Source organism: Phaseolus vulgaris, chromosome 3 (genome assembly GCF_000499845.2).
Source record: "Phaseolus vulgaris cultivar G19833 chromosome 3, P. vulgaris v2.0, whole genome shotgun sequence".
Classification (NCBI taxonomy): domain Eukaryota; kingdom Viridiplantae; phylum Streptophyta; class Magnoliopsida; order Fabales; family Fabaceae; genus Phaseolus; species Phaseolus vulgaris.
The window spans coordinates 30,224,261-30,368,439 of record NC_023757.2 but is presented as its reverse complement, the minus strand read 5'-3'; the positions used below and the strand labels follow the sequence as shown (position 1 = coordinate 30,368,439).

Genomic DNA, 144,179 nt, shown 5'->3' with positions numbered 1-144,179 from the left:
ATTTAACTAAAAAGTACTTCTAAGTTTCTGATCTAAATGATAATGCTTAACATATTTGAATGTCACAAATAGATTTGAAATGTTAATTGTTATCAACAACAAATCATAATTGATAGCTGTCGTTTTGCTGTCAAATTAATATGATTTTAGCGTAGACTTGTCTAATACTAGAGATATGATAATATAATTGTGGTCAGATGATCCCAAGTCGTCTCCCAACGAATCCAATAGTAAAATCAGTAGATCAATGTTTAGAATTTATCTGCAAGCAATAAAAGTTAACAATAATAATAAAAAGGAGGTTAGATAGTTGTGCAGAAAATATAAAAGAGATTAAAATAACAAATAAAAAGTGGTTGATCCCAAAATTCTTCCACCATTGAATTCTTCACATGTTCTCTAAAGATTAATCTTTTCTCAATCCTCCAACAGAGTTAAACCAGATTGAACATGCGCCAATCAAATTCAACTGAAACTCACCTGTAAAGCATGCGTCTACTGGTTTAATCAATACTCACTTTGTTCCATGCGTATACTACATGGAAATGCTTATCTCCTCTCTCTTGAATCATGCGTCCAAGAAATTAATTAGAACAATACGAACTATCTAAGAAACCAAAGTTTAAGATAAGGAAGACTCTCAATCATGTGTTCAAGTATAACCTCTCACAAAAGTTAGTTTTCCAAGAGATTAGACTATTAAAATAACTGCTATAGAGAATTAAAAATAGAAACTTTTATTGACCGAAACCTCAGAGCTCAATGGGAAATTACAACAGAATCAACAAAAAAGGTTTAACCTTCCATACAGAGACAAAACAAAAGAATTACAAAGAAAAAAGAAACTAAGAAAACCCTATGAAACTCTCCCTTTTCTCCTTGATGCTTGTGTCCTTTTATAGGCTTTTAAGCTCCAAGGATCTTGGAAAAATATTGTAGTTTATATTTTGTTAACAATTTTCAAGTTTCCATAATTCTTGTATTTTGCAGAAGATTTACTTCCAATTTTGTTTCTGAGATATTGTAGATTTTATTTTCTCTTTCTTCTCCTTGAAATTTGTTTACTGTTTTGGTTCGAGAAACAAATTGGACTTTTACATATTTGGCCCATTCACAAAGGTAAATGATTCCTCCAGATAATTTACTCTAAAAACACAAAATTAACAAAAATAATAGTTAAGGCCCAAATAAACCCAATTATAGGAATATTAGTTAAAATAATGAATTTATTTATTATTATAGTCCAATAATCTATGATTAAGGCTATTGTGTGTGAATAAATATATGCTCATCAAATACCCCCACAATTATCTTTTTGCACTCCTGGGCAAAACACTCTAAGGTTTAAAAGGAAAAGAAAAACAATGCAAATAACAAATTCTAAGAATTCATAATGACAAACATAATATAATTTCAAAAAATCAAGGAATCAAGAAAAATGTGAATGAAAATTCCTATATTTTAATATACAAGCAAGTAATTGAAGTAAAAGATTGAATCAAAATTGGCAGAACTTCACTGGACACTCTCTAACTCTCAAGTGTTTAGGGTTTATATTTACACTCAGCACCCATGCAAACAAACACTACCATATGCTTAGCAAGACTCTAATATTCATAACAATCGAAAAACATGCAATCAAAGATCAAGAGGTCTTCATAAGGGATGTAATGAGGTTAAGGTAAATGTAGGTAAAATGGGGAAATTAGACTTAAAAACCATAGAAAAACAAAGGAGCAATGGATGATAGGTCTAAAAACAAGTGTAAGTATTATGACAATTCAACTCCTCTTTTTATTTCAAGATATAATTTTTTTTTCGTATAGTAGACAGTCAATCTAATGTATTAGAGGATCCACTCTTACTATCTTTATTTTGCTTTGCTTTTCTTTTTCTTGTTGTATTCCTTTTTTTTCTATCCCTTTTTTTTTCTTTAAAACTGAAGAGGTAAACTATGAAAATAGGATACACTCCCACACTTATTCAAAAACTTATTCCCAAATAATTTCAAAGCTCCTTCATCTTCTAAGGTAGGGACAAACATGGTTTTTCTCTTTTGAGGCTTGTAATGAGGGTTAAAAATAAGAAAAAAGGCTATAGGCTCAAAGGGTTAACAAATGGATTATCATAAAGGTAGACTAATATGGCTAGTGGGTTAATTTAAACAAAGAATGCATCTATCATATCAGTTCATGCATGTAAATCACAATTGTAAAATAAAGAATCAAGCTAAGTTCTAGAATATAAGCAAACATGAGTGAAAAAACACTAAAAAAAGTATTAAATGATATATCAATTAAGGCTCAAAAACTCACTAGGGATAGTCTATCAAAAGATTCAACCAAAAAGTTTCTCATAACCAACTTATTTATCAACTTTTAAGAAAATCCAAACAACAAATATCAAGAAACCAAGATTTGCTAGAATTATGAAACATGCCCGCCATTAGATGATCCTGAAGAGCTTATTTATTTTAACAGAAGCAAAAATAAATTCAAACAAATAAAACAAAAACAAAATAAAAAACACAAAATAAATCAACAAAAGATAAATCCTAAACTATGATTCTCCTCCCCCACACTTAAATCATACATGGTCCTCAATGTAAAATCAACAAATAAATGTGTATAATAAAAGTGAGAGAAGAAGTACTCCCTCATTCAGCTTGAGGGAAGTGGCAACTGCAACGAATCTCTTCAACCATCTCCTCTACAATATAAGCCAAGGGCCTTCGTATAGTGTAGCACAAAGATGATGATTGCTGGAAGGTCTTTCCTAGGCATGCAGTACCTTGGTAAACTATGAAACAAGTAGACTTGTCTAACACTAGATATATAATAGTATAACCGTGGTCAGATTACCCCAAGTCGTCTCCCAACGAATACAATAGTAAAATCAGTAGATCAATGTTTAAAATCTATCTACAAGCAATAAAAGTTTGCAATAACAATAATAATAAAAAGGGTGACGTGAGTTGATTTTAGAATTGTTCATTTAGGTGACACTTTAGAATTATGATTGAGATTTTAAGAAAATTAAAGAGTGAAAACCTAAGGAAAATCTCCACTGGACATTAACTTAACCAAGTGGTTAAGTAGATGTGAAAGTTCATTTCACAGAGGCAAAAGGAAAACACAATTATATGGTGAAGATGATGACAAATATGGTGCAAAATTTAAACAAGTAACAAAAGAATAAAAGGAATGAACGAATGTAATTAAAGGAAGCAAAATAAGCACATGTTTATGAATAGAATGGAATGGAAATGGAAGGAAAAGAAGAAGGAAGATGAAGCTTATGAGGAATGGTTTTGAGATGGTGAGCACGCCACTTGGATGGTGAAATGACTCCAAGATAAGTGAAAGATGCCGCCACTTGAGAGCTCTCACACTCACAAGATAAGACTAAGACTAAAAGGACAAGCCTCACTAAACCCTAAACCCTAAACCCAACTTATTTACAATAATTTTCTAAATATTAAAAAAACTAGCAGGAAGAGTTTTAAGTGCTCTGGTCCTTGTCCAATCCTCCCTCTGGTGAGGTCTCTACTTTGAGATGACTTTTGTTTGTGTGCTTTAACATCCTTGGTCATCTCCTTGTGGGCTTGGTTTGCATCATGCCCCCCAGGTTGGAGAGATTTTGACCACGAATTTAGAACTCCTGCATATAACAAAGTTAGTTTGTGAGCATATAAGAGAGTGCTAGAAGAGAGAGACAAACTTGACTTAGTTTCTTTAAGCGTGGAAAGTTCAAAAAATGAGGTTCTATATACAGACCATGTTGGGAAAGATTGTTTGGGAAGGACAATGCTTTTTGAAAGAAGTCCTCTTAGAAGGTGAAAATCATTCCTAACATTTGTTAACCAAGATGGTGTGTAAGGAGAAACCTTTGGGAATAAAAAAGATAAGAAAGAATGACACATTGGAGGTGAAATTTGTAGCTTGGCACGAGTCAACATGATGGATTTAATGGTTAAAGATGGGACTTGGTGACTCGGTGCATTGTTTCTTTCTTGCTCCTTTTCATTTTCTCTTTTGCTTTTCATTTTTATTTGGTTCTCATGAACCTCTTTGGGAGAGAGGAGTTTTAAGGTAAGCTTGCGCCATTGGAAGGTAAAAGACATTTGGTTGGTTAGGCCATCATGTAGAACATGTATATCATATTGCCAAGGCCTCCCTAAAAGAATATGGGTTGCTTCCATTGGCACAACATCACATAAAACCTCATCTTTAACTTTCCTATTGTGAAAGTTATGAGGACTTGTTTATTAACCATAATTTCACCTTCCTTACTTAACCATTGAAGTTTATAGGGCTTGGCATGAGAGATGGTACACAATCCAAGTTTATCGACCACTTTTGTGCAGGCCACATTTGCACAACTACCCCATCTATTATCATGGAACATAACTTGTTGTTGATAAGGCAACGAGTGTGGAAAATATTTTCTCTTTGGGTGTCAACCAAAGGTTTTGGAATTGTGCCCAACATTCGCCTTATCACCAATAAGTCACATTCACAAGGTATCTCACATTCATTATCACTAGGGCTTTTGAAGGGGAAGGGAAGTTAGACCTAGAAAAGTTATCACTATGTTCACTTACTACTTGCCCCCCTTAACCATCATGGTTCGCTTTGTTGGACAATCAGCGACTATGTGCCCAAAACCTAAACATTTAAAACATTTTTTACTTGAGGTTTTGGTAGGTGATTTAGGATTTGAAGTGGAGGGTTTAAAATCCCTTGATTTGGAAATGGACTCCTTTTTAAAATTGAAGGGAAAAGTTAAAGAAGATTTGTGTTTGTTTGTCCAAGATGAGTGGTAAAAGCCATCATTATGAGAATTTTTGAAAGAGTTTTTTTCTAAAAAATTTGGGATTCTACCTTGATGGCAAGGTGAACCAATTTTTCTAAAGAGGTATACTCATAGAGTTCTACCACATCTTCGATGTGCCTTCTTAGACCACTTACAAAGCGAGCCATTTTTGACTCCTTACTTTCATGCATGTTAATTTGAGTTAAAATCGTTTCAAGTTCCTTAAAATAAGCATCTATACTTTGTGTACCTTGGTGAAGCCGTTGGAGCTTCAATAAAAGTTATTTCCTATAGTGTGGAGGCACAAATCTAGCGCGCATGCATTCTTTTAAATCCTCACAAGAGACCACAATTGGTCTCTTGTTTAAACCAATGCCCATTACAATTTTATGTCACCATTGCATGACATAGTTCAAAAATTCTAAGGAGGCTAGTTTTACCTTTTGGTTATCTTGGACCTCATGCACATTAAAAAATTAAAAATTTGTTCTACCTTAGCTTCCCATCCTAAATAAACATTGGGATCACCTTTCTCACTAAAACTAGGCAATTTTACATAAGATAGAAAAGGCTTTGCCACATTTTGGCGCCTATCTTCAAAAGGTTGCCTCCTCCATTCGTTTTCTTCTTCATGATCACCATAAGTTTGATAGCTTCTTGAATCATATCTATGATGATGCCTTCTTCCTCTTTGGGGTCTTTCATGTTGCATTTCTAATATTTGGAGTCTTTCCTCCATTTGTCTCATGCTTCATCTTTTTGTGCAATGGTTCTTTTGGCCACCGCCAATTCTCCAATAAGAAAAGTCTTTTTGTGGAGATTGAGGCTTAAATGATTCACCACTTGAAATATGAGCCATCACAACAAGTAAACAAGAAACACAAGTAACAAACAATTAAAGAAAATAGGTTAGAAATAAGAGAAGCTTGTGGCAAAATGAAATGAAGCACTCAACCACTCAAAGAAAAAGTTTCTTCCCTTAACCAAAGTCTTTCTTGTGGTATGAACACTCTCAAGTGAAATAGGACAAAGTCTCTGTTGAAGATGGTTGCTGCCCCTTCAAGATTGTGTTTGATGAAGACTCATATGTAGTGTTTGATGAAGTCTTATATGTACATTTTGCTTTGCTTTAAGTGTGTCTTAGTTAGTGCTTAGAGGTTGTCTAAGAGTAGCTTTTTGCTGAGTAACTCACCTCATAACCACTGGCCATGTGATAAGAACAAGCATAAGTTTTCTTAAACTGTTTTTCACATGTTTTACACAAAAACACGTTTTACTGCATAAAAATAAATCTGTTCTTTTCTAAATAAACAGATTCATTTTCTTCACTGATGCCTTGGCTAAAGTTTTGTAAAAATTTGATTTTGTGCATCAGGTATTTTGACTAAGTCTTCTTCTTTTCAAAACGACTGAGTTTTAAATAGTTAAACTTTCTCTGTTTTCGTTTTGAAAAATAAATCTGTTCATCTGTAAATGAATAGATTCTTTTTTGCCTCTGGTGCCATATCATACTTAAACGTTTTTCAGTTTTATCTCAGCACCAGAATGGTTGACTAAGTCTCCTCACTTAACAGATTCTCTAACTGCTTTTGAAAATAAATCAGTTTATTTTATTTTCAATCTGTTCATTTTATAACAGCTTTAACTGTTTTTCAAAATTCTGTTATAAGCTGGCTTTCTATAAAATGCAAACTTGTTTCTGAGTTTAATAACGATTAAAACAGTTCATACATTTGCAAAAAACAAGTTTTGACAGCAGAGAGTTAAGTGTTTTCAAGGATTAGCATTTGTTCTTCAAAGATTTCAAAAATCACAAAGTGCTTGTTCTTGGTTTGGTTCCAAAAGCATGGTGTGAGGTGCAGCTACTGTTCTAGCAATCTTGCCTACTGGTTTAAGGCAGATCTGGGTATCCTCAATCAGGTGTAGTCGTTTCACATCTCTATCTTGTAATAGTTTGGTTGAACACTCTTCTTGATAGGTGTTCTTGAAGAGTGGGTGTGTGTGTATGCTGAAATAGGTTTTTTCAGCAAGAGTACCTAAGTTCTTGTAGGTTTCAAGAACAGTGGGAATTGTACTTGGTTGTACTGTGTGTTAGTGAATTCCACATGTTGTTGGTGAAGACTGGATGTAGCTCAGGTTGAGTGAACCAGTATAATTGCTTGTGTTCATTCTCTCTCTCTCTCTGCAATTTCGTTTCTGCATAATTGATAAAACAACAAAGAAATAAATCTGTTCAATTGAAAATAAATCTGTTCTTTCTGGGCACTGTGCATACTGTTCTTGATTTCTGAAAAAGGTGTTTGAATCTGATAAGAACATATATAATCTGCTAAAAACCATTGGAACAGATTGACTGTGATAGGCTGCTCAAGAAACTGTCAATGCTATTAATTGAACCTTAAACAATTGCTTAAAGTTGAAGCTTGCTGTTTTGTGATTCATTGTTCGTAATTTCTGGAAAATTTCTTAACATCAAGAAGAACACTCATAGTTTGTTAAAAGCCACTGGAACAGCTTGTTTGCAAAGGTCACTCAATTAACTAGCATGCTATCAATTGAACCTTAATCACTTGCTTGAAATTGAAGCTTGCTGTTTTTTGTATTTCATTGTTTTTCAAATATGATATCTGTGTGTGCTGCTGGAAATTCTCACTGCATAGTCTTGTGATTAACCTTGCTGTATTAAAAGCGTTTCAAACAGAAAAACAGTGCTGAAATAAATCTGTTCATTTTCACATAAATCGATTTATTTTCTGTAAAACTGGGTTAAACACTGTTTCTGCGAAGAAGTTTTAAAAGGTCAATTCACCCCCCCTCTTGAACTTTGGCACTATTAAACCCAACAGTCTCCACACTTGCTCAAGGTAATTCACCACAAAACTTGAGGAAAGAAGAAAAGATAAAACAAGAAAAGCTTAAAATAAGAAAAGGCTAAACCAAATTGGAAGTAAGAGATATGACAAAACTTTGAAAAGATGACAAACAAGAAAAGCTCAAAAGAAGACTCTAAGAACTCACTAAACTTTTAACTATGAAACTTTTGTGATTAGAAAAATGCTAAAGCAAAAGGATAAAAAATTCCACAAAGTTGAAAACAGTTTTCCAATCAAGTTAAATCCATAGTTTTGAAAATGATTTGCTATACAAAGTGAGAACACTGATGCCTTTGAAAAAAATTCTTTGTTGTTTTTGAAACGTCAATGTTGCTTACTGTTTTGTAGGTGCGGTACTGTTTTTGCTTCTTTTTTTCTGAATACCTTGCTGTGTTTTTTATCCTAATGTGACTAATGGCAAAGAATGATCATAGGTTGCATCATGCACATTTTCAAGAACATGCAATTTTCACAAAATTTTTGGTTGGATTCAATATAATTCAACACTCTAAATCATATGTTTGGAACTTTAAATCAACCTCTACTAAAACAAGCTTCTAATGAATTTGTAAACTTCACAATTAAAAGCAAGTAAGAGAATAAAAAACAAGAACACCTAGAACACTAAAGAAAATAAAACTCAAAGGAAAAGGCAAGATCAATATAAGATATAACAAGAAACATATTCAAAACAAAAATGTGCTACGAATATAAAGAAAGACTGAAAAAAATTCTGCAAAAATATAAGGTGCTGGAAAATTAAAAGCAAGAAAATAATGACAAGAAAGTAAAGGTACTTGAAAGTAAAGAATGTAAAGACAAGGAATTAAAATTGCAAGAATGTAAAGTGCCAATCAACAAATTAACATAAGAACCTAAGCTCTGATAACCACATGATGTGAGTTGATTTTAGGATTGTTCATTTAGGTGACACTTTAGATTTATGATTGAGATTTTAAGACAATTAAAGAGTGAAAACCTAAGGAAAATCCCCACTGGACATTAACTTAACAAAGTGGTTAAGTAGATGTGAAGATTCATTTCACAAAGGCAAAAGGAAAACACAATTATATGGTGAAGATGATGACAAATATGGTGTGTAATTTAAACAAGTAACACAAGAATATAAGGAATGACCGAATGTAATTCAAGGAAGCAAAATAAGCACATGTTTATGAATAGAATGGAATGAAAATGGAAGGAAAAGATGAAGGAAGAGGAAGCTTATGAGGAATGGTTTTGAGATGGTGAGCACGCCACTTGGATGGTGAAATGACTCAAAGATAAGTGAAAGATGCCGCCACTTGAGAGCTATCACAGTCACAAGATAAGACTAAGACTAAGAGGACAAGCCTCACTAATCATTCACACACAAAAATGTGCAGAGTAACTTTTCTCTATTTCATTCAACTTGTGAATACATGAGGTAGGCCTCCCTATTTATAGATTTAGGAGCTTTGGGAACAGAGGGTAGAAGGGTAAAAGCAAATGTGGTGCGGTTTTAGGTTTGGTCTTTGGTCAAAATCGCATCATCCTACACATTCTAGAAGCTAGGGTTTCCTTTCTACCCTAATGGATTTCTTATGGCCCCTCCTAATTATGCTATATAAACCTACTCTTGCTTATTTCTACTATTTGGACCCCTCATGTGACCCCAACTTATTTACAACATTTTTCTAAATATTAAAAAGACTACCAGGAAGAATTTTAAGTGCTCTGGTCCGTGTCCAATCCTCCCTCTGGTGAGGTCTCTACTTTGAGATGACTTTTGTTTGTGTGCTTTAACATCCTAGGTCATCTCCTTGTGGGTTTGGTTTGCATCAAAGGGTGTTTAGATAGTTGTGCATAAAATATAAAAGAAATTAAAATAACAAATAAAAAGTGGTTGATCCCCAAGTTCTTCCACCATTGAATTCTTCACAGGTTCTCTAAAGATTAATCTTTTTTCAATCCTCCAACAGTGTTAAACCAGATTGAACATGTGCCAGTCTAATTTAACTTAAACTCGCCAGTAAAACATGCGTATACTGGTTTAATCAATACCCATTTTGTTATATAAAGAGGAGCTTGGGTTTTTGTAAAGACACAGAACATTGATATTTAATTTAGAAGTAAAGAAACTCTACTCAAATTGAGAGAGATTTGTGTGAGACTTGTTCTCCTTTTCTCTTAATCTTATCTTGTGGGTTTTGGGGAACTCTCAAGTGACAGCATCTCACCCATCCTGGAGCCAATCATGCTTCAAGTGGCGTGACCTCTCCCAAGTCTCCAACCACATAAGTTTCTTCAACTCTTCATCTTCTTCTTCCATACCCATTCAATATCTCAAACTCTAAAACATATTTTGTTTCTTGTTCTTGATTTTCAATCGATCAAATGTTGCTATTGAATGATTCTAATCGGTAGTTTGTCCTTGGTTCTTGTTTTAATCGGTTGGAATTACTTGTTGAAGTTCTATTCGATTCATCTTCTTGTAATGGGTTTCTTGTGTTGTGTTCTTGAATTGCATTAGAATCTTGATCCTAATTCTTGAAAGTGTTTATTCATGAGTCAACTCACATCATGTGGTAACATCAACCATGGGTTTGTTCTAGTTTTGAGTGGATTTGGCCCTTTTAATAATTGCAATTTCAATTCAAGTACCTTTACTTTCAAGTACTTTTACATTCTTGTTCTTTAAATTTTTGTACCTTTACTTTCTTGTCATTATATTCTTGTTTTTAATTTTCCAGCACCTTTAATTCTTGTGCAGAATTATTTTTTCTCTAGTTATATTCATTGCATTTTTCATTTTGAATATGTTTCTTGTTGTGCCTTTTCATTGATCTTGCTTTAAACTTTGTGTCATATGTTCTTTAGTGTTCTAGGTGTTCTTATTTTTGATTCTTCTTGCTTACTTTTAATTGTGACTCTTCCAATTTTATTAGAACAAGATGTTAAGTTCCAAACATCTGATTGCAAGTGTTCAATTGTCTTGAATCCACCAAAAAATTTGTTGTGAAATTGAATGTTCTTGAAACTTTGCTTGATGCAATTAGGATATAAAAAAAAAAAAGCAAGGCTTTTGTATTATAATACCCAAAACAGTACCTAATTAACGTCAAAACAGTGGGTATTTGTTTCCAAAACAGTGAGCAATTATTTCTAAAGGCATCTTGCTTATTAATTGGTTTAGAAATTCATTTTTCACACTTTTGGAATTAACTTGATTGACAAATTGTTTTCAACTTTGTGGAATTTTGTATCCTTTTGCTTGAACAATTTTCTAGTTCAAAAGTGTCATAGTTAAAGGTTTAGTAAGGTTCTTTGAGTCTTCTTTTGTGTTTTTCTTGATTGTCTTCTATTTCTAAGTTTTGTCACATCTCTTTTGTCACTTTGGTTTAGCCTTTCTTGTTTTACACTTTTCTTGTTTGTCTTTTCTTCTTCTTTAAAGTTTTGTGGTGATTTGGCTTTGAGCAAGCACGGTTTGCTTTGGCATCTTTCTCTTGAGATTTACCCAATCCACAAGAAGACTTTGATTAAGGAAAGTAAAATTTTCTTGGAGTTGTTTAGTCTTTTCTTCTTTGGGCATGAGCAATTTTTGCCATATAACTTGTTTTCTTCTAATTGTTTGTTCATTGTGTTTTGTGTTTGTTTGATAATATGGATCATCTTTCTAGTGGTGAATCATCTAAACAAAATTCTCCTAAAAAAGCTTTTCGAATTGGAGAATTGAAGGAAGCTAAAAAAACAATTGCACAAAAAGAGGAAGAAATGAGACAATTGGAAGAAAGACTCCTAATATTGGAAATGCGCCATGAAAGGTCTCCAAGACAAAGAAGACACCATCATAGATATGAATCAAGAAGTTCTCAAAATTATGGTGGATTTGATGAAGAAACCGAATGGAGGAGGCACCAACATTATGAACATAGGCACCAAAATGTGGCAAAGCTTTATTTTCCATTTGTAAAATTACGTAGTTTTAATGGAGATGGTGATCCTAATGTCTATTTAGGATGGGAGGCTAAATGTGAACAAATTTTTAATGTATATGAGGTCTAAGATGACCAAAAGGTAAACTTAGCCTCCCTAAACTTTTTAGACTATGCCATGCAAAGGTGGCATAAACTTGTAATGGACATTGGACTAAACAAGAGACCACCCGTGGTTTCTTGGGATGATTTAAAAAAATGCATGCGCGCTAGATTTGTGCCTCCACATTATAGGAAAGACCTTTTGTTGAAACTCCAAAGGTTTCATCAAGACACGCTCAATGTGGATGCTTATTTTAAGGAACTTGAAACGCTTTTAACTAATATAAACATGCATGAACGTGAGGAGTCCAAAATGGCTCGCTTTGTAAGTGGTCTTAAAAGGGAAATCCAAGATGTGGTAGAATTGCATGAATATTCTTCTTTAGAAAATTTGGTTCACCTTGCCATCAAGGTAGAATCCCAACTTTCAAAAAAAAGCTCTTTTAAAAATTCTCATAATGATGGCTTTTACCACACATCTTGGACAAATAAACAAAAATATACTTCAACATTTTCCTCCAATTTTAAAAACGAGTCCACTTACAAACCAAAAGATTCAAAACCCTCACCTTCAACTATTATATCACTTACCAAGACCTCAAGTAAAAAATGTTTTAAATGTTTAGGTTTTGGTCATATAGCTGCAAATTGTCCAACAAAGAGAACCATGATGGTTAAAGAGGGTCAAGTAGTTAGTGAACATAGTGATAACTCTTCTAGATCTAACTCCACTTCCCCTTCAAAAACCCTTAGTGAATATGAGTGTGAAATACCTTGTGAAGGTGACTTATTGATGATAAGGTGAATGTTGGGAACAATACCAAAACCTTTGGATGATACCCAAAGAGAAAATATTTTTCACACCCGCTGTCTTATCACCAACAAGTTATGTTCCTTGATTATTGATGGGGGTAGTTGTACTAATGTGGCTAGTACAAGAGTTGTGCAAAAGTTAGCCTTACCCACATCTCTCATACCAAGCCCTATAAATTACAATGGCTTAGTGGCAAAGGTGAAATCATGGTTAACAAACAAGTCCTCATAAACTTTGCAATAGGAAAGTATAAAGATGAGGTTTTATGTGATGTTGTGCCCATGGAAGCAACTCATGTTCTTTTAGAAAGGCCTTGGCAATATGATAGACATGTTTTACATGACGGCCTATCCAACACAATGTCTTTTTCCTTCCAAGGACGCAAGGTTACCTTAAAACCCCTCTCTCCCCAAGAGGTTCACGAGGACCAAATAAAAATGAAAACTAAAAGAGAAAATGAGAAAGCAAAAGAAGGAAATGATAAATCGAGTCACACTACCTTATCTACTAAATCACTAATGTTGACTCGTGTTATGCCTCAACTTGAACCTCCAAGGTATTCCTTTTTCATTACCCAAGGTTCCTACTTCCACACCATCTTGGTTAAAGAATGTTAGGGATGATTTTTACATACCTCCTAATGGTTTTCACCATTGAAGAAGACTTTTTCCAAAAAATATCATCATTCCCAAACAATCTTTTCCAACTTGGTCTGTCTATAGGACCTCCTTTTCTGAACTCCCAATGCTTAAAAATGCTAAGTCAAGTTTGCCTATCTCTTCTTGCATTCTCTTATCTAATTGCAATCTGACTTTGTCTTATGTAGGAGTACTAAATTCGTGGTCGAATTTTCTACAACTTGGAAGGCATGATGTGACCCAAAAATACATGAAGATGACCAAGGATGCTATACTTGAAGGGTCATCTCAACAAGCAAATAAAGATTTCATCAATAAAAGAAAGGACAAGTCCCAAAGCATTTGAAGTTCTTCTTATTAGTCTTCTCAAAATGAGGCCCAAGCCTAATTAATATCTTTTTTGTAATATCTTTAGAATAGATTCAAGATAGAACATTAAAAGGGAAGTAGTGGGAAAAGTCATTTTTTCTAGAAAAGGAAGTGACTTGAAAGGGGCGGCATTTGCAATGCCTTTTCATGTACCTTGCCTATTCATGACCGGTCCTCTATTTCTATATAAAGAGGAGCTTGGGATTTTGTAAAAGACACATTGATATTGAAATCGAAAGTAGTGTTACTCTCCTCAAAATTGAGTGGCTTCTTTTGTGAGACTTGTTCTCCTTCTTCTTAGTCTTATCTTGTGGGTTTTGGGAACTCTCAAGTGGCGACACTCTCACTCATCTTGGAGTCAATCATCCTTCAAGTGGCGTGATCATTCCCATGTCTACAACCACATACGTTTCTCCTTTCATCTTCTTCTTCCATTTCCATGTCATTTCAAAACTCTAAAATATGTCTTGTTGTTTGTTCTTGTTTCTAATCGGTAGAACTTGTTTAATTGTTGTTTTCATTCGGTAGTTTGCTATTCTTCTTCTTTTTAATCAGTTGGAATTACTTGTTTGCCTACCTATTTGATTCATGTGTCTTTGGTTGTGATATCAATCGGTTCATGTTCTTGAAATGGGTTTCTCATGGGTTTCTTGATTTGTGTTCTTGAATTTGCTTGTAGAATCTTGATCCAAATTCTTGAAAGTGTCTATTCATGAGTCAACTCACATCACGTATACTCCATGTGAATGTTTATCTCCTCTCTCTTGAATCATGCGCCTAAGAAATTAATTAGAACAATGCGAACTAACTAAGAAAACAAAGTTTAAGATAAGGAAGACTTTCAATCATGCGTTTAAGTACAACCTCTCACAAAAACTAGTTTTTCAGGAGATTAGTCAATTAAAACAACTACTATAGAGAATTAAAAATAGAAACTTTTATTGATCGAAACCTCAGAGCTCAATGGGAAATTACAAAGGAATCAACCAAAAAGGTTTAACCTTCCATACAAAGGCAATACAAAAGAATTACAAAGAAGAAAAGAAACTAAGAAAATCCTATGAAGCTCTCCCTCCCTTTCTTCTTGATGCTTGTGTCCTTTTATAGGTTTTTTTGCTCCAAGGATCTTGGGAAAATATTGTAGTTTATATTTTGTTAACAGTGTCCAAGTTTCCATTTTTCCAAAATTCTTGTATTTTGGCAGAAGATTTGGTTCCAATTCTGTTTCTGAGATTATGTAGATTTTATTTTCTCTTTCTTCTCCTCAGAATTTGTTTTCTGTTTTGGTTCAAGAAGTAACTTGGACTTTTGCAATATTTGACCTTTTCACAAATGTAGATGCTTCATCGGGATAATTTACTTTAAAAACACAAAATTAACAAAAATAATAGTTAAGGCCTAAATAAACCCAATTATAAGAATATTAATTAAAACAATGGATTTATTTATTATTATAGTTCTATAATCTATGATTAAAGCTATTGAGTGTGAATAAATATATGCTCATCAATAAGCATAAAGAGTTTTTATAAATATGTTAAAAACCGATATTTAGGAAACTCTCTTAATAATTTTATATGTTAGAAATCCATATAAATGAATTTTATATGGACATCAATATCAATCAAATGATAAAAATATTACTACGCTTTTCAAAATACAAAAGAGTAAGAAGGATGAACTCATTATTATACATGTTCTTATACTTAGTGAATGTTACTATATTAGGATTTTAAATAATCGTTACTTGTAGGTTTGATATCCATCTTTAGAGACAAATTATTATTTTTGACTCGATACACTTGTCGTAAAAGAGTCATCACTTATCGACTCTCATCCTTTATTGTCTATAGCATATATGGATGGGAGACACAATGAAACCAATCCATGTAGTCCTGCAACATAAGTCGTCGCATGAGGTGCCTCCACCACATTGTACACAACGTACTATGCAAAAAGTAACTACCCATGGTCTTCTCTTTCATTTACAATTTTTTTTTTCACTAACAACATATGGATAACGGGTATAATTTGAACATATTCATATTGATGTAGGACATTTCGAACAAGTGGAATTGATTGCATGTACCTAACCTAATATACCTAAAGAACAATGAGACCCATTCATATGGTCAATCCTACTAATGGTTGTCACATGGGTAAATTTGATGCTAACAAATTTGAGATTATTAAGTTGGAATCAAATTGTTGCATTTGTAGACATTGTCAACTTCATACACTAAATATTACAAAGCACACACTTCATAATTAATATCCTCCTGTTTTAACCATATGATCATCACAAAATTCTATGAATTATAACCTGAAACTAGATACAAATAATGCCCTTAAAAGCAGTAAAACATTGATAAGGCTAACGTGCATCAAAGTTGCACATCCAATGAGCTACTTTTTGTTTTCATAACAAACATCACCTAATTGTTCATACATGTGTGTAAGTGCAACTGTCACCAAAACACATCCTTTAGTTAGATGCAAATCTTGGAAAAAGTCCAAATAGGACACACTAACTAAGGTAACACTTTTATCAATAAAAATGGTCTAACCCATCATGTGCAATAGACAAGTATGTGTTGCAATAGTCCATTAACTAGTACAAAAATAAGAATCAATGACAACTTACTATGACGGGTGTAGTTTACCTGTCATAAAAATGGTGCGGCGACATTTTTGTAATAATCATGAAGTTTATTATGATGCTTAAAATTAAAACTAACATAGTAAATATTTATCATGTCTGTTTAGGATAGAACCGTCATAATAATTTTTTACTATGTCATTTATTATTTCAACTGACATAATAACTGTTTTAACCTCCCAAACATTCAATTTTTTTTAACCTAATGCTTTCGCATGTTGTTTCGTCTTCCACACCACAACTTTTGGGTTTTTTTTTTCCAGACTACAACTTTTGCGTTTCTTCTTCCACACTACGACTTCCGCGTTTCTTCTTCCACACTATGGCTTCCGTGTGATAAGCTTCTTCTTCCACACTACGATGCTCAAGCTTCTCCTTCCACCCTACGGTAACCCTTTCACTTGTTTGGTTCAATCTAATCCGTTTCTCGTTTTTTTCGAAACTTGTTTGGTTTTGAAACTTGTGAGATTGTTACTGGTACTAATCAACTATCTATATCGGTTCTACAACTTAGGTTGTTGTAAGTATACTTTTATTAACCTTTAAAATAGTTTAATATATTCATATTTTCCTCTAACATTATTTTTTCAATGTTTAAGGTATTTACATCACCTATGCATCGAGAAGAAGAACGCTTATATTTATGAATTTCTTGACCCAATTGTCATTCATAGTGTAGGAAATAAAGCGAGTGAAGTGCAAACATACTTAATAGAAACATTTCAAAATGCAGACAAAGAAGTGTATTTAGCACCTTACTTGCAACAGTAAGTATATAATTTTAATTTACAGTTAATTAATTTGAAACTTATTTATTATTATCATAATTTGTAGGGGTCATTGACAGTTGTTGCTCATTATTCATCATCATTTTTGTTAGAATATATGACCTTAAACAAGAGGGGGGTGAATTGTTTATAAAATATTTTCTAAAACTTTGAAGGTATAATGAAAGCCAAAGAAAAATCACAGAGAAAGAAACTAAGGAAAGCAATGCACAAAGCTGTTTTAGTTGATTTCCAAAAAATCAACCGATTGTTTTTGTGATTCAACCGGTTGTTTTTATCAGCATATAATAAAAACAACTTAAAACAAATATATGTTAGATCAGGGAAAGAGAGAATCACACAAATATATTTATACTGGTTCACTCTTACACCAAAAGCTACATCCAGTTCCCAGAAACCACTGGTAATCCACTATGCAATCAAAACCAGATTACAAACACCACACACCAAAGTAGTGACCTTGAGCCCCTCAAGAAACACACTACCTTTAGAAAACCACACCAAGAATGTTGATCTTGAACACCTCAAGAGCACACAATACTCCTTGGCAACACAAATACAAAATTACAGTAATCAAGGAAGAAGGGAATATAATACACTTGGGTATTACAAAGCTTAAAGTTCATAATTACAACCCAATCCTATTTCGCACACTTAAGAATGATCCAAAGCTCTTTCAAATCTTGGAAAAACTATTTTGATAAACTCTTTCTCTTAATCCAAGATTAGGAGCATAAAACCACCTTTATATAGACCAACCAAGTGGTCAAAAACATTTAATAAAGGACCAAGGTAGTTAGGATCATTTAAAACATATTAAAACCACTTAACAAAATTATGTTAAGCTTTTCAGAAAAACAATCAGTTGAATTGACTTGACAACAAAGTCAAGCTTTTCAAAACCTTTTCAAAAAAACCTGTTGTTTCAAAATTTCAACCTGTTGAAATTTAAACAGCATTTTAGAAAACTTATCTTTTCAAAAGGTTAAAGATTCAAATGAACTTGGATCATCTTAAGGAGTGAATTAACAAGTTTCAAACAACTAGACAACACACACCCAACAACAAGGTCTTCAAACTTTCTTCTTGGATTTGGAGACATCAAAGCATCTTGTTCAACAATCTCCCCCTATTTGATGAAGACAAATCCCTGGTTTGTTTGTGTTGTTTTTTTTTTTAACTTGAAAGGTCCTACAAAACAGAATTTATGCATATACAAAGCAAGTATACCAGCGGGATACCAAGGCACACAAAACCAGTTTTCTGCATAAGCCTTTAAGTAGAAAAACCATTCAAATAACCATAAAAACCAGTACCAAAATTAGACTTGTGTGCAGAAAAACTATGGTGAATAAGAGCATGACAATAGCAAAATTTAAACCATGATAAAACCAGAGTGTAGCAGCAGCAATACAACACATAAAACCACACCAATTTCCCCCTATTTGTCTTCACAAATAGAATGAAGGGATAAAAACAGAATAACCTGTTTGCATTAGTGTTTTCCAACATTGAAAACCAACATATAGCAGCAACATAATAAACCAGAAAACCAGTGTGTGTAGCAGCACCATTGCAGCAACAAATCTTTGATACCATATCAGAATTGCAGCAAAATCTATGGTGTATCAGAGCTATGACGGCAGCAGAATCAAAGTACCATAGACCCCAGAAATTTCAGCAAGGAGACCACAGTTTCTCCCCTTATCTTTTCTTCATCCAACAATTCAAGTTGGTCAAATGATTGCTCAAGAGGTGGATTTGGTAGAATTATTCTTTTTTCTGTTAAAAGCAAACCTTCCAGACGTTCCAAAGATACATTCACAAATATTCATCAACCCCATGACCACTAATGTGGTTGTCATTCATAAAAAGCTTTGAATCTTAAGGAAAACAAAGAATATATCTCTTTATGATCTACTTCAAAGGCACAAAGAATGCATATTTGACTCATAATGGGTTATGAAAGAAAAGAAATAGTTGTAAGCATGCATAAGAAATCATAATAGCTTTATTCAAATATGTCAGAGGTAAAACAATCGGTTGTTTCGTGAAAACAATCGGTTGTTTTTCTGAGACAACAAGAAAATGTTATTTTTCAAAGAAAATCATCTTTCAAAGTGATGGGAAATGCATAATGAAATACATTCATACCTTTGCATTACCTCAAGCATGTTTAGAATTTCATTTGGTCTTATGAAGTCAAAAGCATAGGATGAACATATACAACTTACTTTACATAGGATGAACATATACAAGTTACTAAGCCTCTCATACCACTGCCTTGGAGCTTGCATAAGCCCATACAAGGCCTTTTTCAGCTTGTATACATGGTTAGGATGTTGATGATCTTCAAAGTTCGATGGTTGTTCAACATAGACTTCCTCATTGATGATTCCATTGAGGAAAACACTCTTAACATCCATTTGAAACAATTTGAATCCACTCATACAAGCAAAGGTCAACAACAACCTTACAACTTCTAATCTTGCAACTGGAGCAAAGGTTTCACCATAATCTATGCCTTCTTCTTGATTATAACCTTTAGTCACAAGCCTTGCCTTGTTCCTTGTAATTACTCCAAATTCATCCAGCTTGTTTCTGAAAACCCATTTGCATCCAATGATGTTCATCTGGTCAGACCTTGGAACAAGAAACCAGACATCATTTCTTGTGAATTGATGCAGTTCCTCATGCATGGTAGTGATAGCTGTCGTTTTGCTGTCAAATTAATATGATTCTAGCGTAGACTTGCCTAACACTAGAGAGATGATAATATAGTTTTGGTCAGATGACCCCAAGTCGTCTCCCAACAAATCCAATAGTAATTTCAGTGAATAGAATTCAAAACCTATCTGCAAACAATGAAAATTAGCAATAATGGTAAATAAACAGGGGTTACGATCGTTTAGCAAGAAAATATAAATGATGATTTGAATCAGTAAAGAATGCAGATTGACTCCCAAGTTCTTCCACCAATGAATTCTTCACGGGCTCTCTAAAGATTATTCTTTTCTCAATCCTCAGCAGAGCTAAACTAGATTGAACATGCGCCAAACCTAATTCAACTGAAGCTCACCAGTAAAGCATGCATCTACCGATTTAATCAATACCCACTTTGTTCCATGCGTATACTCCATGGGAATGCTTATCTCCTCTCTCTTGAATCATGCGCCCAAGAAATTAATTAGAACAATACGAACTAACTAAGAAACCAAAGTTTAAGATAAGGAAGACTCTCAATCATGCGTTCAAGTACAACCTCTCACAAAAACTAGTTTTCCAGGAGATTAGACAATAAAAACAACTGCTATAGAGAATTAAAAATAGAAACTTTTATTGATCAAAACCTCAGAACTCAATGGGGAATCACAAAGGAATCAACCAAAAGGTTTAGCTTTCCATGCGGAGGCAAAAGAATTACAAATAAGAAAAGAAACTAAGAAAACCCTATGAAGCTCTCTCTCTTTCTACTTGATGCTTGTGTCCTTTTATAAGGCTTTTCTGCTCCAAGGATCTTGGGAAAATATTGCAGTTTAGATTTTGTAAACAGTTTCCACTTTCCATAATTCTTTTTATTTTGCAGAAGATTTGCTTCCAATTCTGTTTCTGGAATCTTGTAGCTTTTATTTTCTCTTTCTTCTCCAACAGAATTTGTTTTCTGTTTTGATTCAAAGAAGCAACTTGGACTTTTGCATATTTGGCCCATTCACAAAGGTAGATGCTTCAGATCATTTACCCTAAAAACACAAAATTAACAATAATAATAGTTAAGGCCTAAATAAACCCAATTATAAGAATATTAATTAAAACAATGGATTTATTAATTATTATAGTCCAATAATCTATGATTAAGGCTATTAAGTGTGAATAAATATATGCTCATCAGGTAGCAACCCATTTATCATCCTTGAGAGCTTTTTCATTTGACTTAGGTTCAACTTCTGAGACAAAAGTCATATGCTCGCAGTAGTTAGATACAGTACTACGTGTAGAAACACCCTTCTGGATCTGACCAATGATGTTCTCCACTAAAAGATCCCTTGGAATTCTCCATTACTTTGGCAGCTCTTCCTGTTGTAGAATTTCAACCGGTTGTTTTTCTGGACAGGATTCCAGCTTCTCCAAGGTGATGCTCTGCTCATCTTCTGCATAAACCTTTGTAGAACCCTGATCACTATGAATGATTTTATCAAACACCACATGGACAGACTCCTCTAAAGTTATAAGCCATCAACAACACACCAGATCAGACTCTTTATTCTTGAAGTTTCTTCTGATCAACACTATGCATGTGCCAAGGATGTCTCTTGACATTCAAAGAACCCTACAAGACATAAACAATTGAAAAGTGTAGGTATAAAGATTATCTTTGCTCTTGATATTCTTCCCTTTAGCAGTCATTCTTCAAGCCCAAAAGTGATTCTTGGCTGCCAATGATACCTACAAGAAAAGATTAAGAAGCAAGATTTGGTCCCCTTATGAATTTGGGTCCAATTATGTTAGTAAAAGTCTTAGGAACCTTAGGAACCCATTTTAAAATAGCTTTAGGAACAAAAAACTTCCTAATATTGCAGAATCTAACCGAGTGGCCTCTCTTCATGTAATACAAACATGTAACAACCGGTTGTTTCGATTTTTCAATCGGTTGTTTATCTAGCAATTTTGAAAAAGACTTTGAAAACTCAGTTTTCTTGCTCTGTGGATTAAAACCTAAACCTGTTTTTCCAAAAACACAATTTTGAGATGCCAAGACAGTCTCAAAGTTGGATTTACCCTTTGAAAGTCTATCCACAGTTTTCACAAGGTAGTGAACCTTCTTTTCAAGAGATTCACGATTTTCCCAAACAAGTGAGTCACACTTGCAAAAAGAGTTCTTGTAAAACATTTCTAGATTTTCAAAATCAGTTTTTGAATTCTCTAACTCTTCTTCTAGTGCTCTGACTCTGTTTTCAAGCCAGTTGTTCAACCCTTTTAACCGGTTGTTCAAGATTGGCAATCGGTTAGTTTCCTCATGTATTTCTTTAAAAGCTTGAAGAAGTTGACTATAATTTTCAGCATTTAAAGAAGTACAAGAACTTACACTACTTGCATCATCTTCTTCCTTGGCCATCAAACACAGATTGACTTCTTTTTTTATTTTTCTTTATTTTCCTTCTTGCTTGACTTCTTCTCCTTGCTCTCTTTATTTCATTGGTTCCCTCATGAGTTACTTCAAGTGTATCCCACATCTCTTTAGCAGATCCACATTTTGAGACCCTGAAAAGCTCATTAGAATTTAAGGCAAATGTGATAATATTTTTTGCAATACAATCATATTGTGCTTTTTTACTTTCACTCTCAGTCCATTGGGACCAAGGTTTTTCAAAGAAAACATCATCTTTTTCAAACATAAGAATAAAAGGACCATTTTCTATTGCATCCCAAATTCCTCTATCTAGTGATTCAACAAAGATTTTTCATTCTAACCTTCCAAAACTGATAGTTCAAACCACAAAATAAAGGTGGCCTGTTTATTGAGGCACCCTCCCCAAAAGGTAATTTTTCAACCATAAGAAAAAGGTTTTTGGAATCAAACTTGAATATCTTTCAAGAACCAAGCTCTTGATGCCAATTGTTAGAATATATGGCCTTAAACAAGAGGGGGGGTGAATTGTTTATAAAATATTTTCGAAAAATTTGAAGGTATAATGAAAGCCAATGAAGAATCACAGAGAAAGAAACTAAGGAAAGTAATGCACAAAGTTGTTTTAGTTGATTTCCAAAAAATCAACCGGTTGTTTTTGCGATTCAACCGGTTGTTTTTATCAGCAGTTAATAAAAACAACTTAAAATATATATATGTGAGATCAAGGAAAGAGAGAATCACACAAATAGATCTATACTGGTTCACTCTTACACCAAGAACTACATCCAGTTCCCAGAAACTACTGGTAATCCACTATGCAATCAAAACCAGATTACAAACACCACACACCAAAGTAGTGACCTTGAACCCCTTAAGAAACACACTACCTTTGGAAAACCACACCAAGAATGTTGATCTTGAACACCTCAAGAGCATACAACACTCCTTGACAACACAAATAAAAAAATACAATAATTAAGGAAGAAGGAAATAGAATACACTTGAGTATTACAAAGCTTAAAGTTCAGAATTACAACTCAATCCTATTTCACACACTTAAGAATGATCCAAAGCTCTTTCAAATCTTGGAAAAACTCTTTTGATAAACTCTTTCTCTTACTCCAAGATTAGGAGCGTAAAACCACCTTTATATAGACCAACCAAGTGGTCAAAAACATTTAATAAAGGAGTCAAGGTAGTTAGGATCATTTAAAACATATTAAAACCACTTAACAGAATTCTGTTAAGGTTTTCAGAAAAACAATCTATTGTTTTGTCGAAACAATCGATTGAATTGACTTGACAACAAAGTCAAGCTTTTCAAAAACTACTAAGGTAAAACAACTTGTTGTTTCAAAATTTTAACCTGTTGAAATTTCAATAGCATTTTAGAAAAGTCATCTTTTCAAAAGGTTAAAGATTCAAATGAACTTGGATCATCTTAAGGAGTGAATTAACAAGTTTCAAACACCTAGACAACAAACACACCCAACAACAAGGTCTTCAAGCTTTCCTCTTGGATTTGGAGACATCAAAGCATCTTGTTCAACAATTTTCTCATGGTTATCTTGTGTTTATTGCATAAGAAAACTAACACTTTGTCCATGAAACATTTACTAGACATGTAAGTTTTCTATTGTATTATATTCCCTACCTTAATGATTAATATTAATTAACAAATGTCTGCCTTTTTATAGGGTTTTGGAGGCTCATTCGAGATTACAAGACCTTCCACATATAGCTAGGAAGAAGATACAATTAATTATACCTAATGTAACTTATTTGTCCCATCACTATTCAAACACACATGAACATCACTGCATTGTTTGATTTCTACAAATGCAACAACATTATCAACATGAAGCATTTATACCAACATCCATGTGGTTGCAACTCCATTTAAAGTGACACAAATGTAGAATTGTCTCACAATCAAAAGGTACAACAAATTAAACATATCATTCAATGTGATAATTATCTCACCAATGAATAGATGTAAATAATTTGTACCATTCTGTCATCAGCCTAAACAATAATCTTTTGTCTACCGTCTCGTATGTAGCCTTAATAAGACCCTTTAGCCTAAATTACTCTAATATGACCTTTATAAGCTCATGTGAGGGATTGAACTTATCAATCTTACATCCATGGAACAACAACATACAAATTTTCAATAAAAACTGTTCAGATTTAAAAAAATTACAATTTGTTTATGGTTTTCATATAATCAATTATATTCAAAATTATAATCAATTATATTCAAAATTATAATCGATTATGTTTATTGTTTATGTATATATAATCATTTTATCCGTTTATATAAATATATATTATTCTTTTATTATGTTTTTATATTATAATAAAATAAATAACTAATATAATTTAATATTTTAATATTTCACATTTTTGTATCGTAAAAAATAACAATTAAATGGAAATCGTTGAAATAGTAAATAAATAAAATAAGTTAATTTAATATTTTATTCATATATATTATTATAATATGATAAAATAAACAATTAAAATAAAATATAAAATAATAAATAAAATAAAATAATTTTTAAAATTATCTTTTATAAAGTAATTTATTTTAATATATCTATATTATGAAATATAAATTTTGAATTTATTAAGATTTGATAATACTTTTTATTTTAATTAAAATTTATACTAACTCTAATTTATATTTAAAAATTATTTATATATCTTATTTTAAAGAATATTTTATAAATATATAAAAAATTTATTTAATTACATCAATTATAAAATTTTCACTCTCTTTTCTGAATCCAATCAACCTTAATTTTAGCTTTCTTTTACTTTCTTTTATTTTATTTTTTACTTTCCAAACAAAATCAAAATCATGTGTACAAATTAGTACTGCAATCCCGGACTCTTAGATATTATTATTGGGTCTCTAGATAAGAGATATAAGTGTAATGTCTTAAAAAAAATATTTAAAATATGAAAATTGGTAAAACTGTAATAGTTTTAAAATAAAAAATATTTGTGAAGATTTAAAAAAAAAAAACTTTGGTAGAATATTTTCCACCATCACATCAGTTTGTATTTTTTTTCTTTTTTTATTCTAAAAATACTTTTTAGTTGCATAACATTAACCATCCAAAAATATATTTAGAAAAATATAGGGATTGAGGAAGAAATGTAGAAAGGAAGAAGTGCATCTGTATGAAAAAACAATTAACTTCACATAATAAAGTACGATAAATTTTAATTTCTAGAATTTTCTCTCACAGAACTACATTTATTGACTTTGCATATATTTTAATATATCATTTGAAAATGGCTAGTTGTGTTTTTCAAGACATATACTATTTAAACTGTAAACTAAACTGCCGCTATAAGCAACTTACTAACTTATTCATTGACCTTATATACAAAGGAAAAACATAACAATACAGAGAGCTTTTCTTATTTCCCTTTGCCTCTATTTTGGTCCTTATCTTATGGATTTGGTTGTCGGTGGAACACTACCAAGGATATTATACCTAACTGATCAATTATTAATGATAAATTTCAACATATTTTTTTTTAAAAAAAATCCATTATTATCCATCACAATTTACTAAAAGTCACTCAAAGAGTTTTTTTTTAAAAAAAAATTATGTTACTATTTATTGACATTACTTACTTACTGAGGAGGTTTCGATTCATTGTAGTCAATATAATTTTTAATATTATTAATTCAAATTTATTAAAAGTTACAAAATGAAGAAATTACGTGTGGTTCTACAACTTTTTATACTAATTTTGAATTGTGTTATCAGTATTTGTATTTAGTTGGTTTTATTAAAGACAAAAACCTGGTATATAAGTTGTAAAAGAATCTTATATGATAACTGTGTTCTCATTATCCATAAAATTCAAATTTAAATTGATAATTAGGAGATTATAAAATTTATTTCAATACAATATCTTTCTTTTTATATAAAAGGATGGTACATTATAAAGTTGTAAAAGAATCTTATATGATAACTATGTTCTCATTATCCAAAAATTTCAAATTTAAATTGATAATTAGGAGATTATACATTTTGTTTCAATATAATATCTTTCTTTTTTATATAAAAGATTTTCCATTTTTTTTTATATAATTTTTTTTCTATTTTAACTTTATATTAATATTTCATTTTATTATTTTATTTTGGTTATTTTTTATTTTATAAATTACGAAACCCTTTGCATGATGTTTACATAGGTGTGGGAAGCTCTATCATTTCGTTTCACAGCGCCACACTTTCTTTCTTTTCTTTTTCTTTTTCTTTTTCTTCGCTCTGTTTAATTTTTATTTGTCTTTCTTCTTCGCACCGAAACCGCCCTTTTCAAAGGGTTCTTCTTCTTTTCCTGTTAATGGTTAGGGTTTCTTAGGGGCGTCATCGGAATGTTCCAGAAGGCCCCTTCTTCCTTCTTTCGCCTATCCAATTCCGTTATACGACGGGGTATGGCGCCAACCATGCATTGATTTCTTCTTCTTCTTCTTTTTCCTTTCAGGTGATTACCCTTTTTCTTTGTGCTTTTGTGTGTGTTGATTGATTCGTTAGTTCTTTTATTCTGTGATTGGAGTTGTGTTTCTCGAACCGGGGCGAGGTTGAGTGGGGAATAGTGTTATTGCGAAGTGTATGGACAAGATTTTTTTTAATGTTTTTTGTAAGTACTGGATTGCGCATTTGGAAGTGGGGTTTTTTGCTATCTAGGTTTAGGAAAGGGGTTTCTTTTATGGCGAAATTGGTTGCTTATTATATAAGTTACTGAGCTGGTCCACGATTTCAATGTCAAATCGCGTTGGGTTTTTTCTTTAACAGGGTTTGCACTTTTGCAGTGTTTTTTTTTTCGGTGGTGGTGAACGATTGGTAGAGAATTGAGGAGTGATATTCTTAACTTTTAGCTTTTGTAGTGTGCCAAGCACTGGAATTGATCTCTTTTCAACCTGTTTGTCCTGGTGAGTTTTGGGAACTACTATAGGTGTGTTGTGTTGCAATATTCAATTGTGATTTAGGGTGGTTTGCTGATATTTTGGTGTGTGTTTGGAGTTAAGGAAGCTTTGAACAGTCGGTTTGATTTTTCTTTCATACATGAACCTGATATGAATGTTTACTATGATACTTGTGAATATCATTATCAGGCAAAAGAAATTGACCAGTATCACCAACAGGGAGTATTAATTTCTTTGTAGTTCATTTGTTATGGGATTCACGTTTGTTGTGATTATAAGTGCATCATGATCGTTTTGGCTCGCTTTAGATAATTTAATCCGGTGCCAAGTGTTGTATAATTAATATTAACATTGGTTTCTTTCTAATGCCATTTTCGGTATTTTTTTGGATTTTTTATTTATTTACTACTAATATTTCATGTTATGGCTGTTTGCAGTGGTGGCAGTTCTGGTATGGAAATGTATGATGTTTCTGGAACTCGAAATGCAGATGCTTATTTGGTAATAAATTTATTGAATTTTTGCATTCTCTGTTATACATAATACATATCATGTTTCCTTTGATGGATTGTCATTATTATATTCTGTGCGTTGTGGTTTTTTTGTTCTGAGTTAGTATGACAACAAAAATTCCTACTCTTGGATTTTCAGATTGAAGGCACCGATTTAAACTCACATATCACAAACCCAAATTTTGAACAGTTTCAAGTCATGTTTAATGATGGAGCCCCTGAATTTGTTATTGATCAGAACTCGTATTACCCTGCTGCCACCAATTATGGGTATTACTGTACAGGTAATGAGAACGGATATGCCCGGGATTTGAGTTTATGGTATGTTTTCTATGCATCATATTGACTAGTTATTTATTATGGTTAGGATTTGAATCACCCAGAGAATGGGAGGGCCACCATAGGATTTTTGGTGTAGATGGTCCTGATATTCAGTACACGGTGAGTCTAGTTCTTCTCTACTTTTGTGTGTTACATGTTGTGTTGACAGCTGATTTGTTGTTTGTTTATTGGCCAGGGTGCACAACATGAAAGTTTTCCATATGTATATTATACACCTAGCTATGGATATGCACAGTCTCCATACAATCCATACAATCCTTATATTCCTGGTGCAATGATAGGAGTTGATGGTTCATTTGGAGGAGCACATCAATATTACTCTTTCCCTAATTATCAAAACCCCATTTCTTCACCTTCTTATATTCCTTTTGTTCAACCAGACAATTTCCCTAATAGTTCTGTTGACTCATTGTTTGATGCTAGTGCTTCTGGCAGTAGACCTGATGGAAAAGGTTTAAAACATAAGTTCAGTTCAGCTTCTGGTGCCTTTGCTAGGAGCTCTTCAAAATCATTGTCAAATCCCACAAGTTCCTTGGCCAGGATATCTGAGGGGCCAAGAGATAATGCTGGGATAAAGAAAGATGTGACAAGTGGCAGTGCTTCTGGCAGAGGTTTTCTTAATCTGCCTTTGCCAGCTGTCCGTCAGGTAGAATCTTACACTTTTATTTGAATTCAAGTATTCTGAGCCAGTGAGGTCAGTTCTGATTTTGACTTGTTTAGATGGGAAGCATAATATCTATAATTCTAGCTGTGTTCCCGAACAGTATTGATACTTGATAACACTATAACAAGTTAAAGTTTTTCACTCCCTAGATGTTTCTATTTCTCTGGAAAGGGCATACTAGGAGGGAGTGCCTATATATGGGTTAGTTTGTGGACTTAGAGGCTGGAGCTCTTTCGTTCCTGAAATCTATGGGTGATATTAGGTCCATTTAAATAAAATTTTGAACAAGTGATTACAGAAGGTAAAATGGAACAAATTTCCTTTTAAAGTTCAAAACAATTTATGCACACCCCAACTTTTTCGTTAGTTCTTTGACTTCACTCCTCAATTTAGCTCCTGGTTTAAATTTGTTTCTATTTACCTCCCTATTTCATTTTTTATCTATAGATTCTTATTGGGATGTTTAAACTGGCTCTTATTATTATTTTTGGAGTCTTGTTTCAGTTATTGAAAAGCATGTTTGCTAAATTTGAATTGTTATGTTTATTTTTTTGTTGGTTTTGTAGGCCAGAAGCATTGATGTCTTAACCCATCCTGTAGATATTATTTCCAATGGAAATGTTTTATCCCACCGTAATCAATTAAAAATAGCTTGCCCTCTGAGTAGTGAATTTTCTGACTGTGGTTCTAATGCTAATGGACAGTCTGCAGTTGCTAAACTGCGACAGAAGGCTCTCATGTCTAAAGGATGGAGTGATGTAAATGGAAGTTCTGATGTTTTGGGTGAGCGAAATAGGGGCCCGAGAATTGGAAATAGCAATTCAAAATACCACCAGCTGGCTGTCAAAGCCTATACAAACAAAGGAGATGGGAATACACAAGAAAACATAATCGTTTATACTGATCGATATAACAGGGAGGATTTCCCTGTTAGCATTGAAAAAGCAAAGTATTTTGTTATAAAATCATACAGTGAAGATGATGTGCACAAAAGCATCAAATATAACGTCTGGTCATCTACACCTCACGGAAACAAGAAGCTGCAGAATGCCTATGAAGATGCTGAGAGAATAGCTGCAGGAAAATCTGGAGGCTGCCCTGTCTTTCTTTTCTTTTCTGTGAGTTGCATATAAAGATGCATTCAATGAGTTTTAATTCTGTTTCTTTCTGATCTGCATACCTAAAGCTGTTTGCAGTTGTAATTTTCCTTTCTTTTGATCATGTTCTTTCTTATAATGTAGGTTAACGCAAGTGGTCAATTTTGTGGGGTTGCAGAGATGGCTGGTCCTGTTGACTTCAATAAGGACATGGACTTTTGGCAGCAGGATAAGTGGAGTGGAAGCTTCCCTGTGAAGTGGCACATCATAAAAGATGTGCCAAATGCAAATTTTAGACACATTATACTAGAGAACAATGAGAACAAACCTGTTACTAATAGCAGAGACACACAAGAGGTATGCATATTTTTTCAGCAACTTCTTTACCAAAGTAGAATTGACAAGTTTGCCCAACTTATAAGCGTATTAAATTAATGTTTGCAATTTTTTACCCATGTTTATTAAGGGTTATTGAGTAAGCAGATCCCTACCCCACGTGCTTGAATGTGTTGAGGCTATTTGATTGTCATTTTATCATATACTTACATACTTGTTTGTCTTGATTGAAGTAATTATTGTTTTTTTCTTAATCTGGGAGTTGCTGTTATTTCTAATTTGTGTTGTTTTGGTTTTGTTATAGTGTGTAGATTTTCGTTGTTGTGTGCCTCTTTTATCCCTTGGTATTATATGAAATAATTTTTTGGTCCAATTTCTCTTTTGTAGATAATGTATGGTAAAGGTTTGGAAATGCTGAAAATGTTCAAAAACCGTAGTTTGAAGACATCTTTGCTTGATGACTTCATGTATTATGAAAATCGTCAGAAGATCATGCAAGAAGAAAAGGCCAAGATGCTAATCAGAAATTTTGAAAAAAATCCATTATCGTTACCTACATTGGAACCACCTCGGAAGTTGAATTTTGTCTTTGACATCCCTCCAGTCAGTAAGAATTCAAAGACGGATGATGGGCTTGATAACTTAAAACAGACTTCAAGGAGTGGACATATAGTGTGTAGTTCTGAGGTCACCAACACAGCACCTGTAGATGAAAAGGCTGAGAAATGTACGGTTGAGAAAGAAGATATCGCTTCTGTGTTTAAGATTGGTTCTGTCACTATTAACCCAAAACAAGTGGAGACTAAACCATCTGCCGTCAGTGTCTCTAAGAAGGAGGCGGATGATGTTTTCACTGTAGGCTCAATGCTAGTAAAAGTTAACGGATTTGCCAAGTCTTCTACTTTTCTGAAGATCGGGAGTATCCCACTTGATCCGAGAAAAGGACAGCTGGACGGAGGTACTCGTGTTAAAAATGGCTAAAAATGGATCTAAAAATTTGGGAAATACTGATTGATGTCTCTACCTTATTGTTCCATTGTGAGGAAGTTAAGTTGGGTTTTTATTCAAATCTTCGTTTACTGTTTTTTTCTTCTGATGTCGTGCGGTGTTGAGTTAGAATACTTTTAGTGAAAATGTTACTCTTGTATTTCGGCCGTTAGCAATCAATATACAAAAGGATGTTTCTTCATTGCAGATTTTCGTTCACTCTGTTGTTTAACTTGACAAATCATTATTGTGTTATTGATACATTAATGTTTCTAATTTTTTAACCCTGCAGCTTTTGAGACTAGATTCAATGCTATACCTTTACTAACACAAATTCCCAATTCTATCCTATACGGGTCTGTTTGATTTTTTAGGAGGATTGAGTGTATTTTGTATTTTCTTTCACTATGTGGATAAAATAAAACTGCTTCTTCCTGCAATTTCATAAATATTTTAATTTTTTTTTACTTAAAATGTAGTTTATATTTTGGATTATACTTGAAAGATATTTTCAGATTGGAAAATATATTTTTGAATTCTTTTTGAATTATGTAACTTGGAATATATTTTTTTTAAATTATTTTTTATTATGTAATTTAAAATATATATATTTTAAATTATTTTTGGAATATATATATATATATTAAATTATTTCTGAATTATGTAAATGTGGAGAATACTTTTTAATTTGAAAATATTTTTTTGAATTATGAAATCTGAATATTATTTTTACATTTTATATGGAATGTCTAGAAATATGTGGAAGTGCAGGAAAAAACATGTGGAGAAGCCTGCCGAACTTTACTGGTAAAGTTATGGAAAATTTACAGTGGTTCCAAGCAAAACTTTTGATTTTTTTGATTATTTTTAATTGAAATCCTATTTAGAAACACGATTTCTGATTTTTTAAATTTTTTTTTTATTTTTAAATTTTATTGTTAAATATTTGTTTAAATTACAATAATAAATTAATTTATTACTTAAATTAATTAAAAAAAATTTACTTTATAATAAATTATCTAAATTATATTTAATTATAAATAATTAAATATACAATTTCAAAAATAAATAAATAAATTATATAAACTTGATAAATATTTATTTAAATTATAATAATAAACTATCTAAATTATATTTAATTATAAATTAAATTTACAATTTTAAAAATAAATAATATAAAAAAATTCAAGATTAATTTCTTAAGTATAATTTATATATCATTATTATATATTCAATGACATTTTATTTTTTATTATAAAAAAATATTATTGTTATTAAATAAATATTTATTTTGTTTAAGTAATTAATTAATTTTTGTACTTTTTATTTAATTATTTGTAAATTTGTGTCAATAAATTGATTAAATAATAATAATGTTCTGGTCGGGTTATCCTTTTTTTCTTTGAGAATTCATGATTTTTCTAGTCTTTCTCCTACTCTTCAATTCTGATTCCCTTTCTCCTACTCTTTCTTTATGAGATTCTCACTTCCTCTCTTTGCACGTTCCCTCTTTCATTCCTTACCTCATTCTCCTATATTTCACAAACTTAGATCACAACCCTCTTCCCCGAAAATATCTCTCTTTTCAAGGGTTATATTATACCCACTCACCTAACCGGGTAACACAAATAATTAAATTTTTATAATAAGAAAAAAAATAAAATGTTATATAATAATGATATATAAATTAAACTGAAACAAATGTATGTTGAACTTTTTTATTTTTAAAATTGTATATTTAATTAACATAATTTAGATAGTTCATTATTATAATTTAAATAAATATTTAGTATGTTTTAGTAATTAATTTATTTATTTTGGAAATTATGTATTTAATTATTTATAATTCAATATAATTTAGATAATTTATTATTATTATTTAAATAAATATTAATTAATTTAAGTAATTAATTAACTTATTATTAGTTTAAACAAGTATTTAACAATAAAATAATAAAATTGTAAAACAAAAGAAATTAGAAAAATCAAGCACAACTTTTAAAAAATAAAAATTTGTGCACTTCAATTGAAAATTGTCTTTGAAAGCACAACGTATCTATTTTTACAATTTACCGATGTCTGTAAAAGAAAAAAAATTATCCAAATCTGTAAATTTTTTTAAAGTTATCGATGATAAATTATAATAATAAAATAAATTGACAAATTAAATATTTAGTTACTCATTTGATCATTAAAAATATCATCTTCTAAATTTTGAGGTTTTACGTTAAAAAATAAAAATGATGAATGTGATTAGATTTTATGTGTCTTGTTTTGTGATTCGTGTTCGATATGATTTTGATGATAATGAGATGTGTCGGTTAAAGGATGATGATTGGAAGACGACGATGTGTGTTGATTTAGTTCTTGTGCTTCAACTTTTATAGATAAAAATATATTTGTTTTTTTATTAACCAAGGTTAGTGTTCTTAAGAGAATTATGGCCACTGTTGTGGGGACGAGTGACTTTTAAGATAAGAGAATGTTGGATAAATGGTTTCGATTGAGCTGGAATCTTATTGTCGAGCAGGTCGATAGTGATCTTCCTCTTTGATTAGGCTATAAGTGGACAAATATACAAGTCATCTAATATTTTTCAAAGTATTGATGGTCTTCATTGATAGAGTCATGTGCCATGAGTGTATTTATGATTAGAAGGAGTGTCAAAGTTGGCATAGTTTCTCTTGAGTGATGTGTTGTCATTGACAATATTTGTCATAGTCAGGAAGGAGCATCATCCGAGTTTTTTCTATATACATAATTATATGTTTATTTTTAGACATTCATGTACATCTTCCTTCTTATGAGTTTACCATAGTTGTTTTACATAACTTCAATGTCTCCTTTGTGTAGTTACATTCAAATTCACGATCGCTGCAAGCTTTTTGATTGGTATGTTCAATTTTACATCCTTTTTTTCAAGTTTTTCTCCATTATTATAATGTTCAATTTACCAATACTAGATATTCAATTTACATTCTTTTTTTCAAGTGTTTCTCAATTATTATAATGTTCAATTTACCATTCTGATCGGTTGGGTATCCTTCGTGGGTTAGGTGGGTCATGTTTGTTTGTCCGCTATACCTCGTCCTAAAGGTTTTAAGATAAGAGAATGTCAGGCAAATGGTATCGGTTGAGCTGAGAATCTTGTTGTTGAGCAAGTTGATAGTGATATTCCTCTTTGATTAGGCTATGAGTGGAGAAATATACAAGTCATCCAATATTTTTCAAAGTATTGATGGTCTTCAATGATAGACTCATGTGCCATAAGTGTATTTATATTCAGACGGAGTGCTAAAGTTGGCATAGTTTCTCTTAAAAGATGTGTTGTCATTAACAATATGTATCATAATTAGGAAGGGGTGTCGTCCAAGTTTTTTTATATACATAATATATATGTTTATTCTTAGACATTTATGTATGTCTTTCTTTTTATAAGTTTACCATGGTTGTTTTACACAACCTCAATGTCTCCTTTATGTAGTTACATTCAAATTCACGATCGCTGCAAGCTTTTGATGGTATGCTAGATGTTCAATTCACATCCATTTTTTCAAGTTTTTTTTTCATTATTATAATATTCAATTTATCAATGCTAGATATTCAATTTACATCCCTTTATTCAAGTTTTTCTCCATTATTATAATGTTCAATTTACCATTCCGATCAGTTAGGTATCCTTTGTGGGTTAGGTGGGTCATGTTTGTTTGTCCGCTATACCTCATCCTATAAAAGTTTTAAAAGTAAAATTTTTAAAGTTGTTGTGGAGTCCTTAGATTGAAATTATATTTTGTCCATGACAATTTAAATTTTTCATTTTATTTGACTCAAGATCCCGTATGATATCATAGTTAGTCAAGGTCTATGATAACCTCTAAAAATAATTAATATTCGATACCACACTAACATCAATCACCTTCATCAACATCCAATAAGAGAAGAGAGAGTCATTGAGGCTTTTCATGAAGATATTCAAAAAGTTGCTTTGAATATCCAAAATCCCAATTCGAAGGTAGTCTTCCTTCTACTGCCAAGGAAATGACCGGGATCATCTTGCTTGGCCAAACTATTCAACTAATAAATATACAAAAGTTGTTTTTCATAACACATTTAAAACTCTTAAAGCTAAGTCTATTAAAGTTGGGGATAATGTACTACACATGACTAAGATCATTAATTTTTGACACTATTGACCTGACCGGGATCATGTTTTGATCGACGCAATCTCGACAAACCACACTAGAAGGAATAAGTCCAAATGATCTCAAAATGTCTCACCAATTACATGTCAAAAACCTAAAACAATATGTAAATAAAATATGATTAAAATTAATTAAAATACATTAATTAGTGTGTATTGTCCTAAATCAAGATTAACATATGTTAATTCAAGATAACTTAAACAATACATACCCACATTTATAAATAAATTGTCATTATTCTTTTTATAAATAAATTGTCATTATTCTTGTAAAATTTATGTTTTCAATAACATACTTCAACTGAATATTTATTTGATGGTCAAGAAACCTTTTACATAACTTATTCTAATTGGGATAAAAAAAAGAGAGTAGGACAACTAGAACATTGAAAACACATTCTTGACTCATGCAAACTATATATATATATATATATATATATATATATATATATATATATATATATATATAATTTATTAAATAAAGATATGACTTCTAAACCTTTCACAAATTTTTATCAGCAATCATTAATATATAAATAAAAGAATTTGACGTTAAGATCCAGTCGAACATGAACAATACAGTTTTTTATTTATTGAAGTTCTGTAGTGGTAGTTGAACAAATTCAAAGACATGAAAATAAATGTTCAAAGTGTTTTGATGTGTTGAAGAGTAGATTCTTCCATCCATGAATTTTTTTGGCTTTTGCTTCATGTAACCCAGTATCTTTATTGATTTTAAAATGATTGAATTTGTTTTTTTTTAATAATTATGGAACTGCTACATGTTGATTTGATTTTTTTTTATTGCATAATTTAGAAGTTTTTCAAAATGAGTAATTCAAATAATAATTTAAGTTAAGGCGTGCTACGAATTATATATTTTGAAATATCAAATATAATATCTAGATCTTAAAGAATAAATTTTAAATTGCACAATTAGCCAAAAACACTAGGTGGGGGGAAAAGATCTGTGTTACGTCAAAATGGCCAAATATTTTATCTAATTCATCCTAATTCTTGAAAACTAGAAGTTATTATGAAAAATACATTTCAGAACGTATTATATAAGTTTTCAAAAATATATTTTAGAATTTTTGTTATGAAAATCGTTTCCAACAATTCCAAAAAATTGTTAATAGAACTTCTTCTGAATCAAGATGGAACAAGATACGTACACTACCTCATCAAAACAATATAGGATGTCTAATAAAATAATACCTTCTGAATTACATTTCCTCATCAAAACAATATAAGGTATATATAAAGGACTACCTTTAAGTGGAAATATATATTTTGGATATAACTTTAGAACTTTTTCAATCCAGAACTTTTACAATAAAAAAAAACTTTAAATAAAATATTTTTTCAAATTATATAACTTTTTATATTAAAAAATCATTAAATATTAACTAATTTAGAGATAAAAATAACTAATTGTTAAATTGACTAAGTTACATATTATTTTATAAATTTAAAAATTACTAGTATCTAAAATAATTTATATTATTAGTAAAAATTTATAAATTAATTTATTAATTAATATATAATATTAGATACTATAATCACTTTAAATTTTAAGTTAATTATTAATTTAATTAAAGAATAATTTAAATTTAAAGTATTTAGTAGTTAAAACTTTTATAGTTAACGTTAGATGGTAATTTAAAAATTATTTTATAAATTTTTATTAATAATAAAAATTAATTTAAATATCAATAATTTTTAATTTATAAAATATTATTAAATTTAATTAATATAACGATTACCTATTTACTTTCTATATTTTTAAATTAGTTGATATTTAATTATTTTTTTATTTAGATAGAATTATATTGGTAGTCATGCATGACAATATTAAAACTCAATTTAGTATTTTAAATTGTTAAATTTATAAAGCTTTTAAACTCTACTAGCCTAAAAAAACTTTAAAAAAATAAATTAACCAATGTCAAGCACCTATATTATTATGATTGTTATAAAATCAAAAGTGCAAACAAATATTTAAAATAAAAAGTGTTAAATATATATTTTGTTCTTGTATTGTAATGATTTTTGTTCGTATACTTCCTAGATATTTGTAATAAGAAAATTATTAGAATGAGTTTTTATCCGTGTTTTATTACATAACAAATGAAATTTTTAGTGTGAACTGAATTATAATATTATAATGTTTTTGTCAATGCTAAAATGTTTTAACATCTTAATCTATATCGAAAATTCGTTTACCATGTAAAAGCAACTGACAATGACTTATTCTAATAGTTTTCTTACCTAAGAAGTTTAAAATTTAAATTAAAAATAAAAACCAATTTCGTGTGAGAATACATTGATGAAAAATATATTTAACTCTTAAAAATAATTATGGAAGAACAAATAATAGGATTCTCTCCTGAACCAAAAGTTCATTTTCTTTAATCATAAAACTAGTGAAAGTCTTTCTTATAAATGGTCTTGTATAGGACTTTTTTGATTTCTTCTTAAAATAGTATTTGGCGAGAACATGTTCACTTACTCAATCTCTTTTGACATTTATAATTTTATTTTATTTTTCTCTTTTTTTTTTCATTCATACCAATAATAGAGATTTCTCTTTTTTCACACATTATCATCTAGTCTTTATCTCATATTAAATTTGAATTCATTCACTTTTAATTGCAAGTTCTAATTTTATTCACAATAGCCATATTCTCAAGTTGATTATGACAATGTTTGCTCAAGTTGTGTAGAGGTTAATGTTGGTCAATCATAAATAACATGGTCATGATACTCATATTTTGAAGAAATAATATAGTGTTGTGTCACTCTTTCTTTTACTAGTGTCTATCCACATGATTATTATGACAATCTCCTCGTATAGTTTCGCACATTTTTCACCTATTGCCTTTTAGAGCATTGATATCTAAAAACCTAAAACAATAAGATAAGTCTTGTCATAATAAATTATCTTGTGATAGAAAAAAATGCACCCAAGTCTTTATCCAATCCACTTTTATTTCTCACTAGTTAAACACAAGGTTCAATTTGCTTATGACAAGATAATGGTAAAATAACATCTATGAAGTTTTTAACATGATTTTTGTGTGTGCTTTTATATCAAATCTAACTATAAAACAATCCTAATTAATAGATCATGATTTCAAACCTATTTCAATCTTTCAAAGTTTAGAAAGGAAGTTGATTTTTTTCATAATTGTAAATCTTATTTGTTTCTCTAATAATAAAACCATATTGAAACAACACTTTCCCCTTTAAATTCAGGTAAATGACATGGATAATTCCATTAGACACACCATGAATAAGATTTTAAACTATTATATCAAAGGAGGGGCCAACAATCTACTATGTTGTCACTTCATCTAAAAAGAAATAGAAGAGTTAGGACAATAATGTTCTCGAACAGGATTGAAACCAAGAAAACGATTGTCTCGAACGGGGTTGATCACTCAGTCTTGTCTCATTTCCATGATACCTGCAAAAGGCACTCTGACGTTTAAATGAGATTTCGATGTTCAACATTTGGTGCTATTAGTACTGAAAGATGACCTACCTGATCCTTGGAATCTGTGCCTATTTATATAATTATCATGAGTCTTTTGTTATTAAGTCAAATTAAGGTTTTGGATCATGATTAAGAGTGTATTCCCTAGTGTTTTATTACTTATTACTCTTATTAATCTACTCTGGAGGCGTAATGATTTTATACGTTTTTTTTCTCTCTCTTTATTTATATATCATGTTATTCATTAGAGTATTATTGATATTTATTTTCTTTGTTAGATATTAAATGTTCTTTATTATAATATTAAAGTTTGTTCAATTTTACAACGTTTCTTTGCATTTTTTATTATTAAAAAAATATATCAATTATTACAACTAAATAAATATATTAAAAAAAATTATAAAAAATTGAAAGATGGTTTACTATCCACCAACCCTTCTTTAACAAAAAAATTACTAATTTCAACCTGCATTATCTAAACAAATCAACCATCCACCCTAATTTTAGTGGATTAGCAGCAAGTCGGGTCAGATATAAGTAACACGTTTTGTCAACCCAATTACATATTTTCTTATTATTCAATCTCTTTTGAAGAAGAATGTTAAAGAAATAAATGTATATAGTTATGTAAAATATTTTTAATTATTAAAATTAATATAAAGGATTGAGATAATTATTGTGAAGTTTTTATTTATTAAAAATCTATTAATACATAATCACTATCTATCATAAATGATCAATTAGTTCACCTCTGTTTCTCAAGGTTTGCATGTCCTATGTGGACGTTTTAACCCCCAAAAAAGAACCAACTGTGAAACAAAGGAGTACGTGTGATCGAACACAGACAAAAAGGGAAAATATGTGTGATCGACTCAGTTGAGATGGCATGAGTGAGACCCACCAATCCCCTAAGACATGTGTTCCTGTTGTGCTTATATATAATCACTTCACTTTTACTGTCACCGTGAAATCTCAATTACTACTATTTTCTTCTCTTCTCTGTCTAGGGGAATCTCAATCGTGGTTCACGCGGCTGTAGAGCGAGTGTGTACCACGCGCCGGTACTCTCTCTGATTAGGTATTCATCATTCGCCTCCTGCATTTCCGTTTCTCCCTCTCACAACTTCTTCCTTTTTGCTGTTTTCGCCAATTTCAGTTCCTGCATGAGCCTGAACCGGTTCGGTCCGGTTCAGCAACTACGACCTCTGATTGCAATTTGAAACCAATTCTGCCTGTATGAAATTCTTGAATTTCAAGAACTGTTTTTTCTCGACATGTTTTCTATTACTGTTATCCGATTAAGCTAGGAATTAGCCTAAAATAAGAATTAAAATAGGGCCAAGTATGTTTTAGCAGGTTAGCTAGGAAATATACTGATGGTGCTATATTGTTGCGCTAGTTGCTTCTAAATAATTGATTAAAATTTGTAAAAAATAGTTCCCCCGCCACTAATGTTACATGACTGTAAGTGGTTAATTATAGTTGCTCCCTCTTTATATATTTGACTGTTACTGTTGTTATGATTATGCCTTTGCATGTTATCAATTCCGCCATAAAAACCAAGAGTTGTTTATATCATGTTTTGAAACTGTGGTCGTGAATGCAGTTGTAGGCATTGTGGCCGTTGCGGCGTCAATTTGTTTAATGTTTGAACCAAAAATATTTGATCATGACTGTTTAACTATTCTGCATGTTTTCCCTCCCAAATTCCACATTTCCCTCATTAATAACTCATTATCATTTTTCCAACCCTTCAAAATCTACGTAATGAAGAAAGAGGAAGAATGACAGTAATTTTGTAAAGGCTACAAACCAATATTGCGGCCTATTGCGGTCTGATGCAGTCCGATGTGGCTGTTTTACCTGCATTGTTGGGGTGTTGCGGTTTTTTGTGATGTTTACAAAAAATAGCCCAATTGCGGTGTGATGAGTTTCAAACCATGGTTTATAGATGTTTTACTTCAGTATAATCAGGCATGTCATTACACTAGAAAGTTGAAATAGGCATTGTATTGATGCAACCACACTCACACACTGTTCTTAAGCATGCAGGCAAAATGGCGGGGAATTCAAATACAAGAGAAGGAAAAACCGTTATGGTTCCAAAAGCTGAGGATTTGGATTATGAGTTGCCACCTTATACTACATTTTCAGGGGATGTTGGGGTATGCTGTTGATGTCTCAATATAAACACAATACACATCTTGCACTATGATTATGCCCTTAGTTATTTACCCATTCTCTGGATGTTAATCAGAGTGTTTTAAATTCCAGTACGCAGAAGCTGACCCAAAAAGTTCTACAGCTTATAGCATATAGTAGGGTAGCTTCTATTCTGAAATTTTTCATAAAATCTATCCTATAATTATAGATAGATTTTCAAAAATGATTAAAATGACCCAAAATTCATGACATTCATAATTAACAACAAAAAGTCTTTGGTGTCTTAACAAAACATACAAGTAAGAACTGGAAAAAAGTCAAATACAAGTTTCCCTAAGTAAGAAATATTAATCATTAATTATCCTCTTCTAAATCAAAGTCTTTTTCTTTATCATTTTCACTATTATTACAGCCGCAGTTTCTTTCTGAAAATTGAAATTCAAAAAGGCCCTGACACCTATGTTTGAATTTTGTTTTCGAATCAACACATGGTGCTGTTATCCCTTTGGCTACAGCTGCTATTCAGCCCATGGCAGCCACAATACCAAACTTCTCTTCTACAACAGCCCAAGTAGTAAACATGGTTTCTCCATTCTCAATGTGACTATAGCAGTGCTGCAGTGCACTATTTAACGAGGAACTAACTGTGGTAGCCAAATTCCAATATTGAAATGAAAAAATGTATCTACATCTTAGTCCTGTGTATGAAAAGGATAACCCAATTCTTATATGTGAAATTATTAATGATTCAAAAGTCTTTACTGATTTTGTTTGTTTGCCGTAACCCTATTGTGCCAGTTTTCTGAATTTTCTTCATTTACAACTCTCTACATACGTTGTAACATGACGAACTCCATTTGTTCACTGTGTCTGTTTAATAGCATAAAACATATATAAAAATAGTGGTCTTAATTGATTTCTCATTTTTTTTTGTTTTCTTATGTTTAACATTTTTTTTGTTCATAATTTCCATATGTTTAACATTTTTTTCTTCATAATTTTCATATGTTTAACTTCTTCCTTCATAATTACCAGGAGGACAATGGTGCTAGCTCGTCTGGAGGCGAACTGCGAGCATTCTTTATTGGAATGGGATTCCTACCATGCCTTGTTGATAAAGTGATTGAGGAGAATGGTACATTTTGTCGGATCCACATACTTATGTCATGCACCAGATGCATGACACATTTGATAAATTTCTGAGATATTTCACTCTGCTGCTTGAAGTATTATTGGTCTGATTGATTTTCTTTAAAATTTGCAGGTGAAGAAAATTCTGAAACTTTATTAGAGGCCCTCTTAAGATGTTCTGTAAGTAGACAAAAAATATGTTAGTGTGTTTTTGGGTTTAAGATTTGGAAATTTTCTTTGTTTACCTTTTAAATTTATAAATAATGACAATATCTTAATGATGTGCATGTTCATTGAGATGAGAAAAGTTTATTTGTACAGACAAATATGCATATACATGAAGATTCAAATTATCATTTTATAAGCCTGGTCCTTGATTTACATATTGCTTGCATATGTAGTCATGAATTCTAGTGCGGAAATAATTTTGCTAGACCCACAGAATCATATGAACCTTGTGCACTGAGACTTAAATTATGTCATGTTATCAAGTGTCTAGTGCAATGGTATGCTAGCAATTTAAATACATAACAAATATCCATTTGTAAATAGCGATAAATGTCATTTCTTACTTTAGGGATGCAGATAACTAACTACTTTGTTATGTCCTATCTCTTCTATTTGAGGGAACTTTGTATTCTATTTTCTGTATCAGTTAGTAGTATATTGTTTCCTACTTTTCTTTCAAGATAGGTATTGTCATATTAGTGCTTCTTTGCAAGTTTATGAAATAGTTCTTCAATATCAACTGATGCCATTGGATTGACCCTTAAAAGTGCTATTAAATTGGTCCTTACAAGGATGAAAGCAACGGCATTATTGTCATCAAAGGACCAAGTTGGTACCACTTATTGTGAGTATATCTTTAGAGGATCAAAATGAACATTTACTCCAATATGATGTGTTATTGATTCTGATATAGAATTTAGTAGGGAAAGAGAAAGAAAGAGGGGAACAGGAAAGAACAGAATAGAAAGGATATTCTTTCTATAATTTTTTTAATGATTAGAAACTTGTAATGATACTCAGCAGCTGTGTTTGCTCTCTTCATATGTTGATACTGCTGCCAATATGCTTTCTAAACTCTGGACTTAATATCCTGATCAGTGACTATTATTTCCAATTGATTAGGCTCATAAATCCAATTGTGACTCTTGTGATTCTTTTGGTGGTTTTCACAATGCAACCAGTGGTACAAGTGCCCCAAATATCTATCCTTATGGTCACTCGAAAGAGGTAACTAGGTGTCTATTCTCCACCACAATTTTAGACATTTCTTTAGATGATTAATTTATTTATCCCTATGACTTACTTTTAAGTAATACCAATGGTCTTTTAGGCTCCTGCAGTTAGAATTTTGGATGTGAAGGTGTTCAATGCAACATATTTCTTCTTGTATCATTTGAATTGTTTTGTTAGAGAGAACTATTAAATATTTGAAGTTATTGAATGATGACAAAATTTGATTCTTTTTTTCCTTGAAGTTTTAGTTCATATCTCGCCTTTTCCATGTTTCTCCTAGCTTTATTCACCCTCTCTGGAGTCTCGATATACTTTCTTCTTTTCCAGCACTGTTTGTGCTAAAGAATTAAATTTTAAAAATGTTGTGGTGCTGTGTACATCTATACATATATTGTTTATAAATAATTGAAATGCATTAATAATAAAAATATATATAATTTGTTGCAAATGCATTAATAATGTGCCTATTACTCCACATTGTTAACTGCAAATGTGCACTTTTTTTTCCTACAATATAATTATTTTCTCTTCAAGACGAGAACACTGCCCTCAAATTCTTCACATGATCTTCAATGGATACAAAACAAGACATCATCAAAGAAGATTAAAAAGTCTTCTAAGATGAGTTTTGAAAAGGTTGTTGTTCATAGCTCCTTGAGAAGAAGCAGGAATATTGTGGTTAAAATGGCATAACCAACCATTCATAGTGACCACTATGAGTCTTGAAGACATTTGTTGAGATATGGCTCTGATTTTTTTAGGTTCCAGATTTAGGAAATATTTTTGTATTATTTTAATAATAGCCTATTTTTTTTAGGATATTTTCTGTATAGGATAATAGCTTAATCTTTTCTATATATTAATTTAGATTTAGCTTAAAATTTCCTTTTCTCCAGCTTTATCTTGTATCTATATGTTTGTGTACCCCTTTTACAGCATGAATAAATCTGAGAACACTGTTCATTATATCTTTTCCTCTGATTTCATTTTGATACCAAAACCTATCCAAGTGATTATTGTTGGACCTATTTTATCATTTGTTAACGGGCTGTTATTGGACCACTTGTTGATGTCTATTCCTGCAAATTTCATGCTTGAGAGGTCCAATTCTAGTGTGAGGAGTGATATGACAAACGAGGAGTTTCTTGGATGAATAAAGGAGAGAGGGTGTTGGAGATGGAGAAGAAGGATGTAAACTTGTTGGAGATGAAAAGAGAGAGTTGGGCCAAACCAAAGAGGAGGGAATCTCCTATGTTCATCTGCAATTTCATTCATACTGTCACTAGACTGCTACAATGACATTGGTTTGGTGACAGCATTTTTAAAACTGCAACACCCAATGCTTTTTGTATGTTGTTTTCCCCAAAATGTGGCACCATAATCAATCACTATGGCAATTTAATAGCACTGATTGCTATATGAATCTGGAAATCAGTGTGCCAAGCAAGAGGTCCTTGAAGAATTGTGTGCTAATTCCTAATTGTGCAATTTGCTTCTTTCGATAGTGCCTGCCTGCCAAGCTGTATTTCACTTATGCAAATTTTTGCATGTGGGGGAATTTATTATAGGCCTCACTGAATGCAATTGTTTAAATATATTTTAAGGCGTTCATCAGCATTCAAGTGAACTAGACTGTAACTAATATTGTTGTAAATGTCAAGGTGCTTTTATGAGCCAGGACTCACCCTAGAATAAGATTTTGTCTTGCTATTTCTGTTTTATTATTTGAAAAATCTAGTTAGCTTGAAATGTGTTCACTTTTTAACTCTGTAATGGTTTATGTAAAACTTTTAACTGTTTTTTCGATTTGCTTTGTAATTTACACAGGCTCTTCGAAAATCAAATTCACTGTCTTCTGATTCTCTGGATAGCTTATTTGATGATAAGGATCCTCCAGAGATTTCCAATGTCAACCTAGCAAAAGAGGTACCTGTTTCTTATTCCTGAGAAATCATCAATTGGTTTATTACAAAATTTAGTCATTTTAGAGAAAAGAGAAACTGGTGTATTATTTCTATTATCTTAATAAGTCGTGGTAGGAGTAGTTTAGTTTTTGAACTTGAATATTTCAAATGAGCCAAATGGTGTGGTGTGATTTATGTTGCTGTACTCAACTAGTGGAACAAGGCTTTTATTTTTTATCAGCTAGTTCTGATCTATTAATGTCACATGTTTGTGGTAGCTGTAATCTGCAACTATATGTTGGTTTAATCTTTTTAATGTTCAGGTATATTCATATGTCGACTTCATCTCAAATTTCAAAGAGATATTTTTATTTTCAAATATTCATGTATCCTATTGTCAACCTTTAAAATTGCTTGTATAATGTTTTTGAAATGTTGTGGCACCTGTCTGTTGCATATACTGTGTGCATCATCTAAAGTTTTAGTCACCAGTTTGTTGCATTCACCTTACATATAATGATTTCAACCAGCATGGTAGGAGAGTATGGGTAGCAAGCATGTGTATCACCAGTGTATTTGGGGAGGCAGAGAATGGATTAAACAAAAGTAGCCTTTCTTAAAAATGTGTCATATTCAAGGGGAAAGATCAGCTATTTCCTTTTCTTTTTGTACAATTAAAAAAAAAAGAAAATATTCACAGCAGTTTCCGGTAGTTACCAAGGGCACCATCCTGCCTAACTGAGAATGTAAATCCTAGCTTAGCAAAGTAAGTCAAAGCTGGGTAAATGAAGGAAAGACAAATCAGGACTATCAAACTAGAGATCTCACTTTCTTAGCCAAGATAGTGTAAAGGTAACAGGTCCTTTTACCGGTGGTTGGGCCCACTCAAAGGGCCTTGACAAAGCCTCACTTTTTAGGGTTTCCAGAACCAGGTCGCACAACCTGATCCACTTTCATGTCTGACCCAGTTGTGGGCAGAATCATATGATTCAACTGATTCATAGTGTGATGTAGCATAAAAAATTATTTGTTGTCAATCTATGTTTTCGGAACTGAGAAATGGATTGGATTGTAATCCGTAGGACTTTGATAATAGTGGTTTGCACCTGTTTGTTGCATCATGTGCATTATCTAAAGTTGTGGTCACTGATTCCCTTTTACTACTAGGAGGTGATGCATTTACTTTTTCTTTCTTGGATTAACTTAAATGTGCATCATGATGTATTTCAGCTAGCCCTTGTTGACCTTGACAATTTAGTCTCTTTGTTGTGTCTTGTAGCAATATTTTCTTTCTACATGGTTCTCATTATGACATAGGTTTTGGCTAATTCAATTTAATTATCAACAAAATCTTTCTTGTAGGAGCTTGATGAACTTAACAGAGACATTGATGATAAAAGAGGTTCCTTATTGATGATGAACTTCTGTATGGAGGAAGTTGAATTTGCAATCCGCAAGCTTGGTATGAGAATGTACTTATTCATTTGCACGGTTCCCATATTCTTCTCGTCATAATTGACATAGAAAGGTATTCTATAGGTCTTGAGTAGCCAAGGAAGTAGTGCATCACTTCAATAGATATGTTTGCTTGAGGCAAAATGCTAGCATGGACCACCATGTGGTCCACCATTCTTGATCACCATTGTTAAAAAAGTGAACTTTAAGTCTAATTCAATCCTACAAAACCGGCTTGTAAGGTGGGGTTTGCACACATTTATATATTATAATTTGGTCATATCTCTAGTCAACATGGGATCTCCAACTCATCCCTCACGTTGAGAAAATCGAGAGTGAGAATAAAGGGCGGCCAATAATGGGATGTATAATAGGCATACCAAACCTCACTAGGATAGACACTAATAAGTTCTAATATCATATTAGATAGTGGACTTTAAGCCTAATTCAACCCTACAAAATTGATTTGTAAGGTGAGGTTTCACCTACTTATATATTATAATTTGGTCATATCTTTAGTTGATGTGAGATCTCCAACAACCATCAAGAACATTTGGTCCTAAACAATATATCATGCACCCTTTGGATAGCATTATGCCCCTTCTTTATTCTTCTCCTTCTCCCTTCTTGATACGAGTCCATAACCATTGTAAGAAAACTTGTGATTTTCTATCACCAAAAATGTCAGTGGCAGCAGTAGAGGTCAAAAAATTATGTGACAGTGGCAGAGAAGTTTGAGCCAAAAGAATTAAAGATAGCACCTCTAGAATGGACCTAAACTTATCCCATTAAGATTTGTGGAGGGCTCTAGGAAACATACTTAGATGAGGATTTGTAGTGGTGAGCCATTAGAAAAGACGGAAGGGGCTTTTAGACCTAGAGGAGTTGGGAAAAGTAATCCTGTGTGGAGAGAGTATGTATAATAATAGTAAAGAGAAGATACATTTGATGGCGGTTAAAAAGGGTGCAGCATTGACCACTTGTAAAAATGGTTATGCAAGCCTTTCCCTTGCTTGAGTTATTAATTCTTGCGTGCTTGCTTGGACTTGATGTCAGTAGTATAACTTACTATGTAAATGAATAAAAGGCTATTGTTGAGCATGTATTGAAGTGTTTAGACTAGACCTGTGAATATTCTATAATTAAGATTTTAGGTAGACCAACATTGGTCTCTTGACAGAAATGAAAACAATACTAACTATGAATAATTTGAGCGAGCTTTAAAATATGCATACTTCTATACTTTTTCTATATAGGTTTTTTACAGTGAAGTGATTGTCAATATCTAATTAACTTCTTGGAATAATATGTATACTTATGCAGATAAAAGTTCATATCTTGCAAGGATTTGAGCAAGTTTATGTATTACTTGCAACAATGAAGATTTCTTGATACATGTTTTATGTAGGTCATGGAGCATCAATTCCTGAGCTGGTGGACTTCATCTTTGCTTTGCAGATTGCTAAAAAATTGAAAAAGGAACCAGAAGATATCACCTATGAGAGAGATGAGGTTTTGATATTTTACCCATTTAATGAGATCTTTTAGGAGATAAAATACTGTGCTATGCAAGTCATGTTTTTAAGTTAATCCTCATCTTTATCATCTAGTAGACAAGATATTATGGTCCTTGTTGCTACATTGTTATGAACTTAATTCATGAGAGAAAAAAGACAATGCTACAAAATAAGCAAGACCTTTGAAGGGAACATAACTATAGCCTCTACTTGTTTTTCTTAAAGACTTGGATGTGATTCTTATGTCATAATTTACGTCTAGCGAAAAAATACAAATTCTTTCTTAAAAGACTATTTATTTAGTTAGTTAATTTCTTCTGTGCATGCCTTTTCCTCTCATGTGAACTGGGGTTTTTAGTTTGAAATGAGTAGAAGCTTGATCCATTTTGAGTAGATTATTTAAGATTTCCAGAGAATAATGAGTGGCCACAATTTTAGTAGTGTTAGAGGGACTTGAGAAAATAAAGAAAAAGAGAAAGTATATATCTGATAGCTTGAAAAGTCTCCCTTAGGTAGTAATATTTATATATAGCAAATCTGGGTGATACATGAAAGAGTAAAAAACAAATAATCCTTGGAACAGATAGGTACTACCCAAAATAGCTTTTGAATAACGCTTAGCCTACTCTGAAGGGTATGAACCCAACATAATAGCGCAAACGGAAACAAAGAGCAATGATTCAGTGTAAATGTATTTAGGAGCAATGGTTTAGTTCAACAAAATTTTATAGGGTTCAATACAACTTTTTTGCATAGAGCATGAAATATTTGAAGAGTTTGATAGTTGGTAACCCAGAAAAATCCAAAAAGTTAAAATACATCCAAAACTTATAAAGTACACTCGTGAATTTAAGGGTAGAACACATACATAGTAGTTTAAGTATAGATAACTGTAGGGAGATGGATTTTGAGAGCAATCCCAGAAAATGCGATAAGATTTCCTTAAACAGTTTGGAGAAGAAGAGGAAACATCTTGAAAGATGCAAGAGGAGCCATTTCAATCAAGTGAAGATAATAAAAGGCACGAGGAATGACGTTTATTTAAAATAATTACAGTGAATGCTTTATGAGGAATTATACATTTTCTATTGATGAGGTTTTTGGGAGATTCAATTAGTGACTTTCAGGTGTCTCCTTGGCAGATATGTGGATGTGTCTGATAGATTTAGTATACATTTGTATTAATGAGTTTTCCCCTTTTTCTTATGTTACACTTTACTTTTGAAATTAGTTTTATCCTCTTTCTTTGTCTTGTACTTGTATCTCCCATATAGAAATCTTCCCGCTTATTATTTTGATTTATCTATCTTGTTATGACTGTATTATGCATCTTATTTTTGTTACTTCTGGGATCTTAGGTCAGCAATGAAAAACTCTTTGGAATTATGGCAAAAACACTTCAATTGTTTGAAATGGGCTTCTCTGAGAATGAAGTATCATCGGCAATTGATAAATTAGGTGAAAACTGATCTTTTCTAAAGTATGCAGCCGTAAGATTAGATTAGTGGTGTTGCCTTTCAAATTGTGAGATAACATCAATGGAATAGAACTTGTATCATTGGCTTTTATAACACTGGATTCTGGAAAATGATATCTATTCCTTTTCATACATGTTTTTTTATCAGGACTTGACTTCAGTTTGCTTATTATTAGTATTACATCTTTAGCTTAGCAATTGTCTGTTGTTCAGGTTCCGAGGCACCGATTTCAGAGCTTGCAAACTTTATTTTTGCTGAACAAAATGGTATCGATTATGTGATGGAATATAAGGTTAGACTTTTTAGTTGTTATATTTCAAATTATATGTTCAATCATTTTTTGTGATTCAGCTTGTTTTTTTTATATATAATTATATTCTTTATTTTATCAATAATGAACATTGTTACGTAGAATCATATTTGCATTTTTTTTAGTTTACGCTTTATGCATGTAAATGAAGTTGTGGTAAGTGACAAGTATGTCCACTGTCTGTATGTCGAAGTGAGCCCCTCTGGGATTTTAGGAGCTTGAAAATTTAAAGGATAACTATTGAATAGCTTTGCCTACATTTTCTACATTGCATGATCAAAATTAAACACTATAGTATTCATGTTCTTTTACAATGAGTCAACATGGTAAATGTTTTCTTGTGCTAACTAAAATAAAAATTGTACCAAAAGAAACAGAAACACAGAAGGATATTTATAACTTAACTATAATATGTCAAAATTTCTCATAAATGAAAATGTTTTTATATATATATATATATATATATATATATATAAATAAATCTTATTTGGTATTGGAAAAATCTTACATCAACTAAAGATAATGATAAAATAAAGCATATGGTGAGGACAATGTTCATCTTACAAACTATTGTAGAATTGAGTTAGGCGTAACATAAAATGAACAATTGTGCTAAGAAACCTAAGGAGTAAAGGTTAAGGTCGTGTTTGGCATGTTCCGTATAAAATTGTATTGTGCCAAGTTATTCTTTTGTACTAAAAACCAGTCAAGTTTTTGCTGAGTGGTGAAATTTCTTGTTCTTGCTTGTGTAGTTTCCCACTACTCCTGCTTATTCTGTGGGGATCAAAGATGAACCAGATATGGATTTATGTGGTACAGAAGAAGTGAAAGCTGAGAACTTTAGCCACGAACCTCCACAATCAAGCCACATCAATGTGGAGGAAATTTACAATGATACTGGGGTGAAGGAGGAAGAAAAAGGAATTGATGAATTTCCCAGCAATGTTTCTGACCAATATTTGAATTTTGTGGAGAATGATAGAGGTAAAAGGCCCAAGTATGAACATGATGATTCAATTTCTTGTCTTGATCCTTGTTTGGTGGAAGAGAGGGTTGACAGCATTGTTGCTGAACTGTCAAAACGTCCCAAACCAAATCCATCCAGGGGTCTTAGTAGCGTGGCAGCAAAGCCACCATTTTTCTTATTTGGGAATGTTTCAAATATATCCTACGACTCATGGGGAAAGATGTCTCAGTTTTTATATGGTATTGAACCTGAATTTGTGAATTCTCAGTCCTTTTCTGCTTTAGACAGAATAGAAGGTTATGTACACAATCTCCCAGTTGAAAACAGGTTCCACATCCTTCCAAAGCCACCTATGACTATCGAAGAAGCAATGCCACGGACAAAGAAATGGTGGCCACCTTGGGATTCAAGGAAGCAGTTGAGCAGCATCTATTGTGAAACCAGTGGAGTAGCTCAAACTTGTGATAGACTAGGAAATATTCTAGCCGATGCGGGTGGGGTGCTCACATCTGAACTGCAGAAAGACATTATTCGTTATTGTCGTGGGTTGAATCTTGTGTGGATTGGAAACTTCAAACTGGGTCCTGTAGAGCCTGAACAGTTGGAGCTCATTTTAGGCTACCCTTTGAATCACACTCGTGCTGCAGAGGACAATTTGGCCGAAAGGCTTAAATCACTGAAATACTGCTTCCAGACAGACACATTGGGGTATCATCTTTCTGTGTTAAAGCCCATCTTCCCTTGTGGACTGACAATGTTGTCACTTTTTAGTGGTATTGGTGGGGCAGAAATTGCCCTACACCGGCTTGATATTAAAATAAAAGCTGTTGTCTCAGTTGAGACTTCTGCACAGAAAAGGAAGATTCTTGAGAGGTGGTGGCGTCAATCTGGGCAAACTGGGTCTTTGGTTCAGATTGAAGATATTCAAAAGCTGACAAGTAAAAAACTTGAAGGTCTAATCACTAAATTTGGTGGTTTTGACCTGGTCATTTATCAGAACCCTTGCTCTTACTCTACTTCCAGGCTTCAAGCAGGTGTAGGTCTCTCAGCTCTTGATTTTTCAGTTTTTTGTGAATGTGTTCGTGTCCTGCAACGTATAAGAGGTCTGTGTCAAAGGAAGTGACTCGTATCTGTCTTTTCTATCTTGTAGAAAATTATGTCATTCAATGCCTTCCATGTCATGTCCCCTTCTTATCTGAACATTTTCCTGCTGTATGGATACCTCTTCCTATAAATTTCAGTCCTGATATTTGGTAGTAGTTATCTTTCTTTGTTAATTGTCATTAAGAATTGTTCATATATGTAAGTAAATGCATTGGTAGATTATCTCGCTAATAATACCCCAAATTACTCCATGGAATTATTGATATCGATTAGTTTAGTTCATAAATTTCTAAAATGTTATCTAAAATATTTTACTTCATTGTGTGAACTGTTTTTGAACAAAAGTAAAATAAAATAATTATTAGGCATGGAAAAATTTAAGAATATTAGGACCCAGATAAAATTTTGATTATTTGTAAGAGGCCAAAATATATTTAACTCAAGTTAAAATTATCATCTTTTTATAATTTTGAAAATTAAATTGATCGATGCTTGTGATTTGATAATTTAATTGTGTTATTCTTTTTTCTTACACAATTCTTCACGAGCAAATGTAAATTGTCTATAACTGATCAGTTGCGAAGTAAGTGATCGACAAAGGATACAGAAAACGCTAGGTTTCAGAAGTTTTTTTTATTTTTTGAAAATATTTTTTTCATTTTCATATCCAGTGATATAAATAAGGCAAAATTACTAAAAAAATCTTTATATTTTATGTTTGCCTGAGTGTTGGAAAGGTTTGAAATATCAATGCTTTAGATTTTCTAATTGTGAAATTTAGAAACTTGAAAACATGAGTTCTATCTTGTAGAAATACATTTTGAATTATGTATTTTAGACTACTCTAATTTGAAAATTATGGATTATATATATTAAAATTTTGGGTTATGTAATTAAAAGATGCATTTCACATTGTATTTATATTTCTTAATTTTCATTCCAGAATCTAGAAATAGAAATGTATTTTGGATAGTAGGTTTTATAATACATTTTCAGTTTCATTAATATATTATGGATTCCATATTATAAAATTTAAAAATATATTTATATTTTATTTTAAGTTAAAATTGTACGGTCTAGATTTTTAAATTATAAAGAATATTTTCAACTGGATAATTTTGGATTTTTCCTACACTTATGGAGATGTAAGAAGAAGGACGGAGATATTAAGATGCTAAAAGAAATATCAATATAAAAGATACTTTCCCACTCATAATTATTATTTAATAACTCTTTTTATATGCTTTGTTTGGATTAGAGGGTGTGGGGAAATGGAAATGTGAATATTTGTGAAAAAAGTGTGAAGAAAATTAAAAGTTGATGTATTTGGATAGTGATATGTTAGAGTGGACGTGTGAGAAAAATTTATTGAAATATGTGAATGATATGATGGTTGTAAGAATATTTTGAATTATTTTTAATTGTGTAAATTGTACAATTACAAATTTACCCTAATATATAAAAAAATGATAATTAATTTTGTGCACATTTCATTTAATTAAAATAATTTAAAATTTCAATTATAAATAAAAAAAAGTGCAGAATTCAAATAAATAAATAAATAAAATATAAAATTTAAATATGTATATAAAAATTTACCGTTTATATAAAAAAAATGAAATATTAATTAATTTAAAGGATATTTTAGTTAATTAAAATAATTTTTATTATATTATTTAATTTGTATTATATTAATTTATTTATTAACATTCTTAAATTCCATTACTATATTAATATTTTTCATTTAAACTAATGTATATAATTATTTTTGATTAATACGAAAAACTTAATTTATATTACTAATAATAATCCAAATGTAACATTCAATTTTCAGTTTTAATTACTAAAATGTAAACTGTATACATATAAATATATATAAATTAATATGTTCAACTATATATAATATCTCAAATTAATAAAAGATACTGTCAAAATATTAATTAAAATAAAAAAATATTTTTTAATAAAGAATTAAATGTTCAAAAAATACTTTTGTAAAAAAAAGTCTAAAAAGTAAAGGAATATTCTCAAAACAGAAAAGAAAATTCAATATTTTATGACTAATATGAAAATAAACTCCTATTAATCAATAAAAAACAATAATTATATTAATTTAGTCTATATTAAAATTCCATTACTATCTTAATATTTCTATTTTAAATTAATATATAATTAATTTTCATGAAAATAATTATATTATTTTTATTACTAATAATATTTTCAAAAAACATGTTGACATCTGTAATTTAAATTAATGTCAAAGAAAATAAAAACTTATTTTTCATAAAATAAAAATCTTCAAAAACACAATAATAAATTATATAAGCAACTTCACAGGAAAAATTAATTTCCTAATACAATTATTGAATTTCATATCAAAATTCACATATAAAATTACAAATTTATTAACATAAAATTACAAACCCTAAACAAATTAAATATAAAACCATAAACATCCAAACAGAAAATAAATATAAACCACAAATTTGAAACACAAACCAAAAATACATATTAAAAAAAACTAAACAACAACAGAAGAAGATTAATTAAACTTGGATGAAGAATAGCATCACAAGAACACAATATAAAGTTGTGCTTGAAAACAATTCACAAAATTATTATAAAACAAAAAAATCAAAAATTCACAAATCTGGAAAAACACATGAAGATAACCGATTAACCATTGCCTTATAAAAACAGCATAATCGATTATCTAAAGTTTTTAGAGGCATAAACAATTATTACTACAATTATAAATCCAACATAATCAATTATCCAAAGTTTTCAAAGGTATAATTGGTTATTGCTACAATTATAAATCCAACATAATTTATTATTTCAAACCATAATCGATTAACCTCACTTTTACACATAGTGCATAATCGATTATGCTCGGAAAAAAAATAACGGATAATCGATTATGTCATTATGTCACGAGAATAATCGATTATCCACTATTTTTAACAGCATAATCGATTATGTAATCTGTTGTTTTTCACCGATAATCGATTATATGCTCTAGAAAAGTAAGAAAAAGCTAACTGAGGTCAAACAAGCACTACGAAACTCACTCCCCTACCACTTTGCTACCTCACAAACCTCTCCAAGCCCAGTGAACCAATTCACAACTCTGTAAAGATAGTTTGATTTTGTGTTGAGTGAATTCTTAAGTTTACAAAGGCATGACTTTATATACGTGAATCAGTAATTTATTGGCACACATCTACTCTAACCCACTACATTCAAAGCAATTCAAATGGCACTCTGTGGTAAAAGGATTCCTGAGCCAAAGTCAGGAATCTCATTGCATGAACGGTGCATGGCAGTGGTTGTGGTTTGGCATTGCCTGTGGGAAGAATCAAATGAATAATATGAAGGGTAGCATGGTAACTTCTCATGTGTGACGTGGTTTTCCCTTCAATACTCTCTCCTTTCTCTTCATTCCTCACATGAACCACTAGCCCCTCCACTTTCTCACCATCTCCTCCCTCACCCGCATGCAACCATGGAACCAAACGGGAGTGACACTCAACATCCGTCTTCAACAACAGTACCTCCCCTAGATCCAAACATTGTGTTAAAGATAGGGTAGTTTCTTCCTGCACTCCTATGTTTTTCTTCTAGCACCGCCACAGTGTTATGTAAAGAGAAACCTATCTCTAGTATTTTCTAAAAATCCTAAAATGCATATAAAATCCACACTCAACTCTTTCTTCTTCCTTTGCCTACATATTTCACACACAGATTTCATTGCTCTCTGAACGGCGGCGACGCTACTCCATCTCTTGGCACAGGAAGGTGTTTCTGTTGGTTGTGGTCGGTGGTGTCTCGGCGACTTGGTGGTGGTTGGATAGTTTCTCTTGGCGGTTCCTTGTGCGGAGAAGAAGGTAAGTAAATTATTTTTGGTTTTCATATATGTAGTTTTGTTTTGTTTTTTGCGGATTTTCGCTTCTGCAGTTCATACATAGTGATTCCAAACAATGCAATCTGATAGGTTTCATAATAGGAAATCCACATTTGTTTTTTTTGCATTCTTGAATTTAATCTGCACAAATCTTGGATTTGGGCATCCGTAAATCATCTGGATTGGTGAGTCCGATAAGCTTTCGGATTGGCAGATCCGTAGTAGGTCATGTCTTGTTGCTGTCAAATAAATTATTGCGTGAGGGGTAGCAACAGAGTATTAGCAAATGGAGGAGAAAATGGTATTGTTTGACTACGATCTCTTAGCTTTAGTGGCGGACAAGGACAACGTGCTTTGAATGCTACACTTTATGGGCATGAAAAAACTGTAAATATAATGTCCATTGTTGGGTACGAGTTGATATATTTTGGTATTCACTATGATTTTATTTCCTTGTTTGTGTTAGGGTAGTGAACTATGAGGTCAAATGTTGGTAAATTAATCACAGTATTCTAGTAAGATGTCATGTCTATTTTTATGCATTTTATTTATATTTTCTTATAAAGTTTTTACGTAATTGATATATGTCATTTCAGATCCACCAATCCGTAATTCAAAATATGCATTCTGGATTCAGAAATTCATAAGTCAAAATAACTTCTGGATCTATTAATCTTTAATAGAAATTAGGCTTCCAGAATCAACAATCAGTAAGTCAACAATTTATTAAAAAATTGCTTCTGGAACATACCCTCTTATGGAAAACAAAATGATTTACTTATGGAATGACGAATTTGGAACTCACATTTTCACTTCCGAATTGATCAATCCATAACACAATTCGGGATCCCGATTTCCGATAACCACAAAAACTTCATAACTACCCATGCTCTTAAAAAAAACTTAATTTTTACCTCTAAAAGCCAAGCAACACTTCGACAATGCAACCCACTCTTCCACCTTGCTCTGCATAGCTAACATGACCCTCTACCTACGCCTCAAATGAATGAAGAAGAAGAACAGTGCCAAACTAACTCATCCACGGTGCCCTTTTTCAAATAAAAGATCAAGGTCAGTTTCAAAAAAATTTAAATTGTGGGGGTGCAGGAACAAAAACGTAAGGGTGCATGAAGGAACTCCCTAAAGATAGAGTGTCTAACACTCTAAATTCCAAACAAAAGGCAATTTCTTACTACACCTTATATCTTCCTCGTACACCCACATTTCTTAAAAATATTTATTTTGTCTTTTCTTGTGAGTTCTTCTTGCTTTGAACATTGAATCAACAATGTTGATGAGATGAAGTATGCAATGAGAAAGTCTTTTTTTTTAAAATTATATGATCTACAACATGCTTTTAGATTTCACATTAAAAAACATAATATCCAAATTTGTTTCTTCAAATTGGTTAATCCATAATGTTGTTTTAGATTGAAAAATTGGAAATATTATAAATCAACTAGTTCGAAATGTTCCTGACAAAACTAAAACATGAAAAAGACTAATACAACAACAGTAAAGCTCGCAGATAGAGCACTAAAATGACACTTAATACAAGCCAAGAGTGTTGGCTACAATAGGAGCACTCAAAGTAGCAAAATAATGGTTTTGCCAATGTTTGCAGTGTGTGGAGTAGGGATGGAACAAGTGCAAGTTTGACTATCCTCTTCCCTAAAGTAAAATTCATTCTCAACCCATCTCTATATAAAAGAAGGTATTAAATTTTCTCTCTTCCCTATCGATTAAAGGTCATACTTGCATCCGTCCCTTTATGATTTCAAATATTAATTAAATATTTTTTAACACAAATGAAACATGATATTATTAAGGATTTAATGTCAAAAGGGCACACATTCCAAGGTTTGACACGATTGAACATTTTGAGTGGAGAGTCAATGTTCTCATGTGACCAAAATAAATAATAAATGATAATATTAAAAAAGGAATAAAAATAATCAAATGTATGTCCTAAAAACTATTTCATTGATGAAATTGAGGTTTGAGTTCTACAAAGGCAATACATCATTCGAACGAAACGCAACAAAGAAAATATGTGTAATCAATGTTATAAAAAGAAAAAAAATATTTTAGGAATCTAAGTGAACTTTGTAAATATTAAACTAGTCGAACAACAATTGAGAGAAATAATAAAAAATTGTGTAACAAAAGAAAGAAATAAGGGTTATAAAAATGAAACAAAACTAAACACAAAAAAGAATAATAAAAACAATTTATTTTCTTATAAACTATGGTTGTTTTATTAATTTAAAACAAATACGAGTATGAAGACAAAGACAAATATTGTGATGAGTATAATAATAAAGATGAAATATATATATATATATATATATATATATATATATATATATATATATATATATATATATATATCATTCTTGTATTTAATTTGAAAAATCAAATATTACATGTAGTCATATTTTATTAATATATAAATATTCTCGTTGAAATTAAGAGGTTTATTGGAAGAGGTTTATTTGCCATTGAAAGATGTAGTTAAAAAAAATCAATCAAGAATATATATATATATATATATATATATATATATATATAATAACACAATTTAAACTTTTCCTATTACCTAGAAAAGTGGGAAAAAGCCATAGACAATATAAAAAAAAACCATTAATAATGATAAAAGGCACATTTAGAAATATAACTTCCATCACTCACATACTCAAACTCACACCTACGAAAATACTAAAACTTAATCAAAACAATGCTTAACTCTAAGCCATAGACAATATACAAAAATAAAATAAAAAAACCATTAATGTTGATAAAAGGCACATTTAGAAATATAACTTTCGTCACTCATATACTCAAACTCACACCTACGAAATCACTAAAACTTAATCAAAGCAATGTTTCCTCTACATACACTTTTGGGTTTTTGGGTTTGTGCAAATGTGAAAAAGAATTTCAATATTTTATTTAAGTAAAATATGAGTTTTTCATCTTAGGTAATCGAATTAAATATAAATTTATAATATTTTTAATTTTTTTATCAATATATTTTATAAAAAATATTTCATTTTTTTTAATTAAAAATAAAAGGTTAGAAACACTTTTTTTAAAAGTTTATTTTATATTTTAATAAATAATATTTAAAAAAATCATTTTCTGTAAAAGCTTTTTGTCAGGATTCATACAGTTTTTTTTACGAGAGAAATATAAATGTATTTATTAATTTATTATTATTCTTAACTGTAATAAACAATCATATTATTTTTATTGCATCATTCAATGTGAAGATAGTTAAATTTTTAATAAGAATATTATATTATTGTTTAGTTCCTAAAAATGGAAACTATAAAAGCTTGTCTTACATAACTCTGGGTGTTGAAATTTGGAATTCATTACCTTTGTGACTCTTGCACTACATCAAATCCATGCCAAGACAATATTATTTTGTTTTTTATGTTAACACATTTACGTGGTTCTTTTGCGATCAAATGAATTATAATGGCCGGCGTGAATGACGAATAGTAATAATAACTATCCAATTATTGTCACAGTGCTATGCAGAAAAGTTTCAACAAATAGTCCAACTTAGACGGACGCAAGAAGATTACAAAATTGTAAACACTTGCTTTTCTGCCTTGAAGAGACAACTAAGTGTAAACTTGTCCCTCACCTCTCACACTGCTTAATTAATACAACCCAATAATAGAGACAATTAAATGTACTTGTGTCCCTTTGATCTGCACCATTTAATAACCTTTTCTCATATAATTTTATCTCAAACTTCCATAGGAATTAAAGTTCTTTATTGACATACATGAAAATAAAATTCATCTCATGATTTTGTTGTTATTTAACTTTTAAATATTTAAAACAATTAATAATAAAGATAAGTATAATTACAGTTTAAAGGTTAGATGAATGAAACCAGTATTTTTATAATACTAAGAAGTGTATTTTACTTATAATATAATTTTAAAAATCGATAAGTTTATATTCATTTATATATTTTAAATGATTATAATAAAAAAGAAATTAATTTTAAATTTAATTTAACTTTATAAAGTTATTTTATGTTTGTATTTATATATATATATATGAGATTTTCTACTATAATCATTTTTTGGTGTAGACAATTTTTTTCCGATTATATCCTTGTTTATATATCTCATTTTATTAGTACAATGAAGTATTTTGTCATTTTACTAAAAATAAAATTATTTTTTTAATTTTTAAATTAATATTAATGTACAATTTTTATATGCTGACTCCCCACTCTTCCGTTAATTTTTTATTTATTGTCACTTAATGGTTGCTAGATGTGGAGAGAATGGTAAGTTATTTTTCTGATTTTTAAAATTAAAGATATTTGTTGTGTTCTTTTCACTAGGTTTTATTTTGCCCACACAGTCTCGCTTTCTAATACAATAGGAAGATTTAGATGTGCAATAACACCGACAAGAATAGTGTGTCCTTCAATACTCAAATTGTGTCTCCATAAGCACCTTTGTCAAAGTGTTTCTTTCTGTCGCTATCGCCAATCTCGGTTAGGTTTCGACTTCCTAGGCTACATTGTTGATGAAATCAAGTTCGTTCTTGTCATTCTTTTTTTTTTGTGCAAATGGTTAAACCCACCAAATACCTCCGGTAAGAAACCTCGAAACAAACCAAAGTCATATGATGGGAACCAAGGATTGAAACACCACACCACCACTATATTGATGTACGAAAATGATATATTGATTGAGATATTAAAAAAACTATTCAAATTGTATCAATCCAATTTTTGCATAGAGAAAGAAAACTTACATATTGAAGATCGTCCTCATTCACATCATCTTACTGGTAGATAAATTATTCCACTCATTGATTTTTTTTGGGGGATACTATATTGAGGGACACATTTTCATGTAAAATGTTTTACTTTATTATCGCCAAATATCTCTATAGTAATACTAAACTACTTTTAGAATTATATGGTTGATCTTGACAGCTCTACCAACATTAGATGTTCCAATGTGCACCAAATTAGAAAGACAAATTTAACCGTTGTTCATCCCAAACCACTTTCTTCTACTCATTCGGCCATCAAACCATAACAAAAATTTATTTGCTTGAAATGCTTAATGTAGAGCTGGAAGAGATTTTTTTTTTTAATTATAGATAATTTAAAAGAAAATTCTTAAAATTTATTTATAGATATAGAAAAGATAAATTAAAAGAAGATAACGAATAATAGGATGATTATAATTATTTTTGTTTTCTATTTTTCTTTTTGAAAACAAATATAAGTTTTTTTCTCTTTTAATTTTTAAATTTATATTTTTTAAACCAGATGGTTATTTTGTTTTCATATGGTAGATAAAATTATAAAAAAAAAATTATTAAAAATTTGCATAACAAAATTACAAGTTATTTTGTCAAAAATAAATTTTGTATTTAGAAATAGTTTCACATAAAAGACTCTAAATCCTTATAAATACCTTTTGTCAACTATAAATTTATATTATAATATTTTAATTCTTCATATTTAGATTTACAAATTTAGAATCTCTAAGAAAAATATTAAAAGATGTACAATTTAAAAAAGGTTATTTTTTATATATTTTTTTTGAATAAAAGAATAATGTATTTTTTTTTCATTTTAAACAACTCAATAAGAATAATAAAGAAAAATTACATATAAAAATTTAAGAAAGAAAAAAAAATTAGAATTTCACTTTTTTATGAAAAAAATTTGATTAACATTATTTTCTTAGTTTTTTTTTCTAATATTTCTTTTGTTTTGTCTCTAAAAACTAATTTTTTTGGTATTTCTTTATAATTCTGTATTGAATTATGAGATTTTGATGAATAAAAGCTTTATTTTTAAAAAAAAATTGCTCCGATAAACATTAAATATAAGTTTGGTATGAAGGGTTGGTTTCATTAAAGTACATATTTCACTTTCATTTTAGTTTGCACGATATTCTATCATATAAACAATCTTATAACATATTTATTTTTCTTAAATAATTAATAACTTATATTAAAAATTTAGAAATGCATACTTTAAATATTATCAATATTTTTGTATATCTCTTCCATTAATAACTATATTTACAAATATTAATATTTTAATTTTTAAATTTTTTTTTCTAATATTTATTATTTTTCTACATTTTAATAGATTACATAACAAAAGAAAAAATATAAGTAATAAAAGATCAATACTACAAAAACAAATTTGGAGATTGAATATTGCAAATAGAAGACGAATAATGATCCTTCAACAGAAGACAAATAAACTATTTACACCAAGAAGAATGTATAGAAAAAAAAATTGATATGTATTCCACATTTAACTCGATCAATAGTAAAAATAAAAAATTAAATAAATAATAATAAATACAAATACATATTAATAACAAAATAAAAAAATGCAAATACGCCTATGTTCTACTAGTATTAATTATGAAAATAATCTTGTAACATAGACTTATATATAAAATTCAAAACAATTATAAAAAAATAATAGATATAATATGATTTTGGTCTTTCCAAAATTTTTTGAAGTTTAGTTTTACTAATTTTAAATTTTTGTTATTTTTTTTTAAAATTTTTCTAACTTTAAAACACACATCGATTTATCCTTCAAGTCCTATTCAAACTACTTTTTCATTCCTCTAAATTTTTATCTGAATTTTTTGGAGAATTATAAATAGTTTTATTTCAAAATTTTAAAAAAATAAACAGATAAATATTTTGGAAACTACCTTTCTTCCTTTATAAATTTTTATCCAATTCAGTTAGAGAACTAAAAGTAACGCATTTCAAAAAATACATTAAAATATAATAGATAAATAATCTGAGGAAGTAAACCTAGATTTTAAAACTTTTGAAGGAGTTATATTGTCAATTTTTTTTTTGCAGCATTATAAAATAATTCTTTACCATACATGTATGTGAGAACAAGGTTCTTGACATTTTTGAAACACTGCAAAAAGTAAAAATCAAATAAATTGTTTACTATAAAATCAGCTTAACATTATGTGCACGTATATGCACAATGTCTTTCTCGAAATATCAATAATTTTGACTTGTTTGTTAGATTGATATTAATTAGTTGCTATAAATAATCAATATCTCAAAACAAAAATTACTAGTAGGTGATCAAAGGTAGATTAAAAAACAATCAAGGAAATGACTTGAAAAATAAAAACAAAATTTAAGTAAACTTATTTAATGATGCTCTCTAATATTAAACATCAACTTTATTATTTAATAAATACAATATAATTTAATTTTTTTATAAGAATTTGTGAACTTAATCTACTGAAGTGGAACTTTAATATTTAATGTGATATATATATATATATATATTAGTTTATTTGTAAAATTTAGGTTTATTCGGTACAATTTATCTGCAAATACTTTTAGTAGAAAGAATAGAAAAAATAAAATAATTATTAAAAAAGATATGAATTAATTTGTAGTATTTCTTAAATTTTTTTTCGAAAATAAATTTTTAATTTTTAGAAACTGATTTCATTTTTCTATTTTTATTTCAATTCAAAGAAAGGTTTAAATTGTATAATATAGCTATAGCTATAACCATTGATAAAAATAATAATTAAAAGTTGAATTAATAAATTCATAATATATACAGCTTGAGGTCGCTTGTATTTAATTATGTAATGATATTGGTGTTTTTCTTACACCAGGTTGGAAAGGTAATAATATTAGTTTATTGAGAAAGAGGAGTAAATTAAAAAAGATCTAAAGATATTAAGAAGAGAAAAAGAATACAATATTATTGAAATTATTGGACCGCAGGGTCGGTGTCAGCAAGTACCAGGTTCTGGCATTACATTACATGTCCCCGCTTATAAACTTGGGATTGCGAGTGAACGGGACCTATATAGCTTAAGCATAAGACCAACACATTCTCAACTTTTATCGCCATTTCTTCTATTTAACCGTCCTAATCTCAGGATCACCAGCCCTAATCCATTTCTCTCTCTAATAGTCTTTCATCTAATTCTTCTTCTTCTTCTTCTTCTTCTTCTTCTTCACCATGCATCATTCCCAATTTCATCATTAATTGATCGCACTCTGATTCCTTCACCATGTTCGAAGCTCACGTAAGAATCTCCTTCCTTACTCTCTTTTGCGCAACAATCTCGAACTTGATTTTCAATTTTAATTTCATCTGCGTGCGTGTGTGCAAGTGCGATGTCTCTTTACTCCTCTTTCCTTTCAGCGAGCATGTCGGAGTTGAATTTTAATCTTAATTTGGAATTTCAATGTGCTTCTTGCGTTTGCAATGTTGCTTTCTATTACTTGTTGTTTGTTGAATTTGAGTTGGATTTGAATTTTGTGTGCGTCTTTTGCTTCGGTTTGCGTGATATGTTCTCGGTGAATCCTGTGACGAAGGTGATAGTGACGTTGCTTTGTTGACAGGTTCTGCATTTGCTTCGAAGATATTTGGGTGAATATGTGCACGGACTCTCTACGGAGGCTTTGAGAATAAGTGTCTGGAAGGGTTTGTATTCTGCTATTTTCTCACATTTTACTCACTTCTTTTACTGCGTCTGTTGATTTCGAGCACAAGTTCGATAAATAGGTTTATTGTTTATTCTTTATGGTGTATTATTTTTACATACACTTTCTATACTCTGTATGGACGCATGTTGCTCCACTTTTTTTTTTTTCTTTTCTGATTTATATACCAGCTGGCGACTAACCAATTTTGTCAAATGTCTTTGTAAGTTCTCAATTTATATCAAACTGAGCATATGCTCAGATTTTTTTTCAACTCTTTAAACCTGTTAAAACTTATTGCATTGTGAGGTAAATTGCCAGATATGGAGTACGCTGTTTGGATAACATTGGATTTGTTCTAGTTTGGAATTAATTTTTTTCCTCTTAATTTTATAATTCACTTTAGTAGTTCTGTGGGCACAAAGGAAAGTCAAATATGCTGGAATTATGCTCTTTTAATTGGACTGCTGGCACATTTTGTTGGAGTGCAACTTTATTGTCCTTAGATTGATATTCTTTGACATGGTCTTGTTTTCCCAAACTTTTTTTTTGAGGTCTGTTCTTTGATTTTTTTATTTGTGATGAAACATGTGCAGGTATATTCTTGATGTAGTTTCATTTTCACATGTTTGTCTATATTTTCATTCTACACATTTTATTATTTATGTGTTTTTTCAGTGAAACCTAATTCAAACTTGTGCGAGTGAATATTTTGCATTGGATGAGTTTCTTATAAAATACATTGTTTTCATGCTTATTAATTTTCACATTACTGTAATGATTTGTAACTTGTTAGTTGTTATTCCAACCAAGGCATTATTGGTGTGTGCAGGCGATGTTGTCCTCAGAGATTTGAAACTGAAGGCAGAGGCACTAAATGCACTAAAACTACCAGTTACTGTCAAAGCTGGCTTTGTTGGTACAATTACATTGAAGGTACATTCAGTCATTTAGGTTTACTGGTTGTTCGAGTATTGTTTTACTCGGAAAGTTATATTATTGTTAATCAATTAGAGTATTGTTGATTTTTCTGTTATGCAGTAGTTAGTTAGTTTTAAACCGCTGTTATTATGACAGCTGCTACAATTAGTTAAGCTCTATATAAGAGCATTGTGTACTCTGTTTGTAAGTAACTTTAATACAGCAATAACAAATTTAGTTTCCGCTCTCTATCTTTCTTTTTCTCTATATCAATATGGTTTGTATAGCTTCAATGGTCATCTTCCTCCTCGTCCTTCCTTATCATCCGATGCTTGCTTCCATATATCAGAAGCTTGATGATTCCAACTTATTGCTATTGCGGCAACATGTTGAGCCATGTATTAAATTACATTGTCTTCAATATTTTGTTGTTAATATGTTGATTCCTCTTTGTTTTTTTACCAAAAAAATTACAAATGCTAGAAAATTCAATCTCGTGTATAGTGCTTGGGAACCACTAGATCAAATGCTGTTGACATGGCTCCAGTTGAGATCATCAGACTTGTTTCTTTCTGAAGTCTTAGGAAGTGTTTATTATTATCAAGTTTGGGATAGAGTTCTAAACAAATTTGTTTCGTATTACGACAACTCACGCTGAACTTTGATCCACATTTCTTAAAGACATCCCATGGCAAAGTTTCTTGTTCGTGTTAAACCATTAGTTGATTGTGTTGCTTTTATTGAAAATCCTGTTTCTCTCCAAGAACACAATGATGTTATTCTTGAAGATTTGGTCAAGAATATGATTCTGTCATTGAAAGTAAGTTTGAACCATTACCGATTGAAGAAGTTGAAGCTTTACTTATTGTGCATAAGTCTTGGTTACAAAATTTTAGAAAGAAGCTAAAACACTTGTTATTGGCTTTTGTGGTGGTTGTGGCTCCAGATATCGGGGTTGTGGCAGTGGAATGGAGGCCGCTTTGCCAATATTTAATGTCAAGTGTCTTAACATGGACATACTGCTTCTTTTTGCTATCATTGGTTTGATCAAAGTTATCAACCTCCTACTCACAGTTGCATCCGTTATATTGTTTTTGTGAATGCTTTTTTGTTTACAGTTCTTGGAATGTTGGTTTGAGTCCAACTCAATTTCATAAAACCGGTTTGTAAAGTGAGGGTTGTCCCCACTTGTATATTGTATCTTGGTCTTATTTGTAATCAATGTGAGACTTAGGCTTTTCCTAACCATAATACTTTTTTTTTTTACGTTTTTCACTGTCTCTTGAATTAATCCATGTGCTTTCAAATGTGTGTTTATTTGATTTTTTTTGTTACTAATGTCATATAGGTTCCATGGAAAAGTTTGGGAAAAGAACCTGTGATTGTTTTGATTGATCGTGTGTTTGTTCTAGCTCATCCTGCTGCTGATAGTCGGACTATGAAGGTACAACGATATTCTGTATTTGGTCTATTTCGGGTGTGATTGGAAGATGTTATTTACAACTTATTTTAATATTGTAACATAAGCACAAATATAAGTGTTTGGAAAAACTTATAAAAATAACTTATGATATGTCCATAGTCTGTTTTCAGTTTATTTCAATAAAAAAAACTTAGGATAGCTTAGGAAAACAACTTGTATATAAAAAGTTTAACCATATTTTCTCTTTGGATTATAAAAACATGTTATTCATAAGTCCTTATTTGATTATTACTTGTTAATAAGCACTTAATTGAACTGTTTACCAAATTGTGCCCTTAATATCTATTCTTTCGCTAATTGAGTTTGTTTTGTCATAGGAAGAGGATAGGGAAAAACTTTTCGAAGCCAAGCTTCAGCAGATTGAGGTCAGATTCTATATAGATTTGTATCTTATTTATTAGGGTATATAGATGTTTGTTATTTGTCAGTTGATTGTGGTATTTATAATTATTTTTGTATGCCTATTTTTCGGTATGTAAGCAATATTTTCTATCAATTATATTGTTGAGTGAATTATAATTTACCTGTTTGGGTTTTGTGAAATCTATGGAAACAAAATCCCTTTTAATTTTTGAAATTACAATGGTGATATGGAAATTTACTGCTATGTCGTGGAGATGATCATGTTTATAAGAATCATGTACCAAGTAATTTAAGTAGTAGTATGTTATAATCCTTGGTTACATTTGTGCCTATATTTTTTTCCAAACAAATGGATGGCTTATCTTAAGATTCCTGCATTATAGTCCTTTGTGAATTTCTTATGAGATACGTTTACTTTGAAGAATATCAACTAATTGGGTAATTGTTGTCTAATGTGATACTGGATGATTGGAGGATTTTCTAGCCATAAGATGGTTATTATTTTGTGGCAGTTTACTGGCTATCTTGTTCTTTGTGTACTTGAAGGATCGTTTGTGAAAAATCTTCTGAGATACGGGTGCACTGAAAAATATAAACTAAATGAGAGATTGTCGTCTAATGTGATTCTGGATGAAAAGGATTATTGAGGAATAAGATGATTATAATTTGTGGCAGTTTACTGGCTGTGTAGTTCTTCGTTCTATTTTGTTAAGAAGAATGGATGCCTATATCTCGCAGGGTATCCGTGTGACCTTACATTTTGTTGATGAGAATATAGTGCTTTTGGTTTCTCTTATTTCCCTACTTAGGGTGTTTAGGAACTTCGATTGTTGATGCTAGGACTGCTTTCTAACATTTTTGGGCCACTTCTCTTTTGCCCTAACCAGTTGAATGCACACTCTGCCAGATCTACTATGCTTTCTGTCTTTCTAATACTTTTTCAATAAATTACTTTTCTATCCCCAGAAAGTTGCTTCAAATACTACATCCATTTCTGTAATTTTAAGGAGTTTAGAATTGTACTTCCTTCCCCTAAGTGATGAAATGTGTTATACTTCAGTGCATCTTAATTTTTACGAACCTCTTAGCATTGGTGGTGAGCAACTATATTTCAGCTTCACAAAGGCTTTGTTCCTCTCTCTGTATATGAGCATAAATCTTTGAAACACAACCAAAAATCTTTGTGAACTCCAAATATCAATTACCAAAGTTTTAAAATTCTTTGCCGATAATGCTCAAGAGTCATATAGAGAAAACTTGTCTCCAGTGGCTGTGTCTGGCAGCTGTATAAATATACCCCTGTTCTTTGATAAAATTACAAGTACATATCTTCATTTTTATATTTTGTCCTCTATTTTCTTACATTTTATTAGAGTTAAGAAATAGAGAAAGAAAAGAGAAACGTGAAAGGTAATTTTTTTGCATTGATAAAATGTAGAAAGGAAAACAAGGATATAGAGAATGAAGAGAAACAAAGCTATAAAAGAACAATCTAGAAAAACATAACAAAAACTATATAAATCTTAACACTAACACCACCCTGGAAACTAAAGGTGTGTGAGGATCAATAGAAAGGAAAATCACTTTGAGTTTGCCCCTAATTAGCATAAAACACGTAGGAGAGAGAGGTCCCACCCATTGTACTTGGCCTGAGATATGTTGAACATATAAACATTTGGACATAACATTTTCTTGAACAAAGAAGAGATCAATTTCCATGTGCTTGGTTCGAGTATGAAGTACAAGATTATGAGCTAAGTCCACTACACTTTGATTATCACAAAAGATAGCAGGAGGACCTTGTGATATTGCTAGTTCTGTAAGAAGAGTTTAAATCCATAGAATTCCAGCAGTTGTTTGGGCAAGACTATGATAGTCCACTTCTATACAACCTTCCCGCAATAACTTGTTTCTTAGACCACCAGGAACTGAGATTTGATCCAAGAAAACAACAACACCAGGGCTGGACCTGCGATCATCAAGATCCGTACCCTAATCTGCATCACAACAAGCTTGTAAGGGAAAATGACAGCCAAAAGTCGTAGAAGTAAGAGGAAGACCATGGAAAATAGCCCATTTTAGATACCGAAGAATCCTATTTACAACAGTCTAGTAAGATTCAAGAAGTTGAGCCATAAACTAAGACTCTTTGTTCACAATATAGTTGATTTATGGACGAGTTGTAGTAGGGTACTTAAGAGCACCCACAATAGATCTATAGGAAGTTGTATCAAGAAGAAAATCATAACCTTGTCTTGATAATTTGCAACTAGAGACCATAGGGGAAGAAATAGACTTAACTTCAAATATTAGATTTTTGTAAAAGATCACAAATATATTTTTATTGGGTTAAAGGAAGGTAACCATCCTTAAGTTTTCTGATTTCTATTCCAAAAAAATAATCAAGGTGACTCAATGACTTAAGAGAGAAGGCATAAGTAAGTTGATTAATAATCCTTTGAACAAAAGTGAAAGAGTTACCTATTATTATTTTATCATCAACATAAACTAACAAAGTGATAGTGGTAGTTTGCCATTGATGAGAATGATCACACTTGTTTGGTGTAAAACCATATTGATCAAGGGTTCCTTGCAGTTTGGCTAGCCATTGACAAGGGGCTTGCTTCAAGCCACAGATAGCCTTGTTAAGTTTCCACACTATAGGAGGATCATCAAATTCACAACCAAGAGTTTTTGTTGCATATAAACAGTTTCATGCAAAACACCATTTCAAAAACATTATTAACATCTAATTGAAGAAAACACAAGTGATTAGTAAGAGCCAAAGACAATTAATATGAATAGTAACTAGTTTGATGACAGGGGAGAAGGTTTCATGAAAATCATAACTAGCTTGGTTATGAAAACCTGTATGTACTAGAGAAGCTTTATACTTGTGTGAGAGCCATCAATGGTTTCTTTGACTATGAAAAGCCACTTGCAGGAACAAATGTTGTGTGTAGAAGGAGGGGAAACCTGAATCCAAGTATTGCTGTGGACCAAGGCATCATACTTCTGTTTCATAGCAATGTTCCAATTATGAACTTAGAGGGACATTTTTGCATTTTTGGGTTCAAAATGAGCTAGAAAAACATAAGGGTGAAGCCTTTTTTTTGAACAAACCAAATTTGGGCCTAGTTTGCATAGGATGAGTATTGATAGGAAGAGGTTGAAGGGGAGTAATGACAAGTATGGAATGTGTATGAGAAGTAAATTCGGTGGAAGAAGTGTGCGCAAATTGAACTAATGTAGTGGTATGATACGAAATAGTAGAATCAATATTATTATAGGAAGAAACAAGAGGAGTGGAGCTGAAAATTGGGGAAGAACTAGATGTGGTGTTAGTACATGATAGAAAAATAACTAGTACGAAAACCTATGTTCATTAAAGATAACATTTTTGGAGATGAACAATTTACCACTAGGAGAGAGACATTTGTACTTCTTGTGAAAGGAAGAATAGCCAAGAACAACACATTCATGTCATCAAAAATCAAATTTCTGTTTGTTGTAAGTTCTAAGACAAGGAAAACAAGCACAATCAAAGTCTTTAAGAAGAGAAAATAGGGAGAAACCTTATAGATACCATATAAGGTATTTGAAACTGAAGAGAAGCTTAGGGAAGTCTATTAATAGGTAGACAACAATGGTGAAGGCATGACCCACAACTTGAGAGGAAGAGAAGCATGGCTAATCAAAGTAAGACCAAAGATTAACATGTCTTTGTTTTTGTTCAATAACTCTAATCTGATGATGAGTATGAGGACAAATAATCCTGTGTTGAATTCCCATGTCTACTAGAATCTCAAGAAAGGATCTAAACTCACCACCCCAATCAGTCTTAACACTTTTTAAGGGCTGCTGCAATTGAAGTTCAGTCACAATCTTGAACTATTGCAAAACAATAAAGAAACCAAATTTTTGCTTAAGAGGAGAAATCCAGGTAAATCTTGAAAGAGCATGAACAATTGTTGCACAATATAAAAAACCATTAGTGTTCAATACCGGAGATGGACTACGTAAGTCAGTATAAACAAATTCTAGAGAATAATTATGAACCATTCAAGATAAGGAGGAAGAAATTTTGTGAACTTTGCCAATTTGACACTCTTTACAAAAAGGAAACAACGTTTTTCCTAGGAAAAGGATAATTACATTGCTAAAAAATAAGATTCATAGCATGAGTATTAGGATGCCTTAGTGTCACATGCTAAACGGATTGAATATTATTATTATTGCCACTATTGACAGAAAAACAATATTTAGAAAGAGGAGGAGGTTGATGGATGCCACAGGTGGGAAAGGCACAGAGTCCATCTGGCCCAATATCTCCTTGAACAAGAACTTCATAAGTTACCTGGATTTGACAAGACAACGAGTAGCACAAAATTGAAATAAACAAAATTGTCCTTAGCAAACTTAATATCGCTTATTAGATTTTTTAGTTGTGATAGTAATATGCAGTAATTGATGAAAAGCTAAAGAAACTAGGATTTTTTTGGAGTAGAAAAAATTTGGAAGGACCAAAAGATATAATAGCAAAACCTTTACCATTGCCAGTATAGATCTGTCAGGGACCTTCATAAGGGATGTTTTATTAAATATTTGACTTTTTCCAGTAACATGAAAAGTAGCCCCAAACTCATGGTACCATTTAGAATTGGAATGAGGAACAATGGGGGTTGACAATAAACTAACACTACCGTTGGTTAGCATGGTAGAAAGAGGATGTTGTGAAGTGGAGAGATGAGGTCAGGGAGGATGATAGTTGGTTGGTGGGTACTGAAGATCTGGAGCAAAAGTTTGTTGTTGTTGACCAAACATATTTGTATTTCTTTGAGAGTTGGAGTTAGTATTACTTAGTGGAAGGTTAAAAACTGTGATCAAACTTGTAATAATAGAAAACAACACCGTGCCCAGTCTTGAAGTATAATTGACATTGAACATTTTCAAAACACCCTTTATGGTTGTCCCTGTGTTCACTAACCACCACGAAAAGATGAGCCACAAAAGTTGTTGACCTGCACTTGAGTATCATGAATGAACTAGTCAATGTTAGAGCATTAGAAGGTTCTTCATCTTTGTTTGAAACAAAATTGTTAAAGGTGCATGAGTTAGATTAAGAGAAACAAAATTAGAAATAGTCTTTTTTTTCCGATTTTTTTGAAGACGAGACTCATGTGCAAGAAGAGCTTCAACTTCTTCAATTGGAAGAGGTTTGAACTTACTTTCAATAACATAAATAATAGATTGAAAATCTTGAGGCCGGCCTTTAAGAATAACATCAATGTGTTTTGGAAGAGAAATAGGATCTACTACAAAAGTTAAGACAATCGACTGAAGAATTTATTTGAAGAAGAAAATTACTGATTGAACAATCATTAAGAGTCATGGAACAGAGTTCCTACCAAGTTGCTGTACTCTTGCTCTTGTTTGTTTGTGAAAATAATCATATGCTTTATTTTCAAACTTGATAAGAATGAAGACATCCAAGAATGTGTGAAAGGAAGGATCTTGATATGGTGGATTGCAACCAAATCAACATCATCTGATTTTGTTGTTCCCCGAGAAACTTAGGCTGGATTAATTGTTCCACTATCCCAGTCTGTTTCACTTAGAAACTGAAGAGTTAGAGAGGGATTTACTACAAAATGTTGAAGGCGATGTGATTTGATGCATGGTTCTACTTGTTGACGCCAAAGCAAGAAGATGGAATCATCAAGTTTTTCTGACATTTCGACAAAACTTGTACAGGAAACAGAACAAATAGAGTCACTAGTAGGCGGTGGATGTGGGGGTTGAGGAGGAGGATTATTTTCTGAATCAATGGATCTGAGCTCTTGATACCATATTAGAGTTAAGAGAGTGAGAAAGAGAAAAGAGAAAGAGAAAAGGTATTTTTTGTATTGATAAAATGTACAAAGGATAATTGGTCTTCTCTCTATACAAAGAATGAAAAGAAATAGAGTTGTAAAAGAAGAACTGATAAAAACACCTATAACAAAAACTTTATCAAACTAAATACAACACTAACATGTTTGAACCCATAAAGGATGGTGTGATTTAAACATCTTTATCATGAGTGGAATGGGGGGAGTGGGATTTACCCTATTTTCTGTTATTGAAAAAAGGAAATGGAGGCGGGGAGGTGTTTGATATATGTTTTGATGCAGAACATTAACACCTTGCTTCATTCTGTTTTTTCTCCCTTGGCTTTACACTATCATTCGATATTAATGATTGCGTGGTTTCATGCATAATTAGTTTTTTTATCTTTTAACATTTCTTCCATGTATTTTAGTCTCTTCTTTTCTAATTTGTCTTGGACAATGTCTTTTATTCACTTAAATTGAAAGTTAGAACCAACACTCAATTGAGCTAAGCCAATATGTACACTAGAAATTGTTTTACAGATTTGAATTCTGTTCATTTACCTTTATTTCTTAAACCTACTTTTGTAAGATTGTTTTGACCTATAGTCTCTTTTTCATTTCTCTTCATGCAGGAAGCAGAGGCAGCTACACTTGATGCAATATCCAAGTCCAAGTTGGGAAGTGTATGATGTTGTAATCTGGCTATTGTTTTGAATACATTTGATTCTTTGTTTTAATTACTCATTTTGTCATCAAGTTGTTTAAAGCAAAGACTGACATGTCATACCGAAGTTTGTCCATATATCTGTACATTGTGGCAGTCATCTGTTTTGTTGAAAATAAATCTGAATGACGGTGTTTTGTTTTGATTGTATTTCAGAATAAGTTATTGGTAAATTTTGATCATGTTTCACGCTTTGTTTTCATTAGAGGCTAGAGGCTAGAGGCTATTTATCTTGATCTGTAAGGGTATACGTGGAGGAATATGTCTCCCATTAAAATGTAAAGGATGCACTGATAAAATGTGACTCATTTTTGGTTTCTTTTTAAGAGTGTTGAGAGTTCATGAGAGCTACTTGGAGTTAGTTAATGATAGAGGAATTAAGTAATGAATGATCCAGTCATGTTTGTTGTTTTGGTTAGTAAAATGAATTTGGACATACAATGTATAATTGCATTTGGTTGTATTTAAACAAAATTAGAGAAGAGTGAAGTGGTAGCTTTTTTGGAAGATGTTTTTTCTGAGAATTGAAATGATTAAGTCAAATGGACAGTGAGCATACTTTCTTTCGATACAAGAAATCACATATAAACACAAACATTGAGATAACAAGATTGTTACTATTATCTCACAGCCGTCTTCTGGAAATTCATGGCTGAGTTCTCTAATTTCTACAATCATTGGAAACCTCAAGATATCAATCAGCAATGTGCATATCAGATATGAAGATACAGTCAGGTTGGTTTATAAGTACCATTTTAATTTCCTTTGCACAGAAAAGTGGGCATGAAAAATGGACATTTTTTTTTCAGTTTTTTTAATTGATGAAATTTTCGTTTTATTTATTTTCATTTGCTTACACACATAAGTGTTGTTTGCAGTAATCCAGGCCATCCATTTTCTTCGGGTGTGACTTTGGCTAAGCTTGCTGCTGTTACAATGGATGAGCAGGGGAATGAAACTTTTGATACAAGTGGCGCTTTGGATAGGTTGAGGAAGGTAAAGAGTCCCTCCCTAAGAAAATTTTATTGACAGTATTGAATGTTAGTTCTAACTTGAGAAACCAAATTTATACATTCCAAGATAGTTTTTGATGCAGTAGAGCATTGTCTTTTAAATGTTATTGGAGTTAAGAGATAGAAAGAGAGAAAGAGAAAAGAGAAACAGAAAGGGTAATTTTTGTTTTGACAAAACAGATAGAATTGTTTCCTTTCAGCGTGTAGGGCTATTAATTTTTATGTTTTTCATATATTTAGAGAAGGAAATAAGTGTGCTGACAGACTTGCTAATTTGGTCTAAATTCTAGGGTAGAGTTTGCTTGGTATGGTAGTAGGTTGCCCACTTGTATTACGGAGGACATTTTAGTAATTAGTATGGGTTTCCAGATTATTGGTTTTCTTGATTGCTACATGGGTTTAGTGTTGCCCCACATAGTTTGGTTGACATTTTGTATCTTTTCTTTTTTTTAATGCATTTTCCTCTAGAAGCACGTGATTGTTGAAGCTTTGGGGTGCTAATCTAGTTGGGATTTCAAAGCTTCATAGTGATGCTTTCTGGAGTGAAACCTTTTATAAAATATGTACAAAGGAAAACAAGGATTCTCTTTATATAGAGAATTAAAAGAAACAAAGCTGTAAAAGAGCTGATAGAAACACCTATAGCAAAAGCTATATCAAACTGAATACAACACTATCAAATGTCTTTTATGTTGTTGTTTGTATACCTGTGTTCTTACTTTTCTATTGTTTGGTTGTTTGTACAGAATTGTTTTTACATTAGTCAGAATTTAGTGGACCCCCTACACACTGTGTAAAGTATGATTCCGTTATCTGTATAATTTTTTTTAATAACTGACCCAGCTCTTAGTCATCTACCAGCTTCTGGATAGTTGAACCAGCTGTCATTCAGATATAACACCTGGAGTTAGTTGCAAATCAATTAAGTGTGAGTTAGTAGCGTCCAGTTTATAGCCTAGCCTATCAGTATATAAAGGTCTGTAGCATTTTTGTCTCTATGTAATCAGAATACATTTTAAATTAATGAACATTTTCAGTTTGATTTCTCTTTTGTTCTGGTTCTTTACATGGTATTCATAATTCTGGAATAAAATGGACAATTTTTGCTCTACTCTTGGTTTAACAAAGCCATTGTTTGGTTCCTAAATTATTTATCCACTTTGATATAGTTTGATTCTTGTTACCTCCATTTTTATTTAATTGTTTAGCTTACAGTTGAAGTGGGATTTTGTATGTTTACAGTAACTTATTATTTTTGATCTGATGTATACTTGTTCTCACTACAGTCAGTGCAACTGGAGAGACTAGCTCTTTATCATGATTCTGACCACCTTCCTTGGGAGATTGATAAGAGATGGGAGGATATCAACGCACCAGAATGGATTGAGGTATTGTACTTTGTTTGATAACTTTAATCTTATGCTATGAGCTACATATATATAATCGTTAAATGCTTTGTCTTATTGCTATGTCATGTGACTTTTTTCTTATTTTTCACATGTCTTTCTTTATTTTTTGGTGCTAGATATTTGAAGATGGCATAAATGAGCCCACTGATGATCCTAAGTTTGTATCTAAGTGGGCTAGGAATCGTGCATACTTGGTTTATCCTATCAACGCAGTTCTACAGTATCATCGGCTTGGAAACCAAGAAAGAGTTAATCCAGAAATTCCATTTGAAAAAGTTACGCTTGTTCTCACAGAGATCTCACTTACTCTCACAGAGGTATTTTATTTTATAATTATTTGATATTTCTATTGAATCAATGATGATTTTAGAGCTAACAGGACCCTGATTAAGGAGATAACTCTACCTGTATTCTATACTTTAAAGAATCTTCCTTGTTTGTAAGATAACTGCCTGAATTGAATATTTACTGGATATTATAATTTATATTTTTAATTTTTGTGCCAATGTAGTTTGAAGTGTAGGATAGCTTTAGTATTTGACAATTGTTGGTTGCCTATTGTGTCTATCTAAAGCTGAGAAAAACGTTTTTCTTTGGTTTTTCTCCTTAGTTATGTTATGTTCAATTTTTTTAAAAATTTATACTAGAGTATGAAGGGGTTCCTTGTTGGATAGTCATCGGAATTGATTTTATGGTTGAGTGGTTCTTCACCCTCCTCCCATATTTTCTTTATCTGATTTTGACCATCTTTTAGATTTGATGTATCACTTGATTTCAATTTTTTCTTTTATTACTTTCTTCCTATTATATTTTTTATTTTGATAAAGGGAGAAAATTTTATTAGAATATTGTGTGTATAAATGGGATCAACAAAGATCTCCAACATACAGTAGTTGGATATGTCGTGTATGTATTTATTTTAATGAATTAGATTCAGAACATAAGAGTAGTAGGACTGGTATAATGCCAGACAAAGAATACTCAAGATGTTCTAACAATTTGCTTGCAAACTTCACATGGTTTAACTAACCCTTAGTCTGCTTTAAAATTGTTGTTTACTTGTTCCTCTGTGAATTATAGGCTCAGTATCATGATTGGATTAAACTTTTGGAAGCTGTTTCAAGATACAAGACATATATGGGAGTTTCTCATTTACGACCTGCAGTTCCCATCTCCAAGGCTCCTTGTTTGTGGTGGCAGTTTGCTGCACAGGCTTCGCTCCAGCAGCAGCAGAAGTGGTAACTTGAATTTTCTGTTGTTAAAATAAGTCATCTTCATATTTTGTTTATTGTACATGGAGAATTTTGAAAAAGATTGTAGAGAATACTATTGTTATTGATGTATTTTCTGTAATTGATACAAAAAAGGGAGATACAATCAGTCATTTATGGAGATCTGAACTATTATCTTAGATTTTAACAGAAGTCTATAGACATAGCAGACACAATGACAACTGTGCTACAAAAATAAACTTTCTAACTACCCAAGAGAGCAAGTTAAAAACAGGTCTCTATACAACATTTGTTGTTGGAACAACCGACTCTAGAAGTATGGTTAAATAGAGCCTGAGCTTTTTTTTATAGAGAACTAAACTAGACTGTCTAGCACAAAAGTAGCACAAAACAACACAAACAAAATTTATACTGGTTTGTCCAAACCCACGAGCTACTTCCAGTTCTTCCTTAGAAGACTGTTCAAGAGGTTTCACTAATTAAATCACTTGATTACAATGAGTACACAAACCACTATTGGTTACAAAGAGTACCCAAACCATTCTTGATTATATCGTCTTAACCGCCCCCTGAGATTCAGACATCTCAGAAAAAAATAAACAATACTTTTAAAGAGAGCACAATTTAAGCTCACTGGGTTTACATCACAAAGTAAATAATTACAAAGGTTTTCGCTCACCCACAAAGAACTATAAGATCATTAGAAGATTCAAAGAATTGTAGAATCTACATTAATCTCTGGCAAGAACGTGCATTATAGTGAAATGTATGCTGAGAGCCTCTTATCTAGCAAAGAACAGGTAAATCTCCATGTGCTAGAGAACATGATTGTGAGCTAGAGAAATAGTATTCTGGTTATCATAGTCACTAGTGAAATCAAGATTCCAATCTTGAATTAGAAGGCCTAGTCTTGAATAGGATCGAATTATGAATCATGAGATTCTTGTTCAATAATAAAGCATAGCATATACAATTAACAAAGACATAAATGCACAAATTTATAAACAATAACTAAACAAACTTAAACCTAAAAGGATTTTAACATAAGGAGACATATCTAACATTAAAACTATTAAGAAGTGGACTATAAGCCTAACTCAACCTTACAAATTCAGCTTATAAGGTGAAGTTTGCAGCCACTTATATATTATGAAATGTCCTTATCTCTAGTTGATGTGGGATCTCCAACACACCCCCTCACGCCAAGACTTTTCAACTCGTGCGTGAGACTATATATTTATGGGTGGTTCGATACCGTGTGACCTTATAAGCCAAACAAATTCTCTCTAGGATAGACTCTAAATAATTCTGATACCATATTAAAATAAAAGAAAAGAAGAATATGATAAATCCCTGTGTATATTAAACACATAGGGTTATGTTTATATTGAAAAAGAAACATACAGAAAATATAGGCTAAGCCCATTACATTGATAGAAATATTTAACAATATCTATAATATTTAACAATATCTATAATATTTATAATATCTCATAATGTCTAATAGTATCTAACAAAAACATTCTTTGAATTAAATAGCCACAAATCTAAAATGATTTTAACATCAGGAAGTATATTAAACATAAAATCATATTTTGAATTAAATAAAATATCTGACCCATTTATGTGCATAATTAAAATATATATTAAAATTTTAAAGATAATTAGATAATTAAAAAAATACATTTTGTAAATTTATAAAAAATAATATAATTTTAAAAAATACTATAACATAACTCTATATATTTACATGAGGGAGACGCACATGCAACAGTGACATGTGTGTCAAGGTTGTCTCTGAATAATAGCAAGTTGTTCTGCAACCCTTTACCTCGAGCTGGTAAGACTGCAAGCAATTTGAAGGCAGTGCCATTTTTCCTGCTATGAGCACAAGCTAGTGAAGGGCTGAAGACAGTGGCTGCTAAGGGATGCTCAATTTTCCCTGTTTTAACTAATTTCTTGAAAATAAAAAAAGCATTTTAGGCATTGTTTTTGCACCAATATCGTATGATTCACCTGGATTGATCTATTCATCTGCTATTTTTACAATTTGATAAGCTAACAAGTACTTGGGGAACCTACCTTTAAATCTAGTTGCTTAGGGCGGAGAACCAAACTTAAATACTTCATTGAGTTGTCCATACTATCGATGTGACGCTCCATAATATCAAAGTCCTTATCACAATCATATCTGGTTCAGGCACCAAAATGATTAGCAGCGTGGTTCACATTGCGAGCTCCTTGAATCGAATTGTATGTATTATATTGTTGAGACTAAGATCGGTCAGAAGGTTTGTGTAATTTTTTGTGAGCTTGCAGTTAGAGGCAGTAAGGGAGGAGACATACTTGGCCTTGGTCATGTTGGTTTTATGCAGAAGATCTCTAATTTAGTTTAATTGAGTAAGAGAGTAGAACGTTTGGAAGATGTCTGACTTAAATGCCAAAGACGTAGTGTCAAGCTTGCGAAGTTGTTTTATAGCTAAAGTATAGTTTTGTTGAGTATCTAGGATATGATATCATGTCAATGGTACAAAGAGAATTTTGAAAGAACTTATTGAAGAGATAGCTACTGTTATGAATGTACTGATACAAAATGAGAGATACAATCTTTCATTTACAGAGATGATGACACTTAAAAGTTAGCTTATACCTTAACAAAACCCTATAGACAATTATTTATGACAATGAAAGCTGTGTAACTAACTCAGTAACTACTTAACCTCTAATAAGATATGTATCACCATTCATTCCTGGAATGTGGATCTGAGGCTGACTTGATGCTTCTGTATTGAATCAGTTACCGCTTGTCATGGGACCAAATTAGGCATCTTTGTCAGTGTCGACGTCAGTATATTCAGTTGTACGTGGCTTTTCTACAACAATCATCAAATGTCAATCACAAAGAAATCAGAGAAATAGAGAAAGATCTTGATTCGAAAGTGATTCTTCTATGGAGGTCTGAATCATTTTTATCCTATTGTGCTGATGCTTGTTAAAGGTGGTTGTATTTTTTTTTTGAAAAAGATCACGCTTTGTGACTTCTGTTTTGGCATTTCAAGAATAAGATAAAACACATTTCTGTGCATGCGTGATTTACTGAATCAAGAAGCATGTAAGCATTAGTTTCTAAGTAATCTATTTTTATTTATTTTTAAATAACAATTCAATGATATTGAATAGCTCTGGATTCTGAATATGAAAATGAAATGAAGAGAGAGAATAGAGATTCTGGGTTCTGAATCTGGTGATTTGGCAGTGCTTATCTGTGTGTTTCAATCTGCTTTGTGCTCTTTTATGCTGTATCTGATAAGAATGTTGTTGAAATGTAATGTTATTTTATTATTATTTTTTTATGTACCCAGCTTTAGGGTTATGGTTTAAGGTAAGTGCCTTGCCTCTTTTTGTAACCTATATATATACATCAATCAAAAGCACATTAGTGTAGGTTGAGTTGAATACTCTGTATTTTCTCCATTTTTTTTTGTTTAAATAATGTGTTAACAGTCGTTCCAAGAAGTCAGTAGGCTAATTCATATTATTTTTTTCTTTTTCTATATCTTCTTTGTCTTATTCTTCCTTTTGTTGTGTGTGTGGGGGGGTTGGTACCGTTTGGCTTCTTCCTGCAATATATGTCTATTCATACGATGTTGTATCTGTGTTCATTTTGTTTGTTATAGGCTACTAGCTCATGCCAAGGTTGAATCTGTGAAATCAAAGGTAGCAGCCGAGGAAAGAAAGATCAAGAAAAAGAGCTGGTTTTCATTTTCATGGTACATGTGAACTTCATTATTTCTACATATTATCACTTCTGATTCTTTTCATGTTAGTTCTTTTGTGGATTAACTTCAGCAACATTTATTGGTCTTGCTGAATCTGTTTTCATGAGGTTTTTTCAGTATGCGTGAGCATTTATTGTAGTTTCATTTTTATCTAGGGGTGAGACGGAAGAATCTTGTTTGGATGATGCTTCTGAAGAGCAACAACTTAGAGAAGAATGGCAGGCTATCAATAAGTTTCTAAGTTACCAGCCTGAGGAAGACTTGATGTTACGATCTGCAAAAGATATGCAGAATATGGTTCAGTTACTGGTAACTGTATCTGTTGGTCAGGGTGCTGGCAGGATTATCAGTGTTCATCAAGAGGAAATTGTTTGTGGTCGATTTGAGCAACTTCATGTGTCAACCAAATTCAGGCATCGCAGTGTTTACTGTGATGTGTTACTAAAATTTTATGGTTTATCTGCTCCGGAAGGTTCACTTACACAGGTTTGCTTTCTATGAAATGAATGCTGCACAAACATTTTATTATGGCATAAATTAACCTTGTCCAGGTTCCTCTTTTTCCTATTTACCTGTCCCTTTGTTGGGTTCTCCTTAAAATCTAATAGTCTGTCTCAATTGTTAATATAAGTCAAGTCTAACAATTTTTCTTTTTCGATTTTTTGTTTGTTAATTCGGTAGTTGTTGTCTACTTGATGTGCAGAGTGTCCATAGTGAGCAGAAGGTGAACGCATTAGTGGCTAGTTTTGTGTACTTACCGATTGGGGAGAATATTGACTGGAGATTGTCTGCTACAATTGCACCCTGCCATGTTACGGTAATTTCAGTCTTTGGAAGAGTGAAAAAGGAGCCTTTTTATTTACCAATTTCCTCAAAAGTGGATCCGTTTTCTTCCATTTTCTTCCATTTTCAATTTCTTCTCTTTGTTTTATGATTTTCTTATTTTCTTTGGGAATATTTCTCTGGGCCCTGTACTAAGACTCTTCCATTCTCCCTCCATAAATAACTGACCTAAGACTTGATGGCACTAGAAATGAGCTCCTATAAGAGTTTCTAAGGAAGTAATACCTCTAAATGGTGTGTCAAGCCATCTGTTCGTAGCCTTGAAACAGAACAAATCTTTCAAAAAATAGTTGACAGTATGGTTGTTCATCACATATTGTAATTTGTAAGAACTAAATATTGAAAAGATGGCTGCAAACTCATGCTATACAAATAAAAAACTTCTACTTCTAAATGGCTTCAAATCAAACTATTCAATTTAGCAGGTTCTTTATTTTCATCAGTTATATTGTTGGAACCTTTCTTACGCTTTACTTACAGGTTTTGATGGAAAGTATAGATCGTGTCATGGAGTTTGTAAAACGAAGCAAAGCTGTCAGTCCTACTGTTGCATTCGAGACAGCTACAGCCTTGCAGGTGATTATATCCTTGTGCTTAAATTAAAATATTTGTTAATTGAATAAATATTATATATGAGGACACCACTGCCTTCATTCCTGAATTTCTCCTCTCGTTTGTTTTAATTCTGTTTTTTATACCTTAATTACTTTTGATACAAGGGTGCACGGTGAGGTTTTTATCTCATTTTGATACTATAATTTGGCTTTCTCTCTAATCAATACTCTATTCAATTTTTTGCTTCCCTGGGTCAGCAAACTTTTAGGATCAAAGTTTCTTTTTTCTTAAAGAGTAGGCCCTTTATTGGGTTGACTTAATGTATTGAAGAATTTTGTCAACTACTGGTATGTGTCTTTCCCTCAGATCATGCATAAGTTGGCTTAGCACACTAACCGCATGTGCAATGTCCAGTCTTGTGTTTGATAAAGAAATAAGTTTTCCTTCCAATATTTGATATTAGGCTTTTTTCTACAAGAGATCTCTCTTATGTTTATTAGGTATTCATGAGGTTCTACATCCCTAGTTACTTGTCACTTTAAGGAGATTAATGCATATTTTCTGAGAGATGAAAATTCCTTTTATTTTTCTGTCTAAGCAACTTTTATTCCAAGGAAATACTTAAGTTTTCCTAGGTCTCTTTCATTTCAAATTAGGTTGCAATTTTTTCTCTTAAAAGTCAATTTTTCTATTCCTCATCTCTTTCAATAATCATGTCATCTCCATAGACCAACAACACTGAAAGTTTTTCTTGTAAAAGAGTGCTTAGTGAATAAAGTATGATCTCCTTAACTTTGCTTATATTCGAAGGAAACCATTGCTTGTAAATCTCGTAAACCATGCTTTTAGAGATTGTTTAAGACCATATAACACCTACTTTAGGAGACATACCATATTCCTTCCATTGTGAGCTTTAAAACTGGATGGAATTTGCGTGTGCACTACTTCTAATGCTCCGAGAAGATAGACGTTGTTCACATCAGATTGGTGAGTTGAAAGAAATAGATGAAATATATTTCTGAGATATTTTACAAATGTAATTACAGTATCTATTTATAGACTGTTTTACAACCTAATTAAGGAAAAAAACAATAGGTAACGAAAGCCAGAAATAATAGGTGTTTAAAGCTGTACAAATCAAATAAAATCAAATCACTAACAAATCTGTCCTAATAAATATAGAATGGAATCTGCACTTAATTATAAAATAATTCTCCTGATTATGCAACATGGTGTAAGTCTCATCCGAAATGAGTTGCTAGAGTAAGAACAACTCGAACTGTTCATCTTTGCTACAGGAAAAAAAGTCTCCTTCTAGTTAATTCCATAAGTTTGAGTGTACCCTTTCGCAAGCAATCTTGCTTTTTACTTGTCTACTGATCCATTTGCATCCTAAGGCCTTTTTGTCTCTTGGTTTGTCAATAATCTCCTTTGTTGAGTTTATTTTTAATGCATCCATCTATTCTCTCATGGCTTGAGTCCAATGTTCACTTCTCTTGACATCTTTGACTAGGGTAGGAATTTCTGTGGCATCAATAGTAGTACTAAAGTTTCAATGCTTATTAGTAAGATTGGCAATGTAGACATATTTAGAAGTAAAATAGTTAACAAACGATCTTTTGCTTTTCTCAACACTATGGGTAAATTCTCAGTAATACTTACCTCCTCATTATTACCTTTTGAGCTTTTCACTTATGACTTTGACAATTCTTCTTCTTTCGATGTCCAAGTATTGTCTCTTTTGATATTTTTTGCCAAAGAATTTGTCTTTTTCCTCGTTGGTTGGTATGATCCCATTTATGGTGTTTCATCACTTAGATCTTAACCATCCCGGAAAGATAGATATGGTAATGACAGGAAGGAGATCTTCTTGGGTTTAATGGCTTTCTCCCATTGAAGCATAGGGGCTGACAAAAAAAGATTACGTTTTATGGAAGATAAAATCCATGGTGATAAAGACTGAATGGCTCTTAGGATGATAACATTTGTACTCTTTTTTCTTACGTGTATATCTTATTATAAATACACATTTAAGAGCTCTGAGATCTGTTTTACTGTGAGTAGGATTATGAAAGTGAAAAAAATATAGAACATCTAAAGTCTTGACACTAGGGGAGTAGAGAGAACAAAAGATAAAGAAAACTTAATAGGACTATTGTTATTTCAGGATACACGTGGGTAACTTGATTAGGTATGTCTAATTAACACAACTTCTCCCCAGTAGTTTTAAGAGCAAACATGTAGAAAAGGAGGGCTCTATATACTTTTTGGAGAAATTATGATTCACATATTTAGTACCATTATTAGACCTAATTCTTTGGATGTTTTTCCAAATTTGTTTTACAGAGAAATTGACAATTATTTGAAAGACCTCAAATTTAGTTTTTATAATGTATGTTCTTGTGACACGAGTATAATCATCGATAGAAGTTATAAACCACTTTGATATAGAAATAGATTTTGAATTAGGTCCCTAAACATCATAGTGGATCAAGTCAAATAAGAAATTATTATTTTTATAAAAGATTGGATAAGATGCATAGTGATGCTTTGATAGTTGACAAATATAACATTTGAAAGACTTAATAGACTCTTTAGTGAACATATGAGGCAACAAGTTTTGATAAGGTTGAATGAGGGATACCCAAGTGTTTTATGCTGAAGCTATATTTGGGAACTTGCCCATGTTTGCTTGTTGACTTGTGACATTTGTTTTGTTTTGGTCCTTGGATTCCAATAGATACAAATCACTCTGCTCCAATTAAAACCATTTTCGTCATGGCAAAGTCTTGCGTTTATTGAACAATTCAAATTTTTTTATGTTTTTGTATTAAGATAAGACTATTGGTCAATTGTGACACATGTAAAGTTATATTCTCAGATCTGCATATGGTTACACTATTATCATTGCAATTATAATGGATTGTTCATTAATCATTTTGACATTCAAATTGAAGAGCTTATGAAATGTAGTCTTGTGATTAGTTGCTCTTGAATCAAGAATTCAAATACCATAAGACAAACAAACAACCAATAGTATTGAATGTTTCAAGGAATGGGTGTACAACTCAGAGGATTTAGTCATTGATTCAATCATAGTTTTCAAACTATCAATTTCCTCTTTGTAAGCTTTCACATCTGATGTAATCCTTAATAGGATGGTTGGATCTTTATCAATTGAAGAGATGTTGGAGAATCCAAAAATCCGTGGAAAAGAAAGATTGGGTTGGCAGAAGCATAACAATGGTGGCGGCAAATGTAAAACAAGAATAAGTTCCAAAAGGAAATTGAAAATGGATTAACAAAAGGAATGAGTAAGAACACGCTAGTTTTGAAGAGAAATCCAAAGGATAAGTGCAAGAAGGATTCACCACTTGAAGAAGCTCTCTCTGATAAGAATCAGGACAAGAGTAAAACACTCTCAAGACACTCAAAAGTTGTCTCACAAATTCAGTTGTATTCATTAAAGTGTGTTTACAAGAGAGTTTGGCCACATTGATAAGCAAAAAATTTTGTCGAAGGCTTTAAGGAAAAATTCTCAAGCAGTGTGAACACAAGAAAAGGAATCGTAAATGTGAACACAAGTAATGATGACACACAGTGAACACAAGCCTAATTTGTCGTTAAGGTTTCAAGTGGGTCATAAAGGTGTGCCCCCCTCCAGCAATCACAACATCGAACAGTTCATCACTTGAAACCTTAACGACGATGTCGAACAATGTTATGGCCGTAATTAACAGGCAATGAAAATAGGGCTTCTAAGATTATAATCTTTGATACCAACTTGAACTATGTAAGGATATATAGAATTATTTTACTGATAACAATCACACCATTTACTTTCTTGTTTATTTGTAATTATGAAATCCTTTAAAATAATGTAATAAGAATGCATTGAAATGAATAAAAATATTTTAAAGATATTTTCTTCTAACTATTATGGAGATATAAGAATATTTTTATCCTAACAATATGCTATTTTCAGCAACAGTTAATCTGAAATCTTGATCAGATTGCCTAGTAAGTCATTGTGATTTTAAAAATTCCAATGTGACAACACGTTCAATGTTGACACTCATATGGGTTACAAGACTTAATGTACGTGTTGCATGGACTTCACTTTAAATTTTTCTTGCTTATAGGGTTGTATTGCTAAGGATCAAGCTGATGCCAATTTTTTTATGTGTATTATGTAAACAAAATGTTATTTATGAATTAAAATGAGGAGATGTAGTTCCTTGACAAAAAGTGCATTTTGCGAAATTGGGAGTGAGTTGCTTCTCTATAAATTACAAAACCTCTCTAAAGACATGCTGAGGGACCATATAGTTTTCATTGATATTTATTTTATTCTCTTATTTATATTTTTGCTTGGTTGTTCGGAGGTTATGTTATCTTTCTCTCATATATGTAGGTTCTCAAGGCATTGATTATGGTTATGTTGAAATTAAAAGTAAATTGTGGAAAAGGAAGTGTGTGATTAGTATATCTAAATGGAGAAAAGTAAATTCATATTCATCCTAAACTGACTCATGTAACCAACATTTCCGAGGGTAGGTGAAGTTTGAGAAAGTGACTCGTAGAGCACAGGAGCAGTTTCAAATGGCTTTAGAAGAGCAAAGCAGGTTTCATCTATAGTTAATTCTCTTTTTTTCTTTTGGGTGGATGTTTTGGTTTTTCTGTCTTAAATGATTGTTGTTGCCTTTATTTTCTATTTTTTCCAAGTTAATGCCTATTGAAAACCTTTTGACAGTGTTCATCAAGCTAGTTATTTTTTGAAATATTGAATATTTTTGTGAGATGTAGGCAGCCTTTTCTCTTTGAATATATGAGAATAAAATATTTCCTAAGCATTATAATCTTCTGGGTACATTTAGCAAAGGAAATCCCTTCCTTTTTTATTTTTTCATTTTTTGATTCTTGGCATGCATGATTTGAATTACTTGATATGTCAGTACATTTGTTTTTCTGATTATTTTTGTCATTGTTTGTGTTAAATTGAAAAGGCACATTATGTTGAATTACAGATTCTTGTTTCTGACTGAATTTCAGATTTGCATTTGATATTGATCTTGATGCTCCAAAAGTTAGAGTTCCTCTCAGAATTAGTGGTTCAGACAGATGTGGTAGTCATTTTGTTCTGGATTTCGGTCATTTTACACTACACACTGCAGTAAGCTACTTGAAATACAAGATTTTAGTTTGGTCATTTTACACTGTACACCCTGCTTATGATTTGACTTGGCATATTCTTTATTGATTCCTTTTCTCACAGGAAAGCCAGTCTGATGAGAAGAGGCAAAATCTTTATTCTCGGTTTTACATATCTGGTCGAGATATTGCTGCCTTTTTTACGGACTGTGGCTCCGAGTTCGGGAGTTGTAGTATGGTGAAACCAATGTATGAGAGTCAAGTATTGAATTCACCTATTGGCAAAAAAGATGAAAACGTGTATTATCTCATTGATAGGTGTGGAATGGCAGTACTTGTTAATCAGGTTTGTTTCCTAAATGCTTATATCTGAATGGCATTTGGATGTGCATGACTTGTTCATATTCTGTTTCTTTCTCTGGTTATTCTAGATTAAAGTGCCTCATCCTAGTTATCCATCCACTCTTATTTCCATTCAAGTGCCAAACCTTGGCATTCACTTTTCATCAGAGAGAAATTTCAGAATTATGGAGCTGCTGAGCTCATTATATAAGGCTATGGAAACTTGTAATCAGGCTACAACTGATAGTTTCGAATCTAAACCTGTTCCTTGGAATCCTTCTGATCTTACCACTGATGGTAGAATCCTAGTTTGGAAGGTAACTCCACAATTCTTGTTCAAGTTACTTATTTTCCATTTATGTTTAATGTAATGAGTCATTCTTGTCAATGAAATTGAAAATATTGTTTTATTTTACAGGGAATTGGCAATTCTATTGCTACATGGAGTCCTTGTTTCCTGGTTCTTTCAGGATCATATCTTTATGTATTTGAATCCGCAAAGTCTCAGAGTTACCAGCGATACCTAAGGTATTTTTAGCACTTCTTTCTCTTTTGTCTGTTGGACACCAATTCCAATGTTTTTTATGATTTTTTTTAAGAGAAGAGCATTTACTTGGCTTAACAGTTTTTTCCTCCCAGCAGAAAGAACTTATTTGTATTGAAGAATATGGCAAAGATAATTAATGACAAAACAATTTTCTAGAGAATAATTAAGATATTGTTACTTCCGAAGTGGATTGAACATAGCTGTACCAAGTATGCAGGCCACTTGGAAATAAAAAATGAAGAAGCTTTTATCTCTTAAATCATTCCTGTTCCTGACATGTATAGATGTTTAAAAGTGTCAGGAATAATTGAAATGTTTAATAGTGATTAACTTTGCCTCATAAATGATCAAAAGATTTAATGAGTATGCTTGGGTAACTAATGGTTAAATGTTCCTGGAACTGGTTTACGTTACGAGGTTATTGAATGTCTAATGGTAGTTAAAATTGGTTAATTGTGTCTTGTGGATGATGAGTGGACAGTTGCAATGTGATGTTCCTCATTTTTCATAACAAAAATAAGGGTAAGATAAATTTTTTGTGCCTCCAAAATTGGCCTCACTGTAATTGGTACCTCTGAAATGGTTTCAGTGCTTTTGATACACAACATCTCATAAATATGTTAATATTTATTTTTTACAGTAACTTTTTTACTCTTGAATCAATGATGTTGACATATAATCATCATCGTGAGATATTTGCAGGTATTATAGCATATGACCTTATCAAATTAACATGTCAAAACTGTTAATTCAAAGTAAGAGAGAAACTATCAGGAACAAAATAGCATATTTGTTATATGTTGGGTATAAAAAATGCTTAAAGTTTTTGGAGGTACCAATTTTAATATGGGTCATTTTTTGAAGGTATAAAGACTTATTTAACCCTAAAAAGAAAAGGCTGCTGAGTTTGTGTACATGTCAGAATTAGAAACTCTTTTAAACCAATCTGATCAGAACATGATCTTATAGACTAACTTAACCTTAAAAAGTTCATTTGTGAGGTTAACCTCCTATATTAACGTGGAACTTGGGTTTTCTTTCTAATCCTTCTCCTTGCAGATGAACCAATAAATTGCAAATTATTGCTATAAAATGCAGACAAACCAATAAAATAGCCACTTTGATTCTTGTCAAATTTTTTTTATATGAAATACATAATCATTAATTAATAAGCACCAAGGCATATTCAGTTCCCTTTATAGATCACAAATTAACTGCTTTGTAGGAAATCAACTGCATCCTAGTGAAGTAGCTGCTATGCTAGTCCCACTGGAAATAAAATTAAAAAAAAGCAGTAGTTTGTGGGAGGACCTCAGAAAAGATGTATAAACAAGCTTTAGGCTCTGTCTCTACATTGACAGTTGGTTACTCGGGGAATGTGTCTGTAACTGTGACCAACAAGAATTGTAAATAAAACATGGAGTCAGGGGACTAATCTCACTCTGTTATTTTTCTCATTCAAAATTCCTCTCACCTCTCTATCATTCATTTACTTTCTCAGTTTAAAAAATGGAATACAAGTATAAACCAAGTAGATTTGTTGGTATTCTAGTGTTGCATTGCATGCCCACATCACGTACATGCTTGGCAGATCTTCATCCTCTCATGTTACTAGCATTGAGTAGATGATTGTTATTGTGACAGGAAGTAAATATCAAAGGAGCAAGTTATCATTATATTGGGCTTATAATCTAGTCATCATTAGAATTGTTTAAGATCCTCTTGTATTGGGCTTAATTCCATTTTTAATTCCTTTAGTTTAGATAATGTGCGATTTTGGTTCCTGAAGTATTTTTTGAGCAAGTCCTTTTATTTTTAAAATCAAACATATTTGGTCCTTCTGTCAATTTCCTTCCACCCAAAACCCCCAAATTCTCACTTAAAACTCAAAATCCTCACATATCTTTCCTTTCCTCAAAATTCCCTATCCAAAATTTCACAAAAAAAAAAAAAATCTCAAGTTTGTCCACTTTCATACCCTAATCCAGCACCATATAATTTTTTGTAGTTTTATTAAAATTTTATTGATTTTTCCACTAAATTTTTTCTTCTACATCTGTCTCCCAAATCCATGACATTACTCAAATATTTGGATAGAAAATGAAAACCCATTTGAGGGTTTGAGGTAGAAAAAAACCAATGGAAGAGCCAACTTTGTGTAATTTTAAAACTGGAGGAACTAAATTTGCTCAAAATCTTGTAGGTCCAAAGCTGCACATAATCTAAATTTAAACTAAGTTTAAAAACAATAATATCTTTGGAATTTATGTAAATTTGTCTTTCATCTCTGCAGCATGGCTGGTAGGCAAGTCCTTGATGTGCCCTCGACATATGTTGGTGGTTCGGCATATTGTATTGCTTTAAGCATTAAGCGAATGGACATTCAGAAGGTAAGCCAAATATTTCTTTAATCTCTTGGAACGACTATAATTCTCGAAACAGTCCACCCTAATCTGCCACTGGTCATTGTGGACTCTAGTTTTCAATTATATGTGTATTTTCATCACTGGTGTGTTCTAGTCTCACTAGAGATGGAATGCCTTAAGCAAGTTATTCCATAGCATTGTAGCCAGTTTATCGTGAAGAAAATTTGCCCAAATGTTTAAGAACCTGTGCAGTACATTCATTACACTCATCAGGAGAAAGAGTAGTGTGGAAAAGGAATTGTCCTGCAAAATGTCACTGCCCAGCCAACTGAATTGACTGGGTGTTTATGATCTACAAATTGGTTATCAAGAATGAATTTCTGGAGACTGACTTTAAAAACAGAGGTATTTAAAAAACAATTCAGAAAGTCTATAGTACACAATTAGCAGTTTGATTTGGCAAAATTTTGAGTTTAAACTGAAAAGCACTCTTCCTATCTGGCTCCAGAACCACTAAAAATTGAAAATGGGAGACAGATATAGAGAATGAAGTAAATGTGTTTGATAATAGACTTGCTAATTTGAGAAGGAAAGCTCATGTTGTGCACACTAAACTTAATAAATATTAAATAATTTAGCGAGAGAATTTAGAATGAAATTTAAGAAATTGTATTTCTGAAAAGTCGCAGGTAACCAAAGAGATTCAGCTATTTATAGCTTACTACACTTCGTAACTTGCTTTACTAAGTCAAACAACTTATAGGCTAGCAAATGTTTACATAACAGACTTCATTTGAATCAAGTGTATACAAATGCAATACTCTAACACTCACCGTTGTTCTTGTAGTTTGTTTCACTTCGATAAAAATTTTCTATCATTCAATTGTTAACTTCATGATAAGGAAATGGGGTGACAGAAGAGCAGATGATCTTGGGAATTATTAAGTGGAACGTAAACAGTAAATTTTTGTTAGAAATACATTTTTTTGTAACTTTCTGCTGACCTTTTCTCTCTTAAATTATTTTATAGGCTCTGGAATCTTCTAGCACATGGATCTTAGATTTTCGAGATGAGGATGAGAAGGCTAGTTGGTTTAAAGGACTTGTTCAAGCCACGTATCAAGCTTCTGTATGGCATCTTTAATCTACTTTCATATCATGCTTTTTTTTTTGTTAATTTATGATATATTTTTATTTATCATCAGTTTATAAAAGTATACATGTTGCATGTAGACTCCTCCATCAATTGATTTGCTAGGTGACTCAGAGGGTGATGCTATTTCCTACAATGTTCTTAGTACCACTAATTCAAAAACAGCTGACACTGTTATAAATGGGGCACTGGTGGAATTGAAGCTGTTTATATATGGAAAGGTTAGGTGAATTCATTTTAAGATTTGGCCTGGCAAAATAGCACATAGAGTGAGTAATATTCGTTGCATACAGACATATGAGTAGTATTCTCATTCTGGCAATTTTTTGTTTTATTCTCTATTAACAATTACTTTGAACTAATGGGTAGTTTAAGGTCTAATGTTGAACATATGCTTTTTGCTGGTACTTTGGGATATTTTCATCTTTTCTTCCTCGCATTTATTTGTTTATGTTCATTGTTTATAGTTGTTATGTGTGCATGGCAAAATCTATACTGAGATATGTCTATATGTGTATATATATATATACACACACACACACACATATATATATATATATATATATATATATTATTTGTGCAGGTTGGGGACACCACAAATGGAAAGCTTGACGAGTCTCTTATTCTTGAAATTGTTGCGGATGGGGGGAAGGTTTGTGCATATATTTCTACAATTTGTGTATAGATAGATACATTTTTTAATTTGAATGGACCTTGATTGATAATTTTTTTAATAGTCATGTTATGCACTTTTTGAGGCGTCCTTGTTTTAAGTTCTATTCCATACGTAACACAATATTGGGGAATGGTCAGAAAAGACTAGTGTAACTTAAGAGTAAGTTAGTGTTCTTGAATATTTTGGTGAAATATAAAAATCCTAAGGGATTATCTTTTTCTTTTTTTATAACAAGCTTCATTTATCTTTTTTAATAATATTTGTCAGAAGCCCTTAATTTGTGTTGTAGATAATATTTTCTTGTACAATTTTAATTACATAGTATTAAAATTACATTCCACAATCTTTGTAGAATATTAGTAGATTTAATTACATTCCACAATTAGAAGGATGGTCAAGAGATTTGGACACCTAAAGGAAATCAAGTTGGAGGACATAATAATGTCCATATGGCACAACTAGGTTAGCTGAAGACAATTCTTCATGACCCACCACAGACTTCAACTCAGGAGAGTATGAAATTAAAGGGGCTGTTGGACACGTTAAGAAAACCTATAGACTCAAGTAATTGCTCCTTAGCATCTGCATGTAATATTCCTTATTCCTATGCACTCAATGCTTTAAATTCCTTCAAAGGTGTCTGGGTAGTTCATTATCGAGCTAGAGACCGCATGACGAAATCATCTTATGGGTTTATATCTTGTCAAAGCAACAAAAAAATTGCACTTGCAAAGGGAAACTTCATTACAATATTAAGGAATATATTGTTGTGTAGCAAGATCAATGTAGTACAAAGATTTCTGAGGTTGATAAGAAACATCAGATCTAAAATGACGGGCTTTAAAAATTGGTAGATTTACCACCTCCACGACTTTTGCCAAAACCACAACCACAAGAAGTAACTATATTGCAACAGCCACCATGATTTCCACCACCAGGATCATACGAGGCTTGAGTATAATTTAGTGAAGGAGATACCAAATTTTGCATCTCCTTGACATACCGATCAAAACAAGTTTCATGGCCATAAAGAAGAGCTTCAATTTCAACAATGGATGGTGTACACTTTTAACTTTCAATAACAAAAAGTATTGGTGTATAATCAGAAGGAAGTCCTTCAAGAGTTGCATTAGCATTTCTTCATGGTACTAAAACTTCAACACCAACGAGTTCATCAACATAAGTTTTAATTTTGAGAAGATAATCTTCCATTGTTTTGCAATCAAGTCGATTTGCATGGTTTGACGACCAAAATATTCATGAATCTTCTCCCCAACCCCAAAAGAGGGATTGGAACCAAGGGTGCGAGTTAGAACAAACTTATAGATGGTAGACTAAAGCCAAACAAGTAATTTGGTCCTAAACTTCCCACACTTCATACTCTGGATTAACACGATCAAGTGTGTGATTATTTTCTGTGAGATAACGAGGTGGAACCACGAGATTCAGAACAGATCGTTGTTGTTTTTACGACAACATGTTCTTGTTAATGAAGATAATTCAAATCATCATGCTTTTCAGGAATGGAGGATGGAAATGATTGTGATGCAAAAGCCATAGAAATAGAGGAAGACTTCACAAAAATGAAGATGCTATGAAGAAGATTTACGAGATTGAATTCAGGAATAAAAATTCAAGAAAACTGTGAAGAGAGATTCTCAGAGCGAAATCGCGAAGAAAATGTTATGAAGATGAATCCTAAATTTGGAGAAGATGAAGCGTAAAAAAACTAGCACTAGATACCATCTTAAAGAAAAAGAACGAGATGAACAAACAAACTTTTATTACTTTTGCTTACATGAAATAAAAGGAATACAAAATTATTTATAGGCACCGCTTACAACAAAAGTAATTGTAGCGGTAAAAGGTAACACTTGTACAAACTAACAATTATTGATTTAGTCTAACAAGCTTTCTCTTGCTTTTCCACATCCTAGATTTATTAAGGAAGGTTACCTACCATATTATCCATATGGAGTTGACTTAAGTTCATTTCCAAATTCTAAAAGAGACACTGTTGGGAGAAATGTAATTTAATTATTTTGGTATTTTGCAGATTAAATATTTTGATCATAAACATGGAGAGCCTGAAGCATCTTATAGTTTCTAGAACCTTGACAAAATTATTTTGAGATGCGTGAATATTATACAGCTGCCAGAAATAGGAATAGACTATTGCTGTGAAAATGTGAGCTCTTAAAGTGGATTATTATCTGCTTATAATTGGAACCCCATAAGAACATGGCCGTGCTCGGTCACATAAAATGATTTGTAGTTCTGACCTAGGAATGGGGAAATTAAAAATATTATGTCAACTAATCCATTGAGTGATTATAACTATGCTTTTTGCCAATAAAATTATTCCAATTTTGGAAGTAGATTTTTGTATTTTTCCTATTTTGTAAGTTGGTTCAATTATAAATGCATTGTGGCTGCTTTTTTCTTTCTCAGGTCCAGGTCCTTCTTGCAGATGGTGACCTGACAGTTAAGTTGAAATTGCATTCTTTAAAAATTAAGGATGAACTTCAGAGTCGTGTATCAGTGGCTCCTTGTTATCTTGCAGTTTCAGTCTTGACAAATGAAACTTTATCCTCCGACATGTTTGATTCTCATGGGAAGGAATTGTTTCATGATGACGATGATTGCTTTACGGATGCATTATCTGATTTCATTGCTCACACTGATGGAGGACATCAGGAATTTGTGGGGATTGCTTCTGATTTTGAGTCTCTGGAAAGAATAATACATGAAAAGGATATTGAGTTGGTAAAAGGCACTCCTCGTGAGGTATATTATGAGGCGCAGGGAAGTGATACTTCAAATTTTGTGTCTGTTTCCTTCATTACAAGGAGTTCTGCTTCGCCTGATTATGATGGTGTAGACACACAGGTACTTGTTGCACCTTGTTGATGATGAATTGGAGTTTCTGGTCTTCTCTTAAGTATGATACATTGTAGTTTTCACTTTTCTGAATGTTATTCTTCAGATGTGTGTTCGTATGTCCAAACTGGAATTTTTCTGCAACCGACCTACTATAGTTGCTTTGATAAATTTTGGCTTGGATATAAGCTCTGGAAATAAAGTCACAAGTTCTACTGACACGGCCACAACTTCTTCAGATAAACTTTCAGTAAAGGATGAAAAAGGGGCCGTTAGGGGTTTGTTGGGATATGGTAAAGACCGTGTAGTATTTTATTTGAACATGAATGTGGACAGTGTAACTGTTTTTCTTAACAAGGAAGATGGTTCTCAGCTCGCTACACTAGTACAAGAAAGTTTCCTTCTGGATCTTAAGGTAATGAGAAACCTTTTTGTTTGCAAGTTAGAGTCTTCCTTTCTCTTTTCCCTGGCTTTCTCAATGCTATTGGTTGTCTATACAAGTTATTCTTTTTCATTTTCCTCTGTTCTAAAAGCACTTGTGCTTTCTATTATTCACTGTCATATGTATGCAAGCTCTGAAATCCAATATTTTTTCTGTCAAGGTTCATCCAAGTTCTCTTTCCATTGATGGAACATTAGGCAATGTTAGACTCTGTGATACGTCCCTTGGGTCAGATCAGTGTTGGGATTGGCTGTGTGACATTCGTAATCCTGGTGTCGACTCCCTTATAAAGGTGTGTTCTCTGCCTATAAATTCTTCTTGCGTATTTTTATTTATTTATTTATTTCGATTACATTTTGCAATATTCCACTATTCAAACAAATTATTCTACCCCTTGTATTGCATTAATTATTTTGGGTTTCATATATCTTTTTATTTTATCAACACACTGTGCCAACTTAAATTGGTTTGTTTTGATTTTGGAGAAGTTTATATTCAATATAATCTATCAAATCTTTGAACAAAGTAAAGAATAATTACAGAACTCATTCTAAATTTATAAAAAAATATTGTTGCTTTTCTTGTTTTTTATGTTATTTGTATGCCTTATAATTTTGTGTTTTTGTTTATCATTTATAATTTACATGTAGATGTGTAATTTTAAAAGAAATTCTTTAAAGTTAATTTTGTGTTATTATTTTTAGTGTTTTATATGTTAAAACTATACTCTGTTTTTATTATGTTTTGTTATTTTTAATTTAATATTATATTTGGATAAAAAAGTTCTGAAGTTTCAAGCTGTTCGTGGAAAACCATAGTTACTAAAACCATATCAGTTTGACTGTGTAAAACACTAGTTTTCCTGGTTACGCGGTTGATTTAAAAATTAAAGGGTAACATTAATATGTGTGAACCAGACTATTCACAACTCGTGAATTTGATAACCATGCACCCATAACAGTCTTTGTGGGCACCCTATTGAAATTCCCAATTCTGTGATGGTCTCTCTCATACACACATACATTTATCTTTGTCTTTTAATATTTAAGAATCCATAATTCGGTAATGTATTCAAAATAGATTTTCACACTGATTAATGTTGGAATGACAACTTTACGATCTTTATTTTTTCAGTTCAAATTTCATTCTTATAGTGCTGATGACGATGACTATAAAGGATATGATTATAGCTTGCAAGGCCAACTTTCAGCAGTTCGCATTGTTTTCCTTTATAGATTTGTGCAAGAGGTATGCTCCAAAACTCAGTAAATTTGGAGTCAGATGTTAATTGGTATTTTTTTGTTTTAAGATTTTAAGGTTAAAATATCTTTAGTCCCTCGAATTTGGGTCACTCTTTCTTTTAGTTCTCCAAATTAAAAGTTGCATTTTTTAGTCCTTGAATTTTAGAAATGTTCTTTTGTATCCTTCAGCTCTAATAGCGTTATGCTTGTTGTTGACATGATTAATGACATGACGTCAACAATGACACGTATACCAAAACTAATGATGTGGAAATTATTTTTAGATTTTTTGGCTGAAATATATTTTTAATTACTTGAATTTAGGTCAAATTTTCATGTAATCTCCAAATTTAAAAATGATATTTTTAGTCGCTCAAATTTAAAATTATTTTTTAGTCCCTCAAATTGGGAAAGAATTAACGTCTATAATTCAAGACTGAATGTGAAAGTTTTGTTTCATTCCACTCCTTTACGTGAAAAAATAAATAAATAAATTTACCCATATAATCTTTGTCAACCTTTTTTTATTGTATGAATAGGTTATCAAATGATATTAAAAAAAATCATGTTAGGTATCACTAAGAATTTTGACATCTTAGCTTGGTGGACATCTCAAAATCCACCAATCATCGGCCATCACATGAAACATAACAAAAAAGAAAACAGAAAAGAAAACAGAACATGGGGGGACCAAACTGAAACCCATGTAATAAAAAGGAACACAACCTAAATACGAAATAAAGAAAATTGGTATTTCTTATGGAAAAAATCGAAAGTAATACAAGGAAGCATAACAGAGTACCAAAAAAGTCTAACTTATTATCAACATCCAAATTAGCCAATATATCAGCATTTCCTTCCCTAAAAATATGAGAAACTTTAAAATCCATGCGAACACATACCTCCCTCTAAGAGTCCAAGGAACCACTTTTGCAGAAGAAAAAGCTTGATAGAGCAAAGTAGAATCACCCTCCAACAAAAGCTTTCTAAACTCAACCCTCTGGCATACAAGGCATTCTGATTACCCAAAAAGCAAGGCATTCTGATTACCCAAAAAGCAGGAAAACTACCTATATTTTTATATTCCTGGGACTCCCTCTGAAGATACCCGCACAAGCAGCAGGGCTTGGAGACCCCCGAGCTGCACCCTCAGTGTTCACTTTAGTCTAGCCCACAGCAGGGAAGTCCCAATACACACAGAGAAGTCATTCATATGATTAGACACACAAATTTTAGACACATATTTCCTAAAATTCAAATACAGTTATGATATATTTGTTCCTGATTTTAGTGAAGCAAAACAAAAACCTTGTATTCACACATTCTATACACAACAAATACTATACTGTCATAAGTTTTATTTTATTTTTTGATCACCAAAGAATGAAATTAAATTAAGAGGGATACAAAAGGGGTATCCCAATCCTTTTACGTAAACCAAACCACATTAAGAATCTCCAAGAATAAAGAGATGAACAAACACCCCAGAAGCAATAGATGGATAATGTTTGCTGCATAAGCTAAACATCCTATTCCAGCTAGCACCGTGCTCGTATTGGAATGCTATAAGCACTGCAAACTGCAGCTTCAATACTATCAAAATACACCAAAATATTGGTTATCTCCACCACCTCATTGACATTCCTTTTACCTAGCTTGCAGTGGCACGATTGTAGCACTTGTCACAGAATTAATCACTTCAATGCATCATCTTCTATTCGCTCCTTTTTGGACTTTGGCTTCCCCCTATTTGCTCCTTTTAAACTCACTTTTATAAGAAACCAACTTCCTACTTGCCAAGGTCCATCTCGCACTTAGATTGGTTGGAGTTTACAACTTCGACTTACATCCCCCAACATGTCTGAATACCCACCACAACCTCTACTGCTACCATCCACATGTGAGACCACTAGTTGATCAGCAAACACACTTAGGGATTTCCACAACAACCAAAACACCACATAAAAAACACAGGATTTGTTTCCTGCATAAAGAAACCTGAACCAGCATACACCCTGCTTCTATTGGTCTGTTATAAGACACACCAAAACAGAATCCTCCATCATGTCCTTAACATTCCTTTTGACTCCCTTGCATACAAGCACATATGTCCTTTCCATCTTGCACCAGCTGCAGGCCGTGACAAACCCACCAACACTTCCAACCAACTATAAATCCAGTATAGGCCGTAGTCTTAAAACTCTTGGCACCTGAGAGTCCTAATTATAACTTCTAATGCAAAACATTGGATTTAGAATCCAGTCTACGAAAGAATAAGTAAAGGAATGCACCTTATGCTTCATCCAAAGCCAGGATTTGAGTTGAGCCTTCTGAAACACCTCTTCCGCATCTACTAGCCCTTTTTTGAATACAATCAAGTTCCTTTGGTCCCAGATACACCTAATAACAGATGTCCAAACACTTTTCCATACCAGGTTTTGCTTCTTGCTTGCATTGCTCAGATAAAAACTCATAAAGTGCAGATTTAAATCATTTTGTTGAACAAAAGAGATACCTATCCATTTGAAGCACAAGGACCATACCCTTTGTGCGTATTTACACTCCAAGAAGATATGTTAACAAGACTCCTCCTTAAGTTGACACATTGCACATAGCGTAGATTTCATCATCACCCCTTTCCTACTCAAACTCACCCTTGTTGGGATTCTATCCAACAACTCTCCAAGCTGTCACGATCACATTTGGGAATGCCTTAGTCTTCCAAAGGAGATTAAACACATCGGATTGGGTTCCACGAGACTGCTTGGCAAGGCACTCATAAGCAGAATTCACAGAAAAAAGGCCTGGTTCTTCCTTCCCCCACACCTGCACATCCACGTCATTCCTTCTCATTAGTGCCTCTGATAGCAGTGTAACAGGGTCTGCTTCCAGTGATGATTCCCACTCAAATCTGGCACCCCTCCATGTCAGCCTCCATCTCCAATCCGAATTAATCCACACGCCAACTTCACCCATTGTTTGCCCCTGGTTTAAGGATAGGGAGAACAATCTAGGAAACAAGGATTTGAGATCAGAGCTCCCAACCCACACCTCCTCCCAGAACTTTACTTTGTCTCCACACCCTAGTTTCCAACTTAGTTCTTCTTGAAACCATCCTTTTCCTCCTCCCTCCTTGCACACTTTGTAGAGATCTTTCCACCACCAAGATTGGAGTTTGACTAGTATATGGACGCTTCCAGGCTCCAACCCATACTTTGAGTCCAATATCTCCTTCCACCTTTCCAACCCATACTTTGAGTCCAATCCACCCTCCTCTTTAGGTTTGCACACATCTTCCCAACTAACCCATCAAATTGGCTTTCTTTCTTTCCCCCAACCCCACAAGAATCTCCTTTGGATAGAGGTAATCTTTTTACAGACTGAGTCAGGGGCTTTGAAAAGGGAGAGATAATACAGAGGTATAGCAGATATGACAGAGTTGATAAGACAAATTCTCCCTGCCATGGATAAAAATCTCCCTTTCCACACACTGAGCTTCGCTTTTAACTTGTTAACGACCGGATCCCAGAACTACTTCTTCCTGGGGTTACCTCCCACTTCAAGGCCCAGATATTTAAACGGTACTCCCATTTGTTTGGAGTTCAACGTCTTTGTATAACATGCTACATCACTACTTTGAACATTGATGCCTGCAAGCTTTGACTTATGGAAGTTGATCTTCAACCCTGAGGCTAATTCAAACCCCCTTGGGATGGCCTTCAAGGTTACCACGTTGTTGAAGGAGTCTTCACATAGAAAAATAGTGTCATCCGGAGGATGCACACCTCAATCTCCTTCCTTCCAAACTTGAAGTCAAAACTCTATTCATGACAAGGTGACAAGACCAAGGAAGATAGAAGATAAGAAGGGACTGCATCGTTGTGGTAGTAGTAGTAATCATCCAGGTCACTACTTGTCTTTCTCAAATTAAACATGTGTCAGTTAGCCAACAAATTTTCAACAATGTCAACTTTCAAAATCAATCGGAAGTATTTAAAAATTGGTAGTATTTAAATACATAAAAAAAATTTAAATTTAGGGGACCAAAATAAAATTTGGTTTAAAATTTTTGCATAATTACTTGAATGGTAAATGTCACTATTAACATGGACATCGGTAGCCACATGGGCAAACAGTGTAACATTGTTTGTAGGGAGAGACCAAAAAAGATAATTTTTTGAAATTTGGGGACAAAATAAACAATTTTTAAATTTGGAGGACTAAAAGAAAAAGTTTGGGTTCATTTAGTATTTTGATTTAAGGAGAAACTGTTTGTATGTTTGTTGGTTGTTACAGATAATGATGTACTTTATGGAACTTGCCTCCCCTAATACCGATGAAGCAATAAAACTTGTTGATAAAGTTGGAGGATTTGAATGGTTCATTCAGAAGTATGAAATGGATGGAGCTACTGCACTTAAACTTGATCTGGCACTTGACACCCCAATTATCATTGTTCCAAGGAATTCAACGAGCAAAGAGTGAGTGATATTTAGATTCGTTTGTGGTGTCAATTGAAGTGTTTATTTAATATGCTTTGTGATTTTTATGATGCCATAACGTTTGGACAAGTTTCTCCATAAACACTTGTAAAAGAGAAAAGAGTAAAAATTAGAACTATCTCCTCTGTAAGCTAATTTGTAAAAGTTCTCTCTCTCATAGTTTCTTTAAATTGTTCTTGTAATTTGTTTATAAGCTAATTTTAGCTTACAGAAAAGTTCATTTCATTTTTTTCTTATTTTTCTATTCTTGATGTACTTATGGAGAAGTTTGTCTAAACAGACTAGACATGTAAAAGTCCAAATTTAATAGGTGAAAATTGCATCACATGATTATTCTATAGTTGATGGTAATATTGAATTGCAATAAGCATGATAGTGTGTGCTTGATTATATGAGAGTTTCAGATGGTAATAGTTCTATTAGAAAATTGTATATATTTATATCTTTCATTTGGTAGGATATGTAAGTATGGAGAAGTTTCTAAATTCTACCATGCAAGATTCCTTTTGACTTGAAGTATAGACAATGCATATCTCCAGGCACCTTATGATTACTTTCTTCTTTTTATTAGAAGATTGTGGGTGGTAAGAACTGAAATTCTGACCACTTTGCCATAGAAACTCTGATACCTTATCAAAGCTACCTCTCCTAAGCTTAAGCTATTATTAGGTGAAAGATGATAAATAGTTGTTAAGAATTGGACTTTAAACTTAATTGAACCTAACATTACAAAACCTCACTATATCAGCTTTTAATGGAAGTTTGTACTACTTATATATTAAAATTTAGTCATATCTCTAGTTGATGTGGAATAGATTTATACTTTAGAAGCTGAAAAATCTTATTCTTGTTCTTTTATTGACTTCCAGTTTTATACAACTTGATCTTGGAAAGCTACAGATTAAAAATGAATTAAGTTGGCATGGATCTCAAGCAGAAGATCCTTCAGCTGTGCATATTGATCTTCTTCATGCTCAGGTACACATTTCTTGTCATAAGTGCTCTCCAATTAAAATCATAGGCATCATCTTTCTGAGTCAAAATGAAATGACAGATTCTGGGTATTAACATGTCTGTTGGAATTGATGGTTGTCTTGGAAAACCAATGATACGCGAGGGTCAAGGACTTGATATATTTGTCCGTCGAAGCTTGAGGGATGTTTTCCGGAAAGTTCCGACATTTTCACTTGAAGTGAAGGCAAGTCCAATTCCAAACCCTATTTTTTAAAGTCTTTTCTGGTATTTCTTTTCCAATTCTGGAACAAATATATCACTTGTACCAAAATAATTGGGTAATGACAAATTTCTGCTGGGATTCTTCATCAAAACATTCACCCATTGTGTGGATAATTATATGTAAAATATTGTGATTCTATATATTTATTGTGTTGTGGTTGGGACAATAATAGTTAAACGTCTCAAATGACTAAAAATGTCATCGAAGTTATTGAAATGCCCCATGATGGTTAATTTTTCCTCGCAACTGGTTAAGAGTAAATGAATGGGTCCATCGAATTATCAATTTGTATGTCACTTAAAAATGATCAATAGTGTCATGATGTTATTAAAATGTCTAATGGTGATCAACTTTTTTTCAGAAGTGGTTATAAAATGAATGTTTGAATACGATTATCAACTTGTGGAACTAATGGTTAAATATGCCTCAAGTAATTAATAGGTCTAGGTCATAGGTTATTGACATATTTAATAGCTATTAACTGGTCAGGTGGATATTGTTGAGGATGTTTTTCGGCTAGACCATTACAACTTTTCAAAATAAGATGAAGTACTTATCCACTAAATGCATAGAGTTGGACGCAAAGGTGTTTATAGTTTTTATTTTCTGTATGGAATAAATTGTGTTTCCATTAATCTCAGTAGAAACTGTTGTATTTATGTTTGGTATTTGTGGTCATATTGGTTACATTGGGAAACAAACATGTTAGTATTTTTTTAAAGCATAATGGTGTGATTCGTTGAGGTGTCATAGGTGAGAACCATCTATTATGTTTTTAAATGCAACAATTGACAAAGTATAAATAAAGAGTCATTCTTTAGTAAGGGTTCTTCTTAAGTATTGACATAAATACATGATTCCTAAATTGGTCTAGGTAGTTGTGGATTCTCCACTAAGAATCAAACCTATGACTTTGATATTAATTGTTGAAAGGAGCATTTTATCACTAAGCTAAAAGTTATAGCTAATAGTTAGGAGACAATTCTTTCTACTTAAGAGCGTAGCTGCCCAAGCATTACAATTCAATTGTGGTTTGACTCACTTGGTCTATGCCGTGGGAAAATTGGTGCAACTTACAATAATCTCCTCCTCAGCAATGCCCCATTATGAATCAAACATGATTCGATTTTGACTTATCCTACCTGATCTTGCCTAATAATCAGGGATCAATGATCCTATTCCTACTTACAAAGCCCATACATACATACATATACATGTATATAAAGAAAGATCAGCTGAAACAAACTACAACTGTAAAACAGAGGAAATAAGCTCTCTAACATATCCAAACCCAAGTACTAGACAACCTTAATGTAGTATGAATTATTGTAGATTTTTAAGCTTTCCAATAAAATTTTGTAGTTAATATTTTTCTAGTGAATCTATTGAAGCAAGTGTAGGGACTCAGATTCTCCCTCAATAAATTTTTATTTCTGTTCCTGCCAAGACACCTAAAAACAACATAGTATACACTGCTATAACATTTTTCCCTAGTTGTCTAGCCTACGGCCCAGCAGTTACTTATAAGGAGTCTTCTAGATCTGACTCAAAGCAAGTCTCCAAACAGAATATATCTAAAAATATGAAAATCTGTGTATCTCATAAATCAGTTTCATACTGCAAGTAGTTGTTATGCTCAAGTTCTTGTATTTCACCCCAAAAAAGGGACCAAATTCTAATTTTTTTGTGCTTGTAAGCAGGTGGATCTATTGCATGGTATAATGTCGGATAAAGAATACAAGGTGATTTTGGATTGTACATACATGAATTTATCTGAAGAACCAAGGCTTCCTGCTAGCTTTCGTGGTGGAAAATCTGGTTCAAGGGATACCATTAGGCTTCTGGTTGATAAGGTTAATCTGAACAGTCAACTTCTGTTGTCACGAACAGTTACAATCATAGCTGTTACAGTTAACCATGCACTGCTGGAGCTTTGTAATGGCACTGGTGGGGAATCTCCATTGGCACATATTGCTGTGAGTTCATACTTTAAGAAAATGAGTTAAATGTCTACACAGTTGAATTCATTTCCATGGCATTTCTTCAATAGTTTGATTTTATTTTAGCTAAATCATTTCACCTTTTGCACTTAGCTTGATATGTGTGAATGGAACATGCACATCTCTCTTTCTGCTTTATGTTATTCTGTATTTTGCAGATGGAAGGTCTATGGGTTTCATATCGTATGACCTCTTTATCAGAGACAGACCTTTTTGTGACTATTCCCAAATTCTCTATACTAGATGTCCGCCCTGATACAAAACCTGAAATGCGTCTGATGCTAGGATCTTCTGCTGATGCTTCCAAGCAAGCAGTTACTGGAAATGTTCCCTTTTTGTTTAACCCGAGTAGCTTTAGAAAGACCACCAGTGAAGTTGGAATTGATGATATGCCTATTTCAACAATGTTCTTGATTGACTACAGGTGGCGGGTATCGTCCCAATCATATGTAATTCGTGTGCAGCAACCTCGAGTCCTTGTTGTGCCAGATTTTCTTCTTGCTGTGGCTGAGTTTTTTGTGCCTTCTTTGGGAGCACTAACTGGAAGAGAAGAGAAACTGGATCCAAAGAATGATCCAATTAGCAAAAATAGTAGCATAGTGCTGATGGAATCAATTTACAAGCAGAAAGAAGATGTGGTTCACCTCTCCCCATCTAAACAGTTAATTGCTGATTGGGTAGGCATTGATGAATATACATATGATGGTTGTGGAAAGGTTATTTGTTTATCTGTTGAAACAGATGCAAAGGAAGTTCGCATAACAAAGTTTAGACCAATTATAGTCATTGGACATGGCAAAAAATTGCGATTTGTTAATGTAAAAATTGAGGTAATATGCTTCCTCTGTCTGTAATTAATTTCTAATTTCCTTCGTTTACTTGAGAGTTCTATAGTTTTTTTTTTCTCGAAGGAATCCAAAGCTTCCTCAATGTTACTAATACTAATTATAATAATTTGTAAAATGTACACCTAGAAGAATACGCACACAATTTATTTGTTCTTACACTGTCCAGTAGCCACTTCAATGTAGAATTTGGGTTACTGCCCTTTCCCTATTTTGCTTGCTTATTAGAAGCTCACAGTTTTTTGTTTATTCACCAGAATGGTTCTCTTCTACAGAAGTATACATACCTCAGTAATGATAGCAGCTACTCAATCTCTAGTGAAGATTGTGTTGACATGGCAGATCCAGGCAATTTTCTATCTAATGATAACAAAAGCCTTGACAATTTGAATCAGTTATCAAGCGCTTCTACATATTCTGAAAGTGGTTCAAATGGATCTCAGAGTTTTTCCTTTGAGACCCAGGTATGATATTTCATGTTTCCATGAATAATATGTACAAAGCTTTTTAGTGCCACATATGCAAAAAGACATTACATTCCTTCTTGTTATTACCATTAGCGTATTTGGACTGCCTGCATATTTTTTGTCGCTTGGTAGTTCATTGATCAGAACTTGTATATTAAATCGTAACACCACCTGCTCACCAAAGCCCTTTTACTGCAACATCAGGTCATAGTTGATCTAGATACTAGAATGAGTGTACTTAAGTTGAATTTTTTTATCAAACTCTGTAATATTTGCTTTTCTCTTTTGACTAAAACTAGTTTTTTGAAATGACAATAAAAAACCGAATGAGGGGATGATTCATTTGTGGAGTAAGTAATTATAATTATTTTAGATTAAGGTGAGTAATTGGCAAGAGAATTATTATTTGTAGTTAGGATATTCAGGTTTATCCCTTTTGTGATATCTTATCCCTAGTCAGCTCAGGACTGTACTTTGATTCTGGATAAGGAATTATTGTTGACCCCTAAGATTGGATTGCCTGTCCTAGTTGTTGTATTGTTGTCTTAGGTTCTCTCAATCTTTGGGGAGCTTGACTCTACTATTGACTCTAAATGTTTAGAATCTGCCATTTTGTGTATTTTCTCTTGGTTCTGTCCTTTGTACATCACCACCTTTTTCTATGCCAGTCTATCAGATTTTGTTGCGTCTTTGAAAACATATTTTTGACATCATAATTTGTTGTTGTGTGACCGTGTATATGGTTTGAGAGGCAAGAGAGATGCATTGCTTTTTATATAGAAGATTCACAAGATAATTATGATCAGAAATTTTATTTTATGTTGGGAAAATTGGTTTTGTACTTCAATAGTTTTTGGAGGAATATAAAGCCCAGACACTGACATACTCCATCGAGCATCCCATACTAAGAGGGGATGTCTTGATGGTTTCATTCTTATCAACTACCAGCTCTTATACCAATTAATAAGTACCCATGCACTTGGGGAACTCCACCAAGCATTGGGCACCTCATAATACTCAAACTCCTAGTACATTGATAATGGTATACTTTTGTCCTTACCAGGATATTTGTTTGATACCAGCCTAGATCATTTGGTATATTCTAATAGAATCTAAACAGCCTTGGCAACTGCATCATTTGTTGCCGCAATTTTGCTTGGTTCTTTCCATTGCTTGGTTCTTCAGTCATGTTGAAGATGTTCAGAAACAGAGAAAATACAATGTATATGAAATTCCTACCAACATTCTTAATTGAAAAAAACTGGCTTTGGTTTTTTGGTTCAGCATGTCTAACCTATCAATCCGCGTTGAACTGAATCAATAATTATCCATGCGTAGGGTCTATTTGGACAAGCTTGTCCACTAAGACTTCCTGGAGAAAAAAAGTGAGAAAAAAAGGAAATGGACTTCTCTGTAATTTAAAAATGAGCTTATGTACACGTTCAAATTGGGTATTTGGAAAGCTATAAGAAGAGACAGCTTGTACAAATTTGTTTGTGCTTAAACTAATTTTTATTTATGGAGAAGTCAATTTCATTTATTTAAACTTTATTTTTTCTCTTAGAAGTCTTTATGAAGAAGTTTCTTCAAACAAGCCCTTAATTTCATCATAATCCAAGCCCAGAATAATAGCTCCCAAAATGCTTTATTGATGCAAGGTAATGTTGTTTAGATATATTTGTCAAACTTTAATCCAAAAGAACTTAGATATTTGTTTAACTTTAAACCTACCCACCCCCCAAGAGATGATATTTTCATATTCTTTTGTTGTCTGATGGCTATTGTACTTTGTTGTTAGGTTGTTTCTTCTGAATTTACCTTCTATGATGGCACTAAGTCATTTCTTGATGATTCATCTTATGGCGAGAAGCTTGTTCGTGCAAAGTTGGATCTAAGTTTCATGTGAGTTTCATTGAATACAGCATTAAATTTTCTTGAGAGAATTATGGTTTTAGAATTCCTGTTAGAAATATTTCCAGTTTTGGAACAAAGTGACCACAGACCTGTTTGGACGTGCTTTTTCATAAGTACTTCTAAGAGAGAAATCTAGAGAAAAATTGAAATTAGAATCTCTCTAAGGTAAAATTAGCCTTTTCGTTTTTCTTTTTATTTTTTTCTCCTAGAAGTGTTTACGATAAAGTTTGTTCAAACAGACCTAATGCCTGTTCAGGGTTAGACCATTAGCTAATTAGTCTTTCTGAACATTATGAAACTTTGTTAATGTTTTTCAGGTGGAATTGTTTTGCGCAAGAATTCCCAAACTATATCTCCTAACTTTCTCATAACATTTTTTGTGTTCAATTTCTCTCTTTTGCATTGATTCTTTCAGAAAAAACTCTAAGAATTTCTCGGACTAGAACTTGACCTGTTAGTTTCTTTAATATATTTGAGTAGGTATGCCTCCAAGGAAAAAGACACTTGGATTAGAGCTCTGTTGAAGGATTTCAGTGTTGAGGCTGGTTCTGGTCTTACCATTCTAGATCCAGTGGATATTTCAGGGGGATATACATCTGTGAAAGACAAAACAAATATATCTTTGCTATCAACGGACATCTGTGTACATCTTTCACTTAGTGCTCTTTCTCTTGTGCTAAATCTGCAAAGTCAGGCATCTGCTGCATTAAGTTTTGGAAATGCAATTCCTCTGGTTCAATGTACCAACTACGACCGAATTTGGGTGTCTGAGAAAGGTTTATTCCTAATTATGGAATTTCCTGGTTGCAATTTTTCTTTTATTTTTATGTAATCAATTCATCAACCTGGCTGATTTTTTTCTTTTGCAGAGACTGGTCATATAACTTTTTGGAGGCCTCGAGCTCCTGCAAATTATGTTGTATTGGGAGATTGTGTAACTTCAAGGTTCTTTATTTTTTTCCATTTATACCTTGCTTTTGCATTCTAATCTTCAGGAATTCACTTTCCCGATGTAATACTTTTAGGAAGTTTTCAACTTGGTCAAACATCAAAATCACATCAGGAAAATGTCATGAAATATAGTTTGAGATGGTCCTTTTCTTGATATTGTTGTACGCTCTATGCTTTGTGAAATAAGAATGAGAGAGAAAAGAGAGATTCTGCACCGCCGAATCTGTTGCATCTGAGCTCTTAATTTGATTACTTTGAATTGCCAAAAACAATTTTGGATTACAACAGATAATATAGTTGTGTTCTATTAGTATTCTACGTTAAATATTTTGCCAGCAGATTTGGTTGTAAATTATGATTTCTTTTCCTCTTTTTTTGATAGGACACATCCTAAGTTACATAGATTCCTTACTGTGTTAATTTTACATTTCCATGTCTTTTCAGGCCAATTCCTCCTTCACAGGCAGTAATGGCTGTTAGTAACGCATATGGCCGTGTAAGGAAGCCAGTTGATTTCCATCTTATTGGGTCATTCCTCAACATTCAAGGGTGTAGTGGAAGTGAAGATCATTCTCTTGATGGAAATGATTGTTCTCTTTGGATGCCCATTGCACCCTCTGGGTACACAGCTCTAGGCTGTGTTGTGCATGTTGGGAACGAACCACCCCCAAATCACATTGTTCATTGCTTACGCTCTGATCTGGTAACATCAGCAAAGTATACAGACTGCGTATTGAATATACCATTAAATAGTCACTTTACTTCTGGCTTTAGCATATGGCGCTTTGACAATGCTATTGGTTCATTTTTTGCACATTCTTCCACTGGTTGCCCTCCCAAAGACAGATGTTATGACTTAAATCATCTGCTTGTCTGGAATTCAAATCGAGCCCCCTTGATAAATCCCGTGCCAGATTATCCTTCTGATCATGAAAATAAAAATGCACAGACAAGCAAAAGTGTGAATACATCTGGATGGGATATTCTCAAGTCCATTTCAAAAGCAACTAACTGCTATATGTCTACACCTAACTTTGAAAGGATATGGTGGGACAAAGGCAGTGACCTCCGCCGTCCAGTCTCCATTTGGCGACCAATTGCACGTCATGGTTATGCTGTCTTGGGTGATTGCATCACTGAAGGGTTAGACCTGTTGCCCTCTATGCCTTTTTCTAACTTTCTATGATCTATATTTACTCAGCCTACTTCAATGTTTTGGTTGGGACTAATATTTTTTTCTTTCTTCTCCTGTCTTCAGCCTAGAACCTCCTGCACTAGGAATAATCTTCAAGAATGACAGTCCTGATATCTCTTCAAAACCTGTTCAATTTACCAAAGTTTCCCATATTGCAGTGAAAGGGATTGATGAAGTTTTCTTTTGGTACCCTATAGCTCCTCCTGGTTATGTTTCTCTAGGATGTGTTGTCTCCAGATTAGATGAACCTCCACGGTTGGATCTGTTTTGCTGTCCAAGGATGGATCTGGTTAGCCAAGCAAACATTCATGAGGTCCCTCTTTCAAGATCTTCAAGTTCAAAGTCTCCTCAATGCTGGAGCATATGGAAAGTAGAAAATCAGGTTAAACATGACATCCAATTCACTTGGCTTACTCTAAAAAATTATTTTCTATTGAAGGCTCTATTTATGTGTGGTATTAAGAAATGGCAGTTATTCTTAGAATTTGGGTTTGGGTCTAAATTCCCACACCTAGCATTATTGAGTTTGGCTCGTGGTTATTGTAGTAGGTAAACCAACAATATAAATGGAACAGTTTTTTATCTCATCTTAAAATTTGAGTCTAACTGGATTTCACAAAATTGATTTATAAGGTAAGGGTTACCTTCAAGTTATATTCACTAATTTAGCTTTATCTCTACTCCATGTGGAATTTGGTGTTTTTCCCAATTTGGGTGATGCTAATTTGATCCACGTGATATGGAAAAAAGCTTAGGGGAGCATCCACATTCCTAATTTATTATACAAACTTATTAAAATAGGAAACTCTTAATTTTGAAAGCAAAAGCAGAGAAATTTTAGCAGGACCTTATGATCATATTGAGCTATTGTTACATAGCATATTTTCAACCCTCTCCCCCTCCTAAGTGAAACAAAAAAAATGTACTTATCATACTGTGTGTCTGCAGGCTTGCACATTTCTAGCTCGTTCTGATCTAAAAAAGCCATCAAGCAGATTAGCATACATAATTGGTGATTCTGTGAAGCCCAAGACTCGTGAAAACATAAATGCCGAGCTAAAGCTGCGATACTTTTCCTTGACAATTTTGGACAGCTTATGTGGAATGGTTTATTTTCTATACCTCTTATGAATTGTGAAAATAGTTGTCATTCTTCCCTATATTCTTCTCCAACAATAATTTTTATGTAGGGAATAATCATTATGTATTATTCAACTTCCCTTGCAGATGAGACCCCTATTTGACACTACAATTACTAATATTAAGCTTGCAACTCATGGAGGACTACATGGGATGAACGCTGTACTGATTGCTTCAATTGTTGCATCAACCTTCAATGCCCATTTAGAGGCATGGGAGCCTGTTGTGGAACCATTTGATGGAATATTCAAGTAATTAACATTATTTAATTTTCTTCGTACAATATTTTAGTTACATATTGATATTGATTGCCTAATATCTTCTTGTTTTTAGCATGAGTCAATCCTGTTGAGAATATTCCATTAATTAGATGCTTACTTTATAACTTGTTTAGGTTTGAAACTTTTGATACCAATGCACAATCACCATCAGGAGTTGGGAAGAGAGTTCGAATTTCTGCTACCAGTATCTTGAATGTAAATGTTAGTGCAGCAAATCTTGAATCCTTTGTAGGAAGCATTCTTTCATGGAGACAACAGTTAGAGCTAGAAGAGAAAACATCGAAGCTAAATGCGGTAAAATTCAGAATCCCTTTTATCCTTTTAAGCTCGCAATTCTTAACCTTGCTGTTTGGATTTGCAGGAGGTTGGTGGTCAACAAGGCAAAGGAGAAAATACTACTTTTTCTGCACTAGATGAGGATGACTTGCAGACTGTGGTAGTTGAAAATAAACTTGGGTGTGATATCTTTGTCAAAAAAGTTGAGCATGATGTAGATACAGTTGACAAGCTGGAACATGGCAATTGTGCTTCTGTCTGGATTCCACCTCCAAGGTTTTCAAATAGGTTAAATGTAGCAAATGAATCTAGGGAAGCACGTTATTATGTTGCCGTGCAGATACTTGAAGCCAAGGTTATAATAAGTTGAAAATGGTTTATACATAATGCCAATCTCCTTCCTGATTTTCCTCCCTACCCAGAACATTGAATTCAATTCATTTCATATTTTGTAGGGCTTACCTATCATTGATGATGGTAACAGCCACAACTTCTTCTGTGCTTTGCGTCTTCTTGTTGACAGCCAGGCATCAGAACAGCAAAAGCTTTTTCCCCAGAGTGCAAGAACTAAGTGTGTGAAGCCTGTTCTATCAAGAATTAAAGATCAGGTTGAAGGTAGAGTAAAGTGGAACGAACTTTTCATATTTGAAGTCCCCCGAAAGGTACTGCATTGTTAATTGATTGGTTTTATAATTTTGCTTCACTTTTTATTCCAATTTGCTCATTAACTGAAAATTTTATAGGAAGATCTTGAGCTGAAAGTTTGGCCTACTAGAAAATAACGCCATTACTTTAGAAATGTTATTTTTATTAGGCAACACTTATTTTCATATATCTACATTGTCATTTTACATCCAGCTGGGGTTTCTCTATTTTATTAATTCTTGCATCAAAGATTGTGTTCATTTAATTCTATACTTCATACCTGCTTTAGTATTAACACAAGCTGTAGCATGGTCATCCCTTGGAGTTTTTGAAATGTTTATTCAGTCCACATTTTCGCCTACCCAACATCACCCTATGTATATATGTGTGTGAGCACATAAGGTGTCTGCATTCATCAATTTAAACTATGTAGGCATTCACCGCATTTACTGTTACATTGAGAAATTCATTACAGGCCCCTGCTAAGTTGGAAATAGAAGTTACAAATCTCGCAGCAAAAGCTGGGAAAGGTAATTCTTTGATGACTTGTTCTGTGAGACTTTATACATATCATGGATGTCCTGTTGACTTTGTTTGTACAAAGTCTAATGCTATTGATTGAATCCATTGGAGTAATTTAATCAATTAAATCAATGTATGTTTTCTTTCAATTTCAACTATTAGTTCTCATTTATTATTTGGAATTATATATTTTCTTCCAACTCAGTTGCTTTTTCCCAAAAATAATGTAGTCAACATGCAGGGGAAGTTGTGGGTGCACTATCCTTTTCTGTCGGACATGGTGCAAATACTCTAAAGAAGGTTGCTTCCGTGAGAATGTTTCAACCACCAAATGATGCCCAGAGTATTAGAACATATCCACTTAGTAGATTGGTCAGTTTCTATAATTTAAATCATCAAATGTCTAGAATTTTCTATTTACTTATATCCTCTTTCACTTATTCAGGTTGAGCAAAATGTTGAAGCCATGCATGATGGATGCCTCTTTGCTTCAACCTCTTATTTTGAAAGAAACAAAATTGCTAACCTTCAAAATGATATGGAAAGTGAGAACGATGGTGATAGAGACATAGGTTTTTGGTTGGGGCTCAGCCTAGAGAGTGAGTGGGTGAGTATACGAGCCCTGCTTCCACTTTCAGTGACTCCAGTATCATTACAGAAGCAATATATTGGTATGGAAGTTGTGATGAAAAATGGAAAGAAGCATGTAATTTTCAGGGGTCTTGTTACAGTAGTGAATGATTCAGATGTTATTTTGAATATTATGACAAGCCATGCATCTCATAGTACTGGTCCCTCACTTGGAGTAAACAGTTCTAATACTGTAACTGAAGAAGTCTTTCAAAATCAGTATTACCAGCCGTCAACTGGTTGGGGTAACAATTGGCCAGGTGTGCACAATGATAATCCTGGACATTGGAGCACGAGGGACTTCTCAAACTCATCTAAGGTCGGTATATTTATATATTTCTGTCATCCCTAGTTAACTCGCCCAAGTAAGATACTGTCATTATGATTATTGTCCTAACTCACTTGTATCATTTTGAAGGATTTCTTTGAACCTCCACTTCCTCCAGGGTGGAAATGGTCCTCAGGTTGGTCCATAGATAAGTCTCAATACGTTGACAAGGAAGGCTGGGCATATGGGCCTGACATTATAAGCTTAAGATGGCCTCCTACTTCTTCACAGTTTTCAACCAAATCAGCCTCTGATGTTGTGCGTCGAAGACGTTGGATTCGTACTAGACATTCTTTTTCTGACCAAGGTACAGAGTGCTTGCAGAGTGGAGCAAGCACTGTGCACCCTGGTGCTTCTGCTGTTTTATCATGGAGAAGTACATCCAAGGACTCTGACCAATGTTTGCAAGTTCGACCTAAATTTGATAATTCTCAGCCCTCATACTCATGGGGTTGTGCTATTGCTGTTGGTTCAAGTTATATATATAGCAAAGATCAACTATTAGATCCAAGTTCTAGATTACCTTCTGTAACACCCAATTGTTCTTTGAAGCTTAATGAGATTGAGAAAAAAGATATACTTCTGTGCTGTAATCCTAATAGTGGAAGTAAACAATTGTGGTTTAGTGTGTGTACAGATGCCTCAGTTCTCAATACTGAATTAAATGTACCTGTATATGATTGGAGAATATCTATCAGCTCTCCTTTGAAATTGGAGAACCGGCTACCTTGTCCTGTTGAATTTTCAATCTCAGAAAAAATAAAGGAAGGAAATTGTATTGAGCGACATCGTGGTACCGTATCTTCTCGTCATAGTGTACATATCTATTCAGCAGATATTCAGAAACTTCTGTATATTACTTTGAGTGTGCAGGATGGCTGGGTCATGGAAAAGGTGATAACTTTTATTTTGAAGAAAGTGTCTTAAATTGTCTGTGTTTTGCAATTTAGCTCATATGGTTAGACTTCTTTACTCTATTCATTTGCTCAGGACCCAATTCTAGTGCTCGATCCTTCTTTCTCGAATCACGTTTCATCTTTCTGGATGATTCACAGGCAAAGTAAAAGGTATGCAATCTGTTTTTCATTCAAAGTAAGTAGCATAAATTTTATTTTAAGTGATTTGCAATTGTGGTGTATTAAATTCTATACAAACATTTCTTTCAATAATGTTCCGAGGGATAAAGTTTTTGGCTTTCATATTTTGATCAGTATTTTTCCTTGAAATACACCCATTATGTTGTATATTTATCATATCATCAAAGCAATATGACTATAACTTGTTAAGTATGTTATATTCTTTTGCAATGAAAACAGAAACATGAATATTTGTTTGTCCTCCAGCATAACGTTGTCTATGTATATGTTAAAATAGAGAACACAAGAATTTGGAGTGAGTACTGTGCGACTGAATATGTGACTGAATACATGACGGATACACGTTTATATATACTCCATACATTTATTATGCATGAATAAAGAATATTTTGTTTCCTCTAAAATAAATATTACATTACTATAATAGTGAACAAAATTATTATTTTGATTGTCAACACTCCCTAAGCTAGAATATATAAATCATGTGTACCAAGTTTCTTTTGGTCACAAATTTGATGAGGCTTGTGGCAATATCTCCTAACTTGATTTTCTCCCTTATGAAAATAGCAGTCAATCTTAATTTGTTTACTTGAGAAGAATCAAACTATATTGGAGAAAAAAGATTTTATTGAATTGAATTGAATAAATGAAACACTACTTAGGCATCTCTATCCGTCAAGAGCACACTTGTAGTGATAACACATGAATTATGTAAGAAAATAATTATTTTATTGATTGATAACAATCACACCAATTACATTCTCATCATCTCTATTTGTAACAATTAAAACCTTTGAAAAAGGAAATAAAAAGTTATTGAAATGAATAGAAAGATTCTAAAGATAAGTTTTCCTAATTACTATGGAGATATCAAGATATACTTTTTATCCTAATAATATGCTATTACCAACAATTACAATATCCTTTTGTAGCTTAACAAATATTTTCTCTTGACTCAACACTCCCTCTCAAGCTAGTGAATGGAAATCTCATTCATAGATTGCATGTGAGATCATGAAATCGTTCTATGGGAAGACCTTTTGTAAACATATAAGATAAACGAAGCCCAGATGGGACATAAGAAGCGGTGATTAGGCCATTATCTAATTTTTCTTTAATGAAGTTTTGGGCTAACTCTATGTACTTGGTCCCATCATATTGAACTATATTGATAGCATTGCTAGTAGCTGATTTATTATCATAATAAAGAGCCATAGGCTTTTCACATGTCGCTTTAAGATCGTTAAGAATAATTTTTAGACGTAACAATTCACACACCCTATGTGTCATAGCTTGGAATTCAGTCTCTACTCTAGACCTTGTAGCAACATTTTATTTTTTCTTCTTCAAGTCATTTAATTTCCACCCATGAACAAGAATATCCTAAGGTGGATCTCTTATCTATATTGGAACATGCATCTCACACCAAGGACTGGACATCGCGAGGATAGGCTTTAATACCATAATCAGTCAAGTAGTACAATAGGTCCAACGAACATAGCTAGAATAGGCTTTAATACCATAATCAGTCAATCTCACAACCAATTGTAAGGTAAGATTTGCACCCCACTTTTATATTCAATTTCGCCATAATCTTGTTTGATATGGGATCTCTAACACACTTGTTCAAGTTGAAGAATGAACATCTCAAGCGTGGGATTAGATTTTTGTTGGTGGTCTAATAGGAGTCCAGTAAGGGGTAGCACAACAACCCCAACAAACTTGACTAGGATAGGCTTTGAATTCTCTGATACCATCTTAGTAAATGGGTTTGTGTCTAACTCAACCTCACAAAAATGACTTCTAACATGAGGTTTGTGTTAGAAGGTACATTAATTGTCCCATGGCTTAGGCCAGGTTGGCCAAGTCATAATTGAATTGTGGCGCTTTGTGTGTTATATACTTAAGTAGAAAAGGTTGCGTCCTAACTATTAGCTAGTTTTTAGCCTAGTGGTTAGCATTCGATCCAACACTTGATATTAGAGCCAAGATCAAGAGTTTGATTCCCAGTGGGACAATTCTTTACGGGGAGATTGTTGCAGGCATAATTAACCTGTGGCATAGGCCAGGTAGGCCGAATCACAATCGTAAAGTTGGATTCCTAGTGGGAAAATTGTTCAGAAAGAGATTGTTGCAAGGTGCATGAATTGTCCCGTGACGTAAGCCAAATGAGCCAAGTCACAATCAAATCATGTTGCTTGGACTATTATGCTATTAACTAGAAAGAATTGCATCTTGACTTTCAACAATTTGCACCCAATTTACATATTATGATTTGATTATATTCTTAACCAATGTGAGATCTCCAATACCCCTGTCATCCAAGGAATGAACATCTTGAGCGTGGGATTAGATATATGACTATGATAGGTTTTGAATGCCCTAATATCATATTATCCGGAAGTGGATTTTAAATCCATCTTAACCTCACAAACTCGATTTATAAGGCGAGGTTTGCATTCACTTATATATTATAATTTGGCTTATTTATGTGGGATCTCTAACATTCTTTTCCATGCCAAGGATTGGACATTTAGAGCATGGAATTAGATATTTAACAACGACTTAATAGCAAGTAGCATGATAGGCCAACAAACCTTGTCAAGATATGTGTTAGATATTATTAGATATAATTAGATATTATTTGATATTATGAGATATTATAGATATTGTTAGATATCTCATATTTATGTAATGGGCTTAGCCCATATGTTTCTTTTCCTTTATAAACATAACCCTATTTTATAAACATAACCCTATGTGTTCAATATACACAAGGGATTTACCCTATTCTTTCTTTTCTAATAATATGCTTTGATACCATCTTGGTAAGTGAGTTTATGCTTGATTCAACTTAACAAAACAGGCTTGTAAGGTGAAGTTTTTACTTTACATATATATTATGAGTTGACCATATCCCTAGTCAATGTAGAGTCTTCAACAAATTTCAATATCCTTTTGTAACTTAACAAAATGTTTTCTCCTAACTCTACATGTTTGATCCTCTCATAGTATACATGATTGCAAGCAATATGTAAATTTGTTTGATTATCATAAATTACTAGCATTGGTGTAGCCCTTTCAAACTTGAGTTCTCTAAGTAGTTGTGTTTGTCATACAAATTCACAAGATTCTAAAGAGATGTACCTTAGCGCTTGATCTTGCTATATCATTTTGCTTTTTACTGAGATATATAATTTCTTCCAATCAGCACTCAATGCCCATAAGTGAATCACCTATGATTAGGTGAACTAATCCAATCAGTTCTAAGTATCTATGCTCATGTCCACTGTCTTCATAAACAAGATCCTTGTTTGGAGCACTCTTAATATACTTGAATATCTAAATCACTACAGTCTAAATACTTGGCAAAGAGAACTCAAGAATTGGCTCACCCTTAGAGGAATATGTACAAGTGATTGTGTAATAGTTTAGTTTACCAACCAACACTTTCTAGGATGTAATTAGGGCTCCCTCTGATTAGGTAGTAGTTTGACATTACAATCCTTGGATTGATATTGCTTGGCCAATTTCTTCTAGTATGTTAAGAATATAGTTCCTTTGCAGAACTTCTATACCTAAAAATACCAAAGCTCTCCAAGGTCTTTAGTCTAGAACTAATAGGTTGTACTTGAGGTTGAGAATTCCATTTTGGCCACTGCCTCTAGTGAAAATATCATTAACAGATACAGTGGGATAAATGCTTTTCTTAGGTGAATGGTGGCGATAGAAGACAAAGTATTTGGTTTCACAAAAAATCAAACCAAATTGTTGTACAATAATCGAATAGCAACCAAACCATATTAAAGAGGATTATCTAAGACCATTAGGGGACTTGGAAAATCAATAAATCATATTGGAGAATTCCCCTTGTGTAACTTAACCATACAAATTGGCTTGTAAGATAAAGTTACACCCCACTTAATTAATATAACTTGGTTATATTTATAATCAATGTGAAATTTTCATTACAACCCCTCTCGCCCAAGATGGGACATCTCAAGTGTTGGTTAGATATTTTCAAAAAATATGATAATGGTTTGATAGTAGGTGGCCAACAAATCTCAATATGATAGATTCTTAGAAAGTGAGTTCATATCTAACTAAATCTTACAAACCAAAATTGTTAGCGGATGTTTGCACATCACATGTATCCTATAATTTGATCGTATGTTTAGTTGATATAGTATCTCCAACAGTATATTTTATCACTCTTGTACCTTTATATTTTTCTACTAGAACTAGTTTACTCCATTAAGGAGTTTACACACTTTGTATTCTTGAAATGAATGTTCTTGTTTATATGATGTGCTTGTTGTGTCGGGTAGAAAGTTAAAAGTGGAATGGTATACTTTCACTTGTGCAAATTTTAGTCTAATAATGCATTATTCCTCCTTACAATTTTATCCCAAGAGTTATGCAATGGTGAACAACTGTTGGCTATTCTTTTTAACAAACTCTTTGTTCAATAACACTGCCAATTTTCATTTTATTTAATTAGAATAAGCTTTATTTTAACCTTGATTATCTTCATCATCATTTTGCAGGAAATTACGTGTGAGCATTGAACATGATATGGGTGGGACCAGTGCTGCTCCAAAAACATTAAGACTTTTTGTCCCTTATTGGATTGTCAACGATACTTCTCTATCATTGGCATATCGTGTGGTGGAGGTAGAACCTCTGGAAAATGCAGAGATGGATTCCGTCTCACTCTCTAGGGCAGTTAAGTCTGCCAAGACTGCCTTGAAAAGTCCCATAAGCTCATTAGATAGAAGGCATTCTAACTCAAGAAGAAGCGTGCAAGTGCTTGAAGTTATTGAAGACAACAATCCATTTCCGAGCATGCTTTCTCCACATGATTATGTTGGGCGTAGTGGAAGTACAATGTTTCATTCTCCTAAAGATACGTATTTGTCACCTAGGCTGGGCATTTCTGTTTCTATGCAGTCTTCTGAAGTTTACAGCTCTGGCATTTCTCTGCTTGAACTCGAAAAAAAGGTGCTTTTTAAAAAAGGGGCTAACCAACTACTCTATCTCTTTTACTTGCATAAGTATTTCCTCAGGATTATATCTTGGTATTTAATGTTCATTGAAACTCTCACAGGAACGTATTGATGTCAAAACTTTCGATTCTGATGGATCTTACTACAAGCTTTCAGCATTGTTGAACATGACATCAGACAGAACAAAGGTTGTCTATAGTCTGTATACATCGTTCCTTGCCTTTACAAGTTAATAAATCAAAATCATTTGATTATCTCCCTTTATTCTTATGGAAATTCTTATTATCAATGCCTATTGCATATCACTTGGTTCAAGACCAACCTACATAATTTTAGAATCGTGATTGTTCATGATGCATTTTAGGAAATTTTATATTACTTAACCTTCCTTGCTGTATTTTTGCTAGTATTAAGAAGTAGGATGAGTCTAACAGTTATGGTTGCGTGAGTTAGGCTACAAGTCCCATCTCACCATCATTGCTGACTTTCTTCCTGCAGAAAATCAAAACAATGAATAAAGATTGATGTTCAACTTTGTCGTGTTATTAAATCCACTATTCACATCTCACACAAACCTAATTCTGTACCTAATGACACAGCGTTTGTATGGTGTGTGTCAAGATCTCTTATCACTTCTTGCTGACGTTTTGAGGTCCTATGTCCACTTATCTTGGGTGATTTCATGCTGCCTTGCCTGATTTCAATGAGTTCCCTCCACCATTTGAATATGTGAAGAAGGAACTTCAAAACCACTATATGTTCTTTACGACCTTGGGCTTTTATGGTTGCTTTAATGGTTTCCCATAAAACTATGTTGCTACCTATGATCAGATTTTGGAATCACCAGTAAACTCTACTATGACTATTGCATCATCTACATTCCTCCCTATCCCTCAGAAAATAAACATGAAGACACATACTTTGACCTCAAGGAAAAAATTGCCTTTGCATAACAAGTAAATTTAGATGCTTTCTCTATGTATTTCTAAATATTGTCAAAAATACGAACATTGTCACCACATTAAACGTACACTTGATAGGTGTTGAAAGCTACATGAAACTCCCTCGTTCACACCATATCAAGAATATATTGTTGAGTCAATTGCTATTTCTACATTAACCTTTAACAACATTTGAAGACTTTAACAAATGGTGTGCAACATGTCAATCCACTAGTAACATAGCTTTGGTGGCATACTCCTTACTTTAGTTTGTGGCTCTGACTCTGGTGTAATTCATCACATATATGATAATTGTTTTCTTTTCTCCTTTTATATTATTGCTATCAATTTGTGTCCATAATTGCTACCAATGCTTCACAGACACTAGCTTGAGACGTTTTGATGACGACTATACACCTGAAGAGTTGGTGGCAGTGGTGAATCTTTAGGTGCACTAGGCACAACAAGAGGAATATTAACTTGATTAGATAAAGACGTAGAAGGAGAAGGACAAGACTTAAAGTAAAGGGAAGATTCATTGAATGTGACATCTGCTGAAATAAAATTACGGTTTAGAGAAGGTGAGAAACATTTATATCCCTTTTGTGATCTAGTGAACCCTAAAAAGACACCCTAAAATAGAATGAAGAATATTGTCATCTAAAACTGAAGATGGCGCATCACCCCAAAAACGCTGAGGAACTTCCCCATGGATTAAATAGTACGAGTTGTTTCAACAAGATGTTTATTCTTGTGCTCAGCTACCCCATTTTGTTGAGGTGTATAAGCACATGAAGTTTGATGAAGAATACCATGAGAAGCCATAAATTTTTTAAAAGAATGAGAAATATACTCACGTCCATTATCACTGCTCAAAATTTGAATGAAAATTCCAAATTTATTTTTAATTTTATTGTAAAATATTTTGAAATATAGAAAACAACTCATAACGGTTTTTCATTAGAAACACCTAAGTACATCTTGAATAATCATCCTGAAATCCTAAATTAGACTTAATACGACTTGGTTCTCAAATGTCAGGGTGAACTAAGGCAAAAGGAGATGAAGCACGTTGTGAGCCACTACTAGGAAAAGAACTATGAATGTGCTTCCTTAACTAACACAACTCACACGATAAACTAGATACAATAGACAAATTTGGAACAAGTTGTTGCATGTTGGCAAGACTAGGATGACCCAACCCGCATGAATGAGAGATGGAGAATCCATAATCGCACCAACATGTGCAGAGATCTGTAGTTGATAAAGTCCATGAGACTCACATTCGGTGCCAATCATCCGTCCCGAACTCCAGTCTTGTAAAGAAACAAAATCTTTGGTAAAAGAAATAACACAATTAAGGGAACAAGTGAAACAACTAATTGATAATAAGTTAAATGGAGATCAGAGGCATAAAGAACATTATGAATAGATAAAGAAGGAAAAAAGATTAATAGTACCAACACCAGGTGATGGTACCCTTTATCCGTTGGTCATGGTAATCGAAGGTAAATAACTCGTAGTACATTATGAAGAGAAAAAAAGATTTATTACCAGTAATGTGATCTATAGCCCTTGAATCTAGAATCCAAGGGCCAAGGGAAGTAGAGTGAGTGAGGCCAACAAAAGATCTACCTGAATGTGCAACAGAAGCAGTGGAACCAGGGTTCTGACGATCCTCATACCATTTAAGATATTCATTGAAAATAACAGGCTAACTTAGGGTATCAAATGAAGATGAAGTATGAGTAGAAGGTTGCACAGGAGTAGTTCGGGCAACCGCAACAGATTTAGGAGGACGACCATGTAAGCATAACATTTGTCAATTTTGTGGCCAAGTTTGCCACAATGGTCACACTTGTGACGCGCTTTGCCTGACTTGTGAGGATGAGCACGAACATTATGCAGAAAGACTAAAGCAGAATAGTCATCAACATGAGGTGTTATATCAGTGGTGTCTTTACCTGACACACACAGAAGGGTACAAGTAAAAGTAAAATTGGGCACGGTAAGAGATCCCAAAATTTGATCACGAACATGAGAGTAATCATTAGGAAGGCCATGTAAACCCAATAACATGAAGAAGTTGGATCTTTGTTCTAGTTCTTGAGAAAGAGTAGGGATAGGAGGTAATAACTCATTAAAATCATGAAGAAGAGCATGAAGTTTACCTAGATATTCCGCCATTGTACCATCAAAACGATTGGGAGCAACAACTTTGAGGAGAATTTGACACACCATAAAGACATTAAGTATCATTGGTGTATAATAATTTTGCTTGTTCCCAACCTTCTGAACATGTCTCATAGGTATGAAAAATTTGTTTTAAAGATGAGTGAATGGTAGATTTGATAACAATGCATAATTGAGCATCAATTTTCGACCTACGGCAAATCTCATTTTCAGTAACATTGGGACGGGTAAGATGATCAACATAACCTTGACTCTTAAGCCATAATTTAATATCTGAGGCCCAAGTGTCATAATTGGTTCCATCCAATTTGTCAATGGACAAAAGGACGTTGACATAATTAATATAGATAGACAGATCAGGCATAATGGCAGCGGAGGAAGGAACGGAAGAAGCCATAGATGATAAGGACAAATCCAATCACTGGTCAATTGGCGGCAGCAGCGGTTCCGGCAGCATCTCCGGCGGCAGCTGCAGCGAGATTCTTGCAGCGGCTTCGGCAAGATTCCGACGGAGGATCCGGCGAGGCGGCGGCAGTGGCGGCTTCGGCGGTGGCTGGAAAATTCTAGTGAACTGTGGGTTCACCAATAAAAATTGAACCCTAACCCTAGCTTTAGATACCATATTAAAGGAAAAGAAAAAATAGGATAAATCCCTTGTGTATATTGAACACATAAAGTCATGTTTATATAAGAAAAGAAACATATGGACTAAGTCCATTACATAAATAGAAATATCTAACAATATTTATAATATCTAAAGAAATAAATCTTTAGACATAAAGACTCTAAATCAGGAGAAAATCTACCAAATAAACTCCTAATGCCAATCCTTAATTTTAAGAATTTCTTGCAAACAAATCTATATTTATTGTACAATAAATGTGCAACATTTACACCCATATTTCAACAAGAATCCTTCAATATTTGAAGATAAGTCCAAGAAGGGGATTATTGTTCTAGAGAAATGAAAAATTAAGAATGGATGTGTATATTAATGCGAATTATGCAAGGTTTGTCACAAATAGGAGATCCACCTCAAGATATTGCATGTTCTTGGAAATTTGGTGACTTGGAGAAGTAAAAAACAAAATGTTGTTGCAACGTCTAGTGTAGATAATTCTGAGCTATGGCACATGGGGTGTGTGTGTGAGTTGTTAAGGTTGAAAATTATTCTAAATGGTTTAAAGTGATTGTGAAGAGTCTATGACTCTTTATTGTGACAATAAATCAGCTATTAGTGTTGTTCACAATTCAATTTAGTATGATTGGACCAAGAACATAGAGATAGATTGATACTTTATTAAAGAAAAACTAGATAGTGGCAATATCATCCTTCTTATGTCCCATCTAGGCTTTAGTTAGCAAATCTATTTATTGAAGTTCTTCTCACTGAACAATTTCATGATCTCACATGCAAGCTAGGAATGATAGATATCACTCATCAACTTAATAGGAGTCTTGACTGATAAGCTATGGTAGAATATTGTAACTAATTACAAGTGTCTTGTTAGGATATGTTAGAAGATTTTAGAAATCTTTGTAATTATTAAAGGAAAAGAAAGAATAGGGTAAATCCCTTGTGTATATTGAACACATAGGGTTATGTTTATATAGGAAAAAGAAACATATGGGCTAAGCCCATTACATAAATATGAGATATCTAACAATATCTATAATATCTCATAATATCAAATAATATCTAATTATATCTAATAATATCTAACACTCCCCCTCAAGCTGGTGCATATAGATCATATGTACCCAGCTTGTTACAAATGTAATCAATCCTAGGTCCTCATAAGGGTTTAGTAAAAATATCTGCTAATTGATTATTTGAATTAACAAACTCAGTCTTGATATCTCCTGATATAATCTTTTCTCGAATGAAATGACAATCAATCTCAATATGTTTTGTCCTTTCATGAAAAACTGGATTTGAGCTAATATGAAGAGCAGCCTGATTATCACATATCAGTGTCATTTGAGTAACCTCTCCAAATTGCAATTCTTTAAGTAACTGTTTAAGCCAAATAAGCTCACAAGTAGCCGAGGCCATAGCTCTATATTCTGCTTCTGCACTAGATCTTGCCACAACACTTTGTTTCTTGCTCTTCCAAGAGATCAAGTTATCACCAATGGAGACACAATAACCAGAAGTTGACCTTCTATCAGATGGAGATCCTGCCCAATCAGCATCTGAATAACAAACGACTTTAGTATGGTTATTATGACCATATAACAAACCTTTTCCAGGAGAGCCTTTAATGTACTTCACTATACGAATGACTGCATTCCAATGATCTTCACATGGAGAATTAAGAAATTGACTCACCACACTGACTGCAAAGGAAATATCAGGACGAGTAACAGTGAGATAGTTCAATCTTCCAACTAATCTCCTGTACTTCTCAGGATCTGAAAGAGGTTCCCCCTGATTGGGTAGAAGCTTGACGTTGGGATCCATGGGAGTATCAACAGATTTCGAATTCATCAACCCAGTTTCCTCCAAAATATCTAATGCGTATTTTCTTTGAGAGATAACAATACCAGTATTGGATTGTGCTACCTCAATCCCCAAGAAATATCTGAGTTTGCCAAGATCTTTGGTCTGAAAGTGTTGACAAAGGTGTTGTTTTACTTGTGAGATGCCATGGTGATCACTGCCTGTAAGAACAATGTCATCAACATATACTACAAGATAGATACACCCAGCACTCGAGTGACGATAAAAAACTGAATGATCGCCTTCACTGCGAGTCATACCAAATTGTTGAACAACATTGCTAAATTTTCCAAACCAAGCCCTAGGAGACTGCTTGAGGCCATATAAGGATTTGCGAAGACGACATACCAATCCAGAAGACTCCCCCTGAGCAACAAAACCGGGAGGTTGCTCCATATAAATTTCTTCCTGCAAATCCCCATTAAGAAAAGCATTTTTAACATCCAGTTGATAAAGAGGCCATTGTTGAAGAGCAGCCATAGCTATGAATAAGCGAACAGAGGCCATCTTTGCTACTGGAGAAAAAGTATCACCATAGTCTAAACCAAAAATTTGGGTATAACCCTTAGCCACAAGACGAGCTTTGAGACGATCAATAGTACCATCAGGACCAACTTTGATAGCAAAAATCCACCTGCAACCAACAACAGATTTCCTAGATGGTAAAGGAACAAGTTCCCAAGTTCCATTATTCTGAAGCGCATTCATTTCATCAAGCATGGCCTGACGCCAACCAGGATGGGCTAAGGCATCACCTACAGATTTTGGAATTGATACAGAAGAAATAGACGAAAGGCAGGTATAAAAGGGTTGAGATAGTCTATGGTAACTCAAAGCAGTATAATGTGGAGAGGGATTACGAGTAGAACGTATACCTTTACGGATAGCAATAGGAAGATCAGGTTCAACAGTCGGAGGTTCAACTATAGGAGCCGGAGGGGGATGAGGTGTTGGCACCAAAATAGAGTCTGCTGATGGACGATGAGACGGTTGACGACGACTATACACCTGAAGAGTTGGCGGCGGTGGTGAATTGTTAGATGCACTAGGCACAACAAGAGGAATATTAACTTGATTAGATGAAGAAATGGAAGGAGAAGGACAAGACTTAAAGTAAAGGGAAGATTCACTGAAGGTGACATCTGCTGAAATAAAATAACGGTTTAAAGATGGTGAGAAACATTTATATCCTTTTTGTGATCTAGTGAACCCTAAAAAGACACATTTGTGTGACTTAGGAGATAATTTATCAAGACCAGGACTAAAATTATGAACAAAACATGTGGACCCAAAAACTTTGGGAGGTAAAGAGTGGAGAGGGTCATGTGGAAATAAAATAGAATGAGGAATTTTGTTATCTAAAACTGAAGATGGCATGCGATTAATGAGATAACATGCACTAAGAACAGCATCACCCCAAAAACGCTGAGGAACATCACCATGGATTAAAATAGTACGAGTTGTTTCAACAAGATGTCTATTCTTGCGCTCAGCTACCCCATTTTGTTGAGGTGTATAAGCACATGAAGTTTGATGAAGAATACCATGAGAAGCCATAAAATTTTTAAAAGAATGAGAAAGATACTCACGTCCATTATCACTGCGCAAAATTCGGATGGAAATTCCAAATTGATTTTTAATTTCATTGTAAAATATTTGAAATATAGAAAACAACTCAGAACGGTTTTTCATTAAAAATACCCAAGTACATCTTGAATAATCATCAATAAAAGTAACAAAATACTGAAATCCTAAATTAGACTTAATACGACTTGGTCCCCAAATGTCAGAGTGAACTAAGGCAAAAGGAGATGAAGCACGTTGTGAGACACTACGAGGAAAAGAACTACGAATGTGTTTCCCTAACTGACACGACTCACACGATAAAGTAGACACATTAGACAAACTTGGAACAAGCTGTTGCATCTTGGCAAGACTAGGATGACCCAACCGAGCATGAATGAGAGATGGAGAATCCATAATTGCGCCAACATGTGCAGAGATCTGTAGTTGATAAAGTCCATGAGACTCACATCCGGTGCCAATCATCCGTCCCGAACTCCGGTCCTGTAAAGTAACAGAATCTTTGGTAAAAGAAATAACACAGTCAAGGGAACGAGTGAGACGACTAATGGATAATAAGTTAAATGGAGACCCAGGGACATAAAGAACATTATCAATAGATAAAGATGAAAAAAGATTAATAGTACCAACACCATGTGATGGTACCCTATATCCATTGGCCATGGTAACTGAAGGTAAATAACCCGTAGTAGATAAGGAAGAGAAAAAAGATTTATTACCAGTAATGTGATCAGTGGCACCTGAATCTAGAACCCAAGGGCCATGGGAAGTGGAGTGAGTGAGGCCAACAAAAGATGTACCTGAATGTGCAACAGAAGCCGTGGAACTAGGGTTCTGACGATCCTCATACCATTTAAGAAATTCATTGAAAATAGCAGGCTGGCTTGGGGTATCAATTGAAGTATGGTCCATGGTAGAAGGTTGCACAGGGGCAATTTGAGCAACCGCAACAGATCTAGGAGGACGACCATGTAAGGCATAACATCTGTCAATTTTGTGGCCAAGTTTGCCACAATGGTCACACTTGTGACGCCCTTTGCCCGGCTTGTGAGGGCGAGTACGATCATTATGCTGAGATACTAAAGCAGAAGAGTCATCAACATGAGACGTTATATCAGCGGTGTGTTTACCTGGCACGCGCAAAAGGGTAGAACAAGTGGAAGTAAAATTGGGCACAATAGGAGATCCCAAAATTTGATCACGAACGTGAGAATAATCATCAGGAAGACCATGTAAACCCAATAACATGAAGAACTTGGATCTTTGTTCTAGTTCTTGAGAAGGAGTAGAAGCAGGAGGTAATAACTCATTAAAATCATGAAGAAGAGCATGAATTTTACCTAGATATTCTGCCATTGTACCATCAAGACGTTTGGGAGCAACAATTGTGAGAAGATTTTGACACACACCATAAAGACATTGAGTATCATTGGTGTATAATAATTTTGCTTGTTCCCAAACTTCTGAACATGTTTCATAGGTACGAAAAATTTGTTTTAAAGATGAGTGAATGGTCGATTTGATAACAATGCATAATTGAGCATCAATTTTCGACCAACGAACAACCTCATTTTCAGCAAGAGTAGGATGAGTAAGATGATCAACATAACCTTGACTCTTAAGCCATAATTTAATATCTGATGCCCAAGTGTCATAATTGGTTCCATCCAATTTGTCAATGGAAAGATGAACATTGACGTAATTAGTATAAATAGATGAATCCGGCATAATGACTAAAGAAGAAGCCATAGTGGCAGCGGAAGCAGAAGAAGCCATAAAAGATAAGGACAAATCCAGTCACCGGTTAATTGGCGGGAGCAACAAAGATGAAGGCTCCGACAGCGATTCCGGCGAGATTCCGGCGAAGGTCCGGCGAAGGTCCGGCGGAGGTCCGGCGGAGGTCCGGCGAAGGTCCGGCGGAGGTCCGGCGGAGGTCCGGCGAGACAGTGGGGGTGGTGGCTGGAAAATTCCAGTGAATAGTGGATTCACCAATAAAAATTGAACCCTAAACCCTAAACTCTAACTTTATGCTCTGATACCATATTAAAGGAAAAGAAAGAATAGGGTAAATCCCTTGTGTATATTGAACACATAGGGTTATGTTTATATAGGAAAAAGAAACATATGGGCTAAGCCCATTACATAAATATGAGATATCTAACAATATCTATAATATCTCATAATATCAAATAATATCTAATTATATCTAATAATATCTAACAGTAATCATTACTTTAGGGTTAGATTTCTCAATATACAGATGTAGATGTACTGTCTCAAATAATCAATTCAATAAAAACTATTCTCTCATTCAAGTTAATATATGACTGATTATTCCTAAAGTTGAGCTATAATTAACTATTAAGCTATTTAATGTCCAGGTTGTTCATTTCCAGCCACACACAATGTTCATTAATAGGTTTGGATGTAGTATCTGCCTGCAGCAATGTGATACTCAGTCAGCTGTATGGATCCATCCCACTGATCCTCCAAAGCCTTTTGGTTGGAAGTTATCAGCCAGAGTTGAACTTTTGAAAGTATGTTTTATCAATTTTCAAAATATATGTCAAACTTACATTACATATTTGTATTATTTTCTATATCCTAATAAAGAATCCTATATTGATTCAGTTGCGGATTGATGGCTACCAATGGAGTACACCATTTAGTGTAAGCTACGAAGGTGTAATGCGCATTAGCTTGAAAAAAGATGTTGGAGATGAACCAATGCAAATAAGGGTAGCAGTAAGAAGTGGTGCCAAGAGATCACGCTTTGAAGTTGTTTTCCGTCCAGATTCACTCTCAAGTCCTTATAGGTTTTTGTTCTTAGTTTCTTCCCTTTGAACCATCATAATACTGTCTGTTCTTTTTTCTATATTGAGGAAGGGAAATATAGGAATTCACTTGTATTCATGTATTATATTGGAAAGTCCTATGTTTCCTACCTCATTTAAATGTCTTTTGGTTTTTAGCTGAAATCAAACCTACTATGTTTTATTAACATCTGAAGTAGAGTGGATTCCCCATTTCTTCATCTATTTATATTGTCATGATCTTGATTTTGTTCAGAGTCAAGACCAAAAGTTTTATGGACTCGTTCATGACACACTTCACAGCATTGTGTTTGTTATTTAGCTTTTTAATGATTTCTAAGTGCATTTATGTTCACAGGATTGAAAATTGCTCCATGTTCTTGCCCATTCGTTTTCGTCAAGTTGAAGGTATTAGTGATTCCTGGCAGCTGCTTTTTCCACATTCTGCTGCTTCGTTTCTATGGGAAGATCTGGGTAGAAGACATTTACTGGAACTCTTGGTAGATGGAACTGACCCAGCGAAATCCCTAAAGTATGATATTGATGAAATTTCTGATCACCAAGCTGTCAATGTAAAAGATGGATCAACTAGAGCCTTGCGTGTTACAATAGTAAAGGATGAAAAATCAAATGTTGTTAAGATAAGTGATTGGTTGCCAGAAAATGAACCTACAGGAGCTCCAAGAAGACATTTATCATCAATGAATGATTCTCAAAAGCAACAACTAATGTCAATTACAGATTGTGAATTCCACATCAATGTTGATCTTGCTGAGCTTGGGATATCTATTGTTGACCATACACCTGAGGAAATTATGTATCTCTCTATTCAGAATCTTGTGCTGGCATATTCAACTGGTCTGGGCTCAGGAATTAGTCGGTAAGATTTGCAATCTTTGAATTTGGCTAGATCTTGCATCATGGTCATTTATCTTCCATTAGTTATTTTCTCATGTGTCTTGGTAGATCTAACTATCTAGTCAACCAAGACAACTTGATCATTTGCATAAAAGATTTAAATTAACTTTAGAAGGTTTATTTCTGTTTAGGTTTCCTGTATGTACAATCATTTGATTTTGAAATACAATTTGAATCCTATTCCAGATTCAAAGTCAGAATGTGTGGGCTACAACTGGACAACCAGCTGCCATTAACTCCAATGCCAGTTCTCTTCAGGCCACAGAGAGTTGTATCAGAAACTGACTATATCCTGAAGTGCTCCATTACAATGCAGTCAAATGGATCACTGGATCTTTGTGTCTATCCGTATATTGGTCTTCATGTGAGCATCACACGATGTTATATTTACTATTCTGAAAAATAAAATGGCAATGTTTTAAGTTTATAAATTATGACACTGTTTTATTTTAATCATGGTTTCTTTCACGCAGGGGCCAGAAAGTTCTGCTGCCTTTCTGATAAACATTCATGAACCTATTATTTGGCGCCTTCATGAAATGATCCAGCAGGTGAAGCTCAGTAGGCTGTATGATTCTCAAACTACCGCTGCATCAGTTGATCCAATCATTCAAATTGGGTATGTAAGACTCTTTGAAATGTCTTGTTATATTTGTACGGTTTGCTTGAAACTGCATATGACATTATATTGAATTACAGTGTACTTAATATTTCGGAAGTTCGATTCAAAGTGTCAATGGCTATGTCACCAAGTCAAAGACCAAGGGGTGTTCTTGGGTTCTGGGCATCCTTAATGACTGCATTGGGTAATACAGAAAATATGCCTGTAAGTATGTTAATTTCTTTCTGTAAGTTACCTTAATTGGTGAACCACTTCAAAATCTGTTGTACTTGCTGAACGCAAGTTGTCAATCTTATGTCTCATTTGTTTTCAAACTAGGAGTACATTGTGTAAGTTTCACAAAGTGATTAAATTTCACCTACAGAATGACAACTGACTACTAGGTTCATAAAATATTATCTTCTTTGTACAAGTAAAGATGAAGCATAGATGTAGGATCACAAGACTTTCTTCATATATTATTTGAATGATTGAACTAGTATAAAAAAGGGTAAAAAAGGAAAGAAAAAAGAGCCAATTCCTATATTAAGTATGAATCCCTAAACACCAATTCTGCAATAAAAAGAAATGGTAAATAATCTCATAAATTATGATACATAATAATATCCCAAATATTTTTTATCACTTTAGCAATGTTTAACTAATTGTATTATATTAAGAAGTGGACTTTAAGCTTGACTCAACCTCATAAAATCGGCTTATAAGGTGAGGTTTGCTCCCACTTATAAATTATGAAATGTCTTAATCTTTAGTCGGTGTGGGATCTCTAACACATGCACACCTCACGCGGAGGCTACCAACTCGTGTGTGGGACCATATATTATGGGTGGTTCGATAATAGTCCGATAGCGGGTGACCTGATAAGCCCAATAAACACTCGCTAGAATAGACTCTAAATGGTTCTGATACCGTATTAAGAAGTGAACTCTAAGCCTAACTCAATCTTATAAAACCGGCTTATAAGGTGAGGTTTGTACTCACTTATGAACTATGAAATGTCCTAATCTTTAGTGTGTGTGATCTCCAACATGTTATAATATCTCAGAAATGTTTATCCTCTTTTAGGATATGGGAACAAGGTGAAATAATGCTAACAATGAATGTTTATTCACTTTTTGGATATGGGAACAAGGTGAAATAATGCTAACAATGAATGTTTATTCATTAACCAGGTTAGGATAAACCAGAGGTTTAATGAGAACGTATGCATGAGGCAGAGTTCTATGATTAGCATGGCTATCTCAAATGTCCGAAAGGATCTTCTGGGCCAACCACTTCAGCTTCTCTCGGGTGTGGATATATTGGGCAATGCAAGTAGTGCACTTGGACACATGAGTAAAGGTGTAGCTGCATTGTCTATGGATAAAAAATTCATTCAAAGTCGACAGAGACAGGTTTGATTGGACATTCTCCTGTGCAATTTTTACCTTGTTTCTAATGCTTAATGTGTTAGACATTTAATATAATATAATGCAAACACCTGCTTTTAATATAACTGTGTGCAGGAAAACAAAGGTGTCGAGGATTTTGGTGATGTTATAAGAGAGGGTGGTGGAGCATTTGCTAAAGGTTTATTCAGAGGGGTAACTGGTATTTTAACAAAGCCTCTGGAAGGAGCAAAATCTTCTGGCGTCGAGGGTTTTGTTCAGGGTGTTGGGAAGGGAATTATTGGTGCAGCTGCACAGCCAATGAGTGGAGTTTTGGATCTTCTGTCAAAAACAACAGAAGGTGCTAATGCTATGAGAATGAAAATTGCGTCTGCTATAACATCAGATGAACAACTTCTCCGGAGGAGACTGCCTCGAGTTATAAGTGGTGATAATTTGCTTCAACTATATGATGAGTACAAAGCTCAAGGACAGGTAACATGGGTTCCGCTTGCTATGGCAGATCTGAAGTTCATCTGTTATTTTAACATTTGAGATTTAATCGTAAAATATTGTAAACGATATATGTTTGATACAAAGAAAGTTAGTTCTAATTGAAATTCAAAAGACACAGTGGTTTAGACCCATGATGAGTAGATTAAAGTAGAGATATTGCCTTCTGTCACTTTTGAAGAAACAAATGTTCGAATTATATACAATTTAATTCTAAATTATGCAACATTTTGACAGATACTGTGTTTATAGGCTAAAAGGCAAAAGCTGGAATTGTATTAATGCAATTGAGGATCCTTCTTTCAAGTAGTATGTTCATTAAAGAGTTTCAGGGTTCAACAAGTCTTACTTATTTTATTGACCATTTCTGACATTAGAGAGTAACTATAATGTCAGACTTTTGTAGTCCCCACCCCTTGTATTTCTTGTTAAACTATCACCTTCCCTGACATAATTTTTCACCTATCTTTCAACTAAATTTATTAACTCACTATTAACGTAGTGACAAAACCTAAAATTTTTCAATTACCTATTTTGAGCTTCATTAGCTGTTATCCTTAATTATGTGGATGGCCATGTTATGAAAATATTTTACTTTGTAATTTACTGATTATACTGCACTAGTAAATAGTCCTATCAATGAAATTACCTCATGTCCTTTTCCTACTCTTGACTATTGCAATACTTCTGTCTTGAAGGTGATATTGCAGTTGGCCGAATCAGGTTCATTTTTTGGTCAGGTTGATCTGTTCAAAGTTCGCGGAAAGTTTGCCTTATCAGATGCTTATGAAGATCACTTTATGCTTCCAAAAGGAAAAATTCTCATGGTCACGCATACAAGAGTCATACTATTGCAAGTATGTAGTCGTGATTGAGAACAATGAATAAAACCTCATTTTCTTTAATCGACTGTTACTTATCAATATTTGTTTGTCATTGCCAGCAACCATCGAATATGATTGCTCAGAGGAAATTCAGCCCTGCAAGGGATCCATGCTCAATATTGTGGGATATTCTGTGGGATGACCTTGGTACCATGGAACTAACTCATGGCAAAAAAGACAACCCGAAAGGTCCCCCCTCAAGGCTCATTTTATATTTGCAGTCTAGGTCATTGGATATGAAAGAAAATCATCGCATTATAAAATGCATCTCTGAAACCCGTCAAGCTCTTCAAGCTTACTCCTCTATTATGCATGCATTGAACACATACGGCCCAGGAGTATCAAAGGTATGTTTTATTTCATAAGTTTCCTTAAACTTTTTAGTTCTTCAAGCAATTGTTTCACTAGTGACCACCAAGCCTAAACTGTTGGAAAACTAACGAACTCATAAAACATGCTTAAAAATCAGTTATTTGTTCGCAATGTTTATGCACACAATATTAAAGCTGACTTCTGAGTGAAATTACTGTCTCATTGTTCAGGGAGTTCAGAAAAATAAAGTGACAAAGCCATATTCACCCCATTTTGATGCCTCTAGTACTGATCTATCCCCCCAACAGATGCCTGGATCAACCCCTCTCTCCTCAACTTTCGGAAGCAGTGCCCGTCACTAGGACCATCATTGTTCATCACTTTCAACAGTCCTGTGCTCTATTGAATTCTATCAGCGTACTTGGTCAAGATGAACCCCAGTTGCCCTTCAGTTTAAATGGTATCACTTTTTTTCCATTTGTCTCACCACCGTATCAGCATTGAGATTATAATGCTGCTTTCTGGAACCATATACCTACCCGATGATAACAGTTACGGTTAGTTGGAGGGAATTGGTTCAATATCTATGAATCCTGTAGAAGGCCCGTGTCTCCCATTTTTTGTTCAAATATAATATCCAATAGTTCTTGTATTATATTGAATGTAATAGCTTTTGTTGTACATATACAAAATCACACAGCTAAGATAGGATAGGAGGATCCTACTTGCCCTCATCATGCCCTTTTCAAGTTTCATATCTTCATATTACGTCTGCTTTGCATGACGGAATACGATATCTGAATGTATCTTCCATTTTTTGGAACCATATTTCAAAAATTGTTAATGCTTCTCAAAAGTTAGTATTTAACTTCCTCTCGCGATCGACTAAGCAAGAATATAAAATGCTTTCTTATTACAATCACAATTTCTGTACACACTATATTAAGACTGAATATTGATAGTCATTAATAATTATATTACTATATCATATTTTAAAATTTACAATAACATTATTAAAGTTATATAACATCATTTTCTCAAATTATTAATTTTCCCATAAATTAAAATTTCAGAAAAAGAGCTGGTGACAATTTCATGTAAAGGACAATGATTGTAGATAATAAGTAGATGGATAAGTTTAGAGAAAAAACACTAAGCAAAGACAATCAATTCTCACCTCTTATTTAAGATTTAAGATAACGCTCTAGGATAATTAAGCAATTTGATTTTTATAATAGAAATACGGTGGTTATGTTTTAATTTTATAAGAATAAATTTATTAATTTATCACGTTAAAAATTATAAACTAAGATAATAATAATAATTTCTAATCAGGTGTCATAATTTAATTTAAATAAAATATACAAAAATTTGCAACGATTATATATATATATATATATATATATATATATATATCTCCAAGTCATATATGGAGCAATCAAAAACATTATTTTATTTTAATTACAATGACATCTAAATGAAACTATTTATATTAAAATATAAGTATGTCTTTAATTTTTCAAGTTGGGGATATTTTTTTCTTTAGGTTCACCAATTAAGTTTTCTTTTTTAGTTTTGTTACATGTTACTTTTATATCTCAAGGAGTAGACGTGATGTTAAAAGATATAGTAAATAATTAGTGATGTTAAAGATATAGTAAATAATTATATACTCAAATCTTTTTATCTGAATTTAATTGAGTAAAATGATTTTTTTTTGGAAGAATTTAATGAAGACTTAAATATGGTTTTAGTCTTTTGGAGGTGATGTGTATTTTGGTCTTCCAACTAAAAAGTTTCATCTTTAATAATTTATATTTTATTTTATTTATATTTTAAAAAAATATTTTTTTAAATAATCTTATTTAAATTTAAAAAATACTTAATGAAAGAAAAGTATCACAAGTATCACGGTATATGAAAAATTGGATAATGTTATAAAATAATTATCTTTCATCGAATTTCAGCCGCAATTTTGTTATTTTTTGTGTTTTCTAAATGGATCACATATTCAAATAATATAAGTAATGAAAAACAAACTTCAAATTCTTTATAGGCGTCTATGATAATTTTGCATTACTTGATCTCATGTCTCTCTTAGATGCACCAATATTTTACATTTTATTTATGACATTTTTATCAATGTGAAATCGATTAGGGATGGCGAAGCGGGTCGGCCTACCCCGCACTTGGCCTGTAAAATGCGGGTCGGGTTGGCTTGTCCCGCATAATGAATGTGGACTAGATTCTATGCCCCGCCCGACATAAGGGCCAACCCGCGGGTTTATTGGGCAACCTGCATTTTTTTTTTTTTTTAGAAATTCAATAAAAATTTTTTTTACTTTTTGTTCTTGAAATTTCCAAATTAAACCCTTATATTTCCTACTATCAAACATCAATATTTTTTTCTTCCATTTCAAACATAGTCAAACATCAATAATTCAATTAAGATAAAAATCAAATATCAATATTCTTCCATTTCAAAACATTAAAAATAACTAATTTAAAAACATTAAACATAAACACCATTACAATTAACATAGTTAATTCAAAAACATTAATATTTTTTTTCTAGTCCAAGTTATCACTGCCAAGCCCAACCCAAGTCAACATACAATTTTTTTTTTGCGGGCTAGCAAGCCAGCCCGCCTCATCCCGTGGTTGGCCCGCGCGGGCTACGAGTTATGCGGGACGGGTTGAAGCAGTTTAGTGGCTTGAAAAACTAAGCTCGTCCTGCGTTTTTGACTAGCGGGTTGTGGGTCGACCCGATTGGACCACCATGCTCAAGGAGCTCCTCTACATCTTTTTTAAATGGAAAATGGTTTTTCAACATCCCCAAGCCCCTTGCGCCAGATTACAACGCGCTGACATGAGAACTTTGATTAAGTGGTAGTGGCAGTTTTGTAAAATGAGAAAGGCAAAGAGGGTGATTACGTGGCAGGGTCATTTCGATAAAATGAGAAAGGCATATGGGATATTTAAATTACCAAAAGCGCAATTGAGTAGTACATTCGTGGAAGAGAGGACCAACGGGAAAGAGTGCTTGGAACGAACATTGCAACTGCAAAAGGCGACGACGACAAAGTGTGAAGGGTAACAGCGGCGTAGTGCGAAGGGCGACGACGTCGCAGTGCGAAGTTGCAGTGGTTTAGGGTTTAGGTTGTGGTGGTTTACGATTTAGGTTGTGGTGGTGTGTGAGAGGTTGTGACTGAAGTGTGAGGAACAACAAGAAGGTAAGTGGGTTTATTTTGATTTTTCTTGCATTTTAGGGTTTATAGTGGGTTGTTTGTGGTGGTGGCTTCTGCGATATAGGGTTTATTTAGGGTTTTAGTACGTGAGTTTTTCTGTTGTGTGTGTTGTTCTCTTCTTTGATGATTGATATTATTTTTGGACTGAAACCTAATCATTGTATATTTGTTTTCATTTGAAAGTTTGTATTATTGAGAAATAGTATTAAACTTTATCATGAAGGATTGGTGTTGTGGTTTTTAGGTTTTGAAGTTTGAACTGATTTGGATTTCATTGTTTAATATTTTGTGGTCTGCGATTTTGGGACTGGTTTAGAACTCTTTGTGTCTTGTGAGTTACCGGTGATAGAATTTAATGTGAATGTCAGTGTACTGAATTAGTGACAGTGACATGGACAAATGATGACCCATTCTGTTTTATGTGAAGCCCTTTTTTGCACTGTGATGTGTTACAAGTGAATGTTTTCATGTCTTTTTTTTTTGTTTTTGTGAGGGTTCAAAAGGAAGTCCAGTGAGCTCATTGAATATGTTGAACAATTGATTATTTTAAAGGTAGCTTGAAATGTGATATGTGTAGCTAAGTGGTGATCTCTTCATTTTTATGTGGTTTAGGGTATGAAAAACTTTGTCATGTCAAGTTGTCTTTGAAATAAATGTTTGCATGTCCCTTTTCGGTGTTGTGAGGGCCAAAAAGAGAGTCCAGTGAGCTTATTGTAGGTTAGACAAATGATAATTGTATGGACAACTTGAAATGTGGTGTGTGAATAGAAGTGGTGACCCTTTCGCTTTTATTTGGTGACCTGTGAAACACTTTTTGCACTGTCATGTTTGGATGTCCTATTTGGTTGTTGTGAGGGCTGAATAGAGAGTCCAGTGAGGTCAGTGTAGGTTACACAAACGATAATTCTAAGGGCAGCTTGAAATGTGGTATGTAAATGTAAGTAGTGACCCTTTTATTTTTATTTGGTGACCTATGGAGCACTTTTTGCAGTGTTATGTAACATTTTAACTAAATGTTCGCATGTTGTTTTTTGTATTGTGTATGAGAACTAAGTTGGTTTTTTATGTGTTTTTTGTGAGCTTTTCAATTTTTTGTTGTGTTACTTATTGTGTTCTCTGTTTTGTTTTTTATTAAATGAATTGTTTTTTAAGGTTTAGAGAATGGAAAGTTCATTGTCCAAGAATTTTGTCTCCCATGCAAAAGCTGAATTGAAGGTACTTTTTTTATTTATTTTGTGCATATTATTTTAATACTTTAAGAAGTGTCATTGTTGAAAAAATAAATATGGTCTTGTTTTATTTTGTTATTTTGCAGGTACGAGTTAGGCACAATGTGCAAACTCAATATATTGTTCATGTGAACCATAACCTTACCAGCTAGCTATCAACGAGAAAGGATACAAGAAACTCCATTTAAGTGGATGGTTGAAATGGACAAGGTATTGGACATTTCAAACAGTCTTCTGAGAGAGTTGCTAAGTAGATGGTCATCCGATAACAATGCATTTAGGATTACAAAAGGTTTACTTCCTTTTTCAGTTGTTAATGTATGTTTTGTATTAGGATTGTCAGTTGTGGGGGAGGAGGTGAAAATGGAGAATGATGGGGGAGGTTTGGTGAATAGGTTGTTTGATGATGGGGAGGAAATTAAATTAGAAACAATTTTAAAAAAGTTGGGGGACAAGATATTGAATAGAAAGAAAAGTGTAGACAATTTTTGTAGGTTATACATATTACTTGGGTTGTGTGTTTTTTATGTTCTTAGGATTTCTAGGACATTTAGTTGTTTTGCTTTTAAATTGTTAGACAATTTAGATGCGCTAGATTTATATAACTGGGGGTGCAATTTTTAATGTATTATGTACAAGTTTAACGAGGGCATCCGAAGTGTACTATCAAGAGAAGAATGCTAGTGAAATATATTTGGTAGGTTGTGTTGCCATCTTGTAGGTTAGTGAAAATTTGTACAATTATGTTTTTTTAATGAATTGGTCATTTTGATTAAATGTTATTTACTTGTGTATTATTTTTTTTGGAAATAGGTGTGGGCGGTTCACCATGTGGGTGTTGGTGATTGTGCCAAGTGTATTGGTTTTCCACGATTTTTGCACTGACCGTGTGTAAATAATCATGGAAGAAGGTTACATAAACCTTTTTTATCTGCTGAGGTATTTTTTTGATTTGTTAAATTTTTTGTACATGCTTTTGCAGTAATTATAAGTTATTATTTTTTTTCAGATTGTATGGAATTGGTCAGTCACTACTCAAGAGGCAGGTTTAAAAATTGTGAAAGAAGCCTTAGTTGATTCAGATGAGGGAGTTGGGAAAGGTAGTGTTGGACCAAGTGAGTGGGCAACTTACTTGACCAACAGGAAGTTTGTTAGAAGAAAGTTGCAGATAACCAGAATAGAATTGTTGATTTAGATAAGCAACTTAAAGAGGTCCGACAACTGCTTGTTAAAGAAAATCAGTGGTCAGTTGGATTCGTGCGTGAACCCAACCCAACCTCTCCAAGTGCAACCTGTACTGGTTCAAGGTCATGCAGTTTAGATATTTTGGAGATGAAAACATTTTTTGCATTTAAGTTTGACATGAAACGATAAGTAAATATATTGATTCTCCAACATAAGTAATTTAGTCATTACTTTATTTGTTGTTATTGCATGATTGATGATTTGGTGTTAAATGTTTTGTAGTGTTACTCTGGACATACAAAACAATATTTTGACGAGCCTGAATTTGCAATCATTAAGGTCGCGGTCTAGAGTTGACAACATGGTAAAATTTTACATATTGTTGTGTTTTTTGTATTTGCTTATATTATTTACATAGTTATGTTGAATGTGGTTGTAGGTAATGTTATTTGTAACCGGGTTGTTAAATTTGAATCAAATTGTGAAATTTGGAGTGCTGAATCAGTTTTCATTCAATCTGTTTTTTACGATTAGTGTGATTTAAATTTCTTCTTATCTGTTTTAAGTTTTTGGTAATAGTAATAATAGAGTTGTTTGTTGTAGACTCGTGTAATTGAGGAGATGAACATGAATGGGGGACATATTTCGTGGTCCAGTTCTAATTACATGTCATTTTATGGGAATGGTTTATTCCCATATCAGGGAATATGTTATTGTCATTTTGTAAGTTAGTATTAGTCATGTTTTGTGTAAAATTTGTTGGTGTTGTTTAGAATGCTCATGTTGACTGTCAATTTAAATTTTGGACTGTTTTGTAGGTCTTTGTGCCAACTGTGTTCAATGACCATTGGTGGTTGTACGCACTCAATTGTCAGACAAGGCAATTGCATGTGTTGGACTCCATTGGTGATGGAATTGAAGGTCAAGAGAGGATTGATAAAGCAATGGTAAATAGTTGCATATTCTTCAATAGTTAATGAATTTATTTGGTTTGGATTTGTTTATAATTCTTGTTAAATTGCATGTTGTAGATTGGTCGACTACAACATCTTTTTGAAATTATTGATGACTTCTCTAGAAAGAGTGGTTCTCAAATTTCATTGATAAAAGAAAAGGTTCCCCTACAACCAAATGAGTTAGTGTTGATAGTAATAGTGTTATTTATTTTAATGTTATATGTATTTTAATTGGTTTGGACTTAATATTTAGAATTTTTGTTTAGGGTTAAAAATTTATTTGTTCTATGCAGTTATGACTGTGGCATATTAGTTGTCAAATATATCGAGTTGTGGAATGGTTCACAGCACTTGGATGAGAATATCTTTCCCGATTATACTACGGTAATAGTTATTTTGATGAGTTTACACATTTAATTTAGAGTTTGGTCATTGGAAACTGATTCCATCATATATTATTCAAAGGACCTCCTACAGTTTCATCAAGAAATGCTTTTGTCTTGGGTGTTGGATGAACGTAATGTTGAACGACAAACCGTGTTGACAGATTTGGTAGTGGATTGGCCTTGATCTTGATGACATTTTTTCCTTGTAATTTTACAGTTTTGTTATGATTTACAAAAATGTTAGTTATTATGACTACAAGTGAACTATGTATATACATTTCTTTGATGAATGGAAGCAATTTCAATTTGATTTAAGTTATTTAATTAAAGTATGATTTGAATGGAATGCAAGAAATTTCTTTATTGTTTTTGTGTAAGCAGGTATGCATTGTACATAGTGTATTATTGTTATATATCATATTTTCGGCACAAATGTGTCATTGGACGGAAGAATGTGAAGTTGTATGTTAATAGATTCACCGATATTGAATGTTGTTTGTTGAGTGAAAAAAATTATTGGTAGTGTTCGACATACAGGTAACTGAATGATGTGTGTGAATGCACCTAGGTGAAGGGTATGAATGTCAATTGGGTGGGTGAATGAGACATGTAGTGGTGGTTATAGGAGACCTTGTAGTGTAAGTGGGGACCCAGGTGTCAATAATTGGGGACCCATGACAAGGTTTGTGCATGGTGTTTTTTTTCATCTTGGTCATTGGAATTCAGGACTTGGCAGTGCATGATGTGTGTGAATGCACCTAGGTGGAGGGAATGAAAGTCAATTGGGTGGGTGAAGGCATGTAATGGTGGTCATAGGAACCCTTGTAGTGTAAGTGGGGACCTATGACAAGGTTTTTGTGTGGTCATTGTTTTCATCTTGCTTTTTGGGATTCAGCACTTGTCAGTGCATGATGTGTGTGAAGGCACCTAGGTGGAGGGTATGAACGTGAATTGGGTGGGTGAAGGCATGTTGTGGTGGTCATATGAACCCTTGTAGTGTAAGTGGGGACACATGACAAGGTTTCTGCATGGTCATGGCAATGTGGCGTGGATTTAACGAGATTGGGGCAGTTGCAATAAAGCATATTTGTGAAGCCTCGGGTTGTATTTGGGTTGATGAATGGTTGGACAATATGTTATAAGGGCACAGGGGAGGGGATTAATATTATTTTTTCAGGAACCTAATTGCCATTCATTTCTATCAAATTCAATGCAATAAATTATAAATGATTGTATTTTGAACATATCATGCATATCATTCTGTTCATCTCCCGACGTACAACCAACTGGTGCAATAGTGGTTTTTATATAACCATGTATTCAAACAAAGAAGACATGAAATTCATTTGTAAGTTAAACTTACACCACAATAAATATATTCAATACATATAGAAATGTATCCCTTGTATGTTATGGTAGTTAAGAGTTGTGATGCAGAAAAAATCATAAAGGTTCTCTCTTATCTCATATTAAGCACTTCCTTGTGTGCAAAAAGTTTTGTGCTTCCTTCATTACAACCTGCAACCAAAGAATTAATTTAAGTTATATGAACAAATTTAAATGTATACAACATTTGTTGGCTTGGGTAGCAAACCTAAACAACTGTGATGCACTTGATTGTTGGAAAATTGGTAAATTAGTGTCGACTGAGTTCAACAGTGAAAGAAAGCCAACAGACCCTGTACTTGACACCTACAATTTAATTGTACTAATTCAACAAAACAACAACTTCAAAACGTCCAAAATAGTGAATGACTACAACAACAAATACAATTTACACGTACCCCTGGAATTGCATGACTCATCCCATTCAATGTATTCATGTTCACTTCAGTTTCATTGGTCAACACCGAAGAAACACCTCCCACATATCTTTCTTGCTCAATTTCCTGAGGCAATTAATGGTGAACTAGATATAATATTTACATTTCAGACATCATACTAAAGACATTGACAAAAAGGTAATCAAAAGAAATAGTTTAATTAACCGTAGTTCGATGACATGGAAGTTGACGTCTAGTACATCTATTTTTTCTTCTCGGAGCCTTTTCAGACCAAGATTTTTTTCGTGTTGATCACGGCCGACCCTTTCTTTTCACAACTATAGGGCTACGGACATCACCG

The 144,179-nt window shown here is 32.9% G+C and overlaps 3 protein-coding genes across 18 annotated transcripts; all 3 read left to right on the top strand.

Moving 5' to 3' along the window:
• Positions 1-26,309: 26,309 nt before the first annotated feature.
• Positions 26,310-31,194, top strand: LOC137807059 (YTH domain-containing protein ECT4-like). 10 transcript variants are annotated; one of them, XM_068607494.1, is made up of 9 exons: positions 26,313-26,612; positions 27,007-27,060; positions 27,492-27,555; positions 27,706-27,850; positions 27,934-28,007; positions 28,084-28,554; positions 29,139-29,690; positions 29,814-30,026; positions 30,393-31,194. In XM_068607494.1, exons 3-9 carry the CDS (start codon positions 27,508-27,510, stop codon positions 30,984-30,986), a joined length of 2,097 nt encoding a protein of 698 aa, XP_068463595.1. In that variant the 5' UTR covers positions 26,313-26,612; positions 27,007-27,060; positions 27,492-27,507; the 3' UTR covers positions 30,987-31,194. The 10 variants fall into 10 exon arrangements, with proteins under 10 accessions (XP_068463593.1, XP_068463595.1, XP_068463601.1 ...); XM_068607500.1 differs by having other exon boundaries at positions 26,314-26,612; positions 27,016-27,060; positions 29,277-29,690; XM_068607495.1 differs by having other exon boundaries at positions 26,314-26,612; positions 27,016-27,060.
• An 8,310-nt stretch (positions 31,195-39,504) lies between these two features.
• LOC137807058 (probable inactive DNA (cytosine-5)-methyltransferase DRM3) lies at positions 39,505-52,122 on the top strand. 6 transcript variants are annotated; one of them, XM_068607489.1, is made up of 12 exons: positions 39,505-39,582; positions 39,700-39,770; positions 40,738-40,857; positions 41,891-41,990; positions 42,120-42,166; positions 43,118-43,222; positions 45,056-45,154; positions 46,495-46,594; positions 47,996-48,099; positions 49,463-49,562; positions 49,795-49,874; positions 50,645-52,122. In XM_068607489.1, the coding sequence occupies exons 3-12, from the start codon at positions 40,750-40,752 to the stop codon at positions 51,980-51,982; spliced, it is 2,181 nt and encodes a 726-aa protein (XP_068463590.1). In that variant the 5' UTR covers positions 39,505-39,582; positions 39,700-39,770; positions 40,738-40,749; the 3' UTR covers positions 51,983-52,122. The 6 variants fall into 6 exon arrangements, with proteins under 6 accessions (XP_068463590.1, XP_068463588.1, XP_068463587.1 ...); XM_068607487.1 differs by having other exon boundaries at positions 39,507-39,582; positions 40,745-40,857; XM_068607486.1 differs by lacking the exon at positions 39,505-39,582 and having other exon boundaries at positions 39,631-39,770; positions 40,745-40,857.
• An 11,537-nt stretch (positions 52,123-63,659) lies between these two features.
• Positions 63,660-135,907, top strand: LOC137807056 (uncharacterized). 2 transcript variants are annotated; one of them, XM_068607483.1, is made up of 63 exons: positions 63,660-63,972; positions 64,292-64,373; positions 65,205-65,308; positions 66,642-66,737; positions 67,094-67,141; positions 73,645-73,695; positions 74,368-74,471; positions 74,615-74,732; positions 76,036-76,137; positions 76,275-76,475; positions 77,239-77,396; positions 80,188-80,346; positions 81,068-81,160; positions 81,325-81,655; positions 81,873-81,986; positions 82,493-82,588; positions 87,125-87,192; positions 87,620-87,740; positions 87,843-88,064; positions 88,150-88,377; positions 88,479-88,588; positions 90,901-90,997; positions 92,004-92,102; positions 92,207-92,347; positions 92,710-92,778; positions 95,254-95,691; positions 95,789-96,097; positions 96,285-96,416; positions 97,259-97,372; positions 101,662-101,846; positions 102,737-102,845; positions 102,922-103,065; positions 104,805-105,080; positions 105,263-105,934; positions 106,207-106,413; positions 108,215-108,318; positions 108,811-109,106; positions 109,200-109,275; positions 109,726-110,424; positions 110,540-110,858; positions 111,425-111,583; positions 111,704-111,867; positions 112,011-112,191; positions 112,259-112,528; positions 112,629-112,835; positions 113,294-113,348; positions 113,582-113,712; positions 113,786-114,289; positions 114,389-115,192; positions 115,289-115,365; positions 119,943-120,396; positions 120,503-120,589; positions 130,004-130,159; positions 130,254-130,438; positions 130,794-131,315; positions 131,540-131,717; positions 131,827-131,972; positions 132,053-132,179; positions 133,148-133,369; positions 133,481-133,837; positions 134,554-134,712; positions 134,799-135,086; positions 135,282-135,907. In XM_068607483.1, exons 1-63 carry the CDS (start codon positions 63,958-63,960, stop codon positions 135,411-135,413), a joined length of 12,672 nt encoding a protein of 4,223 aa, XP_068463584.1. In that variant the 5' UTR covers positions 63,660-63,957; the 3' UTR covers positions 135,414-135,907. The 2 variants fall into 2 exon arrangements, with proteins under 2 accessions (XP_068463584.1, XP_068463585.1); XM_068607484.1 differs by lacking the exons at positions 130,004-130,159; positions 130,254-130,438; positions 130,794-131,315; ... (6 more) ...; positions 134,799-135,086; positions 135,282-135,907 and adding an exon at positions 121,724-121,795.
• Positions 135,908-144,179: the final 8,272 nt, after the last annotated feature.

Excerpts from the sequence above, each read along its gene's own strand:
- LOC137807059 (XM_068607492.1), top strand. The coding sequence starts at position 27,508 with ATGGAAATGTATGATGTTTCTGGAACTCGAAATGCAGATGCTTATTTG. Across the intron at positions 28,555-29,138 it reads CTTTGCCAGCTGTCCGTCAG|GCCAGAAGCATTGATGTCTT; the intron begins GTAGAATCTTAC and ends TTGGTTTTGTAG. Across the intron at positions 30,027-30,392 it reads ATAGCAGAGACACACAAGAG|ATAATGTATGGTAAAGGTTT; the intron begins GTATGCATATTT and ends TCTCTTTTGTAG.
- LOC137807058 (XM_068607489.1), top strand. The coding sequence starts at position 40,750 with ATGGCGGGGAATTCAAATACAAGAGAAGGAAAAACCGTTATGGTTCCA. Across the intron at positions 42,167-43,117 it reads AGGCCCTCTTAAGATGTTCT|GCTCATAAATCCAATTGTGA; the intron begins GTAAGTAGACAA and ends CCAATTGATTAG. Across the intron at positions 49,875-50,644 it reads ATTATGTGATGGAATATAAG|TTTCCCACTACTCCTGCTTA; the intron begins GTTAGACTTTTT and ends TTGCTTGTGTAG.
- LOC137807056 (XM_068607483.1), top strand. Across the intron at positions 76,138-76,274 it reads ACGCACCAGAATGGATTGAG|ATATTTGAAGATGGCATAAA; the intron begins GTATTGTACTTT and ends TTTTGGTGCTAG. Across the intron at positions 120,590-130,003 it reads TGACATCAGACAGAACAAAG|GTTGTTCATTTCCAGCCACA; the intron begins GTTGTCTATAGT and ends TTTAATGTCCAG.